This window comes from Lynx canadensis, chromosome B4 (genome assembly GCF_007474595.2).
Source record: "Lynx canadensis isolate LIC74 chromosome B4, mLynCan4.pri.v2, whole genome shotgun sequence".
Classification (NCBI taxonomy): domain Eukaryota; kingdom Metazoa; phylum Chordata; class Mammalia; order Carnivora; family Felidae; genus Lynx; species Lynx canadensis.
The window spans coordinates 140,527,618-140,635,853 of record NC_044309.1 but is presented as its reverse complement, the minus strand read 5'-3'; the positions used below and the strand labels follow the sequence as shown (position 1 = coordinate 140,635,853).

Below are 108,236 nucleotides of genomic sequence, written 5' to 3'. Positions count from 1 at the left end.
GGAGCTCCAGCCTTGCCCACCCCTTCAGTCCTCGGGAGCCCAGACCCACCCCGGAAGTCTAGACTTGCCCCCGCCCCGGGGACCCCGACCTGCCCTTACAAATCTAGACTTACCCCGTCCCCCTCTCCCCCCCCGAGACCGGCCCGACGCTACACCTTCCCTCCCCTCAACCTGGCTTCCGAGCCCAGGCCCAGGCTCGCTCCGCCCCGCGGGGATGCCCTCCCTGAAGCCCCCTCTCCTTGCAGGGGCGCGAGCGGACGCGAGGAGGGGCGAGCTGCCGGAGACCGGAATGGAGCCCGGCGAAACGAGGAGGCTCTCATCCGCCTCCCTGGAAGGAGACCTGAGAGAAGAAAATAGTCAGTGTCGTGCTCGCCCCCTTCTGGCCGCCCGCGGTTTAAGGCGCGAACGGGGTGGGGGCAAAGGGCTCAGGCGCAAGGCGCAGGGCGCTGTGTGGACTAAGGGCGTCCAGGGGCATGAAGCTCCGAGAGGGCGGTCGGGGAGACGGGCCGCAGAGAGTGTGATGGGGACCCACCTTCCCCGGACCCCTCCTCCACCTCCCTGCCCCCTCCACCCCTGCTCCAGACCCCCCTCATCTTCCAGCCCCCTGCCCTCCACCTTGCTGCCCTCCAAACTGGCCGACCTCAGAGCTCCTCTTGGGAAACTGGTGCAAAGTCCAACGCTCACGTTGAGGCGCTGTCCTGGAGGACTGAGTAGTGGCGAGCCCTTTCCTGGGCCCGAGTGAATCCCTGTGCATGTGCTCGTTCCTGTTGGTAAATGTCTCGGGGTGGAACCCCTGCGTCCAGGCCCGTGTGTAGCTTTATGTTAACCCGCCGGGGAGAAGAGGCCAAGTGGCTCCACATCCAGGCCAGTAATAGGTATCGTCCTGTTCAGTTTGGACATCGGGTGGGTGTGTAATGGCCCCTCACCGTGGTTTCAATTTTACCCTCCCAAAGAGGGTCAAGCTCAATTTTACATCTCCCAAAGAGATGTCAGGCTCTTTTCATGTGCTTGCTCGCCATCTGGGGCTCTTTTGTGGAGTGCCTTTTCCAGTTTTTTGGCCGTTATTAGATTGGGTTGTGGGTCTTATTGAGTTGTAGGAATGCCTCGTCTATTCAGGATACCAGTTCTTTCTCAGATAGACATAAATACTTTCTGGTAGCCCGTGGCTGGTGTTTTCAGCCACTTGATTACTTTTGAGAATCAGAACCTCTTAATTGTAAGGAGTGTAACTGTCGATCTTTTCTTCTATAGTTAGCGGTTTTTGAATCTTACTAGGAAATCTGTACTCACTCCATTGTCCAGAAAATAGCATCCCATGTTTTCCTTTAGAAACTTTATAATGTTACATTTCACCTCTACCTCCACAATTCATAGGGATTCACTATATTGTATGGAGTGAGGTAAGGGTCAGAGGGCAAATGTTCACTCTTCCCCCATATGACTATCTAATTGACCCAGTTTGTGCCCTGTAAACAATGTCATCTTTGTGGAAAATCAGACATAGTCCTACTTTTCGTTTTCCATTCTGTTTCATTGATCTCTCTGCCTGTCCTGAGTCCATACTACCCTGTTTTAATTCCAGTAGCTTCATAATAAGTCATAATATTTTATAGTATGACTTCATCATTCAAGACTTGTTAAGGTTTTCTTAGACTTGGCATCACCATGTAAGTTTTAGAATTAAATTGTTAATTTAACCCCCACCCCCTACACACACACACACACACACACACACACACACACACACACAAATCCTGCTAGGATTTAATTTTGGTTACAATGAATCTATGGATCAATCTGGGTGAAAATTAACATTTTATCAATATTGAGTCTTCCAACCCAAGAACATTTAGTTCTTTAATTCTTATCAATAGTATTTTGTAGTCGTTAGGGTACAGGAATGGAAGACCTCTTGTGTTAAATTTACTCCTAGATACTTGATGTTTTTTTAGAGATCACATTATTGAGTTTCATTTTCTAATTGTTCCCAGTATATAGAAACACAATTAACTCTGATATACTGACTTGGCATTTGGTGACTTTGCTTACTAATTCTAATAGGTAGTAGATTCATTTAGATTTCTTAGGTATACAATCATCATCTACAAATCTTTTCAGTCTTTATACCTTTTATTTCCTTTTCTTGCATTATTGCATTGGCTAGTACTTTCAGTATGATGTTGAATAGAAGTAATATACTGGACGTCTTTTTTTTTGTTCCCACACTGAGGGGAAAAGTGCTCAGTATTTCACCACGAAGTATGATGTTGCTACAAACTTTAAAGGAATTTCCCTTTTATTCCTGGCTTACTGAGAATTTTTAAATGAAGAATTATTACATGTGGTAAAATGAATAGTTATTACATTTTATCACATGATTTCTTCATCTGTTTAGATGATGATATGTTTTTTTTCTTTTAGTCTGTTAATGTGGTGGATTATGTTGATGGATTTTCAAATATAAACCAACTTTGTATTCCTGGAATAAACTTCACGTGGTCATGTATTTTATATGTCACTGGATTTGATGTACAAATTTTTAAGACTTATACGCCTATTTTTATTAATGAGATTGGGTGTACTATTCTTTTCTTGTAATGTCCTTGTTAGGTTTTGGTGTTAAATTTATGACCACCTAAAAAGAGTTGAAAGGGTTTCTTATTTCCCTAGTCAATGAAATGGCTTATATAAGGTATTTCACCTCCAAATGTTTGGAAAGATTGATCTGTGATGCCATATAGACCTGGAGTTCTCATTGTAGGAAACTTTTTAATTATGGAATTAATTTCTTTACCAGAAATAAGCTTACCTGGATTTCCCATTTTATGTCAGTTTTGATAAAGCTGTATTTTTCAAGGAAAATGTTTATTTCATATGAACTGTCAAATTATTGGCATGGGGATGTTTATAATATCTTATTATCATTTTAATATCTGTACAATAAGAAATGATGTCCCCTTTTTAATTCTTGATATTGATAATTTGTGTTTTCTTTTTTCTTGAGCTATTTAGATATTTGTCAATTTAAAAATTGTTTCAAAGATCCAACTTTTGGTTTATTAATAATTTTCTCTAGGGCACTTTGGTTTTTTGTTTAATTGAATTCTGCTCTTATCTTCATTATTTCTGTCTTCGTTCTTTTTGTTTAATTGTTCTCTTGCTAGCCTCTTGGGATGGTAGATTAGATAGTTTTCAATTTGTTTTCTTTTTTTCAACGTTTATTTATTTTATTTATTTATTTTTTTTGGGGGACAGAGAGAGACAGAGCATGAACGGGGGAGGGGCAGAGAGAGAGGGAGACAGTCAATTTGTTTTCTAATATATGAGTTTAAAGTTATAAATTTCTCTCTAATCCCTATTTTAGCTGCATTATAGTGCTTTGAAATGTCATATTTTTATTATCATTCAACTCAAGTCATTTTTGAGTTTTCACTTCATTTCTCCTTTGGTCTATGTTTAATTTTTAAAGTGTACCACTTAACTTGAACATTTGAGAAAATTCTGGTTACGTTTTGTTATTAATTTCTAGTTTGATTTAAGAGTTTTCAGAGAACTTAATCTATATCATTTCAATCCTTTGAAATTTATTGAGACTCTATGGTCTAGGATGCAAGCTATATTGGAAGACACTTTAAGTGAAGAAAATATGTGTCTCAAGTTGTGGAACATGGTGTCTATGTACATCATTTAAGTGCAGCTGATTAATCATGATGTTCAAACCTGCTACAGTCTACTGATTCTTTGTTTAATCTTTCATTTACTGAGAAGTAGGTCCAATATCAATATGACTGTGGATTTTCTATGTCTTTTTTTTTAGCCTTGCCTACTTATATTTTTATATACAGTGAAGTTTATGCCCATTTGGAACTTTGATTTCTTCCTGACAAATTGATCCTCTTGATATTAGAGACCATCTCTCTTTTGTTTTTAATAATGATTTTATTAAGTTTTCTTATTATTGATAAGTAAACATTAGTATGTATCTAAATATTTACTAAGTGTCTCTAGAAATGACATTTTTTACATAACTAAACTCTTTTTTCCCATTTGATAAGATGGACAATAATTCCTTAATAAAATCCAATGCCCAGAATATATTTGTATTTCCCCAGCAAGTCCCAGAGCTGGTTTGTTCAAATCAGGATCTGGTCAAGGGCCACCCACTGCATTAGGCAGTCCTGTCTCTCAACTATCTTTTACCCTTCTCTTGCCTTGTGCTTTCAAGAGCTAGACTTACTGATGAGAATAGCCTCTTGTTGTGTAGACAGTCCTACCTTTGGGACTTGTCCGGCTGTTGCCGCATGGTGGTCTCCTCTCCTCCTCTGTCGCCGGCATGACCCTTGTGATCTGGAGATGAGCTCCGGAGGCTTGATGAGATTCGGGTTGAGTATTTTGTCAAGGCTCCTTTGGGGGTGGCGCTGTGCCCCGATTTGCCCACCGTGTCTGGCTGCCCCGTCAGCAGTGCCCCCACCAGTCACTGGAGCAGTGCCGTCCGCACCCCTCCCTCGTACAGCAGCCTTCCTCGAGGCCACAGGAGGGGTGGTGCTATGGCACCTGGTGACTGTCCACGTCCCCTGTGTGGGGTGGGGTTGGGGGGGGGGTTCCCTAGCGAATCCCTCTGAGGTGGCACTGGGCCGAGGTCTCCTGGATCAGTGCCTGCAGAGTCCTGAGGGAAGGAGGCCTGGGCAGGGGGTAGGAGGGGCACCATGACGATGCTGTAGGCTGTGGCGGCCCCGGCCCCAGCTCTGGCAGCCGCTCACCTTCCCCCTGGCTCCAGCTGCCCTTGGTGGCCCTCGCGTGAATGGCCGTTTCTCCGCACCGAGGAGGTGATGAGCTGCGGTCTGTGAGAAGTGCTTCCCTCCCGGGCAGGCCTCCTCGGCCTCCGCGAAGTCCATGTCCTTCCAGAAGGTCTGCTTCGGTGCCTGTTTGTGCCCGGCAGTTATGGGTTCCCAGGGAAGCCGCTGGAATGCCAGGCCTCGCCGACGGCCTCAGGTGAGGGTTCTGTTGTGGCTTTCTCACCTCTGAGAATCTTTCCGGACGTCTGCACCATGTCTGGCCAGTCACCGTCACGTTTTGTGACGCTCCGGTGGTCCACACTCAGCCCCCTGCCTCTGTGTTCCCATCTCTTTGCTGTCCCTCCATCCAGGCTGTAAGTGCGTCAAGATGCCCTGTATCGCCTGGGGCGTCCGGTGTCCCCGACCTGGAATCCCAGCTCTCCTGGGGCTCGGGCCCTCGGGTTCAGGGCCGGGCGCGCTTAGAAACCAAAGGCCGGTGCCACGAGGGTCACTGACAGGCCGGTTGTGGGTGTCTTAGTCCACCAAGAGCTTGCAGCCTGAAGGGAAATCAGGGCCTGTGAAGACCTTTCCGTGTCTGTTGGGATGGGATTTACGATTTTTCTTCCCCTCTTCACTTGGTGAATCAGGGTTTGCTTTTCTCATGCAGCCTTGAGACTGCATGGCCGTGGCCGTGACGTAGTGACTGTTCTCTGCATCGCTGGGTGCAGTTTGCTCCTCGTTTGTGTATGATTCTGTCATCCGTGGTTTGAGTCACACTGGCCTGTAACACGCTGGCCTCGCAAAACAAGTAAGGCATGGCCACACTTTTTCTCCTCTCGAAACGAGTTGTACAAGATTAAGTGTTGGGTAGCATTCACCCATGAAGCCATTAGCCCTGGAGTTTTACTTATGGGAAGGTTTTTAATTACATTTTTATGCCTTTTCTCTTTTTTATTAGTTGATCTCACCAATTGTTTATTAATTTTGTTAGTTTTAAACCTTTGGCTTGATTAAGCCTCTTTATTGGATTAAAAAATTTTTTTAATCCTTATTTTATTTTTGAGAGAGAGAGAGAGAGAGAGAGAGACAGAGTGTGAACAGGGGAGGGGCAGAGAGAGAGGGAGACACAGAATCCGAAGCAGGCTCCAGGCTCCGAGCTGTCAGCACAGAGCCTGATGTGGGGCTCGAACTTACGAACCACGAGATCACGACCTGAGCCCAAGTCGGATGCTTAACCAGCTGAGCCACCCAGTCGCCCCCATCCTCTTTATTGGATTAAAAAAAATAATTTATTAACGTCTCCTTTCTATTCATTTTCTTGTAATATCTTTGGGCTTAAATTTAGCATTCTTTCTAAGGTCTTCAGATGGATGCTTTTAACTCATTCCTTTTAGCTTTATTATTTTGAATATATGCATCTGCAGCTAAAAATGTCTGTAAATACGACTTAACTTCAGCCCACGAGGTTTGATACTTGGTGTTTTGATTATCATTTGGGCAACAACTATGCAGCCCTTTCCCCTCTGCCTCCCTGACACGTGTGTATTAGGATCTGTGTATTAAACGCGCAGGAGTTTTCTGGGACATTCTGTTCTGTCGCTGACTCCTCAGTTCATTGCTCTGTGGCCAGAGGACAAACCAGAGCCTCTCTATGGTCTATTTTAACCCACGCTCCCTGCGTCCTGGAGGTCGCGTGCGTGGCTGCTGTTGAGCGAGGGCCCCGCGTGTGTTCACGAGGCGCTGTCCTGAAGATCTTAGTCCTCACTGCCCCTGGCTTGAATTTCTGTCAGTTCCTGGCGGCTGTGCCTGCACGACGTGTGCCCGTGGCTTCCGTGGCTTCCGTGGCTTCCGTTTCTTGTCTGTCATTCTGCTGAGCCTGGTGTCGCGCGTTCCAAGGCGATGCTGTTGGACTGTTGGTGCCACAGACAGTTTCCTCGTGCCCTCCCTCTCCCCCCCACTCCCTCCCCTGTTCTGGCTTTTGTCTCCGTGGGTTAATCTTGCTCCGGAACCTCACGTAGACGGAACCACTCATTGTCACCTTTTGTGTCGGGCTTCGTCTGATAGACACATTGTGAATATTTTTCCCCCGATCCGTGCTTTCTATCTTTCCATTTCCTTAACACAGCCGAACATTTTCACTTCACCAATTTCAACTTTTACAGTTAGTGCTTTCTGTGTACCTCTCAGGGATTTTTGCCTGACCCAGGGCGGTGCTTTCTGCCAGACGCTTTGTGCCCAGCATTCACACTGAGGCCTGTGATCGACTTCAAATTAATTGTGTGTGTTGTCAGGTGGGGTTGGGATTTGCTTTCTCCACGTGGACGTGTAGCTGCTAGAACTGCATCCCCACCGAATGGCTCTGCTGCTTTTGTCTGTATTGATGGGCCGCGTGGCTCCACAGGGCGAAGGATGGGGGGTGGGGGGTGGGTGGATGTCTGCTGCTGGCTAGCCCCACCTCCGATGCTCCTGGGATATCCAGGCATCAGGCGTCCAGGAGGGGTCAGGAGGCCGGGTGGTCTGCATGGAAGGCACACATTCCAGGGGCCTGGGGACACTGGAATTTAAAGCCACCAGACAGGATGAGATGGCCCAGGGAGTGGGTAGGGACAGCACAGCATGGAGTCTGAGGCCCAGGCCTGGGCACCTCCAAGGTTAGGGTGTGGAGAGAGAGGAGGGGCCACAGTGAGGAGGGGAAGGGGGGCCCAGGGGAGTGACCATGGGACCAGCTTGTGTGTGTGTCCATGGTGGAGCCCAGCAGGTGAGGGTGTGGAGGGAGGCTGAAGGCAGGAGTGTGCAGGACGGTGGCCTGCAGAGAGGAAGGTTTTCATTTGAATTTTTAAGGCGTTTGCACTAAAACTGGGTGTGTGCTGATGGGAGTCTGGTGGCCAGAGTCAGGGACAGGAGCAGGGAGGGACTGGTGGAAGGAAGGGCTGACCTGGACAGGTGGGGGGGGGGGGTGGGGTTAGGGTGAGTTGGGGCCATGGTCTCCAGAAGGAGAGAGGGTGCCCCAGCCAGAGCTGCCCAGAATGCAGCCCGGGGAGGGGCTGAGGAGTTGCAGGAGGAGGGGGTGGGGGCCGGGGGGTGGGGGGAGGGGGTGGGGGGAGGCGGGCCGGGAGGAGGGCCACGGGGGTGGGGGTGGGGCTTCTATGATTAGGGCTCCTTCCCAAGTGTCACCTGTGTGCTTTTACCTTTGCCTCGATGCCTGTTTCTCTTCTGCAGAATTAAAACGAGGAATTTCCCAAGACTTGACATCTTCCCCCGAATCAGACAGATACAAAATAGCAAGACAATTAACAGAAAAGGCCATCAAGGTAAAATGCGCTTTGGGGCTGGGGGGGCTGGGGGTGGGGAGCACCTTTTTTTAAAGTTTCACTGATGGAAGTGAGCTCTACACCCGGAGAGGGGCTCGAACTCACCACCCTGAGATCAAGAGTCCCATGCTCTTCGGACTGAGCCAGCCGGGCGCCCCAAGGTGGGGGTACTTCTTAAACACGGAGATTTACTTAGGAATTTGGAGAGGGACTGGGTCGCCTTTGAGGCCCTTGGCTCCCCTGCTGCCCTCGCCTCCACCAGCCTTGGTTCTGCCCTGGCTCCCCAGTGCCCGCCCCCAGGTGACTGGGATTGAGGACACTGCTGGTGACCTCTCGTGGGGGCAGAGGGCTGCCCTCGCTGGGGAAAAGCCTGCGTTCTCTGGCTTTACCCTGCCCAGCTCAGAAGGCTGGCGCGTAGGAGCTCCGAGGAGCTCAGCACATCACACACAAAATGTGGTTCCAAAGCGTGAACGCACAGCCCACGTGTGACCGGCTGGGTGCACCGAGTGTGCACAGCCAGACCACAGCCACTGCACTGTGACGGGGCGCCTGCCGCCACCGGCCTGGTCCTGGTGGCCGCCTGGCGTGCTCTCTGGGGTTTCATGCCAACGGAACCATGCCAGCTCATTAATTTCCAGGTTTTCTACCGAAACCTAAAAACATGTGAACATTTGGGCTACAAATATCCCTTTAAGTATTGTGTTAGCTGATTTCACAAGGTTTTGGTTTTTTGTTTTTTTTTTAATATTTATTTTTGAGACAGCGTGAGAGAGAGAGGGGGAGACAGGATCTTAGAAGCAGGCTCCAGGCTCCATGCTGACAGCAGGGAGCCCGATGTGGCGCTGGAGCTCACGAACCTCAAGATCATGACCTGAGCCAAGTCAGACGCTCAGTCAATCAGGCGCCCCTGATTTCTCAAGTTTTCATAGTACTCTTGTTGAGGTGTAGTTCAAAGTATTCTATAATTCATAGATTCCTTTCCCTTGATTGTGGGTTACTTAAAAGCGTAGTTAATGTCCATCCTTGTGAGGTTTTTCTATGTATTTTGTTGCTGATTTCTAGCACGGGTGCACTGTGGGTGAGAATGTCATCTGCGTAGTGCTATTACGTTGACGTGGGTTCCGACTCGCTGTATGCCCGGCATCGTGTGCGTTCACGTGAAGGCCGGTGCGGGTTCTCCATTCAGAGTCGTCAGGGCTGAGATGGTTATGTGCTCAGGTCTTGGAGTCTTATTGCAATCTTTGGTCCGGGAGAGAAGCTGGTCAACGCCCGGTGATAACCGTGGATTCCTTCACTTTGTGGGAATGTCAGTTTTGGCTTTATGCCGTTACAGCCTCTGAGTGGCTGCATACAGAAGTACCTTCCTGGTGAGGTGAATCTTTTTGTAAATTATGGGATGATTTTCTTTAGTGGTTTACTTGTCCCCAAGGATATTTTGTCTCATATTCAGATCCTTTTATGTTCTACCTGTCTGTAGGCTCAGGCTTTTGATTTTCTCTTGTAAACAGCATTGATTGAGATTTTTAAAACTCCAGCCTGGAGCCTTTGCTGCGTGTATCTATAAGTGCAGTCCTGCTGTCCTCAGGTATCCCCATGTGTCCCGTCTCCTTGACCCACTCAGTTTTTCCTGGCTGCCCGGCTTCCCCCCATTGTGTGCCTCCTTGTGGACCGATGACTGTTAAAATTCCATTTCCCCTCTCTTACATGTTACAGGTCTTGTACTCTGTAGTTCCCCGAGGAACTGTATTCTGTCGAATAAAATTAATTAGCTTTCCTAAAGTTGTTCAATTTAACTATAAGCAAGCCAGGTGTTGGGGTGGCCAGGAGGTCTTGCTGGGGCACAGGGTGCCGACATTCTCACAGGTGGTCAGTGGTCATGTTCCCTGCCCACCTCTCCATCAGGGCAGCCCCTCTGTGGCCAAGTTTGTCCACATCCCTCTGTCCTGGTGCACAGTCCTGTGGGCGGCGAGGACAGACTTTGGACAGATTTTCTGAGTGGAAGGAGGCTCGGAGAGGCCCTCTGACCTGCTGGGTCTGTCACGTGGGTGCTGGAACTTGAACTCACGGCTTCTAGTCCCAGGCACACGCTTTATCGTGTGTTCCTGGGTGTGGACACATCCTAGGATGTGTTAGCTATCAGGGCTGTGTAACAAATCACTGTGAACTTAGCCGCTTAAACATTTGTTATCTCACAGCTTCTGTGGGGTCCTCCGCTTAGGGTCTCTCAAGGCTGAAATGAGGCATCAGCTGGGCCGGGGTCTCATCCGGAGTCTCAACTGGAGAAGGACCTACCTCCAGGCTCCCTGGGCTTGTTGGCAGGATTCATTCCCTTGTGGCCGTAGAACTGGCTTCTTCAAAGCTAGCAATGGGGCGAGGTCTCTCCTGCTTTGAATGTCCAACTTCAGGGAAGCCCTGGACCCCCTTTTAAGAGGTGCATCTGATTAGGTCAGGCCCACCCAAGATAGTCTGTCTTCTGGTCAATTCAGTCAGCTAATCAGGGACACCGGTGAGCTTGAGCCACTTGCCCTCTCTGCCTGCTCCCACAAACTCGCAAGGCCCTAAGCTCACTGCTGACTATGCACCTGTTTCCTGACTGCCCTGCAGCTGTCACCCTCTGTGACCCTAACGCAGGTGAATGTGTCCAGGCTGTGCCCTCAGCAGCATGAGACCCAGGGGCTCCAGCATGACCATTACTCTCCCATCCCCCAGCTGCGAAAGCCTAGGTACACTCCACCAGCTGCCAGCTGCCTGCCTGGTGCCCAGGCATCTGCGTTCATTCCCACAGTGACTGGAGGAGTCCCCAGCCTTCCTGGTGCTGGCACTCCTGTCCCTCAGGCCCTTCCTGGGTGGATGAACGACTCCTCCCCCTCATCCCTCCTTAAACCTCGGGCACCCATCCTCTCACCCCCAAGCATGAGGGACTGTTGCCTTCGCCGAGAAGAGAGAGTGTAGGTCGCACCCCCTCCAGGTTCTGCCGCCCCAGGCCCACCTTCCAGACCCAGACCTGCCCTGAGCTGAGGCTACGCCCCTGGTCCTGCTTGTGCTGGACCTCTGAGCCTTTGTGCGTGTGAGGCCCATGTGTGCGAGGCCCACAAAGTGGACACACACCACAGAGGAGGACCCAGCCCCATGCCCATGTGTGTGCGTTCTGGGTGTTTCCGGGTGTTTCCTTGGAGCAGGTGTTTCCTGCTGGTGCAGTCTGTCTGTCCCTCCTGCTCTGAAGCCTCCTCTCAGAGAATTAGCTGCCTTGTCTTTCAATTCTTTCATTTAAAATACACTCTTGCAATTTGAGGAAAAGAAGATTTTCTCCATCTACGGGCACTACCCAGTGATACGGGCCGCCCTCCGAAGAAAGGGCTGGGTGGAGAAGAAGTTCCACTTTCTGCCCAAGGTCCTCCTGAATGTGGACGATGACGGTGTGGGGGTGACAGGTAGAATATCGAAGGCGTCATGTCTCTCGGGGTAAGGCACGCGTGTGTCTGTCGGAGGACCAGATGAGTCACACTGCCCCGGAGATGCTGTTCCGGCCGCAGGGCCTGTGACCTGGGCCTCCGCCCCAAGTGACCCGGTCACCCTCCTGGCCTGCCTTCCGCAGGTGACCACGCACTGCGCGTGTGCTCTCACGCCCTGGTCTGCTTGCTTCTCAGTGTCCCACTGCCCGTGCCAGGCGTCGTCCTCCCGGGTCTGCCCAGTTGCCAGGCTCCTTCAGCGGCCCCCCCCCCCCCTCCCGCTCCCCGCGCCCCTCCTCCGCCACGCACGACGCACGCCACGAAGGCCGCCCCGCCCCACGCCGGTCGCGACCCTGGCGCTGAGCCCCCGGTGGAGGGTTCGTGCGGCTGACGCTCAGCTCAGACGGGCGGAAGTGGCCGGAGCCCCGGAAGGTTGCTGAGGAGTCGCGAGTGCGCTGTGGCCGCGGGGCCCTGCCGTGCTGACGCTCTCCGGGTGTCGTGTTTGCAGAACAGAAACGTGCGGAAGGCAGAGGAAAACCAAGAAGCGGCTCCGGAGAAGACAGATGACATCCACGATGGTATGGTAGGTCCCCCCCCTCCTCACACTGTCACCTTCCCGTGTCCTGGGGAACAGGCGAACAAGGCCAGGCAGGTCCAGGCTGCAGGACATATATGCGTGCGCTTGCTGGTTGTGCATCCGTGCACGGGCTCATTGCGGCGGGGGGGGGTGGGGTGCTGCCATGTGCGCGCGTTCTCCTGTGTTGTCCGTATGCTCCTGCTCTCCCGTGTGTATGTGTGTGCCTGTGTGCGTGCTCGTGTTCGTCTGTACATGCCCTTGTTCATGTGCTTGTGTGTGCCCTGTGCACGTGCTTGCGTGTGTCCATGTGTGCGCATGCGTGCAAGGAGACAAGCTGTGGCTACAACTCTGTAGAAGCCGTGGGAAAGGACCAGAGCAGGCAGGAGGGCACACAGGCCACTTGTGAGGCCGCGATGGTGGGGACAGGGGTTGCGCAGGGCGGGAGGCAGAGTCAGGTCCAGAGCAGGGCCAGGCTTGTGGGGCCTCACCCAGGTCAACCAGCAAGGTCAGCGTTGAAGAAGCAGCGGCTCCTGGAGACAGCACTGGGAGACCGTGCACCTGCCGGGGTGGGGGTGGGGCGAGGGGGGAATGTTGCAAGTTGCCTGATGTGGGGGAGGGGAGAAATGTAAAACCCTGCCCAACAGCTCCACAAGGAAGACAGCTGATACCTCCCACGGTTGGAAGGAGGACAGGTCTTCTGGGTCCCTGGGAGGCCAGCCAGAGCGGGGCACTCCACGGACCTGGGGCGATCTAAGGTCCAGAACGTGTGCAGGGCTCACAGAGGAGCAGTGAACAGACACACGGGGAAGTGGGCCCAGCCCCAGATGCAGACACTAAGCTCCAGAGTTGACTCGGGGAACCCTGAGGAGGCGCCGTGCGGAGTCAGGGGGCTGAAGGTCCACGCCCTGCTAAGACAGTCCGTCCCACATTTGAACAAATGGGACTTGCTCCAGAAAGTGGCAACAAAGCTAGCTGTCACTCTGGAGTAGGAAGGAAGGCCATGCGTCCAGCACTGGGATGGGTTTTAGGAACTGATGCTGCTGGCCAGCTCCCCGCTCCCTCCGGGCGCTCATGTTGGCATTGGGGTGGGGGGAGCCCGGTCCTGCCCTCACATGGGGTCCAGATAGGCCAGGCTGCGTTGCAGAACATGAGGTGTATCTTCAAATGCTGGTCTGCTCGGAATGACCCTGAAGGGTCTTGAGGGTGTCAGAATTTTGGACAATGTTTTCTTTTCCTTGTATCTCGTTCGTAAGATATTTTGACCAAACAGGTGCTGCTACTTGTGAACAAAAGCATCGCCGCCAAGGCCACCCTGGGTCTAGCTCAGTGGCCCTGCCTCTTGCTCGGCAGGAGTGGGGGGGGGGGAGGCCATCTCCCATGGTCACCCAGGCCACGAAGCAGAGAGTTCACCCCATGCCCACGTGTGGCATGTCCCCAAACCTCACGTGGGCATCCACGGGCAGGCAGCTCAGACCTCACTCAGCCACACCATTTTGGTGCCCTGCAGCTGCCAGCCGGAGCCCCGCACTTGTTTCTTGAGAGCAGGGCCCCTGTGTGCTGGTTGCTCCCAGCACAGCACATAGTAGGCCCTCAGGGAACAGGTGTCCCTAGCTTTCCAGACGAGAATCACAGAATACACACTTTAAGTATCATTTAAAATCTGATTTCCTTCACTCTTACTGACACCCCAACACCCAAAGATATGAACCTTGGATGTTGGGTTTTGATGAGGGTTTTTTTTTCTTGCCAGTCCAGGTTGGTCAAAAACGAAATGCCGTACTTCCTCTGGACCATCAAAAGGGATGTCGTTGACTGTCACAGCTTGAACTGTGACCAGATGCTGAATCACTATGGGAAGACGGCTTCCTTCACCACCAAGGTGAGTGGGAGGGCTGGCGGGGAGGCTGGCGGGACAGGAGCCCCAAGCACCAGGGCCCTGAGGCTGGGAGGACGACATGTGGACCTGGTCACCTCCGGGCTCCTCCCTGGGACCGCTGCCTGGTCAGAGGACACACCAGCAGTACGGTGTCCAGAGTCCCTCAGCCACCTGCCCCACTGCTGTTCCCAGGGCCCCAAGTGCCTTTGCCTGTGACCGTCCTCTGGGCACGCAGGCCAAACCCCAGGCAGGGCGGTGGGGGTTACCGGCACAGCCCGACCTGGGCTTTGCACCCCGGAGGGGCTCTGGGTCTGAGGGAGAGCCAGGCCACCACCCCTGCCCTGGGGCTTCCGGCCCCTCCTGTCACCCCCTTTCAGTCCCACGGCCCCCTCCCTGCTACTTCAGGGGCCTGAGGTCCGCCCAGGGTGGACAGGCCTGCATGTATCCTCTCGGGAGAGGCTGGGTAGAGGGGCTTCCTGGCAACAGGGATGACCCGGAGGCTCAGGGGTGAGGCTTACACTGCCACCAGTGCTCCCCGTGGGGGTCTGGCCCCTACACACCCTCGCCAGGCCTCCTGGTGACCTCCTCTGGGGCGTGGGCCGTGCCCGCAGGTGGCACAGTCAGGCCAGAAACCCCACAAAGACCCCCTGGCAGAGTAGCCACCAGTGTGCCCAGCAGCCAGTGGGCGCTGCATTTCCCGGCCACTTGGCACTTTTTTCCAAGTGGGGCAATGAGCTGGACCGTGGGGTGCAAAACTGCCAAGCCTGTGTAACAGCCAGTGTTAATTTTATGGGGCAGACGTGAGTGTGCCCATGAGCGAGCCCACTCCCTCCTTCCCGGGGCCTGGGCCCAGCACCATCTAGGCACCTGGGAGGTGAGCACAGGACCTACCACCCCTGTTTCCTCCTGGCCTGCACGTCGGCCAGCACAACCAGCTGACCGGGGGTCAGGAGGGACCGGGAGGCCGGGAGGGGCACCCCCGCCTCCCGAGAGCCCCTTGGAGCCGGTGCTGCCGGCCGGTGGGCGTTCAGGCTGGTCTGAGTGGACCAGCACACGGCCTGCGGGGGCCTGACGTGCCGCTGTCTCTGGAGATCGGGCTGTGTGCGAACATGCGGAACCTACCGTGGTACGTCCAGGCCGACCCTGACTCCTTCTTCCCACGTTGCTACGGCCTCTGCACCGAGAACGAGAAGCAAGAATTCCTGGGTAAGTCCGTGGCTGGAGGCGAGACCACCGGGCGTCAGGCGGCCAGGGCCCCTCTGTGGCCCACTTTCTCGCTGAGGTGGCTGCGGAAGCCTTTGGAAGGGAGGGGGGGCTGGGCCGCAGCTGCGGGGGCTGTGGAGCCGAGCGCCAGCAGCTTGGTTCTGACTGGGCTTCTGGGAGAGGCTGGCGTGGGGCTGGTCCTGTGGGTGACAGGCTCTGGCCTGGGGACAGAGGGAGGACTCCTGGATTGACCCGCCAAGGGAGGAGAGAGAAGGGGAAGGTCAGGACAGGTGAGCACTGCCCTTTTGGGGGTGACTTGTGTTTCCTGAGCACGGGCCTGGGGCCATGGAGATACGACATTGCCCTGCCGTGTGACCTGACCCCACCCGGGAGCTCCCAGGAGCAGATGGCTACAGGCAGGACAAGGTGGGGTCTGTGCGGGCTGGAGGTGAGAGGTGCAGGGGAGGAGAGGGTGGTGAGCAGGGGCCTCTCAGAGAGACCCAGAGGACAGGAGCTCGGAGGGGACCGGGCCGCAGCGGGCAGTGTGCCTGAGTGTGCCGGGCAGAGGGGCTACGGGTCAGCAGGCGAGCTCAGGGTCTTTGTTCCGGTGGACAGAGGAGGCTCAGGAGAGAAGCTCTGAGGTCCTGGGGAAGCTGGGGAAGGGAGCTCAGGTTCCGGATGATTCCCACGTGGCAGCAGCTGCCGGGCGGGCGGGCGGGGGCGGGGGGGGGGGGGGGGGGGGGCAGCTTCCTCTGCAATGAGGAAGGGCAAGTTTTGGTGAGAAGGTGTGGGAGTCTCCTGCGGACCTCCCCAAGGGCGCGGGTGGGAGGTGAGTATGGGCTGGCTCACGGGGGTGCCGGCCGCCTCTCCGGGCGCGAGCCAGCGCTCCGAGCCAGGCCAGCCCCCAGCCTGCGTCTGTGGGACCCAGAGCTGTCCTCTGTGCCCAGCCCCTCGGTCCGTGCACGCCAGGAGCTATGGGAGCCGGTATGTCCAGGGAGGTGCAGAGAGGCTCCTGGGGTGGGCAGGGTCCTGGTGTGTCTGTGGGGGTCTTCTGTCCTCTGTGCGGGGCTGAGGGCACAGGAGCAGGGGGAGGTGGTGAGGGTGTCCATGCGCTGTGGACCGGGTGGGGGGTTGGGGCCAGCAGGAGAGAGGCAGGGAGGGGGTGCGCGGGTTCTGCTTCTGGGCCTGTTGACAGGGCCCGCGAGGGGCCGGGGCAGAGGGAACGGCCCCCTCGAAGGCAGCGAGGGGGAGGTGAGGCCTGTGGGGCGCCTGGGCTGAGGACAGCTGGTGCTGGCCGAGGTCCCTGGTCCCTGGCCGGAGAGGGGGCGAGGCCTGGGTGTCCTTTCAGACGACTTCCGGCGGACGATGGCCTCCAGCATCCTCAAGTGGGTGGTCAGGCACCACAAGTGCGGCAGCAGGGGAGGCGGCGGACCGTGGCCCCGGCAGCAAGAAAGGTGTGTGGGGCCCGAGGCTGCACCGTGGGGGGAGAACAGTGCAGGAGGGGCAGCGGGCCGTGCGTCCAGGACGGGGTCCTCCCTCCCTGCAGAAGAGGGAGGCGGGGAGTGGCTTTCCCGCGTGGTGCAGAGCCACCGTGGCGTTAGGCCTACGAAACCCAAACAAGTTGTTGTTGTTGATTTTGATAAAGCAGCTTTCGGTTCGCAGTGCACTTGCGCAGAAGGTGCAGGGATTTCCCATAGGCCCCCAGAGCCCCCTCCGCCGTCAGCGTCCCCACCGGCTGGTGCCTTTGCTGTGACGGGTGCCCCCCGTGTGGACACGTCGTTCTCACAGCGTTTGTAGCGAGCTGTGGTCTTGTACGCGGGGTGGGTTTGGACAGCTGCTTCAGGGCGCGGGCCCGCCGTCACGGTACAGACACAGTGCTTCCGGTGCCCTGACGTCCCCGCCTGGGGACGGGCCCCTGGCCCCCGCCCTGGCCACCATGGTCCTTTCGCTGTCGCCGTCATTCCGCCTTTTCCAGATGTCATATGGCTGAAAGCATACATACGTAGCCTTCCTTTCTTTTCCTTTTATTATTTTTTTTAATTTTTTTCTTCTAGTTTTTTTCTTCTAGTTTTTTCTTCTAGTTTTTTTTCCCTTTTTTTTTTTTTCCTTTTTAAGTTTATTTAGTTATTTGAGAGAGACAGAGAGAGAGGGGGCTCCACATGAGCAGGGGAGGAGGAGGAGGAGAGGGAGAGTGGGGGAGGGCAGACGGAGAGGGAGAGAGAATCCAAGCGGGCTCCACGCTGTCAGCACAGAGCCCGCCGTGGGGCTCGAACGCTCAAACCGTGAGATCATGACCTGAGCTGAAATCCAGAGCTGGACGCTTAACGACTGAGCCCCCCGGGCGCCCCCAGACGTGGCCTTTTCTGGCCTCTTTCACTCAGTGATGCGCAGCTGAGGTCCCTCCAACTCCGTCATGGCTTGGTAGCTCATTTCCTTTTAGTGCCACGTCACACTCCATTGTGTGGATGGCCCACTGTGTGGCTGACTTTCTCCATCACCTACCGAAGGGCATGTTGGCTGCTTCCAAGTGTTGGCTAAATACCACAGAGCCTGATCGCTGGACACGATGGTAAGAGTGTGCTTTGGGGCGCCTGGGTGGCTCAGTCGGTGAAGCGTCCGACTTCGGCTCAGGTCACGATCTCGCGGTCCGTGGGTTCGAGCCCCGCGTCGGGCTCTGTGCTGACGGCTCGAAACCTGGAGCTACTTCGGATTCTGTGTCTCCCTCTCTCTCTGACCCTCCCCCGCTCATGCTCCCTCTCTCTCTGTCTCAAAAATAAATAAACGTTAAAAAAAATTAAAAAAAAAAAAGAGTGTGCTTAGTTTGGTAAGACACCACCAAGCTGTCCTCCACAGTGGCCGCACCATTTCGCACCCCACCAGCAATGAGTGCTTCGCGTCCTCCCAGCGCTCGTGGCGTCCGTGGTCCGGATTTGGGCCGTCATGACAGGTGTGCAGTGTCTCTTGTTGTTTTCACCTAAAGTTCCCCAGTGACACGTGGCCTTGAGCATCTTTTTTGCTTTTTAAAATACACTATTTTTATTTATTTCCTTATTCATTTGTTTACTTATTTATTTGTATGTTTTTAGAGAGTGTGTGAATTGGGGAGAGGGAGGGAGAGAGAGAGAGAGAGAGAGAGAGAGAGAGAGAGAGAGAGAGAATCTTAAGCAGGCTCCATGCTCCGTGTGGAGCCTGATGTGGGGCTCTAGCCCATGACCCTGGGATCATGACCTGAGCTGAAATCAAGAGTCAGACTCTCAACCGACTGAGCCACCCAGGCGCCCTGTGTATCTTTTTTTTTTTTTTTTAAATGTTTATTTATTTTGAGTTGGAAGAGGAGGAGAAAGCAAGCCGAGGGACAGAGAGAGAGAGAGAGAGAGAGATGGAGGGAGAGAATCCCAAGCAGGACCCATGCTGTCAGCACAGAGCCTGACATGGGGCTCGAACTCACAAACTGTAAGATCATGACCTGAGCCGAAATCAAGAGTCAGACGCTCAACCGACTGAGCCACCCAGGCGCCCCCCTGTGTATCTTTTAATATACTTCTTTGCCATCTGTAAATATAGTCTTTGGTGAGAAATCTGTTCAGGTTCCCTACCATTTGAAAATGTTTATGGTTGGGGCGCCTGGGTGGCGCAGTCGGTTAAGCATCCGACTTCAGCCAGGTCACGATCTCGCGGTCCGTGAGTTCGAGCCCCGCGTCGGGCTCTGGGCTGATGGCTCAGAGCCTGGAGCCTGTTTCCGATTCTGTGTCTCCCTCTCTCTCTGCCCCTCCCCCGTTCATGCTCTGTCTCTCTCTGTTCCAAAAATAAATAAAACGTTGAAAAAAAAAATTAAAAAAAAAAAAGAAAATGTTTATGGTTGAGGTTTAAGAGGGGTTTTGTGTGTGTGGTGTGTGTGTGTGTATTTCGGATAACAGCCCTTTACCAGATGTGTCTTTTGCAAATATTTTCTCCAAGTCCATGACTTATCTTCTCATCCTCCTGACAGTATTGAGTCCTGCTTATCAAGTATTTCTTTCATAGACTGTGCCTTTGGGAATGTGTCTAAAAACTTATCACTGCACCCAGGTTCATCTTGGTGGTTTCCCATGCTGTCTTCTAGGAGTTCTGTACTTTTGTGTTTCACACTTGGGTGTATGATCCATTTTGAGTTAATTTCTATGAAGGGTGTAAAAGCTGTATCTAAATTCTTTTTTGTGTGCATTTTTTTTTTCAATGTTTATTTATTTTTGGGACAGAGAGAGACAGAGCATGAACGGGGGAGGGGCAGAGAGAGAGGGAGACACAGAATCGGAAACAGGCTCCAGGCTCCGAGCCATCAGCCCGGAGCCTGACGCGGGGCTCGAACTCACGGACCGCGATCGTGACCTGGCTGAAGTCGGACGCTTAACCGACTGCGCCACCCAGGCGCCCCTGTGTGCATTTTTTTTTTTGCACCTGTTTCAGCACGATTTGTTGAAAAGACCACTTTTTTTCTGTTGTGTAGCCTTTGCGCCTTTGTTATGGATCAGTTGACCATATTTTTGTGGGTCTATTTCCGGGCTCTTTATTCGGGTCCAGGGATCTATTTGTCAGTTATTTCACCAGTACCACACTGTCTCGATTACATAGACTTGTGGTAAGATTTGAAGTTGAATAGTATCAATTCTCCAATTTATCCTTCTCCTTCAATATTGGGTTGGCTATTCTGTATCCTTTGCCTCTCTATGTAAATTTTAGAATCAACTTGTCAATATCCATAAGATGCCTTGTGGGATTTTGATGGGGATTGCATTGAATTTATAGATTGAGTAGGGAAGAACTGACATCTTTTTTTTTAAGTTTATTTATTTTGAGAGAGACAAAGACAGTACAAGGGGAGGAGGGGCAGAGAGAGGGGAGAGAGAGAGAATGCCAAGCAGGCTTTATGCTGTCAGCATGGAGCCCGACGCGGGGTCTGATCCCACAAACTGTGAGATCATGACCTGAACCGAAATCAAAAGTCTGATGCTCAACCAACCACGCCAACCAGGCACCCCAAGAACTGACATCTTGACAATAAATCTTTCCTATTCGTGAACATGGAATATCTCACTATTAATTCATTCTTCTTAATTTCATTTATCAGAGTTTTGTAGTTTTCCTCATATAGATCTTGAACGTATTTTGTTAGATTTATTTATTTATATATTTATTTAAGTTTTTGGGTGCTAATGTAAATGGTGTTGTGTTTTTCATTTCAAATTCCAATAATTCATTTCTGGTATGTGGGAAAGTGATTGACTAATCACTATTAGTTCTAGGAGTTTTTGTCAATTCTTTCAGATTTTCTACATAGATAATCATGTTATTCTATGAATAAAGACAGTTTTATTCCTACTCAATTTGTGTACTCTATTTTCTGTCTCATTGCATTAGCTAGGATTTCCAGTATGATGTTGGAAAAAACAGTGGTGAGAGGGAGGAGGTCCTTGCCTTGCATTTGATTTTAAAAAATTTTTTTTAATGTTTATTTATTTTTGAGACAGAGAGAGACAGAGAAATGAATAGGGGAGGGTCAGAGAGAGAGGGAGACACAGAATCCGAAACGGGCTCCAGGCTCTGAGCTGTCAGCACAGAGCCCGACGCGGGGCTCGAACTCACGGACCGCGAGATCATGACCTGAGCCGAAGTCGGACACTTAACCGACCGAGCCACCCAGGCGCCCCATCTTGCACTTGATTTTAGAGTGTAAATTTCTCATTTCTCACCATTAAGTATAATGTTAGCTATAGGGGGTTTTTGTATATATTCTTTATCAAGTTGAGGAAGTTCCTCTCTATTCCTAGCTTGCTGAGAGCTTCTATCATGAATGTGAGTTGAATTTTGTCAAATGTTTTTCTGTATCGATACGATCATGTAATTTTTCTTCTTTAGCCTTTTGATGTGTAATAGATTACATTAATCGATTTTCAAATGTTGAGCCAGTTTTGCATACCTAAGATAAATCTTATTTGATTATGGTGTATAATTCTTTTTATACATTGTGGATTTGACTTGCTAGTATTTTAGTGAGGATTTGTGTATTATTATTCATGAGAGATTTTAGTCTTTAGTTTCTTTGTCTCATGTCTTCTCTGGTTTTGGTGATAGGGTAATGCTGGCTTCATAGAACGAGGAAGGAAGTATTCCCTGTTTTCTATCTACTGAGATTGTGGAAATTGCTATAATTTCTTCTTTAATGGTAGAATTCACCAGTGAACCCATTTGACCTGGTTGCTTTCTGTTTTAGAAGGTTATTAATTGCTGATTCAATTTATTTAATAGATATAGGTCTCTTCAGATCATCTATTTCTTTTTGTGTGAATTTTGACAGGCCGTGTCTTTCAATAAATTGGTCCATTTCATCTAGATATCAAATTTGTGTGCAGAGAGTTCATAGTAGTTTCTTTACTATCTTTTCAATGTTCATGAGATCTATTAATGATGTCTTCTCTTTTAAAAAAAATGTACTTATTTGAGGGAGAGAGACAGAGAGCGAGCAGGGGAGGAGCAGAGAGATGGGGAGACACGAATCTGAAGCAGGCTCCTCACCTTCAGTGCAGAGCCTGATGCGGGGATCTATCCCATGACCATGGGATCATGACCTGAGCCGAAATCGAGTCTGATGCTTAAGCGACTGAGCCACCCCAGGCACCCCAAGAATAATAAAAATATTCTTATTAAAAATAAGAATAAGAAAAATAAAATATCAAGAATAAGAAAAGTAAAGTTTGTACTTACCTTCATTCATTCCTTTTCTAACACTCTTCTTTTCTTGTGGAACTGACCTATGTTATTTTCCTTCTCTTTGAAAAACTTGAGATTTCTTGGCAGGTCTACTGGCAAAAAAAAATTTCCTCAATTTTTTAAAAAATTTTGTCTGAAAGAGTGTTCTATAATCTCATGATTAGGTCTCAGTCTTTAGTGAACCTGTGCCCCCGGACTATGACGTCACTGTGCTTCTCAGTTTTACCCCCTTTGGCGGGACAGAGGGCTGGCGGGGGCTGGAGTTGGGGTCTTTTGCCTTCTCCCAGCAGGTCAGGCTCTGGGCAACTATTTCTCCTGAGGGCGGGCCTCCTGAAGACCAGAATGCTCTGGCAACTTGCAAGATGGTCCCTTTTTCCCCTTTCCTTGCCAGAAGCAGGAGGGGATTTTTCTCCCATACTCACTGTGAAAACCAGGTCAAGTTGCCAGAGGTAAGACTGACGAAAGCATGCGGGCCCCCTGAGCCAGACGGTCCTGGAATTTTTAACCCTCAGATCTGTCCACACGGAGCCTTCAGTGGTTCATCAATTACAGTTCAGGTTTCCTGTCCGGGTGTTGGCGTCCGGGGGGTTCTGACCTGGTGAGGTGTGGTTCGCTGTATCCACCTGACTGTCTCTGCAAATTTCGGGGGACGATGGTTTGTCCGGCGACCTCAGCTCTGAAGCAGCAAAGAAGAGTTGTTGATTCTTTTACTTGTCGTCAGGCCAGGTTGACAACTTCCAGGCTCCTTATGTGCCTGATCAGAAAACAGAAGTGCGGTTTTCCCCTTGAAAATGGTTATTTTATGTTCTGTGGAATTTCACCACAATACAGGTTAAAAACGCACATTGTAATGTCTACAACAGCCGTGTGAATGCAGCGCTTTCTCCCGGGCCCAGCACTGCCGGGGTCTGTGAGGCCTCCGCCCATGCAGGGCCTGACCCCCATGCCCACCCTGCCCCAGTTTGTGGAGTTGTTTTCATCCCAACAAGCCTCCTGGTCCCTGGGTTTACCTTTCTTCAGGCTCCTTCCCCATAAGTGCGCGCAGACAGACGCTGGCTGTGAGCTCCCTCTCCCTCAGTGGCTTGGGGGTGGGGGGGCCCAGGCCCGGGCTGCCTCGCGTGGGAGCTCGGCCTCTCGAGGGTCGCTTTCGCCTTGCCGGGGGAGCTCCCCGTGCTTCCTGAGACCCAGGGGTCCAGCTCGACTCTGGGGTTCCAGGAGAGTGAGATGCTGGGTAAGAGTGGGTAAGCTCACAGTGGCTCGCGGGCATCAGGCAGGACTGCTCACCAAGTACTTACCGGACACCAGCGTGGGCTCAGGAAAGCCGGGCTTCTGTAGCAAGTCAGGAAGTAGTGTCGCGTTCGTGGGTGCTGAGTGTGGCGGAGGGCGGAAGCAGCGGGAAGGCCAGCGCAGGAGTGGTGCCAGGTTGGCCGGGCTGGGGCGGCCTGGTCCGGCTGCCCCAGGTGGTCCCCCCTCCACGAGCCTGCGTTTGGGTTTCAGTTCCCGAGAATGCGGGAATCAAGCCCGTGGGCCTATCGGGAGCTCGTGGACACCGCATGCAAGGTGTGCCAGGCCTACCTGGGTCAGCTGGAGCACGAGGACATCGACATCTCCAAGGACGCCGCCCAGGACCTCACGGAGGACGAGTGGAAGGACCTGACGCAGCAATACTTACTCCCTCGTGAGTAAGACGCGCCCCGTGTCCCCCGGCCACTCGTAAGACGCGCCCTGTGTCCCCCGCTCAGTAAGACGCGCCCCGTGTCCCCCGTTCAGTAAGATGCGCTGGGCAGCAAGGCTCACCTACACGGGGGGGGGGGCGTCCTGGGGGGGGCGGGGGCTTCAGGAGCTGTCCAGGGAAGTCCCGCCCTGGGACACCTGGAGCGCCTCTCCGGGGTTGGGGCTCCTGTCAGGGTGCTGGGTACGCAGATCCCACCAAGTCCCTGTTGGCTCATAAAGGATGACGCTCCCTTGGGGCTCCTTTGGGTAACGTCGCCTAAAGCATCTCCCGCACGGTTCTTGTCTTTTACCTCATTTGAACCCCACGAGTGGGGGGCTTGCTTGGCCCAGCCCAGCTGACTCTCCACGGCCTTCAGGGCTCCCTGCCACATGGGAATCCAGAGGCTGAGCTTGGCTCTCCTCCCCGTCTCCCGAAGGGAAGGCCGAGTCCTCCCCGGGGGGTGGGGGGAGACCCAGCACCCCCTGAACAGCGGCCAACAGAGGAGCTGGGGCAGAGGTGACCCAGGCGCCCCTGCAGCAGGAGCAGGACTGTGAGGAGGGTCTGCCCACAGCCCCCCGCCCCCACCACCCCAGGGACACCTTGTTCTTTCCTTCCTTCTTTACTTCTTTGGGATCAATCGAGTATTTTTCTTCCTTTGGATCGAGTACAGCTGCGTGTGCTGCTATCTGTGCAGCCGGATGTACTTCTGCACATGTACCCACCCGGCGAGACCACCACCCAGCTCGGGAGGAAACCATTTGCAGCCCCCATGAGGCCCCCTATGCACCCTCCCAGGCAGGAGACCCCACAGATGGTCGCACCCTGACTGCTACCCGCCGTAACCAGTTTCGTTGCGGGATTTCACGGTCACAGACTCACGTGACTTTCGCTTGACGCGGAATCTGTGGGGTTCATCCACAGTGTGCGCGTGGCCGGGTTTTTCTGCTATCCACAGGGCACAGAATTTCCCTCCTGACGTGGGTGAGCAGCTGGGTTACCCCCGGTGTTTGAGCATTTTCCAGAGCGGTTCCACGTATCCAGATGCCGCCAGCATTGAGCGTGGGCTACGCTTCCTGCACGTGGCAGGCAGCCTTGTCGCCACGGGTCTTTTCAGTTCTCTCTTCTTGTTCTTCGTTTGCACTCCTCTGACGACCGGGCGGTTGGATATCGCTTCAGATGCTTGTCAGGCATTTGAGTATCTTCTTTTGGGAGGTGCTTGTCCGCGTCTCTTGTGTATTTAAAAATCAGGTTGGTTGTGTCTTTTTAAATCGTATTAATTAAAAAATTTTTCTTGATTATTTTCTTGTCGTTGTTAATGTTTGTATGATCACCGTCACTGTTCCTGTTAGCTTGGCAGTCTTTCTAAAATGTTCTCTGTCCTTTTTAAAGTCCAGTATAGTTGGGATACAGTGTGATGTTAGTTCAGGTGGACAATCTGGTGACTCAACGCTTCTATCCGTCACCCAGCGCTCAGCCCAACAGGTGCACCCCTTAATCCTGATCACCGGTTTCTCCCATCCCCCGCCTCCTCTCCGGTGGCCATCGGTGTGTTCTCTGTAGTTGAGTCTGTTTCTTGGTTTGTTTCCCTCATTTTTTCCCCTTTGCTCATTTGTTTTGTTTGTTGAGTGAAATCACGTGGTATTTGTCTTTTTCTGACTTCTTTTGCTCAGCATTATACTCTCTAGCTCCATCCATGTTATCGCAAATGGCGAGATTTCATTCTTTTTCATCACTGAGTAGTATTCCACCGTGTGTGTGTATGCATACCGCATCTTCTTTATCCACTCATCAGTCAATGAACACTTGGGCTGTTTCCATAATTTGGCTATTGTAGAAAATGCTGCAGTAAACATAGGGATGCACGTATCCTTTCGAATTCGTGTTTTTGTATTCCTTGGGTAAATACTCAGTAGCGCAATTACCATTTTTAACTTTCGGAGGAACCTCCGCACTGTTTTCCAGAGTGGCTTCGCCAGGTTACGTTCCCTCCAGCAGTGCAAGATGGTTCCCCTTTCTCCACATCCTCACCGACACCTGTTACTTCTTGTAGCTATTCTGACAGGTGTGAGGTGGTATCCCATCATGGTTTTGATTTGTATTTCCTCCATGATGAGTGATGTGGAGCATCTTTTCATGTGTCTGTTGGCCATCTGGGTGTCTTCTATGGGGAAATGTCTGTTCATGTCTTCTGCCCATTTTTAAATTGGATTATTTGTTTTTTTGGGTGCTGAGTTGTATAATTTCTTTATATATTTTGGATACGGATCCTTTATTGGATATGTCCTTTGCAAATACCTTCTCCCATTCCAAAGGTTGCCTTTTAGTTTTTTTGGTGGTTTCCCTCACTGTGCAGGAGCTTTTTATTTGATGTGGTCCCAGTAGTTTATTTTTGCTTCCGTTTTCCTGGCCTCAAGAGTGGTCGTCACATCTTTAAATGGATTTCTAAGAGTACTCTAAGCATTCCTCATTGAGTCGTTTGTTGGATATGTGCATTAAGAACACCCTTTCAGGGATTGTTGGGGGGTGGGAGGGAGGGGAGGGTGGGTGATGGGTATTGAGGAGGGCATCTTTTGGGATGAGCACTGGGTGTTGTATGGGAAACCAATTTGACAATAAATTTCATATTAAAAAAAAATAAACAAAATAAAATAAAGAATACTCTCTCAGGGTGCCTGGGTGTCTCAGTCAGTTGAGCATCTGACTTCGGCTCAGGTCATGATCTCACGGTTCATGGGTTCAAGCCCTGCGTCGGGCTCTGTGCTGACAGCTCAGTCTGGAGCCTGCTTTGGAGTCTGTGTCTCCCTCTGTCTCTGCCCCACCCCGACTCATATCATGTTCTGTCTGTCTCTCTCTCAAAACTAAACATTAAGATAAATAAATAAAATAAAGATTAACTATACTATATAAAAAAAGAATACCCCCTCTTAGTGTATGCCTTGTCTTTTTACCTCTCAATGATTTCTCTTTTTTTTTTTTTTTTTTTTTATGAAGCCCAGTGTTTTGAGTTTTTCTATTATGGTAGGGCTTTTAAGAGTCCTGTTTAAGAAACCTTTACTTATCCAATGTCATGAAAATGTTCTCCTCTGAGGTCTTCTAGATGCTTTAATGTTTTTTTCTTTCACTTTTAGCCTTTTACGATTAATTAATCTTAAATTAAGTTTTGTGTATGGTAAGGGATAAAGATCAATGTTCTGTTTTCTATATATAGACATCCACCACTGATAAACAATAAACATGAGAGGCCAAAAAAAAAAAAAAAAACAAAAAACATGAGAGGCCATTAGCATAATTAAATGGACATGGGTTTCCGGGGCAGTAGGCCTGAATTCAAACCCTAGTTCTATTGAAGTGTGGCCTCGGGCCCATCACTTAGAAGAAGGAGAAACATGAGTTTTGTTGAAATTTGCTTTTAGCCCAGCATGTGATGTGTTTTAGCAAACCTCTCATGCAGACTTGAGGACTAGTAGTGTGTTCTGAAAAGTCAGTTGAGTCAAGTTTCTAAAATCTGTATCTTCGCTGATAACGTTGCCTGCTTGTTCTCTGAGTTACTGAGAGAACAGAATTAAAATCTCCAAATACGTTTGATGTTCTTGCATTTCTGCTTTTAGCTGTGTGATTATTCACTACATCCAATTCAGGACTGTTTTGTCTTCCTGTGGTCGGACCTTTTCCTCGTTACAGAATGTCCTCTTTAATGCTATCGATATTTCTTGCGTTAATTCTACTCTTTGTGACGTTAGTGTAGCTTTCCTTTGGTTGGCGTGTGCAAGGTGTGTAGCTTTTTTCAACCTTCTTACTCTCAATCTGTTGGTGCCTTTATCTTTTGAAGTGGGTCTCATATAAAAAGCATATATTAACGGCCAGGTTTTGCTTTCTGCCCAGTCTTACAGTCTTTTTCTGTCGGGGTGTTTTTTCCATTTACACTGAGTCATTATGAATATAGCTGGCTTTAAATTTATCATCTTTCTCTTTGTTTTCTATTACTGACCTCCTCTTTGTTTCATTATACTTCCTGTCCTACCTTCTTCTCATGAGTGAACTAGTTCCGATTATTCCGTTTCATCTCCTATACTCTATTTCAAGCTATATATTTTTGTACTTTTTTTTAAAAATTTTTTTTTCAACGTTTATTTATTTTTGGGACAGAGAGAGACAGAGCATGGACGGGGGAGGGGCAGAGAGAGAGGGAGACACAGAATCGGAAACAGGCTCCAGGCTCTGAGCCATCAGCCCAGAGCCTGACGCGGGGCTCGAACTCACGGACCGCGAGATCGTGACCTGGCTGAAGTCGGACGCTTAACCGACTGCGCCACCCAGGCGCCCCATATTTTTGTACTTTTAGTGGTTACACTAGATATTACAATATGCAATTTTGACTCATCACAGTCTATCTGAAATTTTTTTTTTAGCACTTCTTGGACGATTTGAAACCTTACAATAGTTCAGCTCCATTTACTGCCTTCTTCCCTCTATGCTGCTGTGTCATACATTTTGCTTCTGTGTAGATGCAAACCCGACAAGACATGACTGTTACTGTTGCTTTAAACAATCATGGGGCTTGCATCAGGCTCTGTGCTGATGAGAGAGAACCCTCCCTCTCTCTCTGCCCCTCCCCCATTTGTGCTCTGTCTCTGTCAAAAATAAAGTATCAAAAAAAATTTTTTAATAAAAATTAAAAACACAAATGGCCAGTAAGATGCTCAATACCACTGATCATTAAGGAAATGAAAATCAAAACTACAGTGAGATACTACCTCACACCCATTAGAATGGACATCATGCTTTAAAAAGCACAGAAAATAACAAACGTTGGCAATGATGTAGAGAAATTGGAAGACCTGTGCACTATTGGTGCGGATGTAGAATGGTGCTGCTGCTGTGGAAAACGCATGGCGGTTCCTCAAAAAGTTAAAAATATCATTACCGTATCACCTAGAAATCTCACCTCTGGGTATGTGCCTGGAGTAAGTGAACGCAGACTCTCAAAGAGATATTAGCACACCCCTGCTTATAGCAGCATATTCACAATGGATAAATGTGGAAGCAACCAAGTGTCCATTGACGAATGGGTAAGCAGAACGTACTACGTACACACAACTCAATTATTATTTACCCTTTAAAAGGAAGGAAACTCTGACAGCTGCTACAACACAGATGAACCTTGAGGACAAATGCAGTATGGTTCTACTTGTATGAGGCGCCTGGCGTAGTCAGATTAATGGGGATAGCAATTAGATGGTAAGGGCCAGGGGCTGGAGGGAACATGGGGAGTTGCTGTTTAATGGGGACACGGTTTCAGTTTTCCAGGATGAACAGAGCCGTAGAGACAGAGGTGGCGATGGTCACACCACATTATCGAGATATTTAATACACTTAAGTGAATATTTTTAAATGGCTCAGATGGCAAATTTTGTTATGTTTCTTTTATGACAATGAAAAATGGAAAAAATATAAGTAGAGGTGAAATAAATGACAAGAGCATAGCAAATGAGAAGGGAGTGAATGGAGTCCCCCTGCTGGGATGCTGTTTGGGAACTGGTAAAGGTCTGACTGAAAATAAGCAATAATAAATCAAGAATGTATATTGTAATCTCTAAGGTAAACCCTGAAAGACAGAAGCAAACGTGCATAATTAGAAATCAAACATAGGAGATAAAGTGATTAACAACATTTAATTAGGATGCTTCCCTATTTAGGTCATAAGTAGTAAGCGGTGGCTACCTGTCATAACAAGTAGGAAAAAAAACCCAGATAAATTGCAAAATTCATGTTTTTCAAAATGTCGGAGGGTTGTGGAAATGAGGAGGGACAGGTGAGCTACAAGTGGCACAGAAAAGCCGCTCCTGGGTGAGCCGAGTTTGTTGGCCAGGTTATTCCCTAGGAATATCTGACAAATCCGGGTGAAGGTTCAGGTCCAGGCTTGGCCTGAATTTCTTAAGGAATGAAAAGCCACTTGGCCATGTCAACTGCCGTGAAAGACCTAAATCTAGAGGTCAAAACACACGGCCAGTTTTTCCCAGGGCACAGAAAGATGGTCTGCCTGGGCTGAAAAGACAGTGAAGCCTTCTAGTTCCGAGGGATTGGGGAAGAAGTTTCTCCTGAAGGACAGGACCTGCAGCAGCATCTTTCAGTCCTACTCTGGAGACACCTGACGCCAGAGTGCACTGAACCTGTCCAGCTACAAGCTGGCTTTGCTCCCGGCTGCCCAGTTGAGGACGTGAGCGCCACACCATATCTACGACAGACGAGAGTGTGAGCCCACCCTGGGGAAAGAGCGTAAACTTCAGCCTTGTACGCCCTTTAGGGACAAGGGCCAGCATACAAACATTACGAGACTGAGAAGAGGCAGGAAAATCTGACGGAGAGTAAGGGCAAAGACAAGTGATATAAGAAGGATGGTCCTCATGCTGGAATTAGAGCTGGGTAGATGTAAAATCAGCCCGGAGACAGTAGAAGACAAGGCTGGTAAACCTCAGGATGGGCCCATAGAAACTATCCAAACTTAACCTCAGAGCGGAAAAAAGAACGATGAAAACAGCACAGAGCAAAGAGACAGATGAGCCACAGTCACATGGGCCGCTATGCATATAACTGGAGTCCAAGAAGGGGAGGAGCAGAATGAAGCAGAAGGAACAGTTGAAGATAATGGCTGAGAACTTTTCCAAATTGATAAAAGACTCCAACACACAGATTGAAAAACTCTGAAAACTCTAGGCAGAGGACATACAAAGAAAACCACATTGAGGCACCATAAAGTCAGACTTCTGAAAAAGGAAAAAAGAAACAAAGGACATCTTAAAAGGCAGCTTGAGGGAATAAAATCAGTGTTTCAGAGCAGCGGTGGTAAGACTGAGGGCGACAGCTAATTTTCAACAGAAACCATGAACGCTCAAAGACGATGGAATATCATCTCCAGAGTGCTGGGGGGAGGGGTGGGGGTGGGGGAGTGGGAAGCTGCCACTACAACTCTTCACCAGCGGAAGGACCTTTGAAAATGAAGACAAACTAAAACCGGAGGGTTCTTTAGCAGCAGAACATGACTGTAACAAATATTAAAGGAATTTTGTCACCCTGAAAGAAATCATCTCAGAGAGAATCACATAATCGCAGAAAGGGTTGGAAAGCCCCGTGATTGTTGTTTTTTAAACGTTTATTTGTTTTGGAGAGACAGAGAGAGACAGAGCACATGAGCAGGGGTGGGGCAGAGAGAGAGGGAGACACAGAATCCGAAGCAGGCTCCAGACTCCGAGCTGTCAGCACAGAGCCCGACGTGGGGCTCGAACTCACAAACCACGAGATCATGACCTGAGCCTAAGTCGGACGCTCAACGGACTGAGCCACCCGTGTGCCCCTCTTATTGGCCATTTGTAGGTCTTCTTTGGAGAAGTGTCTGTTCAAGCCCTTTGCCCATTTGTGAATCAGTTTGTTTAGTTGTTGAGTTCTCTGTTATGGATATACAGAGATGCATCTAATAGCCCCTATCAGATACGTGACTTGCAAACACTTTCATTTCATGGGTTGCCTTTTTATTCTGTTAATCATATCTTTAATGCACACATTTAAAACTTTTCATGAGGTCCAATTTGTCTGTTTTTTCTCTCGTCGTCGCCTGTGCTTTGCTGTCATAGAAATTGCTGTCAAATGATGTCAGAGAAATCACTGTGAAATTCAATGTTTTGAAGATTTTGCCCTGCGTTTTTTTCTTTTTTTTTTTTAATTTTTTTTTCAACTTTTATTTATTTTTGGGACAGAGAGAGACAGAGCATGAACGGGGGAGGGGCAGAGAGAGAGGGAGACACAGAATCAGAAACAGGCTCCAGGCTCTGAGCCATCAGCCCAGAGCCCGACGCGGGGCTCGAACTCCCAGACCGCGAGATCGTGACCTGGCTGAAGTCAGACGCTTAACCGACTGCACCACCCAGGCGCCCCCCCCCCTGCGTTTTTTTCTAAGACTTTCATAGTTTTTTTGATCTTACATTTAGGTCTTTGATCCACTTTGAATTAATTTTTTCATATGGTTTTAGGTAAGGGCCCAAATTCATTCTTTTGCACATGGATATCCAGTTTTCCCAGCACCATCGTTAAAGAGTCTGTCCCTTCCCCGTTGAATAGTCTTGGCTCCCCTGTCACTGGGCTCTCTGTTCTATTTCATTGGTCTTATGTCTGTCTTTATGCCAGTAACGCACTATCTTGATTCCTGTAGCTTTGTAGTAAGTTTCGATATCAAAAAGTGTGTGTCACCCACCTTTGCTCTTCTGTTTCAAGATTATTTTTGGCTATTTGGGTCCCTTGAGATTCTGTTTGAATTTTAGGATGGGTTTTTTTTTTTAATTTCTGTGAAAAATACCATTGGTATTTTGATATTGTATGGAATTTGTAGATCATTTTGGAAACTGTTAACACCTTATACAAAATTAAATCTTTTAATCCATAAACATGGATGTGTTTCCATTTATTTCTGTCTTCTTTCAAGTCTTCCAGCAATTTTTTGTTTTCGTTGTGCCTTTCACTTCCTTGGTTGGTTCCTACACACTGTGTGTTATTCTTCTTGATGTGGTTATAAGTGGAATTGTTTACGTAGTTTCCTTGTTTCCTTTCCAGATTGTTCCTTGCTAGTGTATAGATACACAACTGATTGTGTTGTTGCTGTTGACGTATCTTGTTACTTTGCATTTCATTTATTAGCTGTAACAGGGTTTTTTTGTGGTGGACTTTTTAGGATTTTCTACATGTACAATCATATCATCTACAAACAGGTCATTTTACTTCTCCTTGTCCCGTTTGAATGCCATTTATTTCTTTTCCTTGCCTGACTGCTCTTGCTAACACTTCCATCAGTCTGTTGAATGTTGAAAGTGGCATTCTTGTCCTATTCTCAGTCTTAAAGGAAAGCTTCCAGTCCGTCACCACTGAGGATAATGATTGCTGATGTTTTCATACACAGCCTTTATTACATTGAGGTAGTTTCCTTCTGTTCCTAGTTTGTTGAGTGTTTTTATTAGGAAAGGTTGTTAAATTTTGTCAAATACTTTTTCTGCATCAACATGATCATGTAGGTTTTCTCCCTTCGCCTGTTTTTTAATTATTTTATTTTATTTTATTTTATTTTATTTTATTTTATTTTACTTTATTTTATTTTATTTTTGAGAGAGAGTGTACAAGCAGGGTGGGGTAGAGGAGGAGAGAGAGCAAGAGAATCTTAAGCAGGCTCTACACTCAGCACAGAGCCCAGTGTGGGGCTCAGTCCCACAACCCTGGGATCATGACCTGAGCCGAACTCAAGAGTCAGGCGCTCAACCAATTAAGCCACTCAGGTGCCCCTCCCCTTCTTCTGTTAATTTGATATATTAACTCAATCAGTTTTCACATGTCGAACCATCCTTGCGTTCCAGGAATAAATCCCACTTGGTCGTGGTGTATAATCTTTTAATATGCTGCCGAGTTTGGTTTGCTAGCATTTTGTTAAAGTGTTTTTGCATCAGTGCTCATAAGGGGTATTGGTGTGTACTTTTCTTATAGTGTCTTTGTCTGGCTTTGGTAGGAAGGCAGTGCTGGTGGCCTCCCTCATGGAATGATTTAGAAAGTGTTCCCTCCTCTTCAGGTTTTAGGGAAAATTTGAGAAGGGATGGTATGGGGCTTCTCTAAATGATAGAATTCACCAGCAAAGCCATCAGGTCCTGGGCTTTTCTTTGTTGGGAGATTTTTGATTACTGATTCAGTCCCCTTAGTAGTTATAAATCTATTCATGTTTTCTGTTTCTTCATGATTGAATCTTGGTAGGTTTTGTATTTCTTGGGGATTTGCCCATTTCATCTAGGTTATTCCATTCGTTGGTGTACAACTCTTCATAGTACTCCCTTATAATCTTTTTTATTCCTGTAAAATCAGTAGCAATGTCCCCAATATCATTTTTTTATTTTAGCAATTTGTGTGTTCTTTCTTTTCTAAGTCCATCGAGCTAAAAGTTTGTCCATTTTGTTGATCTTTTCAAAGAGTCAACTTTTAGTCTAATTTTCTCTTTTTTCGTTAATTCTGCTCTAATCTTTATCGATTACTTCATTATGCTAGCTTTGGGTCTAGTTCCTTTGTCTAGTTTCTCTCTTTTAAAAAATGTTTATTAATTTTGAGAGAGAGGGAGAGAGAGAACACTAGCTGTGGAGGGGCAGAGAGAGAGAGAGAGGGAGAGAGAGAGTCCCAAGCAGGCTCCACACTATCAGTGTAGAGCCCGATGCAGGGCTTCATCCCGTGAATCTTGAGATCATGACCTGAGCTGAAATCAAAGAGTCAGATGCTTAACCAACTAAGCCACCCACGTGCCCCTCTAAGTATTTTCTAATTTCCTTGTGATTTCTACCCATTGGTTATTTAAGAATGTGTTAAGGAGCTCCTGGGTGCTCAGTTGCTTAAGTGTCCGACTTTGGCTCAAGTCATGGTCTCATGATTTGTGAGATCAAGCCCCATGTCGGGCTGTCTGCTGTCAGAGCTCCTCTGTGCACCTCTCTCTCTGCCCCTTCCCTGCTCATGCATGCCTGTGCACTCTCTCTCACTCTCACAAAAGTAAACATTAAAAAAAAGGAATCTGTTAATTTCCACAAATTTGTTTCTCCTCTTGTTTAGGTTTTTTAACATGGATGTCAACACTGTTTTGTGGTTTTCAAATTGTGCATTTCTTTCGTTAAATTCATGCCTATCTATTTTATTCTTTTTGATACTCTTATGAATGGAACTGTTCTCTTAATTTTGTTCTAGAATTTTTTTATTGGCAGAATATAAAAATACAATCGATTTTTTTATATTGGTCTTGTAACTATGACTTTGCTGAACCCATTTATTATTTCTAGTAGTTGGTACTGTGTGTGTGTGTGTGTGTGTGTGTGTGTGTGTGTGTGTATTCCTTAGGATTTCCTACATATGGGAAGGATATGTCATCTGTGAATAAAAGCAGTTTTATTTCTTTATATCCAACTTAAGTTCCAGGAACTCAAAATTGGTTTAACGAAGTTCTGGTTTCTGCTACAATATGAATGAATCTTGAGGACATTATAAGTGAAATAAGCCAGTCAAAAAATACAAATATTGTGTGATTTCACTTGTTTGAAGTACTTAGAGAAGCCAGAATCATAGAGACAGAAGGTAGATGGTGGTTACTGTGGTCTCGGGGAGGGAGACCGGGAGTGAGTATTTAATGGGGACACAGTTTCAGTTTGGGAAGACAGAAGACTCCTGGAGACGCATGGGGGGTGATGATTGCACAACAACATACATATTCATAATACTATTGAACTGTACCCTTAAAATGGTTAAGATGGTAAATTTTACATGTATTTTTCCATAATGAAAAAATTTTGAAAAAAGTCAATTGGTAGATTTTATTACATTTACAGAAGAAGAAAACCATGTAATAATTCCAATAGATGCAAAACATTGATGAAATTCAATACCTGTGAAATACCTTGTTTTTTTAACAAACTGGAAAAAGAAAGAAACTTCCTTAATTTGACAAGTTTATCTACAAAAATCCTGAAGTTAATATCTTTCTTAATGAAATTGTTAGCACACTTAATTGAAAGTGTCCCTGGAAATCAGAATGAGATGTCCACTATCACAACTCCTCAGTATTGGCTGGTCTGTTTAGTTTAAATAATGTTTCTGTTTAGTACAGAAAAAAGAAATAAGAGGCTTAAGATGAGAAAGAAGCAAATACTGACGACCTGATGATGTGCATAGAAAAATTTAAAACTCACGCAGAAAGTTCACGATTATGTGAGTTTTGCCAAGTCAATATACAGAATTCCATTGCGTTTCTATGCATAAACAACAACCATGAAATGGGATTTTAAAATACAACCTACAATAACAGCAAATATCCAGAAAAAATATAATAAAATGTATTGAAGACGCTAAACACATTATAAAATTAAACAGAGAAATTAATGTCCTGAAAAGTGTGTGTGTGTGTGTGTGCATGTGTGTGTGTGTATAAAACCATGTTTGCGAATTAGAAAACTCAGTGGTATAGAGATTGTTTTCTTCCCAAACTATAGATTTTCCAATCTGTAGATTCAGTGTAATCCCAGTCAAAATCTATGCAGGGATTTTCCTTGAGGGCTGAGGTAGAAGGAATTGACAAACTGATTCCGAAATTTATTTGGAAATATAAATGATTTAAGAAAAGCCAGAAAACCTTGATCAAGAAAAACAAAATTAGAGGACTTCTACCCATATTTCAAGACTTACTATAAATCTACAGTAATCACGACAGGGTGGCAATGGGCTGCCTGCACTAACAGACCAGTGTAACTGAACAGAGTCTGGAAGCAGGTCCTCGTGCACGTGGTCACTTAAGATCAAGGTGCCACCTGCAGATCCACAAGGAAGAGTCAGTCCTTCCACTAAATGGCACTGGAGCAAAGAGCATCCTTACAAACAAAAAAAGTGTATCTTCAGTCCTGTCTCATAAATACACAAAGATTAATTTGAGATGTATCATGTGATATGTGAAAGTTAAAAAAAAATTGGAGTATATTTTCATGACCACAAGGAAGCAAAGGTTTCTTAAATAGTTCACCAAGAGCACTAATCATAATAGAGAAAGTTGATAAATTGCATTTTGTTGACATGAAAAATGCTGTTTATCAAGAAACACTACAAAGAGAATGTCTCACGAATCTCACGGACTCTCTGGATCTTGCCTTGTAGCGGTGATGCTTTCATCTCCAATTCGAGAAATCACTTTTCGCAGTGCCAGGCCCTGCTGAACAAAATCACGTCTGTGAACCCTCAGACGGAGATCGACGGGCTTCGGAACATCTGGATCATCAAGCCCGCAGCCAAGTCCCGCGGCCGAGGTGAGTGGAGGCTGGGGGCCGCGAGCGGCCAACCGCCGCCCCCAGAACACAGTGCGCCAGGTGCAGGTGTGCGGGTGAAGGTGCTCGGGGGTGCAGGTGCATGGTGCAGGTGTGCAGGTGCACAGGTGCTCAGGTACAAGTGCGCAGGTGCACAGATGCATGGTGCAGGTGTGCAGGTGCTCAGATGCAGGTTCACGGGTGCAGGTGCTCAGGGCGCAGGTGCAGGTGCACAGGGCAAGTGTTCAGGTGCATGGTGCAGGTGTGCAGGTGCACAGGTGCTCAGGTACAAGCACGCAGGTGCGGGTGCTCAGGTGCATGGTGCAGGTGCACAGGGCAAGTGCTCAGGTGCAGGTGCGCAGGTGCGCAGGTGTGCCGCTGCAGGCTCGAAGCAGGGCAGACGGCTCCATGACACTGGTCTTCACGCCTGGGTTCCAAGTTTTGCGCATTAACTAGGATGTTCCCAAGTTAAACTGGGCTGGAGTTTCTTTTTTTATATCACCTCTCCCAATGTGCCAGCTGCTAGGACAGATTGAGGACTTCCATGTCAAACAACAGTGGAACTCCTGTCACTTGGTTATTTTTTAAAACTCACCTGTGAGCACCCGTCTCTGTTGGAGACACGTCCTTAACGCCTGTAACTTTTGTCTGTGGTTTTTGTCCGATGGGCTCAGGTTTTGCACCTCATTTTGTGTTGTAGCTATGACTGTGTTCTCTTTATTCCTAATGGTGAATACTGTGTGTTCTTTTTTAAAAACAGATTTTCAAGGTTTTTAAATCTTAATTGTGCTTGTAGAGAACCAACCTTAGGTTGCAGTTTTCCAATTTCCTGTGAGGGATTTTTTTACCCCCTTGGCTCTGACTTTAATGCTACGCCTATTTATTTCCAGTCTTTCTTGTACAATAAAAGCCTTAAGTCTATGAAATTTCCTCCAAAGATGGTGCTCGCTGCAACCCCCATCTTGTTAGTGTTGTAGGGTGTTCTCACTCTCCTGAGTGTCTAAGTAGACTTCCCTTTTTTGTTTGGATATTTCATTTTCCCCTTGAGTTATTCGAAGCGTTTTGTTGTTTCAAATTCATAAGTGGTTAATTTTTATGAGACTTAAAAAGCTTCATTAAGTTGTGATGCTACTGCATTTGGTCCTGCACCTCTGGGCCTGCGCCCACTCTCCCGGAGGGCCTCCTCCCCTCCGGGCTGGGCCCTCCCCTCCGGGATGGCCCCTCCCCTCCAGGCTGGCCCAAGGGCTCCTCCCCTCCGCGCTGGCCCCTCCCCTCCGGGCTGGCCCCTCCCCTCCAGGCTGGCCCAGGGACTCCTCCCCTCCCGGCTGGCCCAAAGGCTCCTCCCCTCAGTGCTGGCCCCTCCCTTCCGGGCTGGCCCCTCTCCTCCAGGCTGGCCCACGGGCTCCTCCCCTCCGGGTTGGCCCCTCCCCTCCGGGCTGGCCCCTCCCCTCCAGGCTGGTCCCTCCCCTCCAAGCTGGCCCAGGGGCTCCTTCCCCTCCAGGCTGGCCCCTCCCCTCCAGGCTGGCCCAGGGGCTCCTTCTCGGGCTCTATCCTGAGCCTGATCTTGCCACTAGCACCTGTCTGCCCCCTCCAGTCCATCAGGCCCGACCTTCCTCCCACTGTAGAGCGTGGAGCCTGCTTGGGATTCTCTCTCTCTCTCTGTCTCTCTCTCTCTCTCTGTCTCTGTCTCTTTCTCCATTTCCCCCACTCACTTGCTTTCTCTCTCTTTCAAATAAAAAGACAACAAATGGTGACAGATTATCTTTGTCACTGTGATAAAAAAATAAATAAAAGTGCCTCTGTCCCCATCTCTGCCCCTCCCCACTCTTGGGTCCTCCGTTGAGTCTTGTGTCCTCTGTTGGGCTGGCCCCCTGCTGGGAGAGCGCGGGGGATGCTCTGGTTGTGGCCCTCGCGTGAGGACAGAGCCTGCCTGGCTGCCCAGCTGTGCTGTCTCCTGGTCCTGGATCAAAGCCGTCTTGGGTCTCGGGGCTGAACCGCGCCCACGTGTGCCGTGCCCCCGGGCTGAGCGCGGACCTCTTGCAGACATAGTGTGCATGAACCGAGTGGAAGACATCTTGCAGCTGGTGACCGCAGACCACCCGTCCGCCAAGGACAACAAGTGGGTGGTGCAGAAGTACATCGAGACGCCGCTGCTCATCTACGACACCAAGTTTGACATCAGGCAGTGGTTCCTGGTCACCGACTGGAACCCCCTGACCATCTGGTTCTACAAGGAAAGCTACCTGCGGTTTTCAACACAGCGCTTCTCCCTGGACAACCTGGACAGGTCAGTCGGAGCGTCAGCCCAACGGGGCGCGTTGGGCGCAAGGGGTGCGCGGTGGGCGGGGCGCCAGGCCACGTTTGCCGGCGCCCGTCACCGCCTGAGGCACCACTGAGGAAACCGAGGCTCGGGTAGGTTAAGTGATCTCCATCCCCAAGGGGCAGGCCCAGGCCGACTGTCCTTCAGAGCCAGTGCTCTGCACCCCCGTGATGTGGGTGTCTTCTCCAGGAAATCCTAAAAGCACCATTGCCATGTGCCCACGAGGTGCCAGCCGGCCTGGGCATGGCGTCTCCACAGCGGGTCCAGAGCCACCCTCGTGGCGGCGGCTGCACCCTCTGCTAGGAGGGCTGGGTGGCCGGCCGTGTTCCCACGCACACCCCCAGCTGGCCATCTGGGTGTGCATACCCGCCCGCCTCGCTGGCCGTCTCTCTCTGGATCCGCCCGACACGCAGGCCAGGGCACTTTTGGAGGTTCCCAGGGCACATGTGCTTGTGCCAGCCCCTCAAGCCCCTTCAGTAGTCCCTGCCGTGCCTCCTCTTTGTGAGTCCCAGAAGCCCTGGGGTGGGGGGTGGGGGGTCCTGCAGATGGGTAGGGGGGCTTGCTGGAGCTGCGGGGGAGGTAGGGGTGCAGCCCCTGACGGGGCAGCCCGTGGGATGTGACAATGCCTGAGGGGTCCTCTGAGGCCCCCGGCCGTGCCAGGCGAGTGGGAGCACCTGAGCCAGAAAAGGCCAGAACAGTGTGAGCAGCACCCCAGATGTCAAGGCCCCCGGGGGGCAGGGTGCTGGGGAGGGTGTCTCATGGAGGTGCTGGGCAGAGGCTCCGACATCCAGGAATGGGGTGCCAGGGGTCGGTGACCCCACACTCGCCGGGATCTCCAAGTGGGCAGGATGTGTGTGTGTCGGGGATGGTGAGGGCCTCTTGGCAAAGCCTCAGGAACACGCTATCCTCAAGGCGGAGAATTTCCATGGACTCTGTCCAAACCAAGGGTTCCCTGTTCTGCTTTGTGACCCCGTCGGGCGTGTGGGGCTGGGTGCCTAGGCGTCCTGACCGGGGGCTTTACAGGGGAGCCGTTGAGAATTGGGAGGACTGACCGCTGTTCAGCTACTAAACGGGGCCCCCAGGCTAGGGGCTGTGGGGAGTGGAGGTTCCGGCTGGCCGCTCACGGAGCGAATTCGTCTCTGCCGGGCCAGGGGCTCCTGCACAGGCGAGTTGAGCTCACTGTGCACAAGAGCCTCCTGGGCAGCGAGAGGCCCACGGAGGCCCTTCCAGCCCTCCCGCCCGAGGCCACCTGGCCCCACCAAGCCCTGAGGGAGTGCCTGGCACAACTCTTGCCCTCTCTGAGCCCCATTTCTCCATCTGGGACCATAGCCCTCGCCCCAGGCAGAAGGAGATTCCCCGAAGTCGTTCTGACAGGGCATCACCCAGCCTGGGACATGGCGGCAAAAATCAACGTTGGCACTGTGGGTCGGTCCACCACCCGAACTCCACTGTTTTCGGGTTGCTAGACCCTTCCGTGTGCCTATATCTTGTTTCTTCTGTCTGTCCCGTGGAAGTACGACCTATCCGGGGTCACAGGACAGGCTTCTCCATCCAGATCCAGATGGTTCATCTAGGCCAGGGTATCTGTTTCAAAACCTGTTTGCAACAAGGCAAGAGTGTCAATTAATTAATGAAACTTTTACAGAGACGCTTTCTTCTCACTTTGTCTCACCCGACCAGCTTTTCAAGGGCCCCATGTCCATTGCCAGGTGCAGATGGGGAAACTGAGGCTCTGGGAGCTCTCTGAGCCCCTCCTGCAGCCGCCCTGAGCCAGGGGGCGGGGCCACGAGAGCTGAGTCCCGGAGGGGGGGTGGGCGGTGGCGTGGGGGTCCGTGGGGGGAGGCGTCTGCGCGGGCGTCAGGGTCGGTGGGGCATAAGGGTTTTGGGGGCCTGGGTGGCAGGGTCCGGGTCGCAGGTCCAGAGTCCCCGGGGCCACGGCCTGACCGTGGCCTTGGCTCGCAGTGCCATCCACCTGTGCAACAACTCCATCCAGAAGCACCTGAAGAACGACGAGGAACGCAGCCCCCTGCTGCCCTACCACAACATGTGGACCAGCACCAGGTTCCGGGAGTACCTGCAGAAGAGGGGCCGCGGGGCCGTGTGGGCCAGCGTCATCTACCCGGCCATGAAGCGGGCCGTCGCCGACACCATGAGGGGGGTGCAGGACCACGTGGAGCCGCGCAAGAACAGCTTCGAGCTGTACGGGGCCGACTTCATCCTGGGCCGCGACTTCCAGCCCTGGCTGATCGAGATCAACTCCAGCCCCACCATGCACGCGTCCACGCCCGTCACGGCACAGCTGTGCGCCCAGGTGCAGGAGGACACCATCAAGGTGGTGGTGGGTCGCAAGGTTGACCGCAACTGCGACGTCGGCAACTTTGAGTTGCTGTGGAGACAGGTGAGTGGGGGCGGGACGGGGGGGGGGGATGGTCGCACCTGCTCCTGCCTGTCCCTCCGTGGCTGCAGCCACTTCAGGCAAACTGGGCAGTGACTCCGGACGCCCCCCACCCCCAGGGGAGACTCCCCCGGCTCCAGCCACCTTTGCTCCGCTCCTCCGCAGCCATCCCCCCGCTCTGTGGCCACCACAGGGAGGGCCCCTGCCTGGACTCGTGGGAGGTCCATGGTGTCCAGACTCCGAATACTAGGCTGTTCCTTTCCAGCCTGCAGTGTCCCCCCTCCTCCCCCCGATGAAAACCGAGTCGTCGTCCTTCAGGGGTCTTTCCGACGCCCACTCCCTGCTGGGAGTCTTCCTGCCGGCCAGGCCGCGGGGCGGGGTGTTCACTTTGCGGGGCCCTCTGGCTGCCTGGGGAGGACCCCGTGTTCGAGCCTCCTTGGAGCAGGGGGCGGGCGGGGGGAGGGGGGCTGGTGGGCAGCCCAGCCCCAGAGAAGCGCGGCCCGTGCTTCTCCGGCCAGCGGGCCGGCCAGCAGGTGCGGGAGAGGGGAGCACGGGTCTCTGGGCAGGGCCGGCCGCACCCCCAACGCGGCGCTCCTCCTCCCAGCCTGCGGTGGAGCCTCCGCCCTTCCACGGGTCCGACCTGTGCGTGGAAGGCGTTGGTGTGCGCAGAGCCAGGAAGCAGATGCCGCCCGTTTCCGGCGCTGACTGTCCATCCGCGCTCCTGGACCCTCCGCCGCTGAAGGTGCGGTCCCCCTCGGCCGTGCCAGGCCTGGCTCCGGGCCGCCCCCCGACGGCTGTGCGCGGGGACTTGAGGCCGGACGACGCACAGGCGCCCGCTTGCACCCTGCCCGCGCCCCTCAAGAGGCCGGCCGAGAGACGCTGCGAGGCGCAGTCCGCCAGGAAGTCAGCGGTCCCCACTCGTGACTTTCAGCTCGCAGACGGTCAGGCCCCGAAAATCCGCCTTCCCAAAGCCGAGTCCGACAGACGCTCGGGGGCCGACACGGTAAGCGCGCGGGCACGGCCGGCCGTGCTCCCGAGCGTGAAGTCACCGGAGGGCGCCCTGTTTCAGCCGCTCACGCCACCAGGTAGCGCTGCGGGGGCGCCGACACCGCGGGCTGCTCGGGGTGGCCTGCTCCGTGGCCTCCAGGGCGAGGCGGGGGCGGGGAGCGTGTGCCGTGGCGGCACCGGCCCGGGCCTGGGACTGGCCGGGCTGTTGGGGTCGCGGGGTCCCCGCAGCAGCAGTTCCCGGGGCCCCTCACAGGAGCGGGTGGGTGGCCTCTGTGTCGCTCTGTGTGCGGTGTGGTGCGCATCGGGTCCGGACGGGCGCCAGCGGGCCACTGGGCTCCTGCATTCGGTTTTCCGAGGTTCCCGACGGAGCCGACCCTGCGTGGCCTGCCAGCCTGTCCTGGGCCCGGGCTCAGGGCGCAAGACAGGTGTGGGGCAGCCCCGAGTCTCTGGGGGTGGCCCTGCCGGGTCTGTCCCTCAGTGCCCTTCCCCAGAGGGGCCGGAAGGTATGCGTGAGGAAAAGGCAGGAGCCCGGCGGCTGCCACACCCCTGCCTGGTTCAGCTCCTCCTGAAACACACCTGCTGTTCCCTCCACCTGCCTGGGTCTCTGTCTGTCTCTCTCCCCACCCCTCCCTCCCTTTCTCCCCGCCTTTCACCCCACCCCTCCCTCCCTGGCACCAAAGCGTCCTTGCCGTCCGTCCGTCTGCTGGCTGGCTCTCTCCCCCGGAGTGCAGGTCCCTAATGGCAGCGATCTTCTGCTGTCTTCACCGCTCACCCCGGCAGCTGGGGCTGTGTGGGGGCCCACGGGCGGTGCCCGGTAAGTGTCTGTGGGGCGAAGGCACGGGTTGTCCTCAGCGCTGGCCGGCCTCGGGCGGGAGGACACCCCCAGTCCCGCCCACTCTCCTCACCTCATGTCCAGTCTGCCACTGAGGCCGCTCGGCCCTCCCGCTCAGCATGTCGCCTCTTTCCGGGTTGTTTGCTGTTACGAAAAAACACAGCGTGCACCTTTCCGCAGGCATCTTTCTAGAAGTGTAGCGTTGAGGGGTGCACACAGCCTCAACTCAGCTGCAGTAACACAGCACTGCCGACGGCTGGCTTAATGACAGAAAGGTGTTCTGTGAACGTCCTGGAGCCCGAAGTCTGGAGTCGAGGTGTTCGCAGGGCCGTGCTCTCAAGGCTGTAGGGAAGAATCCCTCCTGGTCTCGTCCAGCTCCTGCTGGCTGCTTGTAATGCTTGGTGCTCCTTGGCTTGTCCTTGGGCCACTCCAGGCTGCGCCCCGTCCTGACGTGGTGTTCCTTCTCTGTGTCTCTGTGTCCAAAGTTCGCTCTTGGAAGGACACTGCTGTTGGATTGGGGCCCACCCCCTCCCTCCAGGGTGCCATCTTAACCTGACGACATCTGCAAAGGCGGTTTCTAAATAATGTCAGATTCACAGGTTCCAAGTGGACGTGACTTCATGGGGAGGGGGTCTTGAACCCGGTACACTGGGCCTTATGAGCACGGCCAAAGGGGCTGCACTCTGACTGCATTCACACCGGGGCCGTGCCTCCTGCTGCTGCCGACACTTGGTGTCAGCATGCGTCTTCCGTGTTCGCCTCTGGAGACAGCGCGATGGCGCTCATTTGCATTTTGCTGCTTACCAGTCAGATGGCCCGTTTTCAGGCGTGTGTTTGCCCTCCTGAGAAGCACCCACCTGAGCCTTCCGTCCAGTCGTCCGTAGACTCTTCTTCCGGAAGGGTCTCTTTCTTCTCGACTTGTAGGAGTGACGTCTATTCTGGATTCTCCTTTTCCGTTGACCGTTGCAAATACTGTCCCCGCTTTGTGATTTGTCTTTTTGCTTCCTTATGACATGCAGAACCACCTTGATTTTGATAAACCCAAGCTGGTCAACCTTTTCCTCTACGGTTGGTGATTTTTGTGGCTGGTACCCTTACCCTGAGCTCATGAAGACAAGCCCCGGTGGCGGCTTCTTCTGGAAGTGCCGCTTGCTCGTGCATTTCGGTCTTTAACGCTCCCGGAGTTGATTTGGAGTCGGTGTGAGATGGGTTTGATCGCAGTTTTACGGGGCTCCCCACTGTGGAAAGGCCCTCCCCACCTACCTGCCGCTTGCTGCTGTCACGGACGGTGTCCCTGGACTTTCTGGTGAGCTCCGTCGGTCTGTCCGTCTGCCCTGGGCCAGTGCCGCAATGCCCTCGTTACCGCAGCCCACTAGGGCGTTGCTGGGCTGGTCAGGCAAGTCCCACGATCTTGTTTTTCTTCCTCAGAAATGACTCTGCTCTTCTGGACTCTTGACCCCTTTACTTCCATACCAGTTACAGAGCCAGCTTGTCAAGACGCACCAAAAAAAGTTTTACAAACATGTTTAAAGGATTTTTACGTTTTATTTATTTCTGAGAGACAGATGTGAGTGGGAGAGGGGCAGAGAGAGAGGGAGACACAGAATCCGAAGCAGGCTCCAGATCCGAGCTGTCAGCACAGAGCCCGACGCGGGGCTCGAACTCACAGACCGCGAGATCGTGACCTGAGCCGAAGTCGGACGCTCAACCGACTGAGCCACCCAGGCGCCCCTGTTTGCACTTTTTTAAAGTTACATTTAGTCTTATATGTGTTTTTATTTTTGATTCTAGGGTAAGTAGTATTAAAATTTGTGGCTGGTTGATAGAAATGGAATTGATTTTTATGAACTGATTTCTTTTTAATCCAGCCATCTGGCTAACATTTCTTTCAATTCTGTTAATATATCTGAAGATTATGTTTATTTCTCTGAATAATTTTATTTCTTCTGAATAATCTGAAGACTATTATTATTTCTCACATACACAGTTATGTCATCTGAAGAGTTTTCTTTTTCCTTGCCATCATTATACCTTTTGTATCTTTTTTTTTTTTAATTTTTTTTTCAACGTTTATTTATTTTTGGGACAGAGAGAGACAGAGCATGAACGGGGGAGGGGCAGAGAGAGAGGGAGACACAGAATCGGAAACAGGCTCCAGGCTCCGAGCCGTCAGCCCAGAGCCCGACGCGGGGCTCGAACTCACCGACCGCGAGATCGTGACCTGGCTGAAGTCGGACGCTTAACCGACTGCGCCACCCAGACGCCCCTGTATCTTTTTCTTTATTGCACTGTGTACAACTTCCTTCATTCATTGCATCTCAGGCGCATATGCTCTGGTTGGTCATAATCCTTGGTTCATGGCATAGTTTCATGGTTTGTCCTTACATGGCCCATTCTTATTCAGATTGTCTTAAAAACATATTTAGAACCAAACAGTATCTGCACCCACCCGTCTCTGGCACCCCTGTCTTCCTGAATCACCCCTGAGGGGACCATTCTCCTTTTGTTGCATCTATCGGTATTCTTCAAAGATTTTTCATTTTAAGCTGTTTTTACTTCTTTAAGAAGGGCATCGCGCTTACACGTTCGCCAAATATCAAATTGCTAAAATTCATCTGTGCTGCTGAATCTTTACTGTAGCTCATTTCTTTGTGCGACTATCTCACAATTATTCTTCCGTGTTCCTGTGTTGTGTATTTAGATCGTTTCCAGGCTTCGCTGTTGCAATCGATGACTCTTGGAACATTCTTGCATGTGTCTCTTGTGCACAAGTGAGTGTTTCTTGTGAGTAGATGCTTCCGAACGGGATTGCTAGCTCATTTTCACCAACCAAATGGACCTAAGAAAGCAGTCTTGTTGTGATCTTGATTTACATCTCACTGGTTGTGTTAAATATCTCAGTGTGCGTTTGTTAATTATGTAAATTCCTCTTCTGGGAAATATCTGTTCATCTCTTTTGCCTGTTTTTCTGTAGGGTTGTTACGCTCGTAGTATCTGTTGTGAACAGTTTCTCCCAGTTTGTAACTGCATTTTCAGTGTTTTAAAGGTATCTTTTGATGAAAACTGTGAATTTTAATGTGGCCAAAGCTATCAATATATATTTTTAAAAGTCAGTGCTACTTTTGTCTCGAGAAACTCAGGGGCGCCTGGGTGGCTCAGTTGGTTAAGCGTCCGACTTCGGCTCAGGTCATGATCTCGCGGTCCGTGAGTTCGAGCCCTGTGTCAGTCTCTGTGCTGACGGCTCAGAGCCTGGAGCCTGTTTCAGATTCTGTGTCTCCCTCTTTCTCTGACCCTCCCCTGTTCATGCTCTCTCTGTCTTAAAAATAAATAAACATCAAAAAAAGAAAGAAAGAAAGAAACTTTTCCTTAGGGAACCTGGATGGCTGGTTGGGATTCTCTCTCTCCCTCTCTCTCTGCTCCTCCCCTACTCTCATTCTCTCTCTCTCTCTCTCAAAAGAAATAAACTTTTTTAAAGAAAAAAGATAATTTTCCTTACCGTGAGGTTTAAAAGATTATTTATCTACATTTATTATTAAGAGTTTCAAATTTTGTCTTTGACATATAAGTCCTAACCTATCTGGAGTTGATGTTTGACTATGGTGTGGTAACAATCAAATTTTATCTTTGGGGCGCCTGGGTGGCTCAGTCGGTTGAGCGTCTGATTTCGGCTCAGGTCATGATCTCACAGCTCATGAGTTTGAGCCCTGCATAGGGCCTGGAGCCTGCTTCAGATTCTGTGTCTCCCTCTGTTTCTACCCCTCCCCCCCCCCCACACACTCTCTCTCTCTCTCTCAAAAATAAATAAACATTTAAAAAATTTTAATTTAAAAAATTTATTTGAAAAATTTTATCTTTCTCCATAGGAATAACAACTTTGTTTCATTTATTTGTTGAAAAATGCCTTTCTTGGGGCGCCTGGGTGGCGCAGTCGGTTGGGCGTCCGACTTCAGCCAGGTCACGATCTCGCGGTGCGTGAGTTCGAGCCCCGCGTCAGGCTCTGGGCTGATGGCTCAGAGCCTGGAGCCTGTTTCCGATTCTGTGTCTCCCTCTCTCTCTGCCCCTCCCCCATTCATGCTCTGTCTCTCTCTGTCCCAAAAATAAATAAACGTTGAAAAGAAAATTAAAAAAAAAAAAAAGAAAAATGCCTTTCTTTCCCACTGTGAACTGACATCTCACTCTGTACATGCATGGGTCTGTCTCTGGAGTGTCTGTTCTATTCCACAGATGAATCTGCACCACCCCCCCCCCAAGGTTGTACTGTCTTCACATCTGAGGGACAATTTGCCTCTCTGCCCATCTTCCTAAGGGTTCTGGTCCTTCTTGGATTCATTCCCTTCTATATAAATATCATAATTGTTTTTATCAAGTTCCACCACAAATCCTATTGAGATTTTGATTGGATTTGCGTTGAATCCCTAGATCAATTGGGGGGAAATTGACAAATTAATGAAATCTTATCTTCCTACCAATGAGCGTGATATATTTCTCCATTTACTTATGTCTTCTTTAAGTTTCACAACGTACCCAATAGAGATTGTGTCCATCTTTCATTAGGGTTATTCTTACTACCCTGATAGTCTTGTAGCTGCATGCGGTGTAATTTTCTCATTGCTGGCTGCTGGTGTGTAGGATGTAACTGCCTTTCATATTTTAATTTTCTATACTGCCACATTTCTAAACTCTCTCACGGTTTCTAAAAATGCGTACGTATATTCTGAGTTTTCTACATGAGTAATTCTATATCACGTGCAAATAGCTTCATACCTTCCATTCCACCCTTGTCTATAATTTCTTTGTCTTGTCATATTGTCCTGGCTAGAACTTCCTATACAGTATTGGGTATTATTTTTGAATTCCTGATTTTTAAGTGAACGTTTCTAACATTTCCTCATTGATAATGACGTTTTTCCTAGGTCTTTGTAAGTCATGGCTATAAATGTAAATGTATCGACACTCTAGCATGTTAAAGAAGTTTCGAATTCTTACCAATTATTACTCTAATTCTTTATAATTATTCTAATTTCTTTCAAATTTGTATTGTATGTGATGAATTTTCTCAAAACCTTTTTTTGCATCTGTGAAGTTATCATCAGCTTTTTCTCCTTTGTACCGTTAAAGTAGTGATAACATCAATTGGTTTTTTAACTTTGTTTGATGTTGGACTTGACGTACGGCTGGATTTTTTTTTTTCTCACGTGTGGTTAAAATTCATTCTCAACCAAAATTTATTCACACTACTATTTCTTGGCATTTACGTCATTTCTGATTCAGACGATTACAAATAGCGCTGCTCTGACTGCTCTCCAGCCTGGGGAACACACATCTACTCCGTTCCGTCGCAACGGAACGCGGAGTCTTGGATTCAGCTTTGGCAGGCGCTCCTAAGGAATTTCCCAGAGCGAATGTGCCAGTTTACATCCACAACGACGTGAGGGCATTCCAGTGGCTCCGTGCTCCTACCAACACTAGCTGTTGTCTTTCGATCTGGGCCATTCTGTAGACGAGCCGTGGCTTCACATCGTAGCTTCGGTTTGCCTTCCCTGATGACTAATGAAGTCCGGCACCTTTTCCTATTTATGTTCCATTTGAACATACTCTGGTGAAGTGCCATTTTTGCATTTGGACAATGTTTTTGGTTATTCTACTCCTATTGGCTTGCAGGAGTTCTCTAGATAGTCCAGATTCAAGTCCCTTGGTGGGTTTATCTATTAAAAAGATGTTCAAGGCACCTGGGTGGCTCAGTCTGTAGCCCATGTGACTCTCCATCTCAGGGTTTTGAGTCCCACGTTGGGTGTAGAAATTACTTTTGTACTTTTATTTTATTTTTATTTTTTGAGAGAAAGAGAGCACGAGCAGGGAAGAGGGGCAGAGGGAGAAAGAATCTTTTTTTTTTTAATGTTTATGTACTTTTGAGAGACAGAGACAGAGTGCAAGCAGGGGAGGGGCAGAGAGAGAGGGAGACACAGAATCCGAAGCAACTCCAGGCTCCGAGCTGTCAGCACAGAGCCCGATGTGGGGCTCGAACCCACAAACCGTGAGATCATGACCTGCGCCGAAGTCGGACGCTTAACCGACGGAGCCCCCCAGGCGCCCCTGGTTTTTCAATGAGGTTCCTGCAGGAATCACGCTACACAGCAAAGGCACCTTTCTCCCCTACCCCATTGGCATTTATCCAGCAAGCATTTATTTTTCACGTGTCTTCGGGTCAGCTGCAGCAATGCTGGGTTCAGCTGGGGAACGCTGATCTGGGCTCCAGCCTGCAGGTTGGTTCAGATTTGCTCCACGTGTCTCCTCCTCCTGGGATCCGTGGCTCCCCAGGGCGTCTTCTTCACGCGGCAGGTGGTATCAGCGTGAGACAGCAAGCCAAACCATGCAGGCACCTGGAAGCTTCTATCACAGCTGCACACATGGCACCGGCCGGACTCAAGTCAGTAGGCGAGGAAGGACACTACGACAAGAAGGAGGAGGAGGAGAGGAGTGAATATGTTCTGAACAATAGCCAAATGTACAACAGTGCAATGTCTTGGTCACCAGTATTCACTTACCTTCTACAGAAAAGATACGCTCACCGCCTCCCGCTCCACAAGTGTCCCAATCACGGTGTCGGGCTCCAAGTCCCAGACGTGACGATCCTACATCTTCTGGATTCTACATCCTCTCTCCTTCCTCTGGATAGCCATGAGCCACAAAGACAGATCTGGTCTGGGATTCACTTGGCCCGTGGCTGTTTCATGGATGCTGGCAGAAGACATGAGATTCCTAGATCAGAGACAAAGGACATTATTATTCTCTGCACAGCACGGGTAGCAGCACGTCTATGACAGTCCCACGAAGATGATGTGATATGGCCCAGGTGTGTGCTGCACACAGTGTGTGTGTTGTGTCACTGATTCGGGGAATCCGCCACTTTGGTTTTTTTAATGTTTGTTTATTTTGAGACAGAATGCACGTGTGCAAGTGAGTCGGGGAGGGGCAAAGAGAGGGAGAGAGAGAATCCCAAGCAGGCTCTGTGCTGTCAGCGCAGAGCCCCACGTGGGGTTAGATCCCACCGAGCGTGAGATCATGACCTGAGCCCGCTGAGCCACCCAGGCGCCCCTGCTGCTTTAGTAGCAAGCAGTAAGCAAGCCTGCTCTCGGTCTGGAGGGAGGGAGCATCTCATCCCTCAGGACTGCTCACTGCAAACATGACCCTGAGAAATGGCCCAGGTAAAGGGCAGTCAGGGCCTTGCATTCTTGGCACACCCAACAAAGCGTGTAGGGTGCTCAAAAGACCCGTGGAGGACCGTCCCTCCCAACAATCCCCCCATCGGTCCTCGGCCTCTGGCGAGTTTTGACACGAGTGTCCACTCTACTGGCCGCTCAGATTAGTCTGGCCGACAGACTGACACCAAATCCGTTCAACTTGTCTGGTACGTGTTTGTTCAAGGCTGCCTTCGTCAGGCTCCAGGTGGCGGGAAGAGGCCCGCCTGCGGCGCTGACCTCAGCCGTGTCCTCCACACCCAGGACTCGCGTGCGGTGGGTCCCAGGGGGCACTGGCGGGTCTTATTTCGGACAGTCAGGGCACAGTCCGTGGCAGACCTGTTACTCACCAAGACCCACACGACGGAGTCGAGACCGACCTCTGATCTTTGATGTCATTGCCAACATGGGGTGCAATAGACGGGCTGAAAAGCAGCCCCCCACGCCCCCGGAGAAGCTTCTGTCCCCTCGGCTCCCACCCTTCACGCACGGCCTGGAGAGCACAGGTCTCTCCAGTTGGGCTTTGCCGTTAAACTTGCTTCGGCTGTGCCACATGGGCCGTGTGGCTGAGACGCTGCACCTTGGTGGCCGTGCCTGCCACCACCCAGCTGGTTTCACAGCCCACGGATGGAGGTGGGAGACCCAGTGGCGGGTCACACCCAGTCACAGCCGCTGCTAGACGGTGCCTCTGGGCCGCACGCCGGGTCTGCAGGACGGACAGCACCCGACGGCCCCATCCTGCACCTCCAGGCTCTAAGAGCTCCCTGCAGGTGCATGCTCCTGTCCCCCATCCACGGCCACAAAATCAGTTCTCCTTTTCTTCCACCATCCCTTACTCCCTTCTGGAACATTCATCTGAAGGGCCAGGGCTACTGGGGATGGACCCTGTTTTGGTGCTCAAGGACCCTGCCGCCCCCACAGGAGAATCCGGGCGGCAGAGCCAGAACTAAGCCCTCCTGGGGCCCAGCCGCCAGCGGAGGGTGCAGAGACCCGGCGGCCTGGGGCAAGCTCCGTGCCCAGCAGCGAGGAGATGGCCGCGTCCCCCGGAGGGGGCGAGGAAGCAGGGCGCGGGCCCAGCACCGACTGCACAGTACCACATGGGTGGCAGGCGGCCTGGGGTGCCACCGAACACCCCAACAGTCGCCTGTTGCTGGTTGCCAAGGTGACAAAAGGCACACCACCGCATGCTGGCTCAGGGGTCGGCAAACCGCAGCCTGTTTCCATGTGGCCTGTGGGCCGGGAGTGGTCTTTACCTTTGTAAAGGGTTGTAAAAAAATAAATACATACAAGAGCGAAGAGGCGACAGACTTCCCTCTGTCCCTGTCATGGCGTCTGCTGCCCCCTCCACAGATGGCGACCGAAACCCAGCTTGCTGCCCCCAAGCACTCCTGCCAGTGCCGCAAGCGGACCAAGGGGATCTTCTGCCTCCTGAGTCACCGCAGCCGAGCCTCACGCTTTGCCGCCACCTTGCACAGGTGTCCCTTCCGGGGCAGGACACGTCCCCACCGCCCGCCGGCTGTCCCCAGGCCAGCGCCACCTGTCCGGGGCTTCTCTCCGTTCCGGGCACCGCAGAGTGAGCCAGGAGTCCGCGGTGAGCATCCCACGCGGCCAAGGGCTCCGGCTCGCGGGACAGAAGCCAGCGTGTCCCTGCCACGGGGCGGCAGATCGGCTGCGCCGGGAGGGCTCTGTGCAGGCTAGCCCCGGGCTTCCGGGCCACCAGCCGGGCCACCGGCCAGCTCCACGAGACCCCTCGTCCTCCCGGCAGGTCTGTGTTCCCAGCCAGCCGGCCAACCGAGCGGTGTGCCTACAGCCTTCGCTGCACCGCGACCCTGGGCCACGGCGGGTCCCCAGCAGGCGGGAAGCACATTGTGTTCAGGAGCTATTCTCGGTCCCCTGCATTTCCGCAGAGATCTCAGAATCAGCCTGTCGACTCCGAAGGAAGGAAGGAAGGAAGGAAGGAAGGAAGGAAGGAAGGAAGGAAGGGGAGAGAAATTGCTGGGGTTCTGTCTGGGATCACCTTGAATCTGCAGGTCACTCTGGGGAGAACTGATGCCTTTCTCATATTGCGTCTTTCAGACCGCGATCACGATCTGCTCCTTTTAACTGAGGCTTCTCCTCTCGGCTGTGTTCTGTGTGTTGGCGGTAGGGGTCTGGCACGTACTTCGCCGGGGTTCTTTCCCCAGGCATCGGTGGCTTTAGTGCCGTAGCAAACGGGACCTCTGTTTACACCACGTTCTCGAGGCACGGCATGCACACGGTGAGAGCAGGTCTTGCACAGACACCTGCACCACCCCCGCCTGGGTGAGGGGTCCCCGCTGCGGGAAGCCCCTGCGCCCCGTTCTGCACTCCGGCCGTCGGCGACAACCGCTACCCGCTGGTCAGCACGGATGGCTTCCCACCGCGCGCTCACGCCGCCTGTCGCACCCGGCCTGTCGTGCGTCTGCCACGCGGTGGCGCACTCGCTGTCCCCGCAGAGGTCCGGGGGTCCGCCCGCCGCGCCTGCGACGGCCGGGGGCCTGCGTCCCGTTCGGCGCGGCCGTGAGGGCGCCGGTCTGTGTGGACGCCAGAGGCCGGTCCTCCTGCTTTGCCGGCCACCGCGAGGCTCACCCTTGGCTTTGGAAGAAACCGCCCGTTTTCCGCCGTGGGCCCGACGTTCCGGGCTCCCTCCCGCGTCTGTGACTTCTGGCTGCCGCGCATCCTCGCCCACCTCGGTATCGTGACCCTTAGGTGTGTGGCCGCTCTGGTAGGCGTGCTTTGTGTTCCCCTGGCGACAAATCGCGCTGGACACGTCGCCCTGTGTTTGCTGGCTCTGCAGGCGTCCTTGTGAAGTGCCCGTGGCTGCCGTCTGCCCACTTTTAAATTAGGTCGTTTGTCTCATTATTTGTTTGGCGCTTTTCATATAGGCTGTCAGGTCTGTGTATTGAGAGTCGTTTCTCCGAGTCAGTGGCCTGCCCTTTCGCTTTCTGGGTGACGCCGTTTGAAGGCTAGAAGTATTTCACGGAGCCTAATTTGTCAGCTTTTCCTTTTGTGACAGGGCCCTTGGCATCTCGTCTGAAATGGCTTCGCCCACGCCCAAGTCGTAGAGATGCTCTCCAGTGGCTCCTTCTGGAAGCCCCGTGGCTTTGACCTTCACAGTTTGATCTGTCATCCATCCTGAGTTAATTTTCGCGCAGGGCGGGAAGGCGCCAAGGTCCATGTGGTTTTCGTAGCGACGGCCAGCGGACCCGGCGCCGTTCCCGAAAGGGCTGGCTTCTCCGCCCTGAACTGCTTGGCGCCTCGTCAGAAACAGACTCTCCGGAACGAGTTCTGGCTCCTCTGTGCTGTGCTGTTTCGGCTTACCTTTCCTTGTGCCAACGCCACGCTTCGTCACTGTCTCCACTAGTTTGGAAAACTGTTCTGGAATGCGAGAGGGCAAGTTCTCCCGCACGATTTCCTCCTCAATGCTGCCCTGGCTGTTCTGCGTCTTTGGGTTTTTCTGGTTTGTTTTGTTGTTTTCTCTACAAAAATCTTTATTTTAACATTTAAAAGAAAGCTATTCTCTGTCTTTTGAATTTTCCTATAAATTTGGCCACCCGCTTGCACATCGCTCCAAGAAAGACCTGGTGGGCTTTTGACTGCGATTCCATCAAATCTGCAGGTCATTTCGGTACGGAGACGTCCAGCGTGAGGCGTGACGCGTCCCAGGCCACCTACATGCTCCTTGGGTTTCTCTGTGATGTCTTAGCGCAGAGTTTTGTTTTGTTTTGTTTTTAACGTTTATTTATTTATTTATTTATTTATTTTTTTCAACGTTTTTATTTATTTTTGGGACAGAGAGAGAGCATGAACGGGGGAGGGGCAGAGAGAGAGGGAGACACAGAATCGGAAACAGGCTCCAGGCTCCGAGCCGTCAGCCCAGAGCCCGACACGGGGCTCAAACTCCCGGACCGTGAGATCATGACCTGAGCCGAAGTCGGACGCTTAACCGACCGAGCCACCCAGGCGCCCCTAGTGCAGAGTTTTTAAGTCAAACTTACTCAGATGTATTTGATATATTCTTGATACTTTTGTAAATGTATTCTATAAATTTTGATACTTTTATAAATGGTGCTTTTTTATCTTTTTTTTTTTTTTTTTGGTGAGAATATATAAAATCTATTCTCTGACAAATTTCAGTTATTCCATACAGCGTTCTCAGCTGTAGTCACCGTGTCTTACACGACGTCCTCAGACCGTAGTCATCTGTGTGTGGACCCTTTGACCAGCCTCTCCCTGTGTCCCCTGCACCCAGCCCCTGGCAGCCACTTTTCTGCTCTGTTTCTGGGAGTTTGACATTTTTCTTTTGAGATTCCACTCGCAAGTGTTACAAATGGCGTTTTAAATTTTATTTTCCAATTGCTTGCGCCAAGGTATAGAATATTCCATTGTTTTTTGTACATCGACACTATAGCCCAAAGTGCTGGTAAATTCACTTCTTGGTTCTCGTAGTTTGTAGATGCCTTTGGATTTTCCACAGAACCACATCACCCCGTGTCTTCCTCTCTCGCCTTTAGGCCTTTGTTTCTCGTTCTTGCCTCGTTGCACTGAGAACCTCCGGTAGTGAGAGTGGGCAGGAACCCACCCGGGTGCCGGGTGCCGGCCGCGGAGTCTCCATGCACACCTCGTCACGTCAGTCAGACGCGGCTCCCGCCGCCCCCTTGTTTGCTGAGTGGTCTTCCCCTCCTTCCTCCATCCTGCCCCCGCCCTCCCTCTTGGTCCCTCCCTCCCTCCTTCCTCCCTTCTCCCCTTCCTCCCTTCCTTCCTCCCTTTCTTCCTTCCTCCCTCCCTCCCTCCTTCCTTCCTTTCCTTCCTCCCTCCCTCCCTCCTTCCTTCCTTCCTCCCTCCTTCCCTCCCTCCTCCTCCCTCCCTCCTTCCTCCCTCCCTCCCTCCTTCCTTCCTCCCTCCTCCCTTTCTCCCTCCCTTCCTTCCTCCCTTTCTCCCTCCCTTCCTTCCTCCTTCCCTCCTCCCTTCCTCCTTCCCTCCTCCCTTCCTCCTTCCCTCCTTCCTTCCTTCCTCCCTCCCTTCCCCCTTCCTTCCCTTCCTTCTTCTTTCCCCCCTTCCTTCCTTCCTCCCTTCCTTCCTCCCTTTCTCCCTCCCTTTCTCCTTCCTTTCCTTCCTCCTTCCCTCTTCCCTCCCTCCTTCCTTCCTCCTCCCTCCCTTCCCCCTTCCTTCTCTTCCTTCTTCCTTCCCCCCTTCCTTCCTCCCTTCCTTCCTCCCTTTCTCCCTCCCTTCCTTCCTCCGTCCCTCCTTCCCTCCCTCCCTCCCTCCTTCTTCCCTCCCTCCCTCCTTCCTTTCTCCCTCCCTTCCTTCCTCCCTTTCTCCCTCCCTTCCTTCCTCCCTTTCTCCCTCCCTTCCTTCCTCCTTCCCTCCTCCCTCCCTCCTTCCCTCCTTCCTTCCTTCCTCCCTCCCTTCCCCCTTCCTTCCCTTCCTTCTTCCTTCCCCCCTTCCTTCCTTTCTTTCCTCCCTCCCTTTCTTCCTCCCTTCCTCCCTCCCTTCCTTCCTTCCTTCCTTCCTCCCTCCCTCCTTCCCTCCCTCCCTCCTCCCTCCCTCCCTCCTTCCTCCCTCCTCCCTTTCTCCCTCCCTTCCCTCATGAATGACACAGAATGTATCAGGTGATCTCCCTGCTTCTGTTGAGATGATCTTAGTATTCTGCTGATGTGGCAAATGGCACTGATGGATCCAGGAATGTGAAACAAACCTTCCCCCTTCCCAGCCTCTTCCTGTCTATAGCGGGATGATGCCACTGTCACCTTTGTTCCTGACACTGGTTACCCGCCCCTGCCCTCATCAGTCAGGGTTTTGTCAGCTTTCACTCGGCTTTTTCAGAGAACCGGTATTTTGTTCAACTTCGTATTTCCCATTTTGCTTACTTTTGTTTTTACCTTTACTATCCGATTTGTTCCTTTAGTAACTTCTTTAGCTGGACGGGTGGCTCATTAATTTGCAACGTTTGTTTTCAATACATGCATTTAAGAATCTGTTTCTCTTTATTTTCTACTGTAACTGCATCCGAAAATTGTTGAATATCGTATTTTTTGTACTGTTTGGTTCAGTATTTTCTGATCTCCATTACAGTTATTTCTTTAATCTTTCATTATTTATTTATTTTTTATTTTTTTTATTTTTTTTTATTTATTTATTTTTTATGAAATTTATTGACAAATTGGTTTCCATACAACACCCAGTGCTCATCCCAAAAGGTGCCCTCCTCAATACCCATCACCCACCCTCCCCTCCCTCCCACCCCCCATCAACCCTCAGTTTGTTCTCAGTTTTTAACAGTCTCTTATGTTTTGGCTCTCTCCCACTCTAACCTCTTTTTTTTTTTTTTTTCCTTCCCCTCCCCCATGGGTTCCTGTTAAGTTTCTCAGGATCCACATAAGAGTGAAACCATATGGTATCTGTCTTTCTCTGTATGGCTTATTTCACTTAGCATCACACTCTCCAGTTCCATCCACGTTGCTACAAAGGGCCATATTTCATTTTTTCTCATTGCCACGTAGTACTCCATTGTGTATATATACCACAATTTCTTTATCCATTCATCAGTTGATGGACATTTAGGCTCTTTCCATAATTTGGCTATTGTTGAGAGTGCTGCTATGAACATTGGGGTACAAGTGCCCCTATGCATCAGTACTCCTGTATCCCTTGGATAAATTCCTAGCAGTGCTATTGCTGGGTCATAGGGTAGGTCTATTTTTAATTTTCTGAGGAACCTCCACACTGCTTTCCAGAGCGGCTGCACCAATTTGCATTCCCACCAACAGTGCAAGAGGGTTCCCGTTTCTCCACATCCTCTCCAGCATCTATAGTCTCCTGATTTGTTCATTTTGGCCACTCTGACTGGCGTGAGGTGATACCTGAGTGTGGTTTTGATTTGTATTTCCCTGATAAGGAGCGACGCTGAACATCTTTTCATGTGCCTGTTGGCCATCTGGATGTCTTCTTTAGAGCAGTGTCTATTCATGTTTTCTGCCCATTTCTTCACTGGGTTATTTGTTTTTCGGGTGTGGAGTTTGGTGAGCTCTTTATAGATTTTAGATACTAGCCCTTTGTCCGATATGTCATTTGCAAATATCTTTTCCCATTCCGTTGGTTGCCTTTTAGTTTTGTTGGTTGTTTCCTTTGCTGTGCAGAAGCTTTTTATCTTCATAAGGTCCCAGTAATTCACTTTTGCTTTTAATTCCCTTGCCTTTGGGGATGTGTCGAGTAAGAGATTGCTACGGCTGAGGTCAGAGAGATCTTTTCCTGCTTTCTCCTCTAAGGTTTTGATGGTTTCCTGTCTCACATTTAGGTCCTTTATCCATTTTGAGTTTATTTTTGTAAATGGTGTGAGAAAGTGGTCTAGTTTCAACCTTCTGCATGTTGCTGTCCAGTTCTCCCAGCACCATTTGTTAAAGAGGCTGTCTTTTTTCCATTGGATGTTCTTTCCTGCTTTGTCAAAGATGAGTTGGCCATACGTTTGTGGGTCTAGTTCTGGGGTTTCTATTCTATTCCATTGGTCTGTGTGTCTGTTTTTGTGCCAATACCATGCTGTCTTGATGATTACAGCTTTGTAGTAGAGGCTAAAGTCTGGGATTGTGATGCCTCCTGCTTTGGTCTTCTTCTTCAAAATTCCTTTGGCTATTCGGGGCCTTTTGTGGTTCCATATGAATTTTAGGATTGCTTGTTCTAATTTCGAGAAGAATGCTGGTGCAATTTTGATTGGGATTGCATTGAATGTGTAGATAGCTTTGGGTAGTATTGACATTTTGACAATATTTATTTTTCCAATCCATGAGCAGGGAATGTCTTTCCATTTCTTTAAGTCTTCTTCAATTACCTTCATAAGCGTTCTATAGTTTTCAGCATACAGATCCTTTACATCTTTGGTTAGATTTATTCCTAGGTATTTTATGCTTCTTGGTGCAATTGTGAATGGGATCATTTTCTTTATTTGTCTTTCTGTTGCTTCATTGTTAGTGTATAAGAATGCAACTGATTTCTGGACATTGATTTTGTATCCTGCAACTTTGCTGAATTCATGTATCAGTTCTAGCAGACTTTTGGTGGAGTCTATCGGATTTTCCATGTATAATATCATGTCATCTGCAAAAAGCGAAAGCTTGACTTCATCTTTGCCAATTTTGATGCCTTTGATTTCCTTTTGTTGTCTGATTGCTGATGCTAGAACTTCCAGCACTATGTTAAACAACAGCGGTGAGAGTGGGAATCTTTCATTATTTAGAAATTGGTTTCCTATCAATGTGTTAGCATCTGGTTTTATAGTTAGCTTTTGTTTTCTTGTTAGCGTAACTGTATCTTGACCAGAGACTAGGGTCTGTCTCACTACAAAACTCGGGCATTTGTGGTAAGTTGCTTTGTGTGGTCATTTTTTGTCAGTGCTGCTCAGTGCTCAAAAATAATGTGAACCCTGCAATTGTCGGGTAAAGTGGGATCAGGTTTGTTCATTGTGTTGTTCAAATCTTTTGTATTATTAACCGAGTTGTTTTTTTTTGTTTTTGTTTTTGTTTTTGGGTTGTTTTTTTTTTTTTGGTCTGCTTTTTCTATCAACCGTTAAGCAAAGTACAGTAAGAATTTTGGGGAACGTATCTGTCTCTGATAATTCTGTCCACTTTTGCTTTATATTTTTTGGACTGTGATTGATTTTATTTTGGTTAGAATTTGCCTGGTGTATCTCTTCCTTTCAACCATTCTCTAACCTTATATTTTACCTATTTCTCTGCATAAAATTTGACTTTTTAATTTTTTTTAATGTTACTTTTGAGAGAGACCGACTGTGAGTGGCAAAGGGGCAGAGAGAGAGGGAGACACAGAATCTGAAACAGGCTCCAGGCTCTGAGCTGTCAGCACAGAGCCTGAGGCGGGGCTTGAACTCGGGAACGGCAAGATCAATACCTGAGCCGAAGTCGGATGCTTAATCTACTGAGCCACCCAGGCGCCTCTAAAATTTGATTTTTTTAATCCAGATATTGACAACACTCTTTTAAGTGATGCATTTAATACTGACGTTTTCTGTGATCATTTACACACGTGTATCTGTATATTCTGTAGTAATCTACTATTGCATAACAGACTAATCCAGAAGTTAAGCAACAGGGCCCCTGGGGGGCTCAGTCGGTTAAGTGGTTGAGTGTCTGACTCTTGGTTTCGGCTCGGGTCGTGATCTCACAGTTCACGGGATCGAGCCTCGTCGGGCTCTTCTCTGACGGTGGGGAGCCTGCTTGGGAGCCTCTCTCTCTCTCTCTCCCCCTCCCCCACCTGCTCTCTCTCTCTCAAAATAAACAAACGTTTTTTAAAAAGTTAAAGCAACAAACACTATCCCGTGAGTTTCTGGGGGTCAGGAATCCAAGGGGGGCCTAACTGTGCAGGGCTGGCCCCCCAGTCTCTCTCACGGGGTCAGATGCTGGCGGGGCTGTATCCGCAGGCTTGACGGAGGCCGGGCCCACCTCCACAAAGGCCCACTCACGCGGCTGGGGGCCTCAGCGCCTTGCCACGGGGCCTCCGAACTCGGCGGCCAGCTTCCTCCAGAATGGGTGAGCCGGGAGAGCAGGCCGTAGGGAGTGCAAAGTGACGGCGTCCTGCTGGTCCGAGGGCACAGCGGGCAGGAACCTGGAGGCCGACAACTTCACTTACCTGCTTGGATTGTTTTTTTTCTTTAGCCGTTCCTTCTTCCGGTTTGGAGGTGATCCGCTCTATTTCTGCTCCTTCAGGGGCTGCCTCGAATTACTAGTTACCAGAGTCTGAAGTTAAGAAAATCGTCCTCTACCCCCGCCCAGCCCAAACGGTGACCCTCCGGCCCGGCAGGTGCCACACCCCTGGTTTCTTGCAGCTGCCGTCTTGCAGCTTAATCCTGTCTTTATTTTAATCCCACTAGGTGTTGTTCTTATCACTGCTTACACCGTCTGGGTCTTTCTGTACCTACCCACGTACATTCCTCTCGCCCTTCATGCCTCCACGCGTCTCAGACTTTCAACATGGACTCTGCTCAAGTCAGCTCTAGAATGTCCCTCGGGCGGGGCCTGGGGGCGGCACGCGCACCCTCCTTTTGGGGCCGCAGAGGTCTTTCTGGCTGGCGCTCCAGAGACGGCTCCTCCTCTGCCGTGGGGTCCCCCCACCCTCGCTCGCTGCTGCCCGGGCCTGGCGGCTGCCTTCCTCCCCAGGAGAGCCCTCTGTTCCGCCCGCCGCGTCCAGCTGTGCTGTCCTTTTTTATCCTCCTAACTGGGACTTCCTTAATCTGCATACTGGTGCCCTAATCAGTTACGGGAAACTCGAAGCCATTGCCTCCTTCCCTGGTGGCTCGATGGTGTTTGTGAAGCCCTGTGGCTCGCCGACCTCCAGACCTCCCGTCCCTCGCTTGTTTGGTCTCTGGAGCGGCCTCCCGACATGTCTCATCAGTGCCTGGTACTCTGTGATCCCGCCCCAGAAATTCTAATTTTAGTTATCTTATAGCTTCACTTTTGAGAAGTTCTGCTTTCTGATAAAGCTATTGGGTCGTATTTGTGGCTCCTTTCCCTGCCGGTGAGCCCCGAACCCACCCAAAGGCACGTAGCTCGCAGTCTGTCGGCTGATGGCCCGTAATTCTCACACTTGAAGTTTGGGGTCAGGCTCTCATACACTTCCTGAGGCTCGCTCACATTTTATTACAAATGCCTCATTTTCTTAAAATAAATTCCTTGTGGGGATTGGGGACTGGTGCCCCCGCTGCCCCCCAGGAAGGCCGCTCGTTTTAAGTCCAAAGCCTGATGCTCTGGGACCCTCACCCCACCCTCACCCCAGCCCGGGGACAAGAAGTTGTCGTGAAAATCTGTTCAGAGGCTAGCTCAGGGTCCGTTTCCTCTGGGATTTCCACGGCACTGCTCAGCACCACGTGGCACTCTCAAAGTCCCCGGGGCGCAGGGCAGGGCAGGGCGGGATATTTTCGTTCACCTTTGCACCTAGGGTGGGTGTCTCTCACCCCTCTTCTGTCCTCCACACCCCATGAGGCCTTGGAACCTTGGGCTCCTGGTGACCCTGGCTGGCAAAGCCCCAGAAGAAAGGCCCACCTGCCCGCGCCTTGTTCAGATAATTCCTTGCTTTTTGCCAGTGTTTTGTTGCTTTTAAGAAAATGCTTTTCATATTTTATGCCCCGGGTCCAGTGGTTTCCACCGCAAGGGTGGTCGGGACCCCAGACCACCCGTTCCTGAGTGCACCCCCATCCAGCGCCCCCCACCTTCCCTCTCACACCCGCAAGATGCCTGAGGCGCGGCTGTCCCGCTGCTTAGCCCTCCCCCCAGCCGGGCCCAGGGCTCAGGGTCAAGGCCTCTCCTTCCAAATCCCAATCCCACTCCCTCCACCCACCTCTGGCTACCAGTCCCTGGCCCCGTCCTCCTTGGCTTGAAGCTGGCCTGGCCTCTGTCCCTTCTGGCCCCAGGGCGGGCTCTGTTTGGCCCTGGGGTGCGTTGGTGGGCAGAGCTGCTGTCCTTGGCCAATGTGCCTGCCTGCACCCCCGCCTCTCACACCCTCGTGTCCCACGCAGGCCCTGGCGTGTCCTGTGGGACAGGCTTGTCCCAGCCCCTCAGGGTGGCATCGTGCCCGGGCTCTGGCTCAGTATCTGCTCGAGGCTCCAGGAAGCCCTCGGCTGCTTTGCATAGGGGTTGGGTGGCCCTGCTCCCACCCACCCCGCCCAGACCCCCGGAGGAGTGACTCAGCACCGGCCATTGGCGGTGGGTGGCTCTGATAGGCGTGGCGTCCCGGCCCGTGGCGCTCCTGGGCTGGGCGGCTGCTGGCTGGGGAGTGCCCTGGCCCCCAGGCCAGGAAAGCCTGGGGAGCCCTGCCCTGCCCCTGCACGCTTGCCAGCTGGGCTTCTGGGCCACGGGCAGCCCGAGGGCTGACTCAGGCCTCAGCACAGCGGGGGAGCAGAGGGAGCTTGGCCCAGGCCCACCCCACGCCCTAAAGAGGGCTGGCCAGACCCCTGGGGGCAACCTCGGATCAAAGGCTGGAGGCCAGGAGGACAAAGGCAGAGGGAGCCTGGCCAAGGTTTCAGCTTCTTGGAGACCTTGACTGCCCCCCCACGAAGGGCACACGATGTCGCTTGCCTGCTGGCCTCCCCCATCCTGGGGTGTCAGAGTAGCTGTGTGGTTATCCTGAAGCAGCAGCTTCAGCACAAGGGGATGACCTCTCCGGACGGCCAGCCTGCCCACCCTCACCTGTCACGGACACTGCCGGGCCTCCCGTCCGCAGCCCTGCTGGCCACAGCACCCTCACCCGACAAGGTCACCACCTCCCGGGCCAGCGCGCTGGTGTCCGGGGGGCGGGGGCCAGCACAGAGACCAGCCTGCCTGTGAGGTGGACGGCTCCCCCGGGGGGCCGGTGCCCCCACCCCCAGGCCGCCAGTGGGCAGAACAGCAGCACTGAGACCAGGCCTCGTCTGTCAGCTCCGGCAACCCCCGGCCCCAACGTCCCAGCCTCCCATCGGAGCCCCTCCAGCCACTGGGCTGCCCGGGGCTCCGGGTCCTGACCCAGCACACTGGCAGTGGGCATGGGTGGCTGCCACCCGGCCCTCACCTCTTGACACCCAATTGCGTGCCCACAGCCCATCTTGGTCCAGGCCCAGAGGGGACGGGGTCTGAGCTCAGACCTGCCAGGGCGAGTGGAGCTGGGTCCTTCTGGGCACAGCCTGTGGTGAGGAGGGCTGGGGGGACTAAGGAGGCTAGAGGACAAGCTGGAGACAGTGGCCCCTCTTCAGGCACCAGTGGGAGAGTTCGGGGGAAGAGGGCCAGAGGTCTGGGGTTCCCGCGGCCCCCTCCATGCCCACATGGCCCGGGAACCTCCACCCTTCGCAAGCGGGCTCCTCCCTGGCCTCCTAAGCAAGGGCTGCGGGACATTCCGGGGGCACTAGGCAGGTGCTCCTGGGCCCTGCTCCAAGGGGGGGACACCAAGGCCGGCTATGGGGAGCAGGGTCATGGGTGATAATGGGGCTGTGGGCTCCACGGACTTGAAATGTGCTCATGACCTCTACAGCAAGCCCTCTGCTTGCCTCCCTACAGGTGGAGGGCCAGGGCCGCTGAGCGGGCGCCTAGTCTACCTGGCTAGGACCACCCACCCCTCGGGAGGGGAGAACAGGCAGAGGGTTGTGAGGGCAGATGAGCAGGGCAAAGGGGACAATCCCCAGTCCCCACAGCCTTCACTCCAGGGATGCCCCTAGACACGGCCCCCTTGGCCTTGAGTGTAAGTCTGGGGTTTTCTGAATGCCGGGGAGAGAAGGTTGGGGTCCGTGTGGAAGTGGGTGGACTTGGGAGCCGCTGGGACTGGACTAGACCCTGGCCTTGCCCGGGGTGGCCATGAGGTAGGCGCGCCCTAGGGAGCAGCGTCAGCAACCAGCGAGTGAGGCCAGGGCGCGGTCTTAGGGCAACACGTCTCTGGGGCCAGCGGGCCTGCTCCGGGGCGGTGGGCGTGACTTCCCGGCCGTAGGGCCGGGGGCTCGGCGGGCGGGCGTGGCCGGCGGCGGGCGGGCGTGGCCGGGGCAGGTGGGCGCGGTCTCAGGGCCCCTCTCTCCCCCCAAGGGCTGCCCAGGGACCTCCCAGCGCCCTGCCTAGTGTGCCGCGGCTCGCTGCCGCCCGCCCGGCCCTGCAAGCGCTGCCGCTCCTTCTGCGCCGCGGTCCTGCAGGGCGCCTCCTTCGTGCCCTTGGGCGGCGGGCGGGGCGGCGGCGCGTCGACCCCGTGACGCCGAGGACCAGGACGCCGAGGACTGGGATGGCACAGACGCGCCCTGGCCCCGCGGCCCCTAGAGCGTGGCTGGTTTCTCTGGAAACCGACACATAGATGTGAGACCTTGTATACGGAGCTATTTTAGCGAAATTGTGCGACTTCAGCATGGTATTTCTTACGGACCCCCACCCCATCGCGGCGCCTGCGCCCCACATCCATACACCCACGTACCCCTCCTCCGCCAGAGGAGGACGCCCCGCGCCGCCCTGGGCAGAGGAACACAAACAGCCCCCTGGCGTCCCGGGCTCCTCCAAGGAGCCCCCTCCTCTGGAGCCCCTCCTTGCTGGAAGGCACCCCCCATCCCCCGCCTCCCCTCCCCCCACCCCGTGTCCCAGCCGGAGGTCTCGGGGAAGGCGTTATTTATTCACTCATTTATTCAACAAAAATCTCGCTGTGCTGGTCCAGGTTCTTTGCACCAACCTGGTGCCGAGTGAGGGGCGTGAAGGGGGTGTCCTCCCTGGGTCAGACCCCTCAGAGACAACCACAGTTGGACTTCTGGGCCATCTGGTCATCAGGGGGCCCCTCCGGCTACAGAGGCTCCTAGGAGGGTGGGCCCCTGCATCCTCTCTGGGCCCAGGCTGGGTGTCTCAGCTCCCCCAAGCCTACATGGAACAGTGGGGCTTGTGAGGAAGAACCAGGACCAGTACTTTGTGGACACGGAGAGAGTCCATAGCCTGCCCTTGCCCCCAAGACAGGAGCCCCGGCGGGGGAGGGGGGGGCGGAGGGAGGGAGTGGGGGCGGTGGGGGGTGGGCATCCCCACCATGCTTCTCCACACCCCCACCCCCGACCACGATGGCATGTGGTCGGTTGGATCCCCCACCCACTTCTGGTCACCTGCATCCCTTTGGCACTGGGGTGGCGCATTCGGGGTGCCACGTGGTCACCTAGCAAGTGGGCCCATCCTGGGGCAGCCACAGAGCAGGGACTTGGGGCCTGAGTGGCCATATGGCCTCGCTCAAGGAAAGCCTGTGCCCTTGAAGTCATGTGGTACCCCAGTTCCCACTTGAGTCCACGCAGCGTGAGCCCCTTGGGGAAGCACATTTTCTTCTGACTCACCCCATCTGGCTGACCCAGAGGCCGAAGGTGCTGGAGGCGGGCTAGACCAGGGACAGTGGGAAGACCAATGCCTGGCCTTCCTCGGTGACCCCCAGACATGCCAGCCTGCTGCCACTCTGCTACTCAGCACAGTGGCTGGCGTCGGGCTCTGCCTCTCCTGGGCATCGTGGCCACAGGGGAGCACACGATAGGATAGGAGCCCCATCTCTGTTCGCTCTGCCTCACCAGCAGCGTGCGGTGGGGTGCCCAGAGCCCAGCAGGGACCACAGAAGTCCCAACCCGTGCATGCTATAAACCAGGTGGGGCAGAGTTGAGGCCCTGGCCCAGCATGGAGGGAGGCTGGCTTGTGGGCTCTGGAGACTGGGCCAGGGTCGCGGGAGGGCAGGGACCACGGCCTTGGGCGATGTTCATTGGCAGGTGCTATCCTTGGGGCAGAGGCTCCTTCGTCCTGGGTCACTTCATGGAGCACGTGGGCCGGTGCAGCTGCACCGTCCCAGGGGCCCACCCGTGCAGGGCGCCCAGCCTGGGGATGGTGCCACTCAGAGTCAGCTCCCCTCCAAAGCTGGGGTGCCCTGTTGGGGTTCCAGGCAGATCCCCAGCCGTCTATCACTTCACGTGCCCCCACTCGGAGCATGGTGCCCCCCCAGGGCCGGAGATGACACACCTGCCCACCAGATGCAGGAAGGAGCCCGGACACGGAGTCTGGGCTTGCCCAGGCGGGGAGGAGACACAGGGGTCCCAGAGCCATGCCTCAGTTCTTTCCTTCCTGCTGCCCTGAACGGAGGCTGGAGCAGACTAGGTGCCGTGAGCTTCTGCCTGGAAACGTCCATACGCAGAAGGATTCCGATGAGAAAAAAAGGCACAGGGTGATTCCTGAGCAGAAGCCAGGCCCCGGGTGTCGCCCTCTGGGGTGAGGGCTCGGCGGAGGGGGCAGCCTCTCGCGTCTGAGGGGTGACGGGGACACCCTGGAAGTGGTGTGGGGTCCCAGGTCCCGCTCCAGGAGAGAGTTCTCCTGCACGGTTGGCTCTTGGCACCTGGGAAGACCCAGCCAAGCCTAACAACCGGGGCCATCGGCCCCCCATCCATCTCCCACCATCAAGATGAGTGCCTGAGAAATGGGGGTACACCCAGGAGCCACGGGGCACGGGGGACAGCTCCCCAACCCCATGGGCCCTCAGCCAGCCCTGATCCAGAGACTAGCCCCGAGGGGCACCCAGTAACCTGAAACCCCAAAGACTCGAGGTTCCAGATGCCTCCTTTGGCACCCTAAAACTGCGTGGGCCTCTGGCCAGAGTCCGAAGGCCCCACAGCCCGAGCCAGGACCTGGCAGGAAGTTATGGGGCTGTGGTTTCAGCCAGCCCACTTGGGCTCCTTTCCACCAGGATGGGGAGTGTCTGCCCCAGGGAGCAAACTCACTCAAGACTCTCCCATTTGTCTCTGGGGCTGGAGTGCAGGCTGGGCAGGCTAGCGGCAGCTTCACAGGACCTCCCGCAGGCTCGCCCCCATGCGCGCGCACACCGTGCTCCCTGGCAGCTGTCACTCGGGCCGGATGCCCGCTGGGCACGCTGTGGCGCTCCTGGCCCTGACCTGGAGCGCTTACCGGAGCCTGGCCATCCCCCAGATTGCAGAATGTGGCCTCTCCTGTTCTCAGGTGAGCCCCGGCCCCCCCACCACCCCCACGCTGTGCATGGTCAGGTGGCCTCCGCGGCTCTCCGGTGCGAGGGCGTCGGTTCCTCCACAGGGGGCACTGGCCGGGCACCCCCACACGAACACGGGCGGCAGGCAAGGGGCGCGGGAGGCCCTGGGCGATGAGGAGGCCGAGGGGGGCCTGGGAGCCCCTGCGGGGTGCCGGGCCCAGCCTGCAGCGCTGCCCTAGGAGATGTTTGCCGAGAGCCCCGGGGTGGGGGCGGGCTGGCGTACCTGCGAGCCGTCCCTCTGCCGGGAGCCTCCCGTGGCTTCGGCAAAGCATGTTTCGGCATCCACGGTGCGGGGCTTGCGTGCACAGCCCGCTCCGGGAAGGCTGCGGGAGTGTGCCCCCCCTGGACCGGAGGGAGCCGCGGGGCAAGGATGCAGCTCAGGAAGGGTGGCGGCGGTGGCGGCCCGGGGACTTTCGCACGGGCCAGCTGACTCAGCCTTACCTGAGGGAGGCGTTCAGCAGCACCGTGACCCAGGCGGTGCCCCCGGCGCCCACAACTGGTCTCGGCGCGGTGGGGACGCGGCCTGGAAGGTGTCCAGGGAACGGTGGGCGATGCAGCAGGGACATGCGCACAGAAAGGACATGAACATGGGGCGGAGGGAAGTCTGAGGGCCCACTGCGTGCCCTGTGACCTCGGGGATTTGTGTTCTAACTGGTACAGCGCACAACAAAAGATGTCGCTGGTGGTGACTGTGAAGGGGACTGGGGTGGCCTCCAGGGGCGGTGCCCAGGCCACCCTGGAGGCACTTGAGGACGAGTTCCCTCTTCTGGGAGGGACAGCAGCCTCACAAGCCCTGGGCGTGTATCCAGCAGAGGAGCAGAGGGTCCGGGGAGCTCAGCGAGGGGCTTGTGGGGGGGCGGAGCAGGGGGCCAGGCAGGGGCACCGGGCTCAGATCCGAGGCGCAGGGACCCGTGAGTGCCCAGGACAGTCTCCCTCTGGCTGCTGGTGGGACCGGTGGGCGCAGAGGAGGCAGCTGGGTCCAGGTGGGGGGGACGGTGGTCTGGGCCCCGCCCACAGGGAGCTGGCTTGGCGGGGGGAGGATCCCGGGCACAAGGCGACATCAAAGTGGACCCTAGAACCCGACTTCAGCTTCTTGGCTGCTGGAGATGCTTCCTGAAGTGGGGGGCCCGGGGGAGGGGGGCAGGTTTCAGGGAAGGAACCTTGGTTTTGCAAGGTGGGGTTTGAGAAGCCCATCAGACATGGAGAGCTGAGGGTGAGGGCAGCTGGGTGTGAGTGGAGGCCGCGCTGGGCCCCAGCCGAGGTCCCACATGGGGACAGGACGGGGTAGGACTTAGCCCCTTCCACCCAGCGGCTGTGAGGAGGAGGAAAAATCCTGGAGAAAAAGGGAGGAGGGGTAAGGGGAGAGCAGGGGCCCAGAGGGGGCAGGGTACGCAGTGCGGGGAAAGGGGGTCACTGGGCACTCAGCCAGGCCCCACGGCCACCTCGGTGCCCGGCTGGGGGCGGGGTTGGGGGAAGAGGGGGTGAGGGGGCAGCTGAGCGGTGGGGGAGGGGCCCGCAGCGGGCTCAGAGGAGGGGTTTGCTCGGGAAGGGAGGCGAGCAGGGAGAGGGGGGCAGCCTCTGGCGACCCCCGCGCCTGCGCCCAGACCCTTCCAGCCCACAAGTTCCCACGGGAAGACTGTTCCGGGGCCTCGGGAAGCGTTCCGTGAAAACCGTCCTTGCTGAGCTGACTTCGAGAGCTGGGGGGACAGAAGCAGAGGACCCCAGAGCCAGCGATGCCCGCGGCGCGGGGCAGGGGCCTCGGTGCTGAATGCGCCCTGGTGCTCGGGGTCACGCACCGTGGGCTGCACAGAGCAGACCCGCCGGGGCCGGTGGAACCCAGGACAAGGTCCTGTCCTCTGGCTGGAGCTCGGGGCCGGTGGGGGCAGCTTGGGGGGAGGGGAGAGACGCAGATCCCGCCCCAAAGACATGCTCCTGGAGGGAGGGTCCCTGCGTACAGACAGCCCCCAGCCTGGCCCGGGAAGCCCCGAGAAGTCCAAGTCCGACGGAAAACCCCAGGGAGGTGGGGGCGCGGCTACTTCTCCGTCCCCACCCCACCCACGGCAGGGCCCTGGGGCTCTCAGCCAGCCCCCCCCCCCACGCCCCACTCCCTGCCCCACTGGAGTTCCTGGTACACCAGCGACCCTGGGCCGCATTGCCCGCAGGTGCTTTTCTGGCCTGACCTTTGTCCCTGCTCGTCCCTGTTTCTGTGTCCCAGAGGGGAGAGGGTCTGGGCGCTGAAGGGCCCACCAGCAGACGGCAGCCACCAGCGGGGGTGGGGGGGGATGTTGCTTAAGACACAGGGGCAAACAGGCAGTCCCCAGAGGGCGGGAGGTGCCCAATGGCCAGGACACAGGCATTCCACCTCTGGGGAAACAGCCGGGCCCCTCTCCCTCTTGGAGCTCCGGGGTGGGGGTGGGGGGCGGTTTTAGGCTCAGGTCACAGGTAAGAAGACAGTGCATGCCAGGGAGAGATTCCCGGCATCTGAGGCTGAGGCAGGCAGCGAGGGTGGCCAAGGGCACAAGCCACTGCCCCTCCCTCATCCCCCCGGGGCTGCAGATGGGGCCCTGCTCCTGCTGCCCCTTGTCCCACCTCCAGGGCCTGCTGGACTGGGCTGCCGTGCCCCCGGGGACCACTCCTACCCTCCCACCCCTGGGCTGCCGTGCCCCCGGGGACCACTCCTACCCTCCCACCCCTGGGCTGCCGTGCCCCCGGGGACCACTCCTACCCTCCCACCCCTGGGCTGCCGTGCCCCCGGGGACCACTCCGTCCCATTCTAGAGAGGGCACCCCGGTTGGCTCAGCCCTTCCATCTGAGCAGAGCCCTCTTGCCACCCCCTGGGTCAGTGCCCTTGGGGTCCGGCCGTCGGGGCTCTGCTCCTCACCAGGGGGCCACGGGCAGGGCCGCCGGGGTCAAGGCATCCAGTCTGGTCTGCTCCTCTGAACTTGGCAGGTTTTGGGGGAACTGGAGATTGGGGGGGGGGACACATCAGCAGCCTCCAGGGAGATAACGGTGGCCAGAAAATGGGGGTGGTGACAGCGGGGTGAAGAAGGGCGGGGAAGGCCGAGTACAGCATCACACGGAAAACAGGTGTTGGTGGAAAACGAGTTGAGCTGACTCCCTGGCTTTTACAAATGCACCATCGTGACGTAGGATATTGATATCAGGGGCAAACTGTCGGGGCCACCTTCACAGCTTTTCTGTACATCTAGCACTGTCCCAAACTAGAAAGTGTATTTGGACCGGGGGTGGAGCAGGCGATGCGGCCACCAGGAGCCACGTCTCCACGGATCCAAGGGGCAGGAGTGGGCCCGGCTTGTAGTCTCCATTTCCCCACCTGTGCTACCAGAGGCAAGTGCCGGGGCTCCGTTCTGAGCCCCCCAGCTGTCCGTGCTTCCTGGGTCCGCGGAAGGCCAGCTCTCCCGGAAGGGAGCCGAGGGCCGCCGCTCCTCGCTGCCACGTGTGGGGCCGTGGCGCACAGGCCCCGCGCAGCGCGGTGCCCCGGGGCCCCAGCCACCCCGCCGCACCCCTGCCGGCACTCTCCCCAACTCCGCCCTGGGGCGTCACGGCCCACCCGTCACAGTGAGGTCCGCAGCCCGGACGTCCAGCCGCCTCCCCCCGGTGCCCAGTTCAGACGCCCCCTGTCCATGGGCCCCTCCGTCAGGCAGCGGTCTGGTGGGGGTAGGAGCCGCGGAGGGGGGAGGCCAGCCCGGACAGGGAGTGTTCACGTGCTCTCAGCGGCCCTTGCTCCGCGTATTCCCGTGGCCCACAAGGCCCTGAGCACGCCTGCAGATTTCCTGATTCCTCTGGGGTCCCCCACACCCTTCCTCAACGTCTAACCTAAAGTGTAGTTTGCCGATGTCTCACAGTCTGGGTTGTGGCCCCGGCCTCAGAATGCAGGCTCCCCGAAGGCAGGGTGCTTCCCCATTTTCTTTCATTCGCGAACCCCAGCACCTAATCAGTGCCTAGGAGGTGCTCAACCAAGGTTCGCCTAAAGAATGAACTGGGGGGTAGGGGTGCCTGGGTGGCTCCGTCGGTTGAGCGTCTGACTTCAGCCCGGGTCATGATCTCACAGCTTGTGAGTTCGAGCCCCATGTCGAGCCCCATGTCGAGCCCCATGTCGAGCCCCATGTCGAGCCCCATGTCGAGCCCCATGTCAGGCTCTGCATCGGGCTCTGCGCTGACAGCTCGGAGCCTGGAGCCTGCTTCGGATTCTGTGTTTCCCTCCCTCTCTGCCCCTCCCCCACTCGCATTCGGTCTCTGTCTCTCTCAAAAATAAACAAACATTAAAATTTTTAATAATAAAAAAAAGAACGAACTGGGGAGGGGGGAGGGGGCGCTGGGGAGCTTCCGGCACCAGCAGCGGAAGTTGGGAAGTAGTTGGCTCGGGGCCGGTCTGTCGGGTCCGGGTCCCACAGTTTACTGACTGACCACTGAATGCAAGGCCTTGGGCTGGGCTTTTGCGGAGCCAGCACACGCGGACACGGAGGAGGAATGGGGGACTGTGGCACCCCCAGGCCCCTGCAGAGAGTGAGGGGCCGGGTGACTCTCCTGGCCCTTCGGGGCTGGGTTCAGGGGGCGGGACAGCAAGTGGCCGGGCTGACCTGTCACCCTCTCTCGTTCTGTCCTCAGGGCTTCGCCTGCAAGAACCGAGTGAACCGTGAGTACATCTCAGGCAGAGGGGGACTGGCTGCCTTTCCAGCCCTCATCCACCCAGGTCACCAGGGTCCCCTGTCCCCTCCCAGGGGCCAGAGCAGGGAGGCCTTCCTGCTCTGCACGGGCCTTCCCTGCCTGCCTCACAGGACAGAGCGTCCCCCGGATGTCCCTGCCCACCACCTGGCGCACATGGGCAAGGCCCCCAGCTCACAACAGCGGTGTGCCTGCAGACACAAGTCGCCCCTTCCTACTTCGTTGGACGAGGCCACTTTCCAAAAGGGCCACGCAAGTTGCCGCCCCAGCAGGAGTATCTGGAAACCTCCATTTCCTCTTGTCAACTTTTCCAGTTTTGTCCAATGCAAAATGGCCCCCATTTAAATATAGCTTCGTTGTCAGTCACGGCCTTGGCCGCATGGGTGTGGTCCCGCGTGTCCCTGGGGTGCCCCTCCCACCGGAGCGCGTCCCCGTTTCCCGTTGACCCGTAAGGCCGCGTACGAGTTTTCCAGTTTGACGCGGTCTCATTTACCAGTCTCCTCTTAATGGGTTTTGTGGATCTGGGGGGATCTTTCAAGAAATTCTTCCCGGTCCTGAGGTGGTGACACCGTCTCCCTGTTTCCTGCTTTGCTGTGTTTCTAAAGGTTTTCAGTGTCGTTTTCCTTTAGCTCTTTAATTCCCTGGGGTCTGTTTGCCGTCGGGTCTCCATCAGCGGCCCGACCACTTACCGCTCAGGTTGTGCGCTTACTGCGCCCACGCGGGGTCCGCTTTTCCAGCGGGGGGAGGGGGTGGCTGCCTCTGATCCCAGCTGGTTCCCGACGACCGACGACCGAGCGAGTCTCCCTCGTTCCTTCCTTTCCTCACCTGTGCCGCGAGATGCGGTGGCGGTGCGCGCCCGCGTCCCTGAACCCGCAGGTGCAAACTGGACGGTGGGGGTGACACGGAGGCGTGGCCGCGGGTGAGCTGGCTTACCTGCGGCTGCGCCCCCGATGGCGGGGGGGGGTGGGGGGTGGGGTGGGGGGACGGGGGCACAAAGCCCAGGGCTTTGGGCTGGGCTTTTGCGGAGCCAGCACACGTGGACACGGAGGAGGAATGGGGGACTGTGGCACCCCCAGGCACAAGGCCTCCCAGCCATTGATGACCCCCCGCGGGAAGGCGCACCTGCCCCCTACCCCGGCCCCTAGACCCGCGGCGGGAGCGGGAAGGCGCACCTGTTTCCCCCACCCCCCGCCCCCAGACCCGCGGCGGGAGCCGGGTGTCGGCGCCCCCCCAGTGCCAGGACCCCTCGTGAGACGGCCCCACACCGGGGAGCTTGAGGTGCCCTCGAGGCCGAACAGAGAACAGAGCGAGGACCGCAGAGGACGTGGACGGGGCGGGGGGCGGGGGGAAACCGTCACCCCGCTTCCAAACGCTGCACCAACACGACAGGAGAGGGCGCTCTGTGGCCGGAGCTGCGCCTCCTGCGGGGAAACTCAGGAAAACTGGTGTCAGGGACAGAGGCCAGACCCCTCACGGTGACATAAAAGGGTACAAGGAATATAACAACGTCCCAACGGACAATGGAGGTGCACCAGAAAGGCACGCAAACTGTAAACTTTTATTTCAAAGTTAGAAATTCTCGGAAGCGAGGTGACAGCACACAGAATGAGAAATAAAGGAAAAATAATTTTAGAAATGAAGACTTACAGTAGAAGAACCTGCGTGAACAGACCCGATATTAAACACCCAGAAGGGATACAAGGTGAAAAGGGGAAATTTACAAAAATAAAGAACTGAAAGAGAGGTTACAATGATGTGTGAATAGATGGTATGTGTCGTGGGTTGGCAGAGAATGTCCAAAATACGGCTGATGTGCATTTCTTCTTTCTGAAGAAGCAAACCAAGGCCACAGAACAGATACTAAGCACTACACTTCCCGGAAGATTTCAAAAAGTTTTTTTCTTGAAACTAGCTATTGAAAAGGCAAACCATGAACCCAAGAATATGGATTCTGAATATCTAACACCAAAACGCATTCTAGTAAGATTACTGGATCATAAAAAGAAAGAGAGAAATCTTTTGGGCAGGTAGGCAAAAAGAGCAGACAACTTACAGTGGAAAGAAAAGTATATTAGATCAGACTTTTCAACATTTTCCACCAGAAGGAGAGTCAAACTGTAACGCACGGTGCAGTGAATATTACCACAATGTTGTATTCCGATCATCAGACTTGCTAAGGGACTGGATCTTAATGATCCCAAACTCAAAAAAGTGAAGATAATTATGTGACCCAGTAGAGGTGCGGTGGACACATCAGCCATACTGTAATGTATACATGTGTCAGATCAACGGGTTGTGTATCTTAAACTTACACAATGTTGTGCGTCAAGTATATTTCAGTAAAACAGCCAACGTTCACGTACAGCACAGCAAGCAGGGACACCCGGAATATTTCCCCCAGGGGCCCCTATGAGGCACCTGCTAGGAATCTGTTCCCATGAGGAACAGCCAAGCCGCCTGATGAGACGAACGTGGGAATTAGGTGTATAAATTACCTGCGCGGCTATTTGCGAGGCCGAGACTGTATGTTACAAGACAGACAGTGTGGAATGTCACGGCTTTATGTTCTGATGATGTAGGTTGGGAACAACCATGAAGAGTGGGGAAAGATGAGAAAAGTATATGCCAAGACATGTTTTTAACCATTTCTCATCATCCCGACTGTTGGTGCCGTGACTAAGACTTGCGCCTGTAATGTTGTTTGCGTACAGCCCACGACAGTTGGGACGGGTTTGCCTGAGCATTCACATTTCAGCATGGAAGAAAGGAGAGGCAGACGTCATATGGAAAAGGTGAAGTCAAACCTTTACCCTGAATTGGTGACATAAGTATGACCTCGTGAGTCATACTTACATTTGTATAGATATATTGCCACTCTTTCCACAGAAAAATTCTAGAAGCAGTGACCAACGCATAGCCATGAGCCTCCCTAGTGCCCAGACTGTGGTCTTAAAATACCATTTCCCACCAGAGGGAACCAGGCAGGGCTTCTGAGGGAAGGGGCTGATTCCCAGTCTGGGGCAGAATGAGTATGGAAGAACCTGGGACATCTTGTCATAGCAGAGAGCAAGGAAGCTGTCAAAGACTGTGGTGCTTGTCAAAGGTACTTGGGAGACATCCTGAAGACCCTGTTAGCCAAGTGGATATTATTTGAGCTTTAAAAAAAGAACAAGAATTGCAATAAATTGCAACCCATGTGTAAACCCATGTATTCATGATGACACTGTTAAAAAAAAAAGAAAGGAACTCTTCATCCTCTCTGGAGGACAGGGAATCAATTCATCATCTTGAAAACTGGGAAAATAAAAGGAAAGAATCAAGCCTTGATTCTGCCTTGTGTGAATGCCACCTTGGCGTAAGTAGGTGTTCCAGCTCATAAGTGGAAACAAAACCGTAGAATTCGATCACCGTTTTGCGTCTCCCAGTGACAGAAGTGCTGGTGACAGCTAGCGCTGTCACAACGTCACATGTGGCCGAGGTCCAGACACAGCATGCCTCCTTGTGATGGCATTCAACACCAGCTCTAGCCTGCTAAACATCTAGACCCTGAGAGCAACCGGACCTCTGGGTCCTGCTGCCGACTTGCCAGGAATACAAGGGCCTCAAGACGGGTGCTGGGCTGCACCCCTGAGGGCGCCTGGCCGGGAGGCTGACTCGGCAAAGGGGAGGAGACATGTAGACAGACTGGCTAAGCCAAGTTTGACAAACGGACAAGCCTCAGGTATAGTGTGTGAAGAGTGTGATCAAACCATAAAGAAATGCAAAATCGTTACTACGGAAGTCAGCGTGCTGGTTCTGGAGTGAATGACGGGGTTTGATTGGCTGGGGACTGGCTGTCTGGTGATGATCAGGCCATCTGCTCTGTAATAATTCACAAAGCTGTTTTTTGGGGTGAGCTTTTCGGTATCTAAATTTCATTTTTACATTAAAAAGCTTTAAAAAAAAGGGTCCTAACATTTTATACGCTCTCACTCCTCCAATATGAATTTTTGATTATTTGTCAAATTTACTGAAAATATCAGTAGGTATTTTCCAATGTGTGTATTTTTTAATATTACCAAACAGTTAACTCAGTTCCATGTTACCTGGACCATCAGTTTAGCCTCAGAGCCCCCAGGTTAGGGGGGCTTACCTCATTAACATAAACTCAGGTGTGGTTGAAAGTGGTTTGTTATAGGGGCGCCTGGGTGGCTCAGTCGGTTAAGCGTCCGACTTCAGCTCAGGTCACGATCTCGCGGTCTGTGAGTTCGAGCCCCGCGTCGGGCTCTGGGCTGATGGCTCGGAGCCTGGAGCCTGCTTCCGATTCTGTGTCTCCCTCTCTCTCTGACCCTCCCCCGTTCATGCTCTGTTTCTCTCTGTCCCAAAAATAAATAAATGTTAAAAAAAAATTAAAAAAAAAAAAAAAAGAAAGTGGTTTGTTATAAAGGACCAAAGACACCTTCCAGGCTCTTATCTCTTGGGAAATTCCAAGGGTTTTAGGATCTCTGCACCAGATAATGGGCACAGACCAATATATATTTATTATTAGTTACAACATTACACATTTTGATAGGAATTGCATTGAATTTATTACTTAATTTGACACAGAAATGACATCACAGTTGAGTCTTCCAACCATGAACATGGTATGCCGTTCCATTTATTTACGTCTTCCTCAAAACATTTATTTATGGTCTTTAGAGGCAGAAGGATACTGTAAACGGTTTCCTTATTTTATTGTATTTTCAGGTTGGTTTTGCTTGTGTAGAGCAATGCTGTTTTTGTATATTGATCTTGTGTCCAACACATTTGTTAAAAACTCTTTGTTATTTCAGGGATGCCTGGGTGGCTCAGTTGGGTAAGCGCCCGACTCTAGATTTCACTCAGGTCATGATCTCACAGTTCATGAATTCGACCCCCACGTTGGGCTCAGTGCTGGCAGCATGGAGCCTGCTTAGGATTCTCCTCTCTTCCCTCTCTCTGCCCCTCCCCAGCTCTCTCTCTCTCTCTCTCTCTCTCTCTCTGAAAAAACAAAACAAAACACCTCTGTTATTTCTAATAAATTTCCTGTTGAGTCTCTTAAGTTTTATGTATAAGTAATTGCATATTCTACAAATGATGACAGTTTATAAACGTATGATTTTTGTTTGTTTCTGGTCTTATGGCCCTGGCTCCAATCACCAAGACAATGTTAAATGGGGAACCCTTGTCTTAGTTCTGATATTTATGGCAACAACTCCCAAGGCTTACCATCAAATATTAGGTGTATGAGGCCTTTGAAGTAGACGGCCTTGATCTAGACAAGGAGGTGCCTTCCTTTTCCTAGTTTTTTAAACATTCTTTTTAAACTTTGTGCATCTGTGAAGATAATCATATAGTTTTCCTCCTTTAATCTTTTTTTTTTTTTTAATTTTTTTTTCAACGTTTTTTATTTATTTTTGGGACAGAGAGAGACAGAGCATGAATGGGGGAGGGGCAGAGAGAGAGGGAGACACAGAATCGGAAACAGGCTCCAGGCTCCGAGCCGTCAGCCCAGAGCCCGACGCGGGGCTCGAACTCACGGACCGCGAGATCGTGACCTGGCTGATGTCGGACGCTTAACCGACTGCGCCACCCAGGCGCCCCTCTCCTTTAATCTTTTAATGAGGTGAATTGTCCTGATAGATTTCCTCATGTTGACCACACTTACAGTCCTGAAACAAATCCTATCTGGTCATGTCTACTAAATTATTAAATCAAGTTGCTAAAATTTTATTTAGGATTTGCAACCATGTTCATAAGGGAGACTTTTACTTTATTGTGTGAGCCTTTTCAGAGCTAGCTGTGACCTCTGTCCTGCCCCTTCCCTCCCCTTCTGGGATGCCCTCAGACTCATCTTGGCCATTTTACTTCTTTCTCCACATTCCTTCATGTGTCTGCTGTGTCCCCCCACACACCACACCCGCACCTTTTTTCTCTCTGCCGCCCTCTGGATCATTTGCTGTGATCATTCACTTCTCTAAGTCTCTGTTTGCTGAGGTCCAGTCCGCTCTTAAAATCGTTTGTTGCATTTTTAATTTCTATTTCTGTGGGCTTCATTTCTAGAAATTCTGTTTGTTTCTTTGGAATGTGCTTGGTCCCTCTTTGTAGTTTTCCCCCACTGCACGTTTTTTCAAGCTTGTCTCAGCATGGTTGGTCTGTAGCTCACATCCGAAGTACCTGTCACCGGAAGGGTCTGGGGGGCTGTCCAAAGCCTGTTTCTGCTGGTTCTCCCTCTTGGCACTTTGTTTTCTGGCCTATTTATCTTTAAATATGTCTGCTCGCGCCTGGGTGGCTCAGTCAGTTAAGCATCCAACACTTGATTTTGGCTCAGGTCATGATCTCATGGTTCATGAGTTCAAGCCCCCGTGTGGGTCTCTGCGCTGACAGGGAGGAGCCTGCTTGGGGTTCTCTCTCTCTGCCCCTCCCCCACGTGTGCTCACTGCCTCTAGGGCTCTCGCTCTCTCTCTCTCTCTCTCTCTCTCAAGGTAAATAAACTTAGAAAATAATTTGTGTGCTCAGTGCCCTTGAGAAATGATTCTTGGCATTCTCCAAGGCCTACGATGAAGGGGCTTCTCCAGACCAGATTCACGTCTGTTTCTGAGCGGTACCCACGGGTAGTGCCTGACGGTCAGGGCCATCGGGACCATTTTGAATTGAAAAACGGGTTGAGGTCTCGCGGACCTTCCTAGAGATGCAAACCAGGGCTGGGAACCAGCACCCTAACCCACCAGAGGTTGCGGGAAGCTCTCTCTTCCTCCCTGCCTGCTCAGACCAGCCACCGCCGCACGGGGCCAAGGGTTGGGGTGTCCCTCCCGGCTCCCCCCACCCAGGGCGACACGGGGGCAGCTCTGTGATGCCCTCAGCAGACGTGGCTTCCTGTGCACTGCATCCCTCTGCCCTTTCTCAGGCTGCGGCCTGAGGATCCTGATTCTTTCATCACCTTTCACAAGCTTTGGGGAGGCTTTTTATATGTACGGCTTTTCGTCCAGCAGCCACTGTCTTCAGCAGCAGGCTGGCCCAAAGGGCCGGGTCCACCGCGTCGCGGGAAGCGAACCCCCGCTCGTTTTTAAACACACAGAAGCTTTCTTTCTCCTCCTCTTCCTTTGTCAATATGCGTTTGAATTCACCATCATGTTTGATCAACTCCTGTGCTCCCTGTTCCCTTTTGTAAACTACTTCTTCCTTTTGGGGTCCTATTTCTGCTTTTTAAAATACATCTGCTAGGCCTTCTTCTAGTAAGGCCCTGCGGCAGTTCTGAAAACCGTTTAGAGACCACGTGTGTTTACTTCTCCCTGGGTCTTCGTGATAGACTTGGGGTTCACGATGATATCCACAGAATGACTGTCTTGTTTTCCGGTTTTGCACCACAAATAGTCTAGCATGCCTGTATCTCTTCGCCTTTCCTCTAGATACTCTCTCCCCATTTTGTCAGCTAATTGGGGACAAGAGCCTACTCTTAGACATTTTATTTTAAATAAGCAGCTGTCCGGGGTGCCTGGGTGGCTCGGTCAGTTAAGCGTCCGACTTCTGTTCGGGTCATGATCTCAAAGTTCGTGGGTTCGAGACCCACATCGGGCTCTGTGCTGATGGCTCGGAGCCTGGAGCCTGCTTTGGATTCTGTGTCTCCTTCTCTCTCTGCCCTTCCCCCACTTGTGCTCTGTCTCTCAAAAATGAATAAATGTAAAAAATTTTTTTTTTAAATAAGCAGCTTTCCATCCATATAGTTCACTATTTTCCACGCTGACCACGAGCCTTTCTTTTCAATGGCTCTACCTTTTTTTTTTTTTAAGATTTTATTTTTCAGTAATCTCTACACCCAGCGTGGGATTCGAACTCCCAACCCCCAGATCAAGAGTCACGCGCTCCTCCAACTGAGCCAGCCAGGCGCCCCAAGCCTTTTTAAAAAAATTATTGCCTTATTTTTCCCACTTTTGGTCTTGTATAAATTAAAACTTTTTAAAATGTTTATTTATTTTTGAGAGAGAGAGTGAGTGGGGGAGGGGCAGAGAGAGAGAGACACACACACACAGAATGCGAAGCAGGCTCCAGGCTCTGAGCCCCGAGCTGTCAGCACAGAGCCCGACACGGGGCTCAAACCCACGAACTGCAAGATCATGACCTGAGCTGAAGTCGGACAGCTAACTGACTGAGCCACCCAGGCGCCCCATGGTCTTGTACAAATTTAAACTGGGTTGGGAGAAACCCGCTCTTCTGGGGCCCAGCTCAGCACGACATCTCGCCAAGGACACCACCTGCCTCTTGTGCATACTGTAGACGAACAGGAAGGAGGAAATTGCTTTACGGCGTTATTGACATACAGCCGACCTAAAACAAACTGTATATATTTTAAATATCCAGTTTGCTAAGGTTTTACGTGAAGCCTGTGAAACCATCACCTCCGTCAGGATAATGGACAACCACATATCTGCTTTCTTTCCATAGCGATTAGCTCACATTGTCTCAAATTTTAGATGCATGGAATCAGGCAGTGGGTACTCTTGTGTCTGGATTCTTTCGCTCTGCGTAATCATATGTGGATTCATCCGTGTGTGGCGTGTGTCAAAAGCCCGTTGCACTGGATGGCTACACCACGGTCCGGTTGCCCACTCACCTGCTGATGAACATTTGTGCTGTCTCCAGGTTTTGGCTTCTAAAAACGAAACCACAATCAACAGTCATGGGCAAGCCTTTCTCATCACTCTGGGGTGAATATCAAGGCATGGAACGTCTGCATCGTATAGCAGGTGTATAGTTACCTTCTAAAAAAATTGCCAAATCGTTTTGTAAAGTGGTTGTGACGTTTTCTGTTCCTGCCAGCAGTGTGTGAGGATTCTTATTCCTGGACATCCTTGTCTACACTTGGTGTGGTCGGTCCTTTCCATCTGAGCCATTCTACAAGGTAACACTAGCTCATTGTGGCTTAAGTTTGCATTTCCCTAACGTCTATCGATGTTGAGCATTTCCTCATGGGCTTCTTTCCCACTTTTATCTTCCGTGGTGAAGAATCTGTTCAATATTACTCTTTACTGGGTTGTTGGTTTCCTTGTTATTAAATCTGGAGAGCTCTTCACAGGTTCTGAATACGAGTTCCTTACCAGGTATATGATTTGCAAGTATTTTCCCTCAGTCGGTGACTCGTCTTTTCATTCTCTTACCAGCATCTTTGAAAGATGAATCTTTGGCAGGCATCCAAATGTTTTTATACGTTGTTTTTTCATTTTCATTCAGTTCAAAGTAATTTCTTATTTCCCTTTTCATGTCTTCTTTGTCCCAAGGGTTATGTAGAAGTGTATTGTTTAGTTTTCGAATATTGGGAAATTTTCCAGAAATATTTTATTGATTTCTAATTCCATTTTGATCAGAGAAGATGGTTTGATCTGAATCCTTTTGAATGTACTAAGACTTTTATGTGCCAAAATATAGTCTCTCTTGATAAATGTTCCATTTGAAAAGCATGCAGACTCTGCTGTCATCAGTGGGGTGTTGTGTAAATGCCAATCAAGTCAAGCTGGTAGGTTGTGCTATACAAGGTCACTCTGTTCTTTCCGGTTTTCCGCCTGCTAGTTCTGTCAAGTATAGAGGAAAGACTATTGCCGCCAACTATAGTTGTGGGCTTGTCTCTTCCCCCCTGTAGTTTTATCAGTTTTGTTTTATGCACTGTGAAACTATGGTATTCTGTGCATAATATCAATTCCGGATGTTGTGTCCTCCTGATGAATGGTTCCCTCTATTACTGTGAAATGAATATCCTTATCTCTGATAATATCCCTGATAATATCCCATTCTTTGCCATGAAATCCATGTTGTCTGGTAACAGCTACTCTAGCTTTCTTTTGATTAGCCTTAGCATGTTGTGTCTTTTTGCATTTGTGTCTTTCTATTTAAAGTGTATGTCTTATAAGCAGTTTACAGTTGGGTCTTGCTTTTCTGTACAGTCTGAAAATCTTTGCCTACCTGTGGTATTAAACATTTACGCTTAATAGGATTATTGAGATGGTTAGGTTTTTTAAATTTTTAAAATGTTTTTATTTATTTTTGAGACAGAGAGAGACAGAGCATGAGCAGGGGAGGGGCAGAGAGAGAGGGAGACACAGAATCCGAAGCGGGCTCCAGTCTCCGAGCTGTCAGCGCACAGCCCTATGCGGGGCTCGAACTCACCGCGAGATCATGACCTGAGCTGAAGTCGGATGCTCAACCGACTGAGCCACCCAGGTGCCCCGAGATGGTTAGGTTTAATTGATCTTCTTCCTATTTGTGTTTTGTTCCATCTCTTCTTCATTAACCTTTTCTTGTTCTGCCTTATTAGTTACTTCTCTGTGTATGTGTGTGTGTGTGTGTGTGTGTGTGTGTGTGATTTCATTTTATCTTCTTAGTTGACTTATTAGTTCAAACTGTTATTTTAGTGATTGCTTTGGTGTTTTTTTGTTTTGTTTTTTGGATTTTTTTTTTCGCATTTATAATATACATCTTTAACTCCTTCGAGTCTCCCTTCAAGTGATAATGCAGCACCTCACAAATAGCCTACGATCCTACCCTTGGCAGCTCCACTTCTGCCCTCTGGGCATTTGTGCTGTTGTAGTCACACCTTCTCCCCCTCGTGATTTTTTTCATCTTTCTTACACTTGGCACTCACCAAGCTTCCTGGATCTGCGAGTTTACAGTTTTCATCAAGTTGGGGAGGTATCTATCACTTCTTCAAGATTTTGTTCCATTCCCCCTTCCTCTGGGGATTCCAGTTACACGTGCATTAAGTCACTGAAGTTGTCCTGCCAATGCTTCTACTGTTATACCATCATCATCATTATCTCTTTCCATTTACTTTTGGATACTTTCTATTGCCATGTTAGGTTCCCCAGTCTTCTTTTTTTTTTAATACCTCATCTGCTATTAATCCCATTTGATGTATTTTTTCATCTCAGACATTATAGTCTTTCTCTAGAAGTTGGATTTGAGATCTATCTACCTATCTATCTAATCTTCCATGTCTATAATTAACTTTTCAAACATACAGAATACAGTTATAATAATTGTTTTAATGTTCTTGACTAACAATTCTAATACCTGTATCAGTTTCAGTTAATCGATTCTTCTCATTATAGATTGTATTTTCCCGGTTCCTTGCATGTCTTGTAATTTTTTATTGGATGGCAGACATCGTGAATTTTACCCCGTGATGTGCCGGATATGTATTTTTGTTCGTACAAATACTGTTGAGGCTTTCCTGGAATACAGTTAAGTTACTCGCAAACAGCTTAAACTTTTTGGGGTCTTGCTTTTAAGACATGTTGGGCGGGATGAGAGCAGCAGTCTGAGGCTAATTATCCCCTATTGAGGCAAGACTCGCGTGTGTGGCACCTACCCAGTGCCTGGCTGAGAACAGGAACTATTCTCGGCCCCGCACGAGTGCAGGACACTCTTCCCTCAGATCCTCTGGGCCGGTTCCTCCCCTGCCTCCGGTAGTTCCCTCACATGCGTGTGCTGACCTGTGCCTGGCAGGGTGGACGTTCTTCGCGGTTCTCTCCGAAGCCTTCTCTCCTGTCTCACACTCCGTCCTGCTAGTGCTGGTGCTTTGGTCGGCCCAGGCCCTCTGCCCGTTTCCTCGACTCAGGGAGAGCGCCAGGCTCCCCTGGATCCCCTCCCTCCACCACAGCCTGAAAACGCTCTCAAGACACTGGCGCATGTGCAGAACTCACGTATGTGTCCCCTGTGTCGAGGACATCGCCCTCCTTCTCTTCCTCGTGTCATGTCGTGAAACCACCGCTCCACACATTTTGTCTGGTTTTCCAGGCTGTGTCAGGCAGGAGGGTAAACCTCACCACCGTGACTCCGTCTTGGCCCCAGTGGGATCCACGGAGCTGGACTTCTTTCCCATGGACGTATTCAGATCTCGTGGAGTCTGTTTCTGAAGCCAGTCAGTATGGGCCCTGTTGGGTGACAGGCTCCACGGCGCCTTACCTACCGCAGCATGTTTGCCCGTGCCCCTGTGGTCGGGCCACTGCCCTCCTGCAGAGACCTGCCTTCTCCACGGACCATCTGCTTGCATTCCATCTGGAGGAGGTCCCTGAGCAGAAGCAGCCTGTGGCCCCAGGCTTGGGGACAGATGGCCGCTCTGTGCCTTCAGGTCAGCGCCTCAGGCCTCGAGCGCTAGGGCCTTTGAGGAGCGCCCGTTCCCGCCTCAGTCTCACCGCAGAGGCGTCTGGTCGCCATCTTCCTCCGCCTCCCCCTTGGTTTGCACGTCAGCGCCTCAGCCTGGTCTGACGGGCTGTGGCGCCTGCACTTCCCCTGAGTTCTGTCCCCGGTGACGTCCTCCTCGTATGCCCCGTGGGGACCCTGGGGGCTCTGAGCCCCCGAAGCACCCACCGAGCACACGCACCTTCCCCTCCCTGGCCACACGGTCCCACCTCGGGGCGACTCCCTCCACCTCACCTGGCACCAGGCCTGAACGGCGTCTCTCAGGCCTGCAGACGAGCCACAGCCCTGCACGCAGGAGGGCACCCGGGCCGCTGACTCGGGGGGGCACGGGCCTCCCCAGGGCTCCACGGCTCGTGTGGGGCCAACTCCCCTGTCCCCCAAGTCCCCAGCTGCAGGCCCGGCCAAATGAAGGCCACGACTGCTGCTCAGCCCCAGGGCCTGCCCCGGCCCCAGCCCCTCCAAGGCCTCCGGGCCAGTCCTGCCTGCACTAGGGCAGCCGCTGGCCTGTGAACAGAGCCCGAGGCTGCATGACATCGGGGTCACGACCCAGGGGCCCCTGGCAGGCCTTTTCTGTTGCTCATCTTTGAAGACGGGCGACGGGGCTTGCCAGCTTATGGGAAGGCAGGCTCCATTCACCCCTGCACCCCAGGCAGGGCAGCAGCTCCCCACACTCAGGTGTGGCCTGCTCCCGGGCCTGGCCCCACTCCTGATCCCCAACAGACAGTTGGCTCAGGGGCGGGTCCACCACTCACTGGGGGCCAGCTCCCTGATGGCTCTGGGGCGAGATGGTGAGGACCCCTCCCCAGACATGCAGCCCGAGGGCTCCCCCCAGGCCGGGCCGCCCACACAGCCTAACCGGGGTGCTGGGGGGAGAGCCCTGTGGCACTCACCCTCATCTCCCCTCCTCAGGGAACATTCTCAGCAGCTTCTGCCGGCAGTCCCCTTCGTCCATGTCCAGGTCCATCCTGGAGGCCCTGACGCTGTCCACTGCCATGAGGTGTGCCCCCCACGACGGTTGCTCCCTGCTCCTGCGTGTGCAGGCCTCCCTCACGCTGCACGGTGAGAGGCCTCGGGGTGTGCTGACTGTGAGGGGGGTGGGCTCCGGGCTCCTTTAGCCCCCACCATCCGGCGGGCCCGGTGGGGCAGGGCGGCCCCGCTAGCCGCACATCGCGGAGAGAGGAGAGGAGGACAGGATTCACCGCCCCGTCTGACAAGCCCTGCCCGGTCCCTCCCTTCACCCAGAGAGCCTGCGGGGCCTGGAGGCCTGCTCCATGAGCCTCGACACCCAGGAGACCCAGTGTCAGAGCGTGCGGGTCTCAAGGGCCTCCCGCCGACTACATGTGGGGCAGCAGGTGAGGCCAGGGCCTGACCCACTCCTGCCGGGCCACCCAGCCCAAGCCTTTGTCAGGCAGGAGCAGCTGTCCCGGGGCTGCCCCCCCTCCCTCGACACCTGACCGACCCGATGCCCAAGGAACGGGCACCCCTTCTGCGGGGCTCCGGCTGTGCCAGATGGGGCTGGCCTGGCTGGGGGTGGGTAGGTGGAGACCCCGGGTGCGCCTGGCTCACACCTGCACCTGCCCAGCTCCAGGTGCACTTTGAATGCTTCGAGGTGAGCGTGGCCCAGAGCCTCTACGTCACGCTGAGGACAGTGCCCCACTTCTGTGGGGTCCGGCTGGACCAACAATACCATGTGGAAGGTGAGAGCCCCTGGGGCAGGCCCCGCACGGCTGCCTGCCGCTGGCGTCTAGGGACCGACTCGGGGTGGGACACGCGAGGCCGGGGGCAGGGCCCCGTGCTGCACAGCTCCCAGCAAGCGCCTTGGCTTAGCTCCGGGGTCACGGCCTCCCTGGAGAGGCGGGACTTCTTTCTGTGGAGCACGTGGGCAGAGGCCCACCCGGGTGTGCGGCTCCTGGGGACAGAGTGGCTGGGCCCACCACTGCCTATGCGTTTGCAGACTGCAGAGACCAAGACGTGGGGAGGAACCTGCCCTTCTGCTTTGGTGAGGCCCCCTCCCCGGGTGGGACCACAGCCCCGCAGCCCCTGGGAAGCCCCGCAGGTTGCTGCGGGCACCCACCGCCCTCCCACCGGGATCTTCTGCCCGCCCCACTTGGGAAATCACGATGGGTCCCCGGGTGCCTAGGGCTGGCAGGGGTCACCACCTCGAGGCTCTCAGGACAGGTGGGGACCTGTGTCCAGTGACCTCTAGTCCCAGCGTGGCCTCCACCTGCCGCCCGCCCGCCTTTTTGTAGCCGGGAAGTTCTCCTACTGGGTAGACCGCGGCCGCAAGGTCATTCTGGTACAGGTGCCCGAGGCTCCCGCGGACTCCGACTACTACGTGCGGCTCTGCCTCAAGTGGTTCACCTGTGAGGACGTGGGTGCCCCAGTGCGGGTGAGCCCGGCCTCGGACACCGCCTCCGGGCCCAGACCAAGTTCCGCCCCACACCCGAGCCCGGGCTCCACCCGCCCCGGGGCCGCGCCCCACAAGCCCCAGGCCCCACCCACCCCGGGCCGTCACGCCCCGCCCCGTCCCAGCCCAGGCCACGCCCACCCACTGGGCCCCCAGCCCCTGAGCCCTCCACTCCGCTGCAGGTGACGGTGAACAGGGTCTCCCGCGCCGTCTCTCTGCCCTACAGCCGAGAGCTGCCGTGCCTGTGCCTTGAGGTCAGTGAGCGTGTGGCCTTCACTGCTGGGAGGAGACGAGGGAAGGGCGGGACCTGCGCTGACCCCGGCCCCTCCCGCAGGGCTGGTCTGCGACCCCTGACGCGGTGCGGATGCAGGCCTGTCCCTTCGAAAATGGCAAGTGCCCCGTGGTGTGGAGTAGGGGGCGGGAAAGGTGAGCGCGTCCAAGGTGCCTGGCAGGGTGGGGGCCGGGCCGGCCCAGGTCCTTGAGCGTGCCTCGGGCAACACGTAGCCGAAGGGGTGTCCCAAGCAAGCCCTTTCAGGGGCAGAATCTGCAGACATGGGTGTGCCCGCGTGCGCGCGCCCAGCGTACACGTGTGCACGAGCCCCGGCCCTGCTCACCCGGAAGAAGAAGCAAGTGTTGTCGAGAGCGGCTCTCTGGGGGGTGGAGGAGTGTTACCCTGCGCTGGGCTCTGCTCCCTGACACCGCACAGGCACACGGACACACACACACACACACACACACACACACGCACGCACACACACACTTGGCCAGGGCCCAGAGACCCGCAGGGAAACTGCACCTGAGTCTCGACGTGGCCCAGCAGTCCCTTAAGCAGGTGCTGGGCTCAGCTGACTGGAGCCCCCGGGGAGGGTCCCTGCAGACACAGAGGCACTGTGGGACGCCATCCGCTACCACCCCGGAAGCCAGGCACTGAGCTGGGAGCCCGCCTGTCCCGTGAGCGGCCACGTGAGCCTGTGCTGGCGCCCGGAGCCAGGGGCCCTCTGCCACGAGCTGGAGCACTCCGGCCGGTCGGCACGGGGCAGGGTGAGTGGCCACCGGGCGGGGTGGGGGTGGGCACGGACGGCCAGGGCCTGACCCGAGCCCCCCCACAGGTGCAGTACCCGCTGGTGGACACACAGCCCCAGCTCTGCCTGAAGGTGAGTGGGCCGGAGCCAGCCTGGCGCTTAGGGAGAGGCAGCAGGGAGGCCGGCAGAGGGATGGGGGGGGGGGGCGTGGGGGCGGGGACGTGCAGCCACACTCACTCCAGACCTTGCCCGGCCCTGGGGTCCAGCCTCCCAGTGACCCCTCTGCCCCCCACCCTGGTCTGACAGCGGGTGCAGCTGAATGGTTCTGCGGGGAGGAGGCCCAGCCTGCCCGAGGCCCCGGCCACCCCCCACCTGCCACAGCTCACCCCTCATGTCCTCTCTGCAGTTCTCCACCAGCCGGGGCTTCTGGGTGAGGTGCCCTTTCGAACGACTAGGCTTCCCAGGTGAGCTCTCCATGGGGCCGCAGGGCAGGGAGGGCGCCTGGGCCTTTTGCTGTGTGGTTGCAGCAAATAACGCCCTTTTCTGCGCTCCGAGAGATGCCTCGTGGCCAGGCAGGCAGGATGACAGGGTGCCGGGTCAGTGAGAAGGGGAGTGGATGTGGCGGCGGGGTGGGGGGGGGGGGTTGCTGCTGGGCCTCAACCCTCCACCCCACAGCCTGGAAGATGACTGTCCGGCCAGCCGCGTCTCAGGGCCACCTCCGGGTCACCTTCTTCTCGCCCAGCGCTGCCAGCTTCAAGGTGCACCTGTGTCACCAAAGGAAGATGTGGCCCCCTGCCTGCCACCCAGCGATCCAGGCCACGCCTCTCCCTCCAGCCTCAGTGAGCCAGGCGGGGTGGGCACCTTCCTGGGGAAGGTGGTTGACCCCTTGGCTTCCCTGGAGACCGCCTGGTGTGGAGGGGTGCAGGGCTGCTCTGCTGTGTGTGACACCTGTGTCCCTGGGCCACGGCGACACACTACGGCCGGTCTTGCCCCCACCCCCACTTCCCGCGACCTGCCCCTCTCCCAACCCAGGGTGGCTTCATGGCTGACTCCGCGGTTGCCTTCGTGGACATCCCCAGGGACGAGGCTTGTGTCCCCAGCACCTGCATCCAGGTGGGTGGTGCTGCCCCACCCCGCCCCCACCCACCTGCTCCAGTCCCAGACCTGTTTCCCTGCCATCAGCCCACAGGGGAACTCCTGCCCCCCAAAGCTCCTCTCCAGGCTGTCGCTCTGGGGGACACGGTTGGGGTGCAGGGAGGGGGCCGCGGGCTGACCGAGCTGCCCCCGCTCCGCCTGCAGGGCTGGAGGACCGATGTGCACTTCTCCACCCCCCAGCAGCTGTGTGATCTTCAATGCAGTGAGTGCCGGGCCTGGGCCTCGACCCCGGGGGTGCGGGGGCAGTGGACGCTCACGGGCCGCAGGAGGCCGGGGCTGGACCCCATCCTCAGCTGGGAGCCGGTCGCTGGCTCTCACTCTCAGGGCGGGGGTAGTGTGCGCTGCTCGGGAGACCGGGCGCCAGTGGGGGACAGAGGGGCCACCTGCCTTGGAGTCAGGCCAGGCTTCCGAGCCAGGGCGAAGCCAGGCCGGATGGGAGGTAGGGGCCCGGCCGCACCCCCACCCCCGAGGTCCATCCTTGGGCACCCGCGGTACAGCTTCCTCCTCCCTGCGTGTCCACCACCCCCGGCCGGGCTTCTGGTTCCAACTGTCGGGGACCTCGGGACGTCCATCAGCCCGCCTTCACCCACCCAAGCCGCTTAGGCCCAGACTCCTGGGATCTCGGGCTTAGCAAGAGGCAGAGCGAACCGTGTAGGTCCTGGGTGTGGCCCAGGAGGGTGGCCTCTGCCTGCGGGGCCTGAGAAGGGCACCGGGCTGTTAAGTGGGAGCGGGCATCGCCACCTGCACGTGTGGAAGCCCTCTGGCTGCTGACGGAGAGTGGACGGCAGGAGCCCTGGAGGGAGAGGGAGATGGGAAGGGGCGGGCTCGCACCCAGGCCTCCGGGCGGCTCGCACCCTTCCCAAAGCTGGTGGCCTGGCCAGGGCCTCTTACACCCGTGTCTTCCAACCCCTCCCAGCCCCCAGAGGAGCTTTTCAGTCAAGTCTGGGCCCCCGTTCCTCAGCCAAGATCCCCTCCAGCAGATCACAGGCCAAAGGGGCGACGGTCACCCCTGAGGGCCCGTATCTGGGGCGGGGCTCCACCGCCTGCCAGCCAGGTGACCTGGGAGCTGACCCCAGCCACTGCCAGAACCTCCGTGCCACACCGGGTGAGTCCCAGGGTCCCAGGGACCGGCCTGTGAGCAGAGAGACCGGGCTGCTTTGGGGGTCTAAGTGGACTGCCCCCGAAGAAAGGACGGGCAGCCTGGAAAGGCCTGGAAGGGCCTAGAAGGGCCTGCCCAGTGAGCCCGGAGCATTTGGAGCCCACGGCTCCCTCTCCTTCCCCCGGCCACACAGCTGGGGGTGAGCTGGAGGAGGCTGTGCCCCCAGACAAGGTTGGTATTGTGTAGACTGAACCAGCACTCCCGTCCCTCTCTTTCCAGCTGCCACCCAGGGGACAGCGGACTGAGGCCGGAGCCTCACGGAGCACAAGCAGGCGCCCTGGCTGAATGCTGGGGTGCAGAGGGCTCACATCTGGGGCTCCGAGCCTCTAGCAGCAAAAGCCAGGCCTCAGAACTTAGAGGTGGCTCGCCTGCACACGGGCTGTGGGGCCGGCCACCTTGCGTCTCCCCAGCCGCGCACAGCTCCCTGGGGGCCCTCAAGCTGGGCGGGGAGCTTTGGGTCAGATGAAGGGCCCTCAGCCCCTCCCTGGACCCCCCGCTGAAGGCCACGGAATGGCTGGGTGGGCTGCCCTCTCTCCTGGATGGCCTGGCCTCTGACCTGTCCCGTCTCAGCTTGGTGCAGGCTCCCTCCGGACCACCCGGGGTCACGGCCACCATCCCTGGCCCCTGCCTGAGCGCTGGAGAGCAGAGTGCGACCCCACACTTGCTACGGCCGACCAGGCTCCGTTGGCTCAGGACCACCCCCAGCCCCTGCCCAGAGCGCTCCCATACTGACTGTCCACATGTTAGCAGGGCGGCCCCCCCCCCACCCCACTGCCCAGGCGGGGCCTCCGCCCGGCCCCCTGCACCCACCCTCCCAGAGCTCAGGTCACCTTGCGCAGCCCAGCCAGTCGGGCCAAGGCCGGCCACTTCCTCTGGCCTCAGGGGCCACCCGCCGGGATGTGCCCTTCTCAGAAGTCTCATTAAGGGCCACTGTGTGCCATCTGTGCTCAAGGACCACAGAGGGACCCTTGGCCCTGCAGCGGGATTTCCACACCCAGGCCAAGGGTCGCCCAGCGGCCGGCCCGGCAGATGCGCCCCCACAGAACTGTCCTGCTTGCTCACAAGCTCCGCCAGGCTGTCCCTCCTGCATCTGGAGTCCCGCTCGCGTCCACCTGACCACAGTGGCCCCCCAGCAGGCACCCCGGGCCTGGCCCCCTTCCTGCCTTTCGGGGGGGGTGGTGGGGTGGGGGGGGTGGCTACAGCAGACCAGGGGTGGGCGAAACCAGTAAACACTTGTGCGCCGAGCTCGCCTCTTCCCTTGAGGACAGACACGGGGTCTGCAGGGCGACGGAAGCCCTGCGGCAGGTGGGGTGGGGGAGGGTTATGGCGCCCAGCTGTACCTGTTAAAATGGGGCGGGGGGGCGGGATTGCCGAGGAGGCGAGGGGGGAACCACAGGCCACAGACGGAGCCTGCTGCCCTCCCCCCGCGACCCCCACCACGTACGAGCCCCAGGCTGTCCCCCGAGGACACCCCATAGGCTGGAGATGCCAATACCTCGGCGACCTGCCCGGGGCCACGTATGGGAGGGACAGTGGGAGGAGAGGGGTGTCCCGCTGGTTCACCCCTGCTGGCGCTCAGCCGGGAGATCCGCCCCTCACATTGAAGGGGCGGAGCAAGGGGGCGCCCTTTCCCGCAACCCCCTCCAGCGTCTGGTCCCGGAAAGGGGCCGTGAGAGGCCGGGTCAAACAGGAGCTGAAAGGAGGGTGAGAGGGGGGTGGGCGGAGGGGCAGAGAGGCCTCACCCTCGGGTCCCAGGCCGCCCACCCCCATCCCAGGTCAGGGTTTCGGGGGTGGCGGGCTGCGGTCTGCGCTCACCACGTTTTCGCATCGCCCGGCACTTGGAGGCGAGGGGTCCTCTTACCCCCCAACACCGTCTGCCCGCGGTGCCCCCTCCCCGTCAAGGCGCAGGGCGGGGAGGGGGACTGGGCGCTGGCTACGGCTGTGCCGCCCCTGCCCTGCGTTCCTGCTCCCCTCACCTGGACCATCCGGGCTCGGGCCCCCGAAAATCCTCACCTGCCGGGAGGTGGAGCAGGGAGGGGGTGCGGGAGCAGACCAGAGGCGGGCGCCTTCAGGACCTGCGGGAGCCCTGGCCTTCCACGGGTGGGGGAAGCCGAGCCTGTCGAGGACATTCGGGGCTGTAGGGACCGGGGTGAGGAGGGGCCTCCTCGGGCACGGCTTCCCGGCTGTCCGCGTGTGTGCTGCCACCAAGTGGCAGTGGCGCTCAGAGATCAACCTCCAAGCCAAGGTCTTAGGCCACACCCAGCGCCCCCTGGCCTGGCAGATCCCGCTTTGACCAGTAACACCCTCCCCCATCCCAGGCCACTCCTGCCCAGGAGAAAGACGCTGAGGAACTCAGGCCCCAGGATGGGAAGGGCTAAAGGTAGGTGGCTAGGTCACCCCGGCCCGGGCTCTCACTTGACCCACAGGGGGTCTTTGGGACATCTGCGTGCCTCATTCATTCGCGCGTTCATTCACCCATTTCTCAAGCAGGTGCTGAGTACCACTGGGTGCCCCGCTGACCCAGCATCAGGAAGTAACATTGACAAAGATCCCCGCCCTTGCAGCTGGGGACCAAGCCTGGGTCTGCCCCGGACCGAGGGCCTGATTGGGTCAGGATTCTCAGTCCTGAAGCCCAGGCAAACGGGGACCGTTCGTCACCCTGCCAGGAGCTGAGTTTTGCGTGCGGGAGACAGACGACTAAATACATACATTATATGGGGTGCCCCGCGCCAGGCTGAGGCTGGGGAGAACGAGGCGGGAAAGCAGACAGGAAGTATGGGAGAGGGCGCCTTGGGAGCCGAGACTGCAGAGGCGAAGGGCCATGAGCTGCCTGGTTCTAACGGGATCTGACAGGTGAGAGATGGGATCTGACAGGCAGGCAGGTGGGGCCGTGGGACGTCCAGCATGGACACCATGGGTATGAGCAAAAATGACCGGCATTTCGGCCTCCGTGACTGGAAGACAGAGCTCCATGGGCTGAACAGGGGACACAGCAGCTATAGTTAGTGTTTGGACCTGGTGAGTTTGAGCTGCCTATTGGACATTCATTCATTTACCAGGACTTATGTAGTGTCTGCTGTGTGCCTACTCCCTCAGTGAACAACATAGACACAGGTCCCTGCCCGAGGCAGAGGAGCAAGGCAAAAAAACATAAAACAGTGAGTACATTATCTGGGATGTGAAAAGGGCATTCAGAAAAGGCAGAGGGGTGCCTGGTGGCTCAGTCGGTTAAGCAACCGACTTCAGCTTAGGTCATGATCTCCGCAGTTCGTGGGTTGGAGCCCCGCGTCGGGCTCTGTGCCGACAGCTCGGAGCCTGGAGCCTGCTTCCGATTCTGTGTCTCCCTCTCTCTCTGTTCCTTCCCTGCTCTTTCACTGTCTCTCTCTGTTTCTCAAAAATAAATAGACATTAAAAAAAGAAAGAAGGAAAGAAAGAAAAGGCAGAGCTGGATAAGGGAAGGAGCTGGTCCTGGGGGCATAGTGGCAGGTGGGTCTCATGCAAAGACAGAAAGGAGATAAGGGAATTAGAGGACACCATTGGGACCAACGGTTAAAAACAGTCTCCTGCCAACCCGGTGAGTCCTCTCTACAAAGGCTGGGAAGAATTGAACGGTTTTGCTATTGAATAAGTGTTAAGAGATTGCAAGGCAGAAAACTCACCCTCTCACATGAGCTGGGCAGGTACAACCCTTTCTATACACGATCATGAGAAATGATAACTTGTCCAAACGGCACCTGACATACAGCCTATTTCGTGTGATAATAATACAGGCACCCCAGCTCTCTGATTACAGTTTGCATGGGATATCTTTTTTTTTAATGTTTACTTATTTTTGACAGAGAGAGCATGGGTGGGGGAGGGGCAGAGAGGGAGACAAGGACCCAGAGTGGGCTCTGCACTGAGAATGGATGCGGGGCTCCAACTCACAACTGTGAGATCATGACCTGAGCCGAAGTCAGATGCCTAACCAGCTGAGCCCCTCAGGCGCCCCTGCATGGAGCACCTTATTCCATCCTTTGACTTTCCACCTCTTTGTGTCTTTTTATCTAAAGTGAGTCTCTTGTACAGCGTGTCACAGGTGGATCATGTTGTTTTATGCACTCTGCCAATCCCTGCCTTTTAATTGGAGAGTTTAATCCATTTACGTTTAAAGAGATTCCTGAAAAGAAAGGATTTACTTCCACCAGTTAGTCATTTCTTTGCTGTGTGTCTTACATGGTTTTTCTTCCTCCTTCCCCCCCCCCCACCCCGCTACTGCCTGTTTTTGGTATTTAGTTGATTTCTGTATGGTACCATTTTGAGTTCCTTCTCCTTTCCTTTTCTGTATATTCTTTTCGGTATTTTCCCAGTGGTTGCCTTGAAAGTTACAATTGAAATCTTAGAATTATAACACCATAGTTTGAAGAATACCAATTGAGTCTCAATAGTGTACAGACATTCAGCTCCTATACATCTTTTTCCCTCCCCCGTTGTTGTCACAGATATGAACTGTGTGCCCACTGACAGATTGCTTCCTGCATTTCTAAATCATATGGGGGAAAAAAGGACGACTTACAAACCAAAAATGCAGTAATGCCAGCTTGTATGTCTTTCTGTGTAGTCACCTGTTCTGTCTTTCTTCATGCAGCTTTGAGTTACTGTCTAGGGTCCTGTCATTTCGGCCAGAAGGACGCCCTTTAGCGTTTCTCGTACAGGACGTCTACTTGCGATCAACTCTCTCAGGTCTTACTTATCAGGAAATATCTCACTTTCCCCTTTGTTTTTGGAAGACAGTTTTTCTGGATACGAATTCTTGGTCGACAGCGTTTTGTTTTTGTCTTTCATGACTTTAAGTATGTCATCCTACCGCCTTCTGGTCTCCATGTCTTCTAATGAGAAATCTGACTAAAACCTTTTTGAGGATCTCTTGTATGTGACAAGTCGGTATCTCTCTCGCTGCTTTAAAGATTTTCTCTGACCTTGGCCCTTGATAGTTTGATTATAATGTGTCCTAGTGGGGACCTCTGAGTTTATCCTGCTTGGAATTTGCTGAGACTCCTGGATATACAGATTCATATCGTTCATCACATCTGGGGAGTTTGGGGCCATTATTCCTTCAAATATGTGTACGTCCCATTCTCTCTCTTCTCCTTCTGGGATGCCCACGATGTGCATGTGAGTAGTCCTGATGGTGTTCCCTAGGTCTCCCTCGCCCTTCCCTTTTTCTTCATTCTATTTTTGCTTCTCAAACTGGGTGATTTCAATGGCTTCATCTTCCAGCATGCTTAAACGTGTTGTAGAATCTCCCTGGTGAATTCTTCATTTCAGCCACTCTACTTTCCAGCTCCAGATTTTCTATTTGGTCCCTTTTCACAATTCCTGTCTCTTTACTGGAATTCCCTCTTTGTACCTTGTTCCCCTGATTTCCTTTAACTTGTTACACAAATTAAAGATGTTGATTTAACATCTGTGTCTATTAATTCCAGTGTGTGGACTTCTTCAGAGCTAGTTTCTGTATAAATCTCTTTTTCCCCCAAGAACAGGCCATATTTTCTATTTCTTGGAATACTTTGTACTTTTTTATTGAAGACTGAACGTTCTGAATGTAATGTAACTCTTCAGATCACATTCTCCTGGGGCGTCTGGTGGGCTCAGTCAGTGGAGCACACAACTCTTGATCTCAGGGTTGTGAGTTCAAGTCCCACGTTGGGTACAGAAACTACTTAAAAATAAAAAATCTTAAAAAAAAAAAAGACCACACTCTCCCGCTCCTCATGAATTGTTGAGTTTTGCATATTGAAGGCTAATCTTCCATTTGTTTAGTGACTTTTCCAAACTATTTATGCAAAGTCTTTATTTCTTGTTACATGTGGTCATTGAATTTCTGGTTCCATTATTTATGTGATCATTCAGTGACTTAATAGAAATTTCCTTAAATGTGAATATGTATATCCTCCAGTAGATGCTACAATTAGGAACAAAAGGCAAAACCCAGCAAACTACACTCAGAACTAGTAGGAGGAAGGAAGTAATAAAGATTAGCGTGGAAATAAGTGACATGGAGAGTACAGAAATAGAGAAAATCGATGAAATCAAAAGTTAGTTCATTAAAAGTATCAACAGAATCAACGCACCTCTTTTTAGTCAGATTGACTAAGAAAAAAGAGAGAAGACTCAAATTACGAAAATCACAAGTCAAGTGAGGATATTACTATTAATTTTACAGAAATAAAAAGGATTACAAAAGCATGCTAAAGGCAACTGTACAGCAACAAATACAGGGTAACCTAAATGCAATGGACAAACTCCCAGCACGCAAGCTACCAAAACCGAGTCAAGAAGAAATAGAAAATCTGAATAGACAAAAAACAAGAGATTGAATCAGTTATGGAAAACCTCCCAACAAAGAGAAGGCCAGGAGAGAGGGCTTCGCTGGTGAATTTAATTAAACATTTTAAGAAGAATTAACTTCCCAACTCTTCCAAAAAAATAGAAGGGGAAATATCCTAACTCATTGCCAATTCCAAAGCCAGAAAGACACTATAAGAAAACTACAGTTCAGGGGCGCCGGGGGGGCTCAGTCGGTTTAGCATCTGACTCTCATTTTGGCTCAGGTGATGATCTCAGGGTCATGAGATCAAGCCCTGTGTTGGGTTCCACATTGCAGGTGGAGCCTGGTTGGAATTCTCTCTCTCTCTCTCTCTCTCTCCCTCTCTCTCTCTCTCTCTCTCCCCTCACCCACTCACACTCTCTCTCTCAAGACAAATAAACTTAAAAAAGAAAACTACAGGGGCGCCTGGGTGGCTCAGTCGGTTAAGCGTCTGACTTCAGCTCAGGTCATGATCTCGTGGTCCGTGAGTTCGAGCCCCACGTCGAGCTCTGGGCTGATGGCTCAGAGCCTGGAGCCTACTTCCGATTCTGTGTCTCCCTCTCTCTCTGCCCCTCCCCCATTCATGCTCTGTCTCTCTCTGTCTCAAAAATAAATAAAAACATTAAAAAATTAAAAAAAAAGAAAACTACAGTTCAATACCCTTGTGAGTATAGGTGTCGAAATCCTCAACAAAATACCAGCAAACTGAATTCAGAAGCATCTTGAAAGGATTACACACCATGACCAATTGGGATTTACTCTTGGAACACAAGGGTGATTCAATATCCAGAAATCAATCAATGTAATACACCACATTTACAGAATGAAGGGAAAAAAACACACACGATCATCTCAATTGGTGCAGAAAAAGCATCCTTCTTTCGTGATAAAAACTCTCAATGAACTAGGAATAGACAGGAACTTCCTTGACATGATAAAGGTCACCTATGACAAGTTCACAGCTAACATCACACACAATGGTGAAGGGCTGGAAACTTTACTCCGGAACAAGACGAAGACACTCACTCTCAACATTCAACTCGGCACCAAGAGTGCTAGCCAGAGCAATTAAGCAAGAAATAGATATAAAAGTCATGGAAATTGGAGAATTAAATTATTTCTATTTGCAGATGACATGATCTGATATGTAGAAAACCCTAAAGATTCCCCCCAGAACACTTCTAGGACTGACAAATGAATTCAGCAAAATCGGACACAAAACCAACACACTAAAGTCAGTTGCAACTTGGGACCTGGGTGGCTCAGTCGTTTGAGCATCCGACTTCAGCTCAGGTCATGATCTCATGGTTCATGAGTTCAAACCCCACGAAGGGCTCTCTGCTGTCTGCACTGAGCCTGCTTCAGATCCTCTGTCCCCCTCTTTCTCTCTGCCCCTCCCCCCCTCAAAAATAACTAAACACTTTTTTAAAAACTCAGTTGGATCTATATGCATTCACAAAGAACACTGGCAAAAGGAAATTAAGGAAACAATTCCATCTACTATAGCATCAGAAAAGAATACTTAGAAATAACTTCAACCAAGGAGGATGACGACTCCTACGATGTAAACTACAAGTGTGTTTCAGCCTCTGTGGAAAGGCATCTGTGTTCATGGATTGGAAGGTTTAATACTGTTACGATGTCAGTACTACCCTAAGTGATCTACAGATTCGAAGCAATGTCTTCCATGGTGTTTTTGAAGAAACAGAAAAATCTATCTTAAAATTCATATGGAGGGGCACCTGGCTGGTTCAGTTGGTAAAGCACGTGACTCTCGATCTCAGGGTTGTGAGTTCAAGCCCCATGCTGGGTGTAGAGACTACTTAAATAAAACAAATCTTTTAAAAATAATAATAATAATAAGGGGCGCCTGGGTGGCTCAGTTGGTTAGGCGTCCGACTAAGGCTCGGGTCATGATCTCCCGGTTCATGAGTTCGAGCCCCATGTCGCTCTCTGTGCTGACGGCTCAGAGCCAGGAGCCTGCTTCGGGTTCTGTGTCTCGCTCTCTCTCTCTCTCTGCCCTCCCCTCACTTGCGCTTTGTCTCTCTCTGCCTCTCAAAAATAAATAAATATTTTAAGATAATAATAATAGATAAAATTCATATGGAATCACAAGGGAACTGAATAGACAAAATATATACTGAAAAAGAACAAAGTTGGTCTCACACGTCCTGATTTCAAAACTTACTACGAAGCTACAGCAATCAGGAGTGTGGTATTGGCTCAAGGACAGACACACAGACCAATGGGATAGAATCGAGTGTCCAGAAATAAACTCTCGTACATGTGGTCAATTGATTTTCAACAGGTGAAAAGACCCTTTCAATGGAGAAAGGGTGTCTTTTGAACAAACGGTGCTGGGAAAACTGGATCTCCACATGCAAAGTAGTGAAGTTGTAAAGTTGTACCCTCCCCGTGTGCCCATCGACGGATGAACCAAATGTTGCGTATACACAGTGGAATATTAGCATTGGAAGGAACGAGGTCCTGACACCTGCCTACAACTACGACAGGATGAGCCTCGAAAACACTACCCTCAGCGAAACAAACCAGACACAAACGGCCAGAGGCTGTGATTCCACTCGTAACAGCTGTACAGATAGGCACGTGAAGACCACAGGTCACCGTGGCCTGAGGGACGAGGGGTGGGGAGTTTCACGGGTACAGAGTTTTTGTTTGGGATGATTAAAAAGTTCTGGAAATAGGGGCGCCTGGGTGGCTCAGTCGGTTAAGTGTCCGACTCTTGATTTCAGCTCAGGTCATGATCCCGGGGTCGTGGGATAGAGCATCACGTTGGGCTCTGCACCGAGCAGGCGCTCTGCTTGTGATTCTCTCTCCCCCCCGCCCCTCCCCCACTCGTGCACGCTCTCAAAACACAAATGGTGGTAGTGGGTGCACAACAACGTGAGCGTACCTGGTGCTGCTGGATTGTACCACTTAACCGTTGTTCAAATGGAAAACCTTTCCTTAGGTATATTTTACCCCAATAAGACTTTTTCCCCCCAAAGGCTTGTTTTTTTAAGTGTTCTCTAAACCCAGCGTGGCCTCCACCTTCCAACCCAGAGATCAAGAGTTGCGCGCTCTCCTGACCGAGAGCCATAAAGCCTTTCTTCAAAGGACTTGTCAGCGCCCTGTGCGGCACGGTTCACTGTAAGTTTACCCGGTGATTGGGCGGTCATTGCGGCGGCTGTCCCCTTTCATTCCAAGCAAATTTTAAATGACCCTATTTCTGTGACAGCTAGTATCCACTTGGGGCCAGGCTTCTAAGTCCCAAGGGGGAGGGGTACCTTCCCTGTTGTTTCCATTTCAAAGAGCTCGCTCTGAGACTATCAAGAAAAACGTTCCTGGAAGGCAAAACTGGCCCGAGGCTTGTTTATAGCTTTTCAAAAAGTTGCATCCATCTCAAAGGGACGGAAAGAACTTACTAGTTTTCTATAGGAAATGCTCTAAGAGAAGGGAGTGGGAAGTCTTTTTCCATGTTAACAGCAAGGAAAATTCAAGTTTGATTTGTAATTCTGCTTACAACACGTAGAGGAAAAACGTTAGGGGAGAGGGAAGAGTCAGTGCAAAGGCCCGGGGGTGGACACGGACAGAGTCACAGGAACCGAAGGGAGGGAGGAGGGCAGGGAGGAGGAGGGGCAGAGCGGGCTTCCCACTGAGAAGCAGTGGGCTTTCTTCCCCCGTGAAGGGTGTGGGAGGGGCCTCGGACTCCGTGAGCGGGGGTGCGGGGCACGCAGAAGCGTGAAGAGCAGAGCCGATGCGAGCCGCTGCAACACCCGGAGCGAGAGAGGCCAGGGGGTCGCCCTGCAGGTGGGGAGGCACAAGGGGTTCGGGGCGGGGGCGAGGCAGGGGCGGGGCGTGTCCTCGGATCCGGGTCCGGGGGGCGGGGCGGACCCGGGGAAGGGGGTGGGGGTGGGAAGGGGGGGCAGGGGCGGGGCGTGTCCTCGGATCCGGGTCCGGGGGTGGGGCGGACCCGGGGGAAGGGGTGGGGGTAGGAGGGGGTGGGGGTGGGAAGGGGCGGGGCGGGGGCGGGGCGGGGGCGCGGCGTGTCCTCGGGTCCCGGTCCGGGGGGCGGGGCGGACCCGGGGGAAGGGGTGGGGGTGGGAAGGGGCGGGGCGGGGGCGGGGCGTGTCCTCGGGTCCCGGTCCGGGGGCGGGGCGGACCCGGGGGAGGGGGTTGGGGTGGGAGGGGGTGGGGGTGGGAAGGGGCGGGGCGGACCCGGGGGAGGGGGTGGGAGGGGGTGGGGCGGGAAGGGGCGGGGCAGACCCGGGGGGAGGGGGTGGGCAGGGGCGGGGCGGGGGCGGGGCGTGTCCTCGTATCCGGGGGCGGGGCGGACCCGGTGGACGGGGTGGGGGTGGGGAAGGGGCGGGGCAGGGGCGGGGGCGTGTCCGCGGGGGCGGGGCGGACCTGGGGGAGGGGGTGGGGGTGGGCAGGGGCGGGGCGGGGGCGGGGCGTGTCCTCTGATCCGGGTCCGGGGCGAACCCGGGGGAGGTGGTGGGGGTGGGAAGGGGCGGGGCGGGGGCGGGGCGTGTCCTCGGGTCCGGGTCCGGGGCGGACCCGGGGGAGGGGGTGGGGTGGGAAGGGGCGGGGCGGGGCGTGTCCTCGTATGGGGGGGAGGGGGCGGGGCGTGTGCTTGGAGCCCGGGGGCGGGGATGGGGTGGGGGGGTAGCCTCAGATCCGGGGAAGGGGGTGGGGCGCGGGCTCGGGTCCCGGGGTCGGGGAAGGTGACGGAGCCAGGCGACCTCGTGGTCATCCGCCCCCCCAACCCCCCATCCCCCAAGGCGATTCCGAGGTCCGGTTTGAGCACGGGTCTCGGGGGCAGGCTGGGGAGGGTCGCCGCACGGCGCGGGGGAGGCAGCCGAAGCGGGCGGGGCGGGGCGAGGGAGCAGCTGCGGGGGTTGGGCCCGGCGACCTCGGACGCCCCCCGAGCGGCTGGGGGGGGGGGGGGGGGGAGAATGGAGCTGTCCCGGGGGAGGGGGCTGGGGCTCGGCTTCCGGCCCCGGAGGGCGAGAGTCCTGCGCCACGTCTGTCGCGGGGAGGGGGCGGCCCTGTGAGCCCTCCCGAGTCCTGTGGGGGCGGGCCTCGGGGGCTAGGAAGGTGGCTCCAGGTCCCCCCTGCCCCCCAGCCCCGCTTTGGCCTTTCCCGGGGGAAACGTCTTTGAGGACGTCTCGCTTTTCTCGGCCCCTGCAAGTGGCCCTCTCGGCGCCGCCCCCTCGCAGCGCCGGCCCTGACCCGCGAGGGAACCCCCCCCCCCAGGGTGCGGGCGCGCCCCGGAGCAGCTGCGGGGCGCAGGCGCACGGCTGCGCCCTGGTGGGATCCCCAGGCGGAGGGGGTCCCCGAGGAGGTGACCGCCCGTCCCCCTCTGGGAGAACTCGCTCCAAAGAGAAAGCCCGGCGCACGCAAACGAGGCCTGAAATGTATCTTTTAAAAATGTTTTGTGCGGCTGATTTTTAATTATCATACTGAAAAATTGCCACTTTTATTTGCGTGGACGGTTTCGTGGACTGTTTGGAGAGTCGTCGCTCGACCGGGTTCGGAGCAGTTGCGTCACCCCAAGGATCGCCTCCTGCTGTGGCTGGTAGACCCCCCCACCCCCCCACCCCCCTCCACCCCCCCACCCCCCTCCACCCCCTCCACCCCCTCCACCCCCTCCACTCCCTCCACCCCCCCTCATCACCCCTCATCCCCCTTCCCCTCCGCCTCACCCCCTTCACCCCCTCACCCCCCTTCACACCCCTCTTTACCACCCTTCACCCCTTCTTCACTCCCCCTTCACCCCTCACCCCCTCATCCCTCCTTCACCTCTCCCTCACCCCTTTCACCCCCCTCACCCCCCACCCCCTTCGCCCTGAAGCCCTGCTCTGGTCCCCCCCCCCCCCCCCCGGCGGTGGCTGGGTCTGCCCTGGGCCCTGGCCCCGCCCTCCAAGCGGCGGCAGAAGCAGCAGGCCTCGGATTCACCCGGGCGCTGTGTGTGAATCCACAGCTTGTTCCTCTCGGTGCCTCGGTGTCCCGCGGTGTAGACGGGTGGCCGTTCACGCACTGAAGAACGTTCGGTTGTTGCCTCCTATTGCACACAAAGCTTCCTACCACGTTCGTGCCCGGTTGTTGTGTGAACGTGCATCCCGTGTCCGGGTGACCGGCCAGGGCTGGGATTGCCACATCCGTGTCGGGTGGGAAGCGGGAGCCGAGACCGTCGTCCGGGGGCCGCTGCCCGCCTGCTCCCTCCACAGCTGCTCCCTGGCCTCCCGTAGGCCGTGGGGGCGCCTCGTCGGGGCTGGGGGGTGGGGGGCTCCCCGGCGTCTAATGACACCGAGGTCTTCTCGTGGCCTCTTCGTCGTCCCCGCATCCGCTTTGGATCAAGACGTTTCCTACCTGCAGCTAGTGGGTCTCAGTGTGGACACTCTGCGTCCCTCCTCCGACACGGGGTTCACAGCACCTGGTTCCTGTCGTTCTCTTGACAGCGTCTCTGGGGGAGCAAAAGTCTGCGTTGGGATGAAGTCCAGTTTATCAGTTTCTTCTCCGATGGCGTCTCTCCAAACTCCGAGCAAGCCCGTGTCGTGAAGATCGCGTCCCGTGACCTTCTGCGTAAGTTGTGTATGTTGTGCACTTAAACCCGGGACTCCCTTTGAGCTTACCTTCGCCCAAGGTGTGGACTGGAGGTACAGGCTCCCCCCCCCCCCCCCCGCGCGTGGGGGACACTGGCCCAGTTCCATTTGCTGAAATAGCTGCTTGTCCTACGCTGAGCCGCACTCACACGGCTGCCAGAGTTTTCCGTGGCTCTGTTTCTGGACCACCCATCTGGTCGGCGCCCGGGTCCCTCTAACACGGGTCCCACCCTGTGTTGCTCACGCAGCTGTGTGGTCAGTGTTCAATCAGGTGGCTTCCAGCAGTTTTGTTCTCTTTCCAGTTGTTTTACTTCTAGTTCCGTTGCTGTTACATATGCATTTTAGAATTTGCCCATCTCTGTCTACAAAAAAAAAATCTTGCTGGAATTTCGCCTCGTGATGTGTGAAGTCTATAGATCACTTTGAGGAGAACTGACATCTTCGCTACGCTGAGCCTTCAGATTCATGAACATGGTAAGCCTTTCTATTTATGTAGATCGTATCTGATTTCTTTCAACAGCATTTTGTCGTTTTCAGTACTCAGAACCTTTTCGTACTTTGCTAGATTTGCACCTAGACGTTTTGGGAAGCTTTTGTAAAAAGTGATAGTCTTAAATTTTTGGTCTCCAATTATTCATTGCTTGTATCTATCTGGGCATACAGTTGATTTTGATGTGTCAATCTCTATCCTACAACCTTGCTTAAACTCACTGGTTCTAAGAGTTTGGTTCTGTTTAAAAAATAGATTCCCTGGGATTTTCTACACAGATCGCTGCATTGTCTGCAAATAAGGACGGCTTTATTCTTCCTTCCCAATCAATATGCCTTTTATTTCCTTTTCTTGCCCCATTGCACTGGCTGGAGTTTCTAGCACTGTGCGAAATAAGAGTGCTGAGGGAGGGCACCCTGGCCGTGATCCTAATCTCAGGTGGAAGCATTCAGGCTTTCACATGAAGTACGATTTAGCTGTAGGACTTTTATCAATGCCCTTTGTCAGGTTAAGGAAGTTTGCTGGATATAGGAATCTGAACAATGATTCTTTTCTTTCAGCACCGAAAAAATACTGTATTACCGATAAGAAAGTCCGGCCTTCAAATCATCATTCTTCTACAGGTAACACATCATTTTTCTCTGGCTGCTTTTTAAGATTTTTTTTCTCTGTTTTTAGTTTTCAGCAATTTGATTATAAAGTGGCTTGGTGTGGGGGCGCCTGGGTGGCTCAATGAGGTAAGCGTCCGACTTCGGCTCGGGTCGTGATCTCGCGGTTCGTGAGTTCGAGCCCCGCGTCGGGCTCTGCGCTGACAGCTCGGAGCCTGGAGCCTGCTTCGGATTCTGTGTCTCCCTCTCTCTCTGCCCCTTCCTTGCTTGTGCTTTGATCCTCTCTCAAAAGTAAATAAACATAAAAAAAATTTTTTAAGTGACTTGGTGTGGATTTTTTTCAGTTTTTCCTGGGTGGGATTTGTTCTGTTTTTGTTTTTGTTTTTTTTTTTTAATTTTTTTCAACGTTTTTTATTTATTTTTGGGACAGAGAGAGACAGAGCATGAAGGGGGGAGGGTCAGAGAGAGAGGGAGACACAGAATCCGAAGCAGGCTCCAGGCTCCGAGCTGTCGGCACAGAGCCTGACGCGGGGCTCGAACTCCCGGACCGCGAGATCGTGACCTGGCTGAAGTCGGACGCTTAACCGACTGCGCCACCCAGGCGCCCCTGTTCTGTTTTTTTAAATTATAAGTTTATGTCTTTCACCAAACTTGTGAAGCTTTCAGTCATAATCTCCTTAAACATTTTTTCAGTCTCACGGTCTTTCTCCTCTCTTTCTGGGACTCTAATGAAACAAACATTAGCTCTGTCGTCCCGTGGGTCCCTGAGGCGGTTCATTTTTTAAATCTTCTCTCTTGGTGAGATGAATTTCCGTTGCTATGTCTTCAAAGTTCATTGACTCTCTTGTCATCTCAATTCTGGTATTTGATCCCTCCATGAGGGTCTTTTTCCCTTTCGGTTATTCTACTTTTCAATTCCAAAATTTCCATTTGCCTCTTTTTTTTTTTTTTTTTTTTTTTTTTTTTTATGTCTTTCCCTTTGCTGAGCCATTCTATTTCAATTTGTGTCAAGACTTTTTGCAGTTTCTGGTTAAAGCATTTTAATAACAGCTGCTTGAAAGTCCCTGTCAGATCATTCAAACATCGGTGGTATCACATCATCCGTGTCTGTCTTTACCCACGTGAATTGAGATTTTCATGTTTTTCCAAAACTTAATCTCATGGGCTAATTTCCCTAAGTTTCTTTCTCTCCATTATTTTCCAGGTACTTTCCAGTTACCTGAGGTTCCTTTTTCCTCCACCAGAAACTGTCCACTTCTGCATTTGTGACGCATTTGGGGCCAAGTGGCACGACTTAGAGGAAAAACTTCTGCTAATTATCAGGTTCAGCACGGTTCCAGGATCCAAGATCAATATACAAAAACCAGCCACATTTCTTTATGTTAAGCAATGAGCAATCCACCGATAAAATTGAGAAAAAATTCCATTCACAACAGCATTGAAAAGAAAGTAACTAGGAGTCAGTTTAACAAACGGAGTGTGAGACTTGAACTCTATGCAGCATTTCTTTTTTTTTTTTGTAATAATGATCTATTTTTGAGAGACAGAGCGACAGGAGAGGAGGGGCAGAGAGAGAGGGGGACACAGAATCCGATGCAGGCTCCAGGCTCCGAGCTGTCAGCACAGAGCCCGACGTGGGGCTCGAACTCACGGACCTCGAGATCATGACCTGATCCAAAGTCGGACGGTTGACTGAGCCACTCAAGTGTCTCTCTTTTTTTGTTGCTTATTTTTGAGAGAGAGAGAGAGAGAGAGAGCACAATTGAGGGAGGGGCAACAAGAGGGAGGGAGACCCAGAATCCGTGGCAGCCTCCAGGCCCCGAGCTATCAGCGACCTGACGCAGGGCTCAAACCCACAGACCATGAGATCACCACCTGAGCCGAAGTCGGACGGTTAACTGAGCCACCTAGGCGTCTCCACAGCATTTCTAAGTGATATTAAAGAAGATCTAGGTAAATACAGAGACACCCACTGTTAATGGGCTGGAGAGCTCAATAGTGTTCAAGTGGCAATATTCGCCAAATTGATTAATAGATTGCAGTCCTTCTCAAAATGAGTGTTTTGGGGTTTGGGGAGCAAAATTAGCAATCTGATCGTAAAACTTGCATGGACACGCAGAGGACACAGGACAGCCAAACAATTCTGAAAGGGAACAAAGTTGGAGAATTTACGCATTCCAATTTGAAAACTTACTACACAGTAACAGCAATAAACACAGCGTCTTCTGACATAAGGATTGACATATGGATCAATGGAACGGCATTGAGAGTCCAGAAATAGATTCATAGATTTATCGTCAATTGATTTTTGACAAAAGTGCCACGGCTTTCAAGGGGGGAAAATGCTCTTTTCAGCAAGTGGCACTATGACAATTGGAAAGCCATGAAAAAACAGAATTTGGACCCCTACCTTACACTGCACAAAAATTAACTCGAAATCAACCATAAACCAGGGTGTAAGATCTAAAGCTGTAAGATTTTTGAAAGGACACATACGAGAAAACCTTTGTGACCTTGAGACAGGCAGTGTTCTTGGGTGCAACGCCAAGAGCAGGAATCCACGAAAGATGAATCCGAGTTGATCAATAGTGCAGATTCTGTGCTTTGAGTGACGATAAGATAACGAAACTGGGATAAAATGTTTGCAGGTCAGACGTAATAAGGGGTTTGTCTTTAGGACACTTGCCGCTCAAATACAAGACAGACGTACGCTTTAGATTATTAGGTGTATTTTACAACAATTAAAACCAGATATAAAATTTAAAACAGTAATCGTAAGACAACCAAGCAAGTAAAAAAAATAGGCAAAAAAAAAGTTAGCCATTTCATCAAGGAAGGAGGAGGAACGCCGGGTATCTTCTTTGGTGAAACGTCTAATCCAATTTGCAAAGATGCTCGGCACCAGCAGCGACTAGGAAAATCCAAACTGAAAGCGAACGCGTCACCACCTCGCACACACCAGGGTGGCTGTACCACGAGGAAGGCCCGACGCAAGTGTCGACAAAGATACGGAAACACCGGAACCCTCCTACGTCGCTGGCGGGAAAGTAAAACGTGCGGCCAGTTTCTTCCAAAGTTGACATAAACTTCCCACACGACCCAGGATTCCACTGCCAGGTGTTTACCCAAGAGGAACGACAACGCGTGCACCCAAGAGCTCGTACGTGAAGGTTCACAGCAGCTACGTTCGTAATAGTCACACTGTGCAAACAACCCAAATACCCATCGACTGGTGAACAAACCACGTGTGGTGTATCCACACCATGAAGCATCATGACGGGAACCAACACGGGCGAACTTTGGGACGACTATGCTCGGTGAGAGCAGCCGGACAGCAAACACTCCACGTGGCGCAATTCCGTGTGCGTGGAACGTGTGCAAGAGGCAAGTCTGTGAGGACAGAGAGGGGGTGGCTGTGGATGGTCCAGGAGACCTTGGAGGTGAGGGCAGCGTTCTAAAGTTGGACTGTGGTGGTGGTTGCACAACTGGGTAAATTTACTAAAATCATTGGACGGTGGGTGGATCACTGAAACTGTTGAAAGTGGGTGGATTTTATGGTATGTAAATTACACCTCAATAAAGCTGTTTTAAAAATACTTCTCAGGGTTTTGCTTTTTTAGATTTCCATTTAATTCTCTGAGCAATGTTTAAGAAGTTTTTCATTAAAAATTTAGCTGAAAGCAAGAGCCTGACCTGGACCCTGCCCCTGGGGCCGTGCCCTGGTGGAGGTCTGTGCCACAACCGTCCCTCCCACGTTCCCCCCGCCCCCCGGCAGGGCGGCCACCCCAGCACCCCGTCCACCCCCCTGTGCACCACGGGGCCACCAAGCGCTGAGCACTCCCCACCCGTCTTTCCCAGGACTGCGGGCCCTCCTGCCCCTCCCCACCTGCTTCAGGACCACCACCTCCTCCTCCGGGAGGCCCTCCTGGATCACAGCTCCAACACCACCTCTTCCCACTCCCCGCCCCGCCCCGCCACACACACGACACTCACCGCACACCAGACACCGTACACACACACACACACACACGCACACCACGTGGTGTGTCTACCGTCTTGCACACTGGGCCTCCTTCTGTAGGGACCTCGCAGAGCTTGGCCAGTTTGGAGGCTGGGGGGGGGGGGGGGGGGGGGCGGAGGATGGGGCCCAGGCCGGCCTGGCTGGAGGGAGCAGAAGGCCCCAGGCCCAGGACGTGCCCGCCTTCAGAGACGTGGAGACCTGGACCGTTGCTCCCTGCCTGCCTCCCCGTGTGGGACCAGAGGGGCGAGAGAGGTTGGGGGGCCTCCAGGTCGCAGCCGGTGGGCAGGGCCCGTGTGTCGTCACCTGGGCTCTGATGGCAGAGGAGGTTGGGGGCGTCTGACCGGGTCCTGCCGGCAGCTGCCCACCTGGACGGGCACAGCTGAGTGGCGGGCGTGAGGGGAGCAGAACCCGGGGGCCCGCGGGGAGTGGGGAGCAGGGCCCAGGGGGTGTGGCCCCAGGGAGGCGCCAGGCACATCGTCCACGGTGGGGCTGGGTGAGCAGCACAGGCCGCGGTGGACGTGGCCCCGAGGCCTGGGCCACAAGTGCCCCCACCCCCCCAGCTGCCTGGGGCTCACCCGCTCCCGCCCCGTGGCCTCCAGAGACGGGACTGCTGCGGTGGGCCGGGGAGCGAGGCGACAGACGCCCTGGTCGCGTGGCCACGCGAACCTACTGTGCGCCGGCCCCTGCCTTCCTGGAACCTGGCGGGCCCCACCGGCCCCGGGGTTCCC

General features: G+C 53.4%; 2 protein-coding genes and 1 long non-coding RNA gene across 6 annotated transcripts; all 3 read left to right on the top strand.

The window, feature by feature from the left end:
• Positions 1 to 289: 289 nt before the first annotated feature.
• On the top strand, positions 290 to 64,016 carry TTLL8 (tubulin tyrosine ligase like 8). Its single transcript, XM_032593808.1, has 25 exons — positions 290 to 356; positions 7,995 to 8,086; positions 11,379 to 11,517; positions 11,581 to 11,584; positions 12,049 to 12,118; positions 13,863 to 13,991; positions 15,080 to 15,194; positions 16,540 to 16,614; positions 16,715 to 16,753; positions 18,838 to 18,854; positions 20,066 to 20,102; positions 22,835 to 22,848; positions 23,478 to 23,620; positions 36,352 to 36,500; positions 38,541 to 38,784; positions 40,780 to 41,215; positions 41,817 to 42,479; positions 42,577 to 42,723; positions 42,952 to 43,034; positions 51,212 to 51,452; positions 51,641 to 51,765; positions 52,056 to 52,144; positions 52,474 to 52,591; positions 52,765 to 52,859; positions 63,856 to 64,016. Exons 1-25 carry the CDS (start codon positions 290 to 292, stop codon positions 64,014 to 64,016), a joined length of 3,492 nt encoding a protein of 1,163 aa, XP_032449699.1.
• Positions 64,017 to 84,624: 20,608 nt separating this feature from the next.
• On the top strand, positions 84,625 to 89,621 carry IL17REL (interleukin 17 receptor E like). The gene is made up of 15 exons (XM_032593807.1): positions 84,625 to 84,751; positions 84,935 to 85,044; positions 85,275 to 85,389; positions 85,647 to 85,691; positions 85,942 to 86,081; positions 86,282 to 86,353; positions 86,434 to 86,488; positions 86,977 to 87,140; positions 87,209 to 87,253; positions 87,528 to 87,585; positions 87,797 to 87,960; positions 88,154 to 88,234; positions 88,343 to 88,715; positions 89,193 to 89,381; positions 89,569 to 89,621. Exons 1-15 carry the CDS (start codon positions 84,643 to 84,645, stop codon positions 89,619 to 89,621), a joined length of 1,773 nt encoding a protein of 590 aa, XP_032449698.1. The 5' UTR covers positions 84,625 to 84,642.
• Positions 89,622 to 100,494: 10,873 nt separating this feature from the next.
• On the top strand, positions 100,495 to 105,061 carry LOC115517889. 4 transcript variants are annotated; one of them, XR_003970113.1, is made up of 6 exons: positions 100,759 to 101,362; positions 101,768 to 101,874; positions 102,246 to 102,369; positions 102,692 to 102,863; positions 103,440 to 103,502; positions 104,692 to 105,061. It is a non-coding gene; the product is annotated as an uncharacterized LOC115517889 (long non-coding RNA). The 4 variants fall into 4 exon arrangements; XR_003970114.1 differs by lacking the exons at positions 100,759 to 101,362; positions 101,768 to 101,874 and adding an exon at positions 100,495 to 100,576; XR_003970111.1 differs by lacking the exon at positions 101,768 to 101,874 and having other exon boundaries at positions 100,771 to 101,362.
• The last annotated feature ends 3,175 nt before the right edge of the window (positions 105,062 to 108,236 follow it).

Coding starts and splice junctions, on each gene's coding strand:
- TTLL8 (XM_032593808.1), top strand. CDS start 290: ATGGAGCCCGGCGAAACGAGGAGGCTCTCATCCGCCTCCCTGGAAGGA. Junction 16,615..16,714: donor CAAGTGCGGCAGCAGGGGAG/GCGGCGGACCGT, acceptor CCGTGCGTCCAG/GACGGGGTCCTCCCTCCCTG. Junction 52,860..63,855: donor GGTCTGTGTGGACGCCAGAG/GCCGGTCCTCCT, acceptor TCTCCCCCCAAG/GGCTGCCCAGGGACCTCCCA.
- IL17REL (XM_032593807.1), top strand. CDS start 84,643: ATGTCCAGGTCCATCCTGGAGGCCCTGACGCTGTCCACTGCCATGAGG. Junction 87,254..87,527: donor AGCCCCAGCTCTGCCTGAAG/GTGAGTGGGCCG, acceptor TCCTCTCTGCAG/TTCTCCACCAGCCGGGGCTT. Junction 88,235..88,342: donor TCCCCAGCACCTGCATCCAG/GTGGGTGGTGCT, acceptor GCTCCTCTCCAG/GCTGTCGCTCTGGGGGACAC.